The sequence below is a fragment of the Mixophyes fleayi genome, chromosome 7 (genome assembly GCF_038048845.1).
Source record: "Mixophyes fleayi isolate aMixFle1 chromosome 7, aMixFle1.hap1, whole genome shotgun sequence".
NCBI classification, from domain to species: Eukaryota; Metazoa; Chordata; class Amphibia; order Anura; family Limnodynastidae; genus Mixophyes; species Mixophyes fleayi.
The window spans coordinates 423,221-567,399 of NC_134408.1; the positions used below are offsets into that span (position 1 = coordinate 423,221).

General features: G+C 45.4%; 7 protein-coding genes and 1 long non-coding RNA gene across 13 annotated transcripts; 3 read left to right on the forward strand and 5 right to left on the reverse strand.

Annotated features, from left to right (window-relative positions):
• Positions 1-6,312: 6,312 nt before the first annotated feature.
• On the forward strand, positions 6,313-27,352 carry SLC5A2 (solute carrier family 5 member 2). Its single transcript, XM_075178709.1, has 14 exons — positions 6,313-6,327; positions 8,437-8,541; positions 11,272-11,331; positions 12,865-12,969; positions 16,192-16,297; positions 17,109-17,189; positions 21,223-21,431; positions 22,334-22,469; positions 22,717-22,824; positions 23,934-24,084; positions 24,158-24,326; positions 24,425-24,640; positions 26,360-26,423; positions 27,210-27,352. The coding sequence occupies exons 1-14, from the start codon at positions 6,313-6,315 to the stop codon at positions 27,350-27,352; spliced, it is 1,668 nt and encodes a 555-aa protein (XP_075034810.1).
• On the reverse strand, positions 27,087-36,946 carry RPUSD4 (RNA pseudouridine synthase D4). Its single transcript, XM_075178708.1, has 7 exons — positions 36,792-36,946; positions 35,234-35,336; positions 34,961-35,162; positions 31,078-31,171; positions 30,485-30,632; positions 29,215-29,312; positions 27,087-27,616 (listed from the first exon to the last, which is right to left on the reverse strand). The coding sequence occupies exons 1-7, from the start codon at positions 36,900-36,902 to the stop codon at positions 27,386-27,388; spliced, it is 987 nt and encodes a 328-aa protein (XP_075034809.1). The 5' UTR covers positions 36,903-36,946; the 3' UTR covers positions 27,087-27,385.
• LOC142097113 (uncharacterized) lies at positions 36,306-36,784 on the reverse strand. Its single transcript, XR_012678130.1, has 3 exons — positions 36,655-36,784; positions 36,484-36,557; positions 36,306-36,372 (listed from the first exon to the last, which is right to left on the reverse strand). It is a non-coding gene; the product is annotated as an uncharacterized LOC142097113 (long non-coding RNA).
• A 4,545-nt stretch (positions 36,947-41,491) lies between the features above and the next one.
• Positions 41,492-49,031, reverse strand: PUS3 (pseudouridine synthase 3). 3 transcript variants are annotated; one of them, XM_075178721.1, is made up of 6 exons: positions 48,774-49,031; positions 48,294-48,635; positions 47,860-48,248; positions 47,279-47,787; positions 45,136-45,326; positions 41,492-42,140 (listed from the first exon to the last, which is right to left on the reverse strand). In XM_075178721.1, the coding sequence occupies exons 3-6, from the start codon at positions 48,211-48,213 to the stop codon at positions 41,740-41,742; spliced, it is 1,455 nt and encodes a 484-aa protein (XP_075034822.1). In that variant the 5' UTR covers positions 48,214-48,248; positions 48,294-48,635; positions 48,774-49,031; the 3' UTR covers positions 41,492-41,739. The 3 variants fall into 3 exon arrangements, with proteins under 3 accessions (XP_075034822.1, XP_075034821.1, XP_075034823.1); XM_075178720.1 differs by having other exon boundaries at positions 48,294-48,680; positions 48,752-49,031; XM_075178722.1 differs by lacking the exon at positions 48,774-49,031 and having other exon boundaries at positions 48,339-48,359.
• HYLS1 (HYLS1 centriolar and ciliogenesis associated) lies at positions 48,728-55,507 on the forward strand. Its single transcript, XM_075178725.1, is given in 3 exon segments — positions 48,728-48,996; positions 54,417-54,961; positions 54,963-55,507. Coding segments are annotated over 2 exon segments (972 nt in total). The 5' UTR covers positions 48,728-48,996; positions 54,417-54,436; the 3' UTR covers positions 55,410-55,507.
• Positions 55,503-70,671, reverse strand: LOC142097123 (phosphatidylserine decarboxylase proenzyme, mitochondrial-like). Of its 2 annotated transcripts, XM_075178723.1 has the most exons (9): positions 70,591-70,671; positions 69,053-69,123; positions 64,238-64,370; positions 62,299-62,529; positions 61,794-61,808; positions 61,322-61,454; positions 59,949-60,086; positions 56,558-56,718; positions 55,503-55,853 (listed from the first exon to the last, which is right to left on the reverse strand). In XM_075178723.1, exons 1-9 carry the CDS (start codon positions 70,642-70,644, stop codon positions 55,629-55,631), a joined length of 1,161 nt encoding a protein of 386 aa, XP_075034824.1. In that variant the 5' UTR covers positions 70,645-70,671; the 3' UTR covers positions 55,503-55,628. The 2 variants fall into 2 exon arrangements, with proteins under 2 accessions (XP_075034824.1, XP_075034825.1); XM_075178724.1 differs by lacking the exon at positions 61,794-61,808.
• Positions 70,672-75,180: 4,509 nt separating this feature from the next.
• Positions 75,181-131,559, reverse strand: RUSF1 (RUS family member 1). Of its 3 annotated transcripts, none has more exons than XM_075178711.1 (15): positions 131,459-131,559; positions 130,115-130,294; positions 117,465-117,542; positions 117,282-117,396; positions 116,211-116,256; positions 113,737-113,769; positions 107,289-107,394; positions 105,032-105,133; positions 102,551-102,621; positions 100,883-101,067; positions 97,874-97,931; positions 87,747-87,817; positions 80,548-80,646; positions 79,109-79,180; positions 75,181-75,396 (listed from the first exon to the last, which is right to left on the reverse strand). In XM_075178711.1, the coding sequence occupies exons 2-15, from the start codon at positions 130,280-130,282 to the stop codon at positions 75,308-75,310; spliced, it is 1,293 nt and encodes a 430-aa protein (XP_075034812.1). In that variant the 5' UTR covers positions 130,283-130,294; positions 131,459-131,559; the 3' UTR covers positions 75,181-75,307. The 3 variants fall into 3 exon arrangements, with proteins under 3 accessions (XP_075034812.1, XP_075034813.1, XP_075034814.1); XM_075178712.1 differs by having other exon boundaries at positions 131,453-131,549; XM_075178713.1 differs by lacking the exon at positions 131,459-131,559 and adding an exon at positions 131,303-131,321.
• Positions 131,560-131,623: 64 nt separating this feature from the next.
• PRR14 (proline rich 14) lies at positions 131,624-140,356 on the forward strand. Its single transcript, XM_075178710.1, has 9 exons — positions 131,624-131,786; positions 133,306-133,474; positions 133,998-134,035; positions 134,218-134,285; positions 135,370-135,985; positions 136,525-136,648; positions 136,747-136,862; positions 137,857-137,928; positions 139,899-140,356. The coding sequence occupies exons 1-9, from the start codon at positions 131,734-131,736 to the stop codon at positions 140,161-140,163; spliced, it is 1,521 nt and encodes a 506-aa protein (XP_075034811.1). The 5' UTR covers positions 131,624-131,733; the 3' UTR covers positions 140,164-140,356.
• The last annotated feature ends 3,823 nt before the right edge of the window (positions 140,357-144,179 follow it).

Here is a 144,179-nt window from a genome sequence, read left to right on the forward strand (position 1 = left end):
CTTACTACAATATCACTGTGTATCAATCATAACACATATCACCAGCTGATATTACCCTCTTTTTTCTTTTTTTCTTTTTTTCTTTCTTTTTTTCTTCTTTTCTCCCTTTCACTCTCCATTTTTCTTCCCCCCCCCCTCCCTCCTTCCCTTTCTTTTCCTTCTTCTTTTTGAGGTATATCCTAACAAACGTGGACATGTGTGGATTTCCGGATTGATCCCTATTTGGTTTACACTCCATTGACAGCAACTTCCATATCCTACTAGTGTTCTTCAGAGACATTGTGTGTTTTTTTGTGGACTCATAGAGCCAAGGATTTTATGCTCTTTTTGGTTTTTTTTCTCTATTCAGATCATTTTGCAGTTCATTCTATGGTATGCATTGATACACCACCTTTATTTTTGTTATATCCAGCCATTGTATATGATGTGTTTTATTTATTCTGCTACAATATTCACCCTTTTTCTCCACTAACACTTCGCGAGCGCAGTTGGAACATATTTATTTGTACTGTATCTACAAGGAGGGATTCCTTGGTTCCCCCGCTGCTGCAAGTGTGTCACCTAGTCTGATATTGAGCGCATATGTATATCTATTGTAACTGCCTAAGGTTGCCTAATGGGAGCGCCGGGCCTGCTGTCCCTGATGTTTTTCCTGGAGAGAAGTGGCTTCTTTCCTAGCCTTCTTGACACCAGACCATCCTCCAAAAGTCTTCGCCTCACTGTGCGTGCAGATGCACTCACCCCTGCCTCCTGCCATTCCTGAGCAAGCTCTGCACTGGTGGTGCCCCGATCCCGCAGCTGAGTCAACTTTAAGAGACATCCTGGCGCTTGCTGGACATTCTTGGGCACCCTGAAGCCTTCTTCACAACTATTGAACCTCTCTCCTTGAAGTTCTTAATGATCCGATAAATGGTTGATTTAGGTGCAATCTTATTAGCAGCAATATTCTTGCCTGTGAAGCCCTTTTTGTGCAAAGCAATGATGACTGCACGTGTTTCCTTGCAGCTAACCATGGTTCACAGAGGAAGAACAATGATTTCTACCACCACCCGCCTTTTAACGCTTCAAGTCTGTTATTCTTACTCAATCAGCATGACAGAGTGATCTCCAGCCTTGTCCTCGTCAACACTCTCATCTGTGTTAATGAGAGAATCACTGACCTGATGTCAGCTGGTCGTTTTGTGGCAGGGTTGAAATACAGTGGAAATGTTGTTTTTTGGATAAAGTTCATTGTCATGGCAAAGAGGGACTTTGAAATTAATTGCAATTCATCTGACCACTCTTCATGTCATTCTGGAGTATATGCAAATTGCCATCGTAAAAACTGAGACAGCAGACTGTGTGAGAAATAATATTTGTGTCATTCTCAAAACTTTTGGCCATGACTGTATGTTATTCTATGGGGTCTGTTTATCACACAGATTTAATAATATGTTATTATATGGAGTCTGTTTATCACGCACACAGATTTACTCCTATGTTATTATATGGCGTGGTGTGTTAGAAATTGACCCTGGAACCAAACCAACTGTAGGTGGGGCTATCAAAAATTAGGTGGCGTTAGCCCACTATTAGTACATGGTGGTAGGTCGGCCAATGCCTGAGATGGCGATATCAGAACCGTTATTACAGTATTCTGCAATTTTGAGACATAATGGGCTTGATTCATTAACAACGTAAAAGTGCATTTTTTAAAAACACACATAATTCGGGCATACGTACCTCCATATCTGTATTCAACTACAAGCGGATCTGAAGATCTAGGTATTCTCTCATATATGGCACCATATAACATCATTTTTCCCCAATAAAATACATTTATCTTGATGTTATTAATGTCTACTGTACATAAGATGCATATTTACAGCTGCTCCTGATTGTAGACACACGTTCTCTCAGACACACACAGCCGTCATCACTAGTAATCAGCACTAACACCTGACCTGTCGCTAGTGCAAATGGCGCAGCTAGAAAACACGTACCTTAGTGATGCCCAGAGCTTGGATTGATAGGTTCTGCGTGCGCTCCAGCTTGGCGCCCCCTTACCGTACACCGACTGTGTTACTCCTTCCCTTCCCCTCCCCATTCCGCGCTTCAATCACAGGCAGTTGGAATTTACGTGTGAACAAGAATTGCGTTTTTTGACATATTTTTCAGTTTTGCACATTCTCACTGAAAAAACACAAAATGCGCCATGTAATGGAGTTACATTACGTAATGATTCAGGCCTGACATGTTTAAGCCACAGGATGTGCAGTGTACACATATTATTCAGGGGTGGGGTCATGTACCCTAATTATTCAGGGTACACACAGTATTCAGGGGTGGGTCCATGTACAGTAAATATTCAGGGATGAGACCACATAGTCACAGTATTCAATGGTTGTGCCGTATACACACAAATTCAGGGGTGGGGTCATGTGCACACAGTATTCAGGGTTGGGGCTACCTGCACAATATTCAGGGGTGGGGCCATGTACACATGTTATTCAGGGTGGGCGCTACATACACACAGTATTCAGGAGTGGACGCTACATAAACACAGTATTCAGGGGTGGGGTCACATACCAACAGCATTCAGGGGTGGGGTCACATACACATAGTATTTAGGGGTGGGGTCACATACACACAGTGTTCAGGGGTGGGTCCATGTACACTAAATATTCAGGGATGAGACCACATACACACAGTATTCAGTGGTTGTGCCGCATACACACAAATTCAGGGGTGGGGTCACATACACACAGTATTCAGGGGTGGGGTCACATACACACAGTATTCAGGGTTGGGGCTACCTACACAATATTCAGGGGTGGGGCCACGTACACATGTTATTCAGGGTGGGCGCTACATACACACAGTATTCAGGGGTCGGGTCACATACACACAATATTCAGGGGTGGGGCCACGTACACATGTTATTCAGGGTGGGTGCTGCATACACACAGTATTCAGGGGTCGGGTCACATACACACAGTATTCAGGGGTGGGGTCACATACACACAGTATTCAGGGGTGGGGTCACATACACACAGTATTCAGGGGTGGGGCCACATACACACAGTATTCAGGGTGGGCGCTGCATACACACAGTATTCCGGGTTGGGGTCATGTACACACAGTATTCCGGGTTGGGGTCACATACACACAGTATTCAGGGGTCGGGTCACATACACACAGTATTCAGGGGTGGGGTCACATACACACAGTATTCAGGGGTCGGGTCACATACACACAGTATTCAGGGGTGGGGTCACATACACACAGTATTCAGGGGTCGGGTCACATACACACAGTATTCAGGGGTCGGGTCACATACACACAGTATTCAGGGGTCGGGTCACATACACACAGTATTCAGGGTGGGCGCTGCATACACACAGTATTCAGGGGTGGGGCCACATACACACAGTATTCCAGGTTGGGGTCATGTACACACAGTATTCCGGGTTGGGGTCACATACACACAGTATTCAGGGGTCGGGTCACATACACACAGTATTCAGGGGTCGGGTCACATACTCACAGTATTCAGGGTGGGCGCTGCATACACACAGTATTCAGGGGTGGGGCCACATACACACAGTATTCAGGGGTGGGGCCACATACACACAGTATTCCAGGTTGGGGTCATGTACACACAGTATTCCGGGTTGGGGTCACATACACACAGTATTCAGGGGTCGGGTCACATACACACAGTATTCAGGGGTCGGGTCACATACTCACAGTATTCAGGGTGGGCGCTGCATACACACAGTATTCAGGGGTGGGATCACTTACACACAGTATTCCAGGTTGGGGTCATGTACACACAGTATTCCGGGTTGGGGTCATGTAAACACAGTATTCAGGGTTGGGGCTACCTACACAATATTCAGGGGTGGGGCCACGTACACATGTTATTCAGGGTGGGCGCTGCATACACACAGTATTCAGGGGTGGGGCCACATATACACAGTATTCAGGGGTGGGGCTACAAACAATATATGGGTTGTATAGCAGATTATAGTATGCTATTATATGGAATATCTCTTGCCTCATAATTCATTGTCATGACTATTGGCTATGACTGCTGATTATAATTGAAATGTGACTGCACTATATTGTTTTCTTTCAGTCCATGCGTCGAGCTAATCGGGGAACTGTTGGAGGATACTTTCTGGCTGGAAGAAGCATGTCCTGGTTTCCTGTAAGTAACATATCCTAGTTCTCAGTAACTCGTTCTAGTTCTCAGTAACTCGTTCTAGTTCTCAGTAACTCATCCTAGTTCTCAGTAACTCGTTCTAGTTCTCAGTAACTCGTCCTAGTTCTCAGTAACATGTTCTAGTTCTCAGTAACTCATCCTAGTTCTCAGTAACATATCCTAGTTCTCAGTAACTCGTCCTAGTTCTCAGTAACATGTTCTAGTTCTCAGTAACTCATCCTAGTTCTCAGTAACATATCCTAGTTCTCAGTAACTCATCATAGTTCTCAGTAACTCTTTCTAGTTCTCAGTAACTCATCCTAGTTCTCAGTAACTCATCATAGTTCTCAGTAACTCGTTCTAGTGCTCAGTAACTCGCTCTAGTTCTCAGTAACTCATCCTAGTTCTCAGTAACTCGTTCTAGTTCTCAGTAACATGTTCTAGTTCTCAGTAATTCGTTCTAGTTCTCAGTAACTCATCCTAGTTCTCAGTAACTCATCCTAGTTCTTAGTAACATGTCCTGGTTTCTTGTAAATTATATGCTCTAGCTCTCAATAACATGTCCTAGCTCTCAGTAACATGTCCTAGTTCTCAGTAACATGTCCGGGTATCCTGTAAGTAACATGTCCTAGCTCTCAGTAACATGCCCTAGGTCTCAGTAACATGTCCTAGTTCTCAGTAGCATGTCCTAGTTCTCAGTAGCATGTCTGGGTATCCTGTAAGTAACATGCCCTAGTTCTCAGTAACATGTCTTAGTTCTCAGTAACATATCCTAGCTCTCAGTAACATGTCCTAGTTCTCAGTAACATGTCCTAGCTCGCAGTAGCATGTCCTAGTTCTCAGTAACATGTCCTAGTTCTCAGTAACATGTCCTAGCTCTCAGTAACATGTCCTAGCTCTCAGTAACATGTCCTAGCTCGCAGTAACATGTCCTAGTTCTCAGTAACATGTCCTAGTTCTCAGTAACATGTCCTGGTTCTCAGTAACATGTCCTAGTTCTCAGTAACATGTCCTAGCTCGCAGTAGCATGTCCTAGTTCTCAGTAACATGTCCTAGTTCTCAGTAACATGTCCTAGCTCTCAGTAACATGTCCTAGCTCTCAGTAACATGTCCTAGCTCGCAGTAACATGTCCTAGTTCTCAGTAACATGTCCTAGTTCTCAGTAACATGTCCTAGCTCGCGGTAGCATGTCCTAGTTTTCAGTAACATGTCCTAGTTCTCAGTAACATGTCCTAGTTCTCAGTAACATGTCCTAGTTTTCAGTAACATGTCCTAGTTCTCAGTAACATGTCCTAGTTTTCAGTAACATGTCCTAGTTCTCAGTAACATGTCCTAGCTCTCAGTAACATGTCCTAGTTCTCAGTAACATGTCCTAGTTCTCAGTAACATGTCCTGGTTTCCTGTAAGTAACATATCCTACTTCTCCTAGTTCTCCTAGTTCTCAGTAACATATCCTAGTTCTCAGTAACATGTCCTAGTTCTCAGTAACATGTCCTAGTTCTCAGTAACATGTCCTAGCTCTCAGTAACATGTCCTAGTTCTCAGTAACATGTCCTAGCTCTCAGTAACATGTCCTAGTTCTCAGTAACATGTCCTAGTTCTCAGTAACATGTCCTGGTTTTCTGTAAGTAACATATCCTACTTCTCCTAGTTCTCCTTGTTCTCAGTAACATATCCTAGCTCGCAGTAACATGTCCTAGTTTTCAGTAACATGTCCTAGTTCTCAGTAACATGTCCTAGTTTTCAGTAACATGTCCTAGTTCTCAGTAACATGTCCTAGCTCTCAGTAACATGTCCTAGTTCTCAGTAACATGTCCTAGTTCTCAGTAACATGTCCTAGTTCTCAGTAACATGTCCTGGTTTTCTGTAAGTAACATATCCTACTTCTCCTAGTTCTCAGTAACATGTCCTGGTTTCCTGTAAGTAACATATCCTACTTCTCCTAGTTCTCCTAGTTCTCAGTAACATATCCTAGTTCTCAGTAACATGTCCTAGTTCTCAGTAACATGTCCTAGCTCTCAGTAACATGTCCTAGTTCTCAGTAACATGTCCTAGCTCTCAGTAACATGTCCTAGTTCTCAGTAACATGTCCTAGTTCTCAGTAACATGTCCTAGCTCTCAGTAACATGTCCTGGTTTCCTGTAAGTAACATATCCTACTTCTCCTAGTTCTCCTTGTTCTCAGTAACATATCCTAGCTCGCAGTAGCATGTCCTAGTTTTCAGTATCATGTCCTGGTTGTCTATAAGTAACATGTTTTAGTTCTCAGTAACCTGTCCTAGCCCCTCTCACACACACAGGGTATTTAAGCATGTTTCGATGGGAGAGTATTCAGTTGGGAAGTGTATATGCTAATGTAACCCTTGGTGTCAATTATAGTATGTCAAAAAATAGTCCAAAAGTTTTGACCTTCCATAACTTTTCGTGGACATATCCCCGAGACATAACTCCCCCCTTCAATAAACCAGTCAAAACCTTCCATGCATCTCAAATATGATGGAATTACAACAAGTTCAAATATCATTGTGAAAGATATGTGACTTCTGTGGTTTTCCTATACAGTTGGTATCCATATATCACAAACCTTTTACGGTTTTTGCCCCTAAGTACAGAGTGGCACACTGATTTCCCAAAACATGAAATATGAAGCCATGTTCTTTTGAAGTTAATATTTTCTATATTTTCTATTGCCCAAAAAGGTTCTCTGGCTTGCATATGGCTTTCCCTAATTAACACATAGTGTACAATACCTTAATTAGACAGTCTACGCTATGTAAGAGTTGTTTGGAGGCAAATCGACAAAGTTGGAGGGCAATAGTTGGAGGCAGGAACTGGGTCAAGTGGTGGTTTCTTTGGGGTTGATGAATTGAACGTGTATTTAAAGGGATGGGAATGGAGAGAAACATGTTGCAGAGGTGAGCTGGAGTATGGCATACTCTAAAGATGGAATGGAAACGAGGGAGCAGGTTATGGAGTAAGAGGCTGAGAGGATGCAGAGACCTCATCCTTGGTTACAGGCTACAATGAACTGATGGTGGATTGGGGTGTGCAGGAGATGGATGCACTCACCACGGCATTCAGGGTTTGGTAGGAGGATATATCTTGTTGATTGGTAATGAGTCTACCTTTGAAGTGGGTGCTAAGATCATGGGTTATGAGGATGGAATAGGAGATGTGAGATGAAGGTGACAAACAGGCATTGGTGGTTAGAAGTCAGAGGTGGATATTATGAGTGAAGTAGGTTTGCTTGATGAAAGGGTGAATTTATACCTTGGAGCAGTGGATTCCAAACTTTTTCAGTTCAAGGCGCCCTTAGGGTTTCCAAAGTTTTTTGAAGGCACCCCTAAGCCAAAATTATTACCGAGTAGTCCCCCGCCTTGCTTCCCACTGGTCCTGGCCGAGGCACCCCAGGGAGCCTAGGCACACAGTTTGGGGACCACTGCCTTGGAGTGTGATTTTACCATGGCTGTCAGCTGTGCAGGAACACTTTGCGGGTAGCGGGTCTGTGTGTTATGCCACAGTTGGTGTTTGGGTCACCGGAGATTGTGAGTCGTGGCTGGAGCTGCATTGTCTAGGGCTAATCTGAGAGTGTTGTTGCTGAATGAGGCAGATGAGATGCGGATCGCAGTGAGAGCCGTTAGATGTCACTGTGTGCTTACAATCTATATTCCCGACCACACACACATGGGTTAGTTTTATCAGCAGCCAGGGAAGGAAACCCAGACAAACATGGGGAGAACATACAAACTCCTCACAGTTAGACCCTGGTTTGAATGATTCCATTGACCCCAGTGCTGTGAGGCAACAATACTACCTACTGATCACCCTAAGTGTACATCATGCTGGTCACTGTGACAGCGACTTATCTGCGATCCCAATGAGTTAATTGTCCTGGATCCCATTTAATGGTTCATCCTTGATCTGATCCCTGATCCCAGGAATCCACACAACACCTTTATATCCAGCCAGGTTAAACATACAGCTCCCTATCCAGAGGAGCCAGTGGTCAGCACAGAGGACAGATACACCTCTCAATCACACAATAAACATCTTATATATATATGTTCTATGGTAAACAGGGAACCATTACTGTTCTTAGTTGATGAATATTCATTTCAGACTTAGAGGAAGAACATGTGAGCAACACAGGACTTGTCATCAGTATATTACACATCACATAAGAGATAAGTGAATGTGATAATCAGCGCTCCCAGTGGGATCTGTGCCTAATTCATCAGCGGTCTCTTACAGGTTGGTGCCTCTCTCTTTGCCAGTAACATTGGCAGCGGTCACTTTGTAGGACTGGCCGGGACTGGGGCAGCTGGCGGCCTTGCGGTGGCTGGATTCGAATGGAATGTAAGATGGTTTTAGGGGATTGTTCCTATACACACAGACTATGTGTATTACACCTTGTTGCACACATTACTTCATCATCGTTTATTTGTATAGTGTCTGACATAATCACACAGATAGGACACACAGGAAAACACTACACATAATAACAGGAATGTGGGTACAGAGGAGCAGAATAATAAATGCACGGATGCAATTAACAGAACAAGTCGCATATCTTACAGAAACAATTCAGTATAAGACATGACCGAGACATACAAATACGACGGAGAGTGGACAGACATAATTGATAGGGTAGTAGCTCCTGCCCCTGAGAGCTTACATTCCAGAAGCATGGCGTAGACACACAGTAGGGTCCACAGGGCAGTGTGGATACTAATGTGGGGGCGGAAATGTCCCTTGGGTGTCACCTAGGGTTTGTTCAAAACTATTCCTAAGTTTAGATCTATCTTAACTTTTCTCAGATATATCCCAGAAACATAACTCCTCCGTCAATAAACCGGTCATAATCTCCCGCACATTTAAATGCCAAACAGGCCTAGGTACAGGGTATTCGTTGTGATTATACTCATTTCCTCGACTTCTCTGTGTGACAGAATGCTTTATTTGACATATGGGCTGCTCTTCATTACGTTATTGAGGAATATGTGGTTGATCACTACTTTTATTTATTTTAAGTTGCATTTTGGAAATGGAATTATATTTGTCTATATAAGATTCAGCAAGCCATCATCCTTGTGTAAGGCCACAAGCTGAGATTGGGTCCTTAGAGTCTCTCTCGGTGTCAAAGACTCTTCTACGTCAGGATGTAGCTCACCCCGGGGGCCTTTGAAGCTGCTCAGCTTCCCCTGAAAGTGTTGCTGTTATCCTGTAACATAGAGGTGGGCAGAGCCACCAGGTAACACACCAGACCCTCTGACTTCACACTCTACACCTTAGTAGCTCAATTTATCAATGTATTAATTTGATATACCATATTTACAGTGCAGGTATGATTAGGCCTTATTCCCCACAATTATGTTATTAGTTAATCCTTATAACTGTTAACTACGGTCTTCATTTTCACATCTGTCCTTCAGACTCACAGTATGACCAATGTTATTTGAATTATGGATTTTTTTATCTATAAAAGCTGACCGTTCCTAATGATTCACAGACAGAGGCTAATAAAGAGCCAATGTAACGCGGACAAGTCTGTTGACTTTTTGGGGATTAGCACTTTCCCAAGCCACTGTATGTGTATGTATATAGCACTACATCGATGGCTTCCATAATAAAGATATGTTGCTTTTATATTCTAGTGAAAAAAACAATATGTAGACGGTTTATAACAGAATTAAGGATTAATTATAAGGATTAATTAAATCTAAGGATTAATTCTCAAATGTTTTATCTAATCTATTTCTATAATTGAATTTCCAAACATTCACTATCTTATATCTCTTATGTCTGAGTTGTTTTTATTAATTATTATTATAATTCTTATTAGTTATTTACATAATATCTAATTTACATTATATGCATAAATTACACCTTATTGGTCTATTAAATCTTCTTTTGTACATTGCTTTGTGCACGTACATCTTGTGTACATATTATACCTTAATATATATTTAATTACCCCTTTCACTTATTTGTCAGTCTTTGTATGACTTACACTACTAGAAATTTGAATATTCTCATAGACAACACAAAGTAAATTACTAAGGTAAGAGGGCAAGTGGCAAACAGACCGAAATACATAGCAGCCAAATCTAGACTTTCTGCAAGATCTTCATGGTAGGAAGATATTCAGCCCAAGGCAGATAGCTGCCCCCTTCATTCATCAGAACATTGCCTGCCATCAAGTCCCTTCCCCTCCAGCTTGCCCACCCTGTCCTCCTTCTCCCCAGACTCTATACTTTAAGAGAGAAACGAGCTATTCATAAGATGATAATAACTGATAATAACTACTACTAGTAATAATAATAATAATAACTACTACTAGTAATAATAATAATAATAATAATAATAATAATAACTGATAATAACTACTAGTAATAATAATAATAATAATAATAATAATAATAATAATAATAATAACTACTAGTAGTAGTAATAATAATAATAATAATAATAATAATAATAATATTAACTGATAATAACTACTAGTAATAATAATAATAATAATAATAATAATAATAATAATAATAATAATAATAACTGATAATAACTACTAGTAATAATAATAATAATAATAATAACTGATAATAACTACTAGTAATAATAATAATAATAATAATAATAACTGATAATAACTACTAGTAATAATAATAATAATAATAATAATAATAATCATAATAATAATAACTGATAATAACTACTAGTAATAATAATAATAATAATAATAATAATAACTAATAATAACTACTAGTAATAATAATAATAATAATAATAATAATAATAACTGATAATAACTACTAGTAATAATAATAATAATAATAATAATAATCATAATAATAACTACTACTAGTAATAATAATAATAATAATAATAATAATAACTGATAATAACTACTAGTAATAATAATAATAATAACTGATAATAATTACTAGTAATAATAATAATAATAACTGATAACTACTAGTAATAATAATAATAATAATAACTGATAATAATTACTGGTAGTAATAATAATAATAATAATAATAATAATAATAATGCTTCTCTGAAGGTTTTCTCACTTTCTTCTAGGCTCTCTTTGTGGTTTTGCTGATGGGTTGGATTTTTGTTCCTGTTTATCTGACAGCCGAGGTAAGAAAAAAATGTTTGTATGATCTACTACAAAGACATAGCAACGCAGGGAGGGAGGGAGGGAGGATGTCCAGGAGCAACACAGGGAGGGAGGGAGGGAGGATGTCCAGGAGCAACACAGGGAGGGAGGAAGGGAGGATGTCCAGGAGCAACACAGGGAGGGAGGGAGGGAGGATGTCAAGGAGCAACACAGGGAGGGAGAGAGTGAGGATGTCCAGGAGCAACACAGGGAGGGAGAGAGGGAGGATGTCCAGGAGCAACACAGGGAGGGAGAGAGGGAGAATGTCCAGGAGCAACACAGGGAGGGAGAGAGGGAGGATGTCCAGGAGCAACACAGGGGATGAAACAGTGAGGATCTCCACGAGCATCACAGGGAGGGAGGGAGGAACTCCAGGAGCAACACAGGGAGGGAGAGAAGGAGAATCTCCAGGAATGGCACAGGGAGAGAGAGGGAAGCTATTCAGGAGCGGTACAGGGAGGGTGAGAGGGAGAATCTCCAGGAGCAGCACAGGGGAGAGAGAGGAAAAATCTCCAGGAGTGGCACAGGGAGGGAGCGAGGGAAGATGTCCAGGAGCAACACAGGGGATGAAACAGTGAGGATCTCCAGAAGCGGTACAGGGAGGGTGAGAGGGAGAATCTCCAGGAGCGGCACAGGGGGGGGGGGGGAGAGAGGGAAGATCTCCAGGAGTGGCACAGGGAGGGAGCGAGGGAGGATGTCCAGGAGGGATACAGGGAGGGACAGAGGGAAGATCTCCAGGAGTGGCACAGGGAGGGAGCAAGGGAAGATCTCCAGGAGCGGTTAAGGGAGGGTGAGAGGGAGAATCTCCAGGAGCGGTTAAGGGAGGGTGAGAGGGAGAATCTCCAGGAGTGGCACAGGGGGGGAGAGAGGGAAGATCTCCAGGAGTGGCACAGGGAGGAAGCGAGGGAGGATTTCCAGGAGCGGTACAGGGAGGGTGAGAGGAAGAATCTCCAGGAGCAGCACAGGGGTGGAGAGAGGGAAGATCTCAAGGAGTGGTACAGGGAGGGAGAGAGGGAGGATCTCCAGGAGTGGCACAGGGGGGGAAACCATGTGGATCTCCAGGAGCTCCACAGGGAGGGAGGGAGAAGCTTCAGGAGCGGCACAGGGAGGAAGAGAGGGAGGATCTCCAGGAGCTCCACAGGGAGGGAGCGAGAGAGGATCTCTACTAGCAATAAAGAGGTAGGGAGAGAGGGAGGATCTCCAGTACCAGCACAGGAAGGGAGAATCTCCAACTGCAACTCCGGGAGAGAATTAGGATCTCTGGGAGCAGCACAGAGAGTGAGAGGCAGAGGAGTTCCAGGAGCAACGCAGTATGGAGGGGAGGGGAGGGGGGGGCAGGTTGCAGTACACAGGGTGGAGATGGGGCAGGTTGCAGTACACAGAGTGGAGGGGGGGCAGGTTGCAGTACACAGGGTGGAGGGGGGCAGGTTGCAGTACATAGGAGAGGGACAAGTTATTCCTCAGCACACTGAAGGGGAGACATCTGCTGTGAATATCTCTGTTTCTCCCCACAGGTGGTAACAATGCCAGAGTACTTGAAGAAACGTTTTGGAGGGCAAAGAATCCAGCTCTACCTGACAGTGCTCTCTCTAGCCATGTATATATTTACTAAAATCTCTGTAAGTACACTGCAGGCATTTTATATTTTATAGAGAAGGGTGAACTGTGCTGTATTTCTTTAATTGCCAGAAACGTTGTGTTCTCAGAAAATCATTCAATGGTTGCTCACTGCACTTTGTCATAAATTCTGAATTGGTGTCCTTCTCATCCCTTATTGAAACTACCAAAAACATTTCTATTAAAATAGTGTGTAGTATAGAAGATACTTTTCAGCAACTGTACCAAGGATACTAGTAATATGAAATAGAGCTGTGACAGAAGGCCATATCCTAGCATAGAATATACTGTACAATGAAAGACACGTTCAGCGTCCCCTGAATAAACATCCTGCGCCACTCCTGGCAGAATGACTGCGGCGTGTATGACATCACAGTGACTATGAAATATAAGTGTAGATTGTACAATATAAAGAGCCCACTGATATTTGTGGGAGTAGGGAAGACAAAAGGAAACAAAACAGTATCTTACTTCAGCCATTTCCACAGCCCTTTGGGGTTACGGTTGGGTACACACCGGAGCTTTTTCGTCCAATCATCGTTTAAAACAACTGACATACGATCGAAAGTCGCTCCAAAGTGCCGATTGTCTGTTCATTTGGTTGGTCGTACCCTATAATCTCGTTCCAATCAGCTAACGATCATGTAATGTGCATAAATTTCCGATCGATCCACAACCAACTGCCGATAGTTCCTCGAGCTATGACTCCTTTGGGGGCGTGTCGATGGGCGTGTGTATGCTAATATCTGAAGCCTGTACATCTCCCACGTGGTGCAGTGTCCACACGTCAGTCAGTTGGTAATTAGGTGCTTCTATCAGTAAAGCAATAGTAGCCGTCTACTGCATTATGTGTATAACACGTCTGCTGGTTTAATTATACACCTTTGTCAGTACAGTCTACAAGAAAAGCGTTGTATATATGTGTATTGCATATGTCTGCCCAGTCTGTACAGTGACTTGCTGTTCTTCAACAGTATCCATAATAGTAAAAGAATTGTGAATCAATGTGCATTGTACACAAGTATGTGTAACAGAATGAATGAAGGAGACGTGTTTACTTCTCCTTTTAAGAGTTTTTGGGTGGTTCTTAATGAACATGCTCAGAGATATCGCTACAGGGACCACATATGTCCATTCAGTGTGTACGAGTCCAAATCTTTTAACACAAATAAATATGGCTGTTGAAAGTCGTTGCTTGGCCGGTCGGTCTTTCGTTAATTGTTTAAAACGTGTCTAATGTGTGCGCATTAATGTCTGAGCACTTGGACCTTCAGACGTTAGTAGAATCGTTGTAGATAACACGTCGGCTGTAAATTCTTCAGTTTGTACCTGGCCTAAGACTCAGTAACTGAACATCCTTAGCTGCAAGAAGGGAGCGAAGAGCAAGATCAGGTCAAGCAAACAGGAAGAACGGGGTAAATGGATTACTAGAAGGCTGCAAAAACCAAGATGGGGACACCAGAGCCAGAAATCCAGAAACATGAAACACTCAGGACCATAAACCAATAAAGCCAACCCCTAGAACAAAAGACTAAAGAAGAAATATATATGTGTATGTATATATAGTATAATAACAGACACCTATACATATGCTGAGTGACTTTATTTTGGTAACTATTAAGTGGATAGCCGGTACTGGGCTCCCTTTGCCTATTGGTCAGGGACAAGGTTGTATGGGGAGATAGTTATTACACTTCATCCCCCAAGTCATCTAGGATAACATTAGACCTTCCATCCTCCACTAGCTTGACCCCCACCCTGCAGACTGTACATCAACCATTTGAAGAAATGACTTCAAACCTTTCTTTTCACACCACTTCCCCTCCTTTTTGCATGGTGTCAAAAAATGTCCCTTATTGGTCGAACCTGACTAATTTGTGTCCTGTACATGGATTTCTATGGTGGTGTTGCACAGAGTTGGGGGTCTGTATGGTTGTTATTGTTGAGAACTAGAATTTTGATGATTAAGAGGTAGGTATGCCAATAGTCCTCTGTGGCCTGTAGAGAATGTTACAAACGCATTTCGCCACCAGTTTGTGGCTTCTCAGTCCACTTGTCAATTCCACAAATATTTAACCTCAGATTTAAAAATTGGGTGTGGATACATAATATTTACAATTAACCCTTATTGTAAACATATCGATATCTGTTTTTAATGTAGCAGCCAACAAATTCTTACCACAAATGTTTACAGATAATGAAGTTTAAATCTTCCTATCAATAAATATAGATCATAACAAGACACAACGCTGGACAGAAGTGCAATTACCATTTATATAGGAGCTATATTTGTATATACATTTATATAGAGGTTTTCATTCTTGTAGTTTATATCTGTCACAGTGTTTGTCGACTGATCTTTTCATACTTATTTTATAACAGCAATTAGTCTCGTTGGCACGTTGTTTATAAATATTTAAAGGTTTATATAATAAAAAAATGAACCGTAGCCAGTCTGAAGGACTCCTCTTAAACAGGTTCTGTCACCTCACACGTGGCGTTCAGTGTTCCCTCTAAACTGAGCAATCTGCACATGATAGAGTTAGACCTGTATCTTACTAGGAAACATCCAGCAGATTGTGAATGGAAACCTTTCAGAGGAGCCCTCATTAGAGTGACCTTTTAACTCTTTCCTTTCCAGATCGCTCAGCTTAGAGGGAACACTGGTGGCGTTCACTGCGATAGGCGGCAGCATACGGTGGAAAAATAAAGAAGTAAAACCTTTTAGAAAATGAAATATCTGAATAATATACCCAACTTGTCTATGTCACAGCCATTGGCTGGTAGGATTACAAGTGGACACATTCCCTGAATTCACGGATTAAAGACAAAATTTCATCCTTAACAATTACGTCATCAACATTGTACTGTTTGTCCCCGATGGTTCCTCTGTGATTTCCAATGATTATAACTTTAAAGAGCACAAACATTATTATTATTGTTTATGAAAAGATTTGTGAATTCCGTATGTAAAGACTGAATATGAGGAGGGCTTTGTAAATAAGAAATAGCAGTTTTTACCTTATCCTGAATGATACAGGCAGTTAATGACTGGCAGACATGTGACAAAGAACGGACAGATCAGTACTGACAGTCTTCAGGACCAGATCAAGATACAACAGTGTGAATCTATAGAGGTTTATATGCAGCTCCAATCACACTGTGGTCAGTACCTAATGTGAGCTGCTGGATGTGTAATCTTGGGTTCTTTGTTGTTTCTTCAGGTCGATATGTTCTCTGGAGCTGTGTTTATTCAGGTGGCGTTGGGCTGGAATATTTATCTGTCTGTTATTGCCCTTTTGGTGATCACTACAATATACACCGTGACAGGTAAACAGCTGAGCTACATAATCAGTGTGTATGAAAAGACAAGTAGGGAAGGAGGGTGGTCTTATTTCTATCTTAGTTTTATTGTCTCACCACCAAAACTCAATATGTGGTCTAAATATAACTGGCCTAATCCTTATTCCCTCATAAAGTGGTCTCTCTGTAGGTGGTCTAATCCTTCTTCCTGCGTAAAGTGGTCTCTCTGTAGGTGGTCTAATCCTTCTCAATTTGTAAAATGGTCTAATCCTTCTTCCCTCACAAGGTGGCCTCTCTGTAGGTGGTCTAATCCTTCTTCCTGCATAAAGTGGTCTCTCTGTAGGTGGTCTAATCCTTCTTGCTCCGTAAAGTGGTCTCTCTGTAGGTGGTCTAATCCTTCTTCCTGCGTAAAGTGGTCTCTCTGTAGGTGGTCTTATCCTTCTCAATTTGTAAAATGGTCTAATCCTTCTTCCCTCACAAGGTGGCCTCTCTGTAGGTGGTCTAATCCTTCATCCTGCGTAATGTGGTCTCTTTGTAGGTGGTCTAATCCTTCTTCCTGCGTAAAGTGGTCTCTCTGTAGGTGGTCTAATCCTTCTTCCTGCGTAAAGTGGTCTCTCTGTAGGTGGTCTAATCCTTCTTCCTGCGTAAAGTGGTCTCTCTGTAGGTGGTCTAATCCTTCTTCCTGCGTAAAGTGGTCTCTCTGTAGGTGGTCTAATCCTTCTTCCTGCGTAAAGTGGTCTCTCTGTAGGTGGTCTAATCCTTCTTCCTGCGTAAAGTGGTCTCTCTGTAGGTAGTCTATTCCTTCTTGCTCAGGTGGTCTTTCTATGTCTCACTGCAGGTGGTCTTGCGGCTCTCATGTATACAGACACAGTACAGACGTTTGTAATCATCGGTGGGGCTTGTGTCCTGAGTGCATATGGTGAGTACAAGAACCAATCTAGTCATTATAATAGACTATATGACAAGACACAGCTACAATAGAGAACAAGACAAATACATGTAGCTGTGAAAATGCTTATTCCTATTAATTGTTTACATTTCTCACTCTCACTGAGATAGACATCAGAAAGAAAATGGCAGCTGGATAAGGGAACAGATCAGTCTGTCGGAAACAATGGTTCCCAAACTCATCTACATTTGGATCTCTGTGTAAAGAGTTCAATGTGATAACGCAATACCATTTATAAGTGTAAAAGTGTTTATATGATGGGTTTTCATTTATCGGTTCACATGACTTTGAGACTGACCTGAGTCATTTCCATGGCATGATGAAAGCATCATGATATTGTTCCTTAAGCTGGGTACACACTACAGAGTTTTTGTCCAATAGTCATCTCAACCAGCCCCCACAGTGGGGTCAGTGTGCGTAGCGACACAATGGTCGAAAGTCTGCCCAAATGGACAATTGTCGCCTCATTTGGTTGGCCGTACCGTTCAATATTGTCCGTTCAATCACCTAACGATCATGCAGTGTGTGTGCACTCATGCTGACGATCTCCATACAGTTTACAGTCGGACATCTTTTCACCAGATGTTAGCAATGAATGTCCCAGTGAATAAATGTAGAGAGTGCTGTAGAAGGAATAATTCATTTGTTCGTTCTGAGACAGAATATTTCGTTTCAGAGTCACAGAAGCTAACGAAATTCGTTAGGATATGTGGATAGCTGTAACAAGGCGGTTTTGTGACAGTAGTGAATGAATGAGACAGTAGTGAATGAATGAATATTGTGCTGTCATTCTCCGGACTAGAGGACCAGATAAAGGACCAGATCAGGAGCACAGATCTGAAGGTAAATCGTGTCAGTGTGTATTCATGAACCGTCAGACTGATCGGACCTTCAGTCGTAGGTTTAATCGTTTGAGATAACACGTCGGTCGGAAAATTTCATCAGTGTCTCCCTAGCTTAACCCTGTAAGCATACAAATCTTACAATGTGGATGGTAGATTTCTCTTTAGATTAGGGTCCCCTTTTGCGGACCTCCCTCCTGGCTCTGTGGTCTTCATCCTGGTATGTAGAGGCCGTACGTTGGACTCCTGTAGCTATGATCACATGAACGGATACTGCCAGGATAGAGCAGGTTCTACACTATTCCAGAACTCACTGGACAGACGCCTTCCTTGGTGGATAACTAACCGGGACATTATGTTTACCAATTCACCGAGCAGGAATCTCCTCTTTATGTGCCGGACATTAAACCCTTACTAGACCTTCACCTCTTCCAAGCTAGAGGAGGAAACTAAATCGTGACTAAACCACAGCTGGGAAAGGGTTAACCTGGCCTTACTAATTATGCTAGATTCTGTTATAAATAAAAGGGGCTTTCAAACATCCAAACCTATCACCCTTCCCCTGTACTAGCGGCATATACACACTACCCTAATTCCTCTAAACTGGAAAATGTAAATAGATCCCCTCCAGACCTCACTACCACACAGCTGCCTCATTTTGTAGTAACTCTCCTCTCAGCTAACGATGGTTACAGTCCTTTAGTACCAATAGAATCACTAAGAAACTGGATAGGAGACCAGAGCACAAAGCAGTTAGATCAGGGTGGTTGGGAGGGGGCAGAAACAGAGAATAAAAGCTATATCCTTGTGACTTAAAAACTACACACTGCAGGGGTTCACCCCAACCCATCACATCCCTGCTTGATATTAGGGATATATCTAATATCCTCTATACCTCAGATTACCTTCTAAAACCTCCAGACGACAAGCCAGAGGATCCTGCTGACAGAGACCACCGGTAGTATTATTCGGGGTCTGGATCATATTACAGTCGCTGGTAACAGCTGATATTACCAGTGAGGGCAGAGTGTCTCCTGGTCTGATTATAATACGTTACCGATCTCCACTCATTTTGCCTCTCAGCTAAGACACAGAGCATATAACAAACTTATACTAACTGTGCATTTTCCATAACTATTAGTATCATAATATAGTTATTTGTAATGACTTTATCCCCATCACCTTCTAAAATTAAATCTAAAAATCAACTGTAATATTATAAATGTTGGAAGTGAACTTCAGGTTAATATTATTCCCACCAATAAAATACATAATATAATAACAAAATATAAAAAGATTCAACAGCACCGTCCATATCATAATAATATTATCTATGTATCTCTTATAAAAATTCTCTCTATATGTATTATTATTTTAAATATCTTTTCTGCCAAGATTCTATAAATAGATTAGCAAATCTAGGGGCAAAAGTGGTTCCCATAGCTGTACCTCAAGTTTGTTAAAAATTAGTCATGGGGCTATATTTACTAAACTGAAAAAGTGGAGTTACCTACAAAGACCAATCAGATTCTAGTTATCATTTATTTAGTACATTCTAAAAAAATGACAGCTAGAATCTGATTGGTTGCTGTAGGCAACATCTCCACTTTTTCAAACCCGCAGTTTAGTAAATATACCCCCAGATATGTGAAATAATTATGGGTTAAAATGAAATCAATTAGCTCACATATAAAATGCTTATCAATAGAAGAGTCTGCAGTTACATATTCTTTGCAAGCATCTATACCCTACAATTTTGAATAGATGTGGTATCTTTTAAATAAGATGGGTGTTCCATAACATAATTTTAATGAAAATATTCACATATTCCTTAGTGTGAGATGTTAATTAATCTATGCCTGTAATAATGGGATGTGCGGGAAGGTTTTATAATGACTTATGCACCTTTCATACAGGGTAGCAGATCAGAATTTTAGTCTTTGTTTTCATCAGATATTGGTATTCATCTTTATGTAATTAACTCTTCATAAGTGTATACTACACTGTGTCCTTGTTTGTTTGCTACTGATTGAAGGTGGCATCATTTACCAAGAAAGAGATTTGGTGGATTATCCAATGATTCAAAAAAGCCCTAATTCACTTACACAGTGGTATGCAGGCACACAGCACTTTATATTATAAGATATTTTAAATGACTGCACTAGAAGGCACGTTCTTGTTGTTACTTATTTTAGATTTGACTCGATTCATAACACAGGTCACAGAAGCTGCCGTCACTAATCAAGGGAGTGCGCCACTGTTTATTGTATTTTACCAGTATACCACACAAATTGTATCATTGTTATTTGAAGTTATCCACTATTCTGGTCACTTATTTACTTTTTATGGACATAGAATATCTGTAAAACATTGTAAGATGATCTAGTGCTGCTGTAGGGGACACTTTTGAAAGTTCCTCACTGTTATGCTCCCTAAAATCTTCCTCACCTCTGTGGACACTAGAAAGAGAGGGTAGTTATACTAATTCCTAATAGAGTACCATCCTTACCCATCTCCACTGTTACAGATCCAGAGGGTATATTCACAATAGTAATAGGAACATATCACCGCCTGGGGTTACATTAGCATCAGTGTTAGCTCCCAACTCAGATCTAACCCCCTTTTGCATCATTTCTTCTCTAGTCAGAGATGACTTCAATGTTATCCTCGGTCCAAACATAGATAGGTCCCTAAAAATCACTCCTAGTCCAGGTTCCTCACAAGAGGCTACAAGCTTCCCTCTTCTTACATAATCTATAAGGTGCATCTTAAATGTGGAGAGCCCTGATCAGCCCACACTACTGTTGTAATAAAACTAGAGATTGTTCCATCCACCTCTCAATATTTCAGCTGGCGACTGGTGATTGCCATAACTTGAATGAATCCTGCAGTTCATGAAATCAGCAGCTCATTGCGGCTGGAACGAAGCTCAGCCAGACATGGGATCAGCATCTGAAGTCACATTCATAGAACCAGTACAACATTTATAACTATAAATACTGTGTATAATATATATTTATATATAGTGTTACCTATAATGTGAATGTGATTGTAGAGATGGAGGCTTTGCCCATCACAACCAGTCATACCAGTATAACAACTGTCTACAAATATCTCCCTCAGTCCATATTTGTATCACTTGTTCCCTCTGTGTCTTTCAGCCTTCCTGGAGGTCGGGGGCTATGATGCTCTCATGGAGAAATATATGGAAGCTGTACCCAGGAATTTGGGCAATGTGTCGGCTGCTTGTGCATCCCCACGACCGGATGCTCTACACCTGCTGCGTGATGCATATTCTGGGGATCTACCATGGCCAGCTCTCATAGTGGGACTGACCATTGTGTCCACCTGGTACTGGTGCAGTGACCAGGTATGGACCTCTATCTCTTCCTAAATCCTGTTGTCCGGTGTCATGTTTCCAACACCCTCCAAACTATGAAGTATCACACACCTCCCCTGCTGATGTCACCATAAAGCAGACCTTGGATGAGACGCAGATTAAACCCTTTACAGTGACATTATAGCCAGTCCGGGTCTCATTGTCCCTTCTTTGCTCCCTTTCTCAGGGCCCTCAGTGACATGAAGAGTTGGTTGTGCCTTATAATTACATTTCACGGCTTGTTAGCTTTATTTACAAATAAAGTAGTGGAAGTTGCTCAATCAATTCATAGGCTATAGCAGGTGCGTGAAAGGACGGGGTTATCCTGAAAGGAACAAACACACAGAGATCCCCCAGCACAATGCTATAGCCAGCAACAGATCTGCCATTTCTACTGTAGATAAAAATGCAAAAGTCTTAGTTGCAAACATTTGCAAATGTATGTTAAAGCCACCGGCCACTCCACAGCGCTTTTACCAATAGGGTGGTCCTAACTCTAAACAATGAGAGTCCCATATATTTGGGCCATACATATGTAGTTTTATTTACAATACAGGGATTTTCTCCATTGAGTCTGATCTGCAGCTATTGCCTCACATTGGTGCAATAGTCAGACTGCTCGGTTCTTTCATCTCTTGGATATAGCCATTTTCTGGTCCTTGAGGTGCCAGATACCTTCAGATTGGAGGACAGTATTTGGAATAAGACCAGTTGTTGTTCTTAGTCCACTCTGCATGGATGTATGATGGATGTATGATGGATGTATGATGGATGTATGATGGATGTATGATCGATGTATGATGGATGTATGATGGATGTATGATGGATGTATGATGGATGTATGATGGATGTATGATGGATTCTGGTCTACAGTGTCGTCCTCTTTGTTGTAGGTGATTGTTCAGCGTTGTCTAGCGGCTCGCTCTCTAACACACGTCAAGCTGGGATGTGTGCTGTGCGGCTACTTGAAGATCCTTCCCATGTTCTTAATGGTTATGCCTGGAATGATCAGCAGAGTATTATATGCAGGTAACAATCGGCTTCCTTGTACAATAATTGACAAGCCTCTGTCTTTTAACCACAAATAGATACAAATCTCATTTCTCCTCTTCACAGTCCAGACTACAACCCATTTTTCAAGGTTAACTAAACCCTAATCTGTTTTATTTACACCCCAGTAAGGACTTACCTTGTTAATATGTGTTTGTCATATTAAAGAGACATTGTACAGAAATCCCTTGCTGAGCTGCCAAATGTGTCTTTTGCTGAGTTACAGAGGACATAGCCTGTGTAGTCCCGTCGGAGTGCCACAGGATTTGTGGTTCGGAAACTGGATGTTCAAACATTGCATATCCAAAGCTGGTTGTGGAACTGATGCCAAGGGGTATGTGTCCACTGACAATTCTCTAATCAATAAGTATCGACAACCTGTTACCACTCTGGCAAAACAGACTCTTTTCAAACAGACTTTGCTATAATAGCGAAGATTTAAAAAGCTTTGTGATTAACTAACCCAATCTTTCCCACTCTTCAGATAAACCCAAGCACAAACTAAGCAGGTCTTCTCAGTTATCCCAGACTATCACTAACCCTGACTTCATAATCCTCCTACACTAACACTACTCAGTCTTTCTGTTTTTTCCAGACAAACCCTAACCTAGACTTCACAGACTAACACTGAGTTTTTACAATCCTCCCAGACTAACACCAACTGAGTCTTCACAGTCCTCCCAGCCTAACACTGAGTCGTCACGGTCCTCCCAGCCTAACACTGAGTCGTCACGGTCCTCCCAGACTAACACTGAGTCTTCACGGTCCTCCCAGATTAACACCAACTGAGTCTTCACGGTCCTCCCAGATTAACACCAACTGAGTCTTCACGGTCCTCCCAGACTAACACTGAGTCTTCACGGTCCTCCCAGACTAACACTGAGTCTTCACGGTCCTCCCAGACTAACACTGAGTCTTCACGGTCCTCCCAGACTAACACCAACTGAGTCTTCACGGTCCTCCCAGCCTAACACTGAGTCTTCACGGTCCTCCCAGCCTAACACTGAGTCTTCACAGTCCTCCCAGACTAATCCTATATCATTTTTCCCCAGACAAACCAAAATGCACCAGGTTTCTCAGAATAATCCTAACCCAGTCTTCCCCATATAACCCTAAAACGCAAACTAACCTAGTCTCCCCCTAACCTAAACTTCCAAAACTAGCACTGACTTAGACAAACACTATCACAATCTTTCCGGCTCTCTCAAACTAACACTAACATTTCCCAAACTAATTGTAACTCAGTATTGCTGGCTCTATAAGACTAACACTAAACCAGACTCCACAGTCCTCCCCAACTAAACCTAAACTAATCTGCATTAACAGAGTCTTTCTGGTCCTCCTACACTTTGCTGGTTAATACCGGATGTACTGGGCTGGATATTCATCTTATAACTTATGTGACAGCTGCACTCCCCCCTTCTCGTGTCTCTGGTCTATCAGGTCTCCGAGGGCTGATGCTTGCTGTGATGCTTGCCGCTCTCATGAGCAGTCTGGCCTCCATATTTAATAGCAGTAGCACTCTCTTCACAATGGATGTTTGGAGAAGGGTGAGACCTCTGGCTACAGAAAGAGAGCTGCTTCTGGTGGGCAGGTGAGTGACAATACCAGAAATGTGGGAGTTACCACTCTTCAATTCCTGGGGTCACCGCTCTCTCCACTTGCAGAGTGTGGACAGTATGTCTCGTGGCCTTCAGCATCGCATGGATTCCAGTGGTTCAAGCCGCACAAGGGGGACAATTGTTTGACTATATTCAGTCAGTAGCGAGTTTTCTGGCACCACCCATTGCAGCTGTATTTTTCCTGGCGCTGTTTGTGAAGAGAGTGAATGAACCAGTAAGTTCTCTTCCCTGTATTTCATCAAGATATACATGTAACGTAAGATAATGATAACAAAACAAACCTCATGACTGTCCCTCTCTCTCTCTCCACAGGGCGCCTTCTGGGGTCTGATTGGGGGGCTGTTCCTGGGTCTATGCCGCATGGTGCCTGAATTTGTCTATGGATCAGGAAGCTGTTCTGTGCCCAGCTCCTGCCCTGCACTGATTTGTGGGGTGCATTACCTCTACTTTGCAATTATCCTTTTCTGTTGTTCTGCAGTTATTATTTTGGTTGTATCATACCTCACCCCTCCAATACCAGACACTCAGGTGAGACATCTGCATGGGTCCATCACACAATAAATACAGCTTCTGCGACACATCATTCAGGGACCAGTAAGGGGGCATCAATTTGCAAAATATATTAAACACCAATCAGCAATTAGACCTAAGCCTATAAATCCGTCCCTGGATCACTTCATTAAATAATCTTTGTGTGGTAAAGTCTATTACAGTGAGTTTACATGAGAGGAAAATACCTTTATATAGTAGAGGATACATAGGTGTCTGAAAGACTGGTGAAAGATATTTACACAGTGTAGGAATGACAAATGACTCCCGATAGGATGATCCCATGCACCGATAGGCATGAAGGCCAGCTCCTGGTCAGATGATCCGATACGCCCCTATGAATAACGGCCGTCTCCTGACAGGAGGATCCCACACAGTGTAGGAATGACGGCCGGCTCCTGACGGGATGATCCCACACAGTGTAGGAATGACGGTCGGCTCCTGACAGGAGGATCCCACACAGTGTAGGAATGACGGCGGCTCCTGACGGGATTATCCCACACAGTATAGGAATGACGGCCGGCTCCCGACGGAATGATCCCACACAGTATAGGAATGACAGTCGTCTCTTGACGGGATGATCCCACACAGTATAGGAATGACAGCTGGCTCCTAATGGGATCATCGCATACAGAACTAGGTATGACGGACAGCTCCTGATGGGATGATCCCACATAGTGTAGAAATGACAGCCGGCTCCTGACGGGATGATCCCACACAGAACTAGGAATGACGGCCGGCTCCTGACGGGATGATCCCACACAGTATAGGAATGACGGCCGGCTCCCAACGGGATCATCCCACACAGTATAGGAATGACGGACAGCTCCTGATGGGATGATCCCACATAGTGTAGAAATGACAGCCGGCTCCTGACGGGATCATCCCACACAGAACTAGGAATGACGGCCGGCTCCTGACGGGATGATCCCACACAGTATAGGAATGACAGCCGGCTCCTGACGGGATGATCCCACACAGTGTAGGAATGACGGCTGGCTCCTGACGGGATGATCCCACACAGTATAGGAATGACGGCGGCTCCTGACGGGATTATCCCACACAGTATAGGAATGACGGCCGGCTCCTGACGAGATGATCCCACACAGTATAGGAATGACGGCCGGCTCCTGACGGGATGATCCCACACAGTATAGGAATGACGGCGGCTCCTGACGGGATTATCCCACACAGTATAGGAATGACGGCCGGCTCCCGACGGGATCATCCCACACAGTATAGGAATGACGGACAGCTCCTGATGGGATGATCCCACATAGTGTAGAAATGACAGCCGGCTCCTGACGGGATGATCCCACACAGAACTAGGAATGACGGCCGGCTCCTGACGGGATGATCCCACACAGTATAGGAATGACAGCCGGCTCCTGACGGGATGATCCCACACAGAACTAGGAATGACGGCCGGCTCCTGATGGGATGATCCCAGACACCTCCACTAATCCCAGCTCTAATTCCAAGTAGCGCACCAGATTCATGCTGGGCCCGGCGCTTCTTTCTGCCTTGATCTATAGCAGTGTAACTCTGGGCAGAAGTAAATAGTACAAGCAGCGGGGAACAAAAGGACATGTAATAGAGGCCACTATGATTACATTAATAATAAACACAAAGCTGTGAGTCAAATTTAAAGTAGAATTACAGGCACCTAAATAAAATCCTCATTCTCTCTCTTCACAGCTCTATCGGTTGGTGTTCAACCTCCGGAACCGGCAGGAGCCACGAGAAGAAATGGGAAAACCAGGTACCGCGCACTATTATATTAATGGTATTACAAGAAGGAAACTAGAATCTCACAAGTGACGCTGGGAGACTAATACAACTAAACATCCTTAAGTGTCTCAGTCCCACCACCACCAGTTATAGACGGATCATTCTCCGGTATCAAGACTTTACCACGGACCCCCTGTATTAACAACTAGTTACAAGGTCGTCCTCAGGATCAATGCTGGTGTTACATAGAGTATAATGAGCCTGAAAATGATTAGAGAAGTAGCAGAAAAATATTAATCTCTAGAAAGGAAATTCTGAAATAAGGGGAATCCCGTCCCCAAAACAGGTCCCAACATAAAGTAGCATGTAATACTCTGTGTTGGGGAATAAGGTTATATCAGAAATTGTGAGTGAGAACGGAGAGGAAATGCTGGAGATATTTACCAAACACCAGACTCAGGAGTTCCTATTGCTCCTCTGTATTACCAGACACGCCGGAAACACCAGTCCTCATGTCATGGAGACACCATTATCACACATGGGGATAGCGACTAGCGACTGGGTGTCAAGTGTTGGGGGCAATGAAAGGGTTACTCATTTGTGAATTTCCCAGTTAAGAAACCTTTGTGAATAGGATGAAATAAGGCCCCATTCCCAATCCCTATTAACACAGAGTTCAGTCAGCAGTAACGAGACGTTTTAATTATTTTATTCCATACTCTGTAATGTGCTCAGGACACTTGTTTCATGCACACAATGTATATAAAATGTATAGAGAAGAAGCCAGTGTAATAAATGTCATTTCCTCTCTCCACAGGAGTCTACGATTCCAGCACTCAGGAGAAAGGGTCTTCTGCACAGCCCAGCATCAGAGAGGACCCGAAACAGGCTCGCCTGGTCAATGTCAACGCGCTTGTCATGATGAGCTGTGCGATCTTCTTGTGGGCGTACTATGCTTAAATAAAATCCTTCTCGCCTCAATGTGTCTGCTCGTTAGGGGGCACCATCGTCTGGGGGTACTTCAATGCTCTGCAGACTGGGGGCAGGGATGTGAAGTCTACGAAGGGTCCTCAGGAAGTGTTTAGGGGGTTGACACCGCAATATAACAGGGTCACTCCCAGGGGAGAGCGGTAATGTGATTTGTGCAGCGTGAAGATGCATAAGAAGTGAGCGAGCTTGTGGGGAAGTTATTCCGAGAGCACGGAGCACCACCGGGGGGAGTTTCTGGAGAAAGAGAGGGCAATAAATCCATTATACACACAGATTAATCTAGGACAGGTTATCCAAACTGTTATCTCTTATTAAGGTGCCCTCAGACGCCTCATCAGTCTCACCCCTTGTATGTCCCCTCATTACAGGTCATATTCTCTCGGATTACACCCACCTCCCTCAGGAAGAGCTCCAGCTTACGTATCAATCCCATTCCTGCTAAGAAAGGGAACAGCCAAATCTATGCACCGCGCTCCATGACATTCAGCACTCAGACTACCCCGCCACACGCGTTACCCCAGAGATCCCCCCGCCACACGCGTTACCCCAGAGATCCCCCCGCCACACGCGTTATCCCAGAGATCCCCCCAGCCATGTGCGGCTACACGTTACCCCAGAGATCCCCCCGCCACACGCCCCCAGCTATGCGCGACTACATGTTACCCCAGAGATCCCCCCAGCCATGCGCAGCTACACGTTACCCTAGAGATCCCCCCTCGCCAGGCGCGGTTACACGTTACCCCAGAGATCCCCCCGCCAGGCGCGGCTACACGTTACCCCAGAGATCCCCGTGCCACACGCGTTACCCCAGAGATCCCCCCCAGCCATCCGCAGCTACACGTTATCCCAGAGATCCCCCCAGCCATGTGCGGCTACACGTTACCCCAGAGATCCCCGCGCCACACGCGTTACCCCAGAGATCCCCCCAGCCATGTGCAGCTACACATTACCCCAGAGATCCCCGCGCAACACGCCCCCAGCTATGCGTGACTACATGTTACCCCAGAGATCTCCCCCAGCCATGCGCAGCTACACGTTACCCTAGAGATCCCCCCTCGCCAGGCGCGGTTACACGTTACCCCAGAGATCCCCCCTCGCCAGGCGCGGTTACACGTTACCCCAGAGATCCCCCCAGCCATGCGCAACTACACATTACCCCAGAGATCCCCGCGCAATACGCCCCCAGCTATGCGTGACTACATGTTACCCCAGAGATCTCCCGCAGCCATGCGCAGCTACACGTTACCCTAGAGATCCCCCCTCGTCAGGCGCAGTTACACGTTACCCCAGAGATCCCCCCTCGCCAGGCGCGGTTACACGTTACCCCAGAGATCCCCGTGCCACACGCGTTACCCCAGAGATCCCCCCAGCCATGCGCGACTGCACGTTACCCTAGAGATCCCCCTGCCAGGCGCGGCTACATGTTACCCCAGAGATCCCCCCTCGCCAGGCGCGGTTACACGTTACCCCAGAGATCCCCCCAGCCATGCGCGACTGCACGTTACCCCAGAGATCCCCCCGCCACGCGCGTTACCCCAGAGATCCCCCCAGCCATGCACAGCTACACATTACCCCAGAGATTTCCCTCCACACGCGTTACGCCACAGATTCCCAACAACACATAATATTTGTACTCAAGACGAAAGTCGATACGTGGGGTCTTAGATAGGTTTCCAGGTTGGCCTGGTCTTAAGGTTGAGGTCTCCTGGCATAGATAACAGACTTTATTGCGGAGGTCTAAAAACCTTCTACTATCCATCCAAACCGTTCTCTTTACTTCAAATCTTCCCCAAAACCATCCTCCAATATAACCCTGTCTCTGGCTTGGTTACCTGAGGAACAAGGCGCGCCCAGTTTGAGTACTTGTGGTCCCCAAGAATTGGACAATTCAGGGCGAGAGCAAGATGAGCCCGTAACTGGTGCTTCACACCTAGAGAGAGACAGACATCTAGGGTAATACAGTATAGAGAGAGAGAGGGAGAGAGACTGACAGGCGTCTGGGGTAATACGGCAGAGAGACTGACAGGCGTCTAGGGTAATACGGCAGAGAGACTGACAGGCGTCTAGGGTAATACGGCAGAGAGACTGACAGACGTCTAGGGTAATACGGCAGAGGGACTGACAGGCGTCTAGGGTAATACGGCAGAGAGACTTACAGGCGTCTAGGGTAATACGGCAGAGAGAGATGACAGGCGTCTAGGGTAATACGGCAGAGAGAGATGACAGGCGTCTAGGGTAATACGGCAGAGAGAGACTGACAGGCGTCTGGGGTAATACGGCAGAGAGAGATGACAGGCGTCTGGGGTAATACGGCAGAGAGAGATGACAGGCGTCTGGGGTAATACGGCAGAGAGACTGACAGGCGTCTGGGGTAATACGGCAGAGAGACTGACAGGCGTCTGGGGTAATACGGCAGAGAGACTGACAGGCGTCTGGGGTAATACGGCAGAGAGACTGACAGGCGTCTGGGGTAATACGGCAGAGAGAGACTGACAGGCGTCTGGGGTAATACGGCAGAGAGAGACTGACAGGCGTCTGGGGTAATACGGCAGAGAGAGATGACAGGCGTCTGGGGTAATACGGCAGAGAGAGATGACAGGCGACTAGGGTAATACGGCAGAGAGACTGACAGGCGTCTGGGGTAATACGGCAGAGAGACTGACAGGTGTCTGGGGTAATACGGCAGAGAGAGATGACAGGCGTCTGGGGTAATACGGCAGAGAGAGATGACAGGCGTCTGGGGTAATACGGCAGAGAGAGATGACAGGCGACTAGGGTAATACGGCAGAGAGACTGACAGGCGTCTGGGGTAATACGGCAGAGAGAGATGACAGGCGTCTGGGGTAATACGGCAGAAAGAGACAGACGTCTAGGGTAATACGGCAGAGAGGGAGAGAGAGAGACTGACAGGCGTCTAGGGTAATACGGCAGAAAGAGACAGACGTCTAGTGTAGTACAGGTCCCCCTTCATACGCCACAGGGGACCACACCCTATACTGGGACAGATGTATTCTACTATTGTGACATATGGATTGTGTACTGGGGACAGTAGTGAAACAGAGTGAGAAGATCATACTATGTTATGTGATATAAAACCCTCACCGGTGAGAGGCTGCAGTTCTACCAGTGAGACCCCCGATGCCTTCTCCAGAGTGCGGTAACGTGTCACAGCCTCATGTGCAGAACTGCTAATACGGAACCTCTGCAGAGACCCATCCGGTGACGCCCGGAAGCGCGGGCACAGAGCCATCTGAGAAGGGAAGAACCATTAGGAGGAGACATCCGAGGAGAAATGATATCAGTGTCCATATATAGGTGGCCATAGACAAGACCTGGATGTCATTCTGTGCACACACAGGCAGATAGTGGCCATCTTCCCAATACCAATGAACCATCTGGTGAAACTGGTCAGCATTAAGGACACAAGGACTGTTACACCCCACTGTAACGACATGCACCCCAATATTGCAGAATCTCAATCAGACATGGCGGAAATAACGCTGGGAAGACGACCATTATCGATCTGTGTGGGGCCTTCTGACCACACTAACAAGCCGCAATAAGGCGGAATCATCCCGCTTGGCCACCAATGTGTGCGGTGAAATAGAAGGATGATCTCGTCGCTGGACTCCCAGGCGGAGAATAAGGATGGTCTGATGTGTAGTCACCTACAGAGGGAACTGATACCAACCAACCTTGTAATGTTTCTGGGGTCCAGGCGTCTCCTTCTCTATAATGGGAATGTCCACAATTCCTTCCAGGGGAGTGGGAACCCCAAGACATACTGCCCTGCATGATAATAATATAGCACCAGTCACATAGAATAATAAATACAGGAAGTTTATGGTAAGAAAAGGATTATTATATACAATAATTTAATTCATGTAGAACATATCCTGAAGATGGAGAAAAAGTATTCCTTAAATATTCAATGTCTTCTACTTTCACCAGCACCCACTGCGCCCATTTCATCTACCCAACGCTCTCCAGATCCCTCCACGAGCGACCTCATCAGCACCTCCCGCATCTCTCACTAGCCCCCTGCTTGCCCTCTCACCGCATCCGACACTCACCCCTCCCTCTCTCACCAGCCCCGCACACTCGCCCCCTCCCTCTCTCACCAGCCCCCACACTCGCCCCCTCCCTCTCTCACCAGCCCCCCACACTCACCCCTCCCTCTCTCACCAGCCCCCCACACTCACCTCCTCCCTCTCTCACCAGCCCCCAAAACTCGCCCCCTCCTTCTCTCACCAGCCCCCCACACTCGCCCCCTCCCTCTCTCACCAGCCCCCCACACTCACCTCCTCCCTCTCTCACCAGCCCCCAACACTCGCCCCCTCCCTCTCTCACCAGACCCCCACACTCGCCCCCTCCCTCTCTCACCAGCCCCCCACACTCGCCCCCTCCCTCTCTCACCAGCCCCCCACACTCGCCCCCTCCCTCTCTCACCAGCCCCCCACACTCGCCCCCTCCCTCTCTCACCAGCCCCCCACACTCGCCCCCTCCCTCTCTCACCAGCCCCCCACACTCGCCCCCTCCCTCTCTCACCAGACCCCCACACTCGCCCCCTCCCTCTCTCACCAGCCCCCCACACTCGCCCCCTCCCTCTCTCACCAGCCCCCCACACTCGCCCCCTCCCTCTCTCACCAGCCCCCCACACTCGCCCCCTCCCTCTCTCACCAGCCCCCCACACTCGCCCCCTCCTTCTCTCACCAGCCCCCCACACTCGCCCCCTCCCTCTCTCACCAGCCCCCAACACTCGCCCCCTCCCTCTCTCACCAGCCCCCCACACTCGCCCCCTCCCTCTCTCACCAGCCCCCCACACTCACCCCCTCCTTCTCTCACCAGCCCCCCACACTCGCCCCCTCCCTCTCTCACCAGCCCCCAACACTCGCCCCCTCCCTCTCTCACCAGCCCCCCACACTCGCCCCCTCCCTCTCTCACCAGCCCCCCACACTCGCCCCCTCCCTCTCTCACCAGCCCCCCACACTCACCCCTCCCTCTCTCACCAGCCCCCCACACTCACCTCCTCCCTCTCTCACCAGCCCCCAAAACTCGCCCCCTCCTTCTCTCACCAGCCCCCCACACTCGCCCCCTCCCTCTCTCACCAGCCCCCCACACTCACCTCCTCCCTCTCTCACCAGCCCCCAACACTCGCCCCCTCCCTCTCTCACCAGACCCCCACACTCGCCCCCTCCCTCTCTCACCAGCCCCCCACACTCGCCCCCTCCCTCTCTCACCAGCCCCCCACACTCGCCCCCTCCCTCTCTCACCAGCCCCCCACACTCGCCCCCTCCCTCTCTCACCAGCCCCCCACACTCGCCCCCTCCCTCTCTCACCAGCCCCCCACACTCGCCCCCTCCTTCTCTCACCAGCCCCCCACACTCGCCCCCTCCCTCTCTCACCAGCCCCCAACACTCGCCCCCTCCCTCTCTCACCAGCCCCCCACACTCGCCCCCTCCCTCTCTCACCAGCCCCCCACACTCACCCCCTCCCTCTCTCACCAGCCCCCAACACTCGCCCCCTCCCTCTCTCACCAGACCCCCACACTCGCCCCCTCCCTCTCTCACCAGCCCCCAACACTCGCCCCCTCCCTCTCTCACCAGCCCCCCACACTCGCCCCCTCCCTCTCTCACCAGCCCCCCACACTCGCCCCCTCCTTCTCTCACCAGCCCCCCACACTCGCCCCCTCCCTCTCTCACCAGCCCCCAACACTCGCCCCCTCCCTCTCTCACCAGCCCCCCACACTCGCCCCCTCCCTCTCTCACCAGCCCCCAACACTCACCTCCTCCCTCTCTCACCAGCCCCCAAAACTCGCCCCCTCCTTCTCTCACCAGCCCCCCACACTCGCCCCCTCCCTCTCTCACCAGCCCCCAACACTCGCCCCCTCCCTCTCTCACCAGCCCCCCACACTCGCCCCCCTCCGTCTCTCACCAGCCCCCCACCCTCGCACCCTCCGTCTCTCACCAGCCCCCCACACTCGCCCCCTCCCTCTCTCACCAGCCCCCCACACTCACCCCTCCCTCTCTCACCAGCCCCCCACACTCACCTCCTCCCTCTCTCACCAGCCCCCAAAACTCGCCCCCTCCTTCTCTCACCAGCCCCCCACACTCGCCCCCTCCCTCTCTCACCAGCCCCCCACACTCACCTCCTCCCTCTCTCACCAGCCCCCAACACTCGCCCCCTCCCTCTCTCACCAGACCCCCACACTCGCCCCCTCCCTCTCTCACCAGCCCCCCACACTCGCCCCCTCCCTCTCTCACCAGCCCCCCACACTCGCCCCCTCCCTCTCTCACCAGCCCCCCACACTCGCCCCCTCCCTCTCTCACCAGCCCCCCACACTCGCCCCCTCCCTCTCTCACCAGCCCCCCACACTCGCCCCCTCCTTCTCTCACCAGCCCCCCACACTCGCCCCCTCCCTCTCTCACCAGCCCCCAACACTCGCCCCCTCCCTCTCTCACCAGCCCCCCACACTCGCCCCCTCCCTCTCTCACCAGCCCCCCACACTCACCCCCTCCCTCTCTCACCAGCCCCCAACACTCGCCCCCTCCCTCTCTCACCAGACCCCCACACTCGCCCCCTCCCTCTCTCACCAGCCCCCAACACTCGCCCCCTCCCTCTCTCACCAGCCCCCCACACTCGCCCCCTCCCTCTCTCACCAGCCCCCCACACTCGCCCCCTCCTTCTCTCACCAGCCCCCCACACTCGCCCCCTCCCTCTCTCACCAGCCCCCAACACTCGCCCCCTCCCTCTCTCACCAGCCCCCCACACTCGCCCCCTCCCTCTCTCACCAGCCCCCAACACTCACCTCCTCCCTCTCTCACCAGCCCCCAAAACTCGCCCCCTCCTTCTCTCACCAGCCCCCCACACTCGCCCCCTCCCTCTCTCACCAGCCCCCAACACTCGCCCCCTCCCTCTCTCACCAGCCCCCCACACTCGCCCCCTCCGTCTCTCACCAGCCCCCCACCCTCGCACCCTCCGTCTCTCACCAGCCCCCCACACTCGCCCCCTCCCTCTCTCACCAGCCCCCCACACTCACCTCCTCCCTCTCTCACCAGCCCCCAAAACTCGCCCCCTCCTTCTCTCACCAGCCCCCCACACTCGCCCCTCCCTCTCTCACCAGCCCCCCACACTCACCTCCTCCCTCTCTCACCAGCCCCCAACACTCGCCCCCTCCCTCTCTCACCAGCCCCCAACACTCGCCCCCTCCCTCTCTCACAAGCCCCCCACACTCACCTCCTCCCTCTCTCACCAGCCCCCAACACTCGCCCCCTCCCTCTCTCACAAGCCCCCCACACTCGCCTCCTCCCTCTCTCACCAGCCCCCCACACTCGCCCCCTCCCTCTCTCACCAGCCCCCCACACTCGCCCCCTCCCTCTCTCACCAGCCCCCCACACTCGCCCCCTCCCTCTCTCACCAGCCCCCCACACTCGCCCCCTCCCTCTCTCACCAGCCCCCCACACTCACCTCCTCCCTCTCTCACCAGCCCCCCACACTCGCCCCCTCCGTCTCTCACCAGCCCCCCACACTCGCCCCCTGCATATCTCACCACAATCCCATATGCCCCCGCTCTCTCACCAGTACACTTTGTGCAATCTACGTTCCCGCATTAGTCTCTGTACTCGCTCTGCAGCCTCTGTGCTCCTGGCCAGGATTAATGCCCCAGTGGTATCTTTGTCCAAACGATGACAAACTCTCAGAGGCTCCGCCCCTCTTCCAAACAGCATCTCAGACAGAGCGGGCAGCAGGTGGGCCACACTACGGGCCACGGAGGGGCCACCTGGGGGAGGACAGAAACATGAATGACTGTACCCACACGTAGGACAGGGGTAAGTGCTCCTCCATCCTCACCATGTGCAGACAGTCCATTAGGTTTGTTTATCAGCACAAGGTCCGAGTCCTGGTGCAATACCCAGCTCCGTAATTCTTGTAGTGTGGCGCTGGGACCGGGGGTCTGAGGGGAAGACAGAAACTATAAGGACGACTCCAAAATACTGGGTCATATAATTATCACAGAGAACCAGGAACAGCACTGATCATACGATTCTCATGTTATTACTCAGAGAGTGGCGGTAACAGCTGTACCTCATATATCACCACGATTTATACATAGCACTGCGTATAATAATACACTTTATTATTACTCTTAAAGTCCAAAGTGAAGCTGTTCCATTCTACCATCCAGCCCTTGGATGGTGGATATTACATACATATATATATATATATATATATATATATAGTATGTGTCACACACACACACTATACCCCCAATTCCTCATGTTCACACAATGCACAGGTAAGTCATGTGCAGGAATAGTCTGGTGCTCAGTTTATATTGGTGCATCTACATGTCCATGAAGAGGCTCCAGAAGACGCCCTTTACAATCTGGACCCTTAGATCTCTCCCGGGTGAGGGTCTCTGATTAGAGGTTGGGCTAGCAGCCCCTGAATATGGGTATACAGTAATGGCCACGTCACTATAAGACGGACAAACGAGAACTACTACAGGGGGCTCAGATACGGGGTAACACATTAATAAAAGGAAGGGAAAAATTAAATTATATTATAAAGAGAAGTTCTAAAAACTAGAAAGAAGGTGCCTTAGATGGGATGGAATGACATTTATATACACACATACAGGGTACAAGTTATATGTATAAACATAGATACAATTCAATACAAAGAATTGTCCACCAAGGACATACAAAGGAGATCAGTTCTGATTTCAGCATGGTAAGGATTCTTTACTGTAAGGGCAGTAAAGCAGTGGAATCCAGACCACATGAGGGGTCTATGGGTGACTTCCCCAAAAGAATGTAACAAGGTAACAAGGTATAGGACATCTCTCCTACAGGATATGGGGGTGACTGATGCAAAGGAGAGATCTGGTTTCTGGGAACAGGGGGGGGTCGTTGCTTTACTGCATTATCACATCACACACATGTCACCTGCACACAGGACACGTCACCTGCACACATCACACACGTCACCTGCACACATCACACACGTCACCTGCACACATCACACACGTCACCTGCACACATCACATGTCACATACATGTCACATCACATACATGTCACCTGCACACAGGACACGTCACCTGCACACATCACACAGGACATGTCACATACATGTCACATCACATACATGTCACCTGCACACAGGACACGTCACCTGCACACATCACACAGGACATGTCACAGACATGTCACATCACATCACATACGTCACATCACACAGGACATGTCACATCACATCACATACATGTCACCTGCACACACCACACACGTCACCTGCACACATCACACAGGACATGTCACATACATGTCACATCACATCACACAGGTCACATCACACAGGTCACATACATCAGGCCGCAGCACTAGTTATTATTATGCTCCCGGTCACCTGTATCTTCGCCGCCGCTCTCTTCTCAGCCCGGATCCGCTCCGCCAGCCTCCGAGCCCCGCGTGTTACACCGGCCGCCGCCATCTTTACTCCTGGCAAGGCCGCCGTCATATGCTTCAAAAACACTTGGCCGCCATCTTTACCTTGACAGTACTGGCGCCGCCATGTTTACTATGGTCAACCGCGGCCACCGTCTATTCTTTGGAAACCTGCCATCGCCATTTTTACTCCGGGTACGACCCATCTTTGTCACGATAAACGAGGCCGCCATGTTTGAAGTGGGTAAATGACCTTTACTGTGTGTTGTCATATATATAATTGTATGGAAATACTAATGACGCGTCTAAATATCTCTTATAAATTATATATATCAGCCCACCAACTGGGTTTTGTTCCTCATCAAACACCAGAAAATGGTGGAAGACTGGTCACCGCTGACCATCCCTGGTCACCCCTGATTGCCTATGGTCTCTGCTACACCCCTCATCATACCTGGAACCCCTAAACACCGCTGATAATCCTGGGAACCCCTAGTCTCACCGTGGATCATCCTTGGACATTACCGACCATACCTGGAACCGCTAAACACCACTGATCATCCCTGGTCTGTACAACACCCCTGGACACCGTGGATCATCCTTGGACATTACCGACCATACCTGGAACCCCTAAACACCACTGATCATCCCTGGTCACCAATGATCCTCCATGGTCTGTACAACACCCCTGGATACCATGGATCATCCTGGGAACCCCTAGTCACCAGTGGACACCATGGATCATCCTTGGACATTACCGACCATACCTGGAACCCTTAAACACCACTGATCATCCCTGGTCACCAATGATCCTCCATGGTCTGTACAACAGCCCTGGATACAATGGATCATCCTGGGAACCCCTAGTCACCACCGACCATACCTGGAACCCCTAAACACCACTGATCATCCCTGGTCACCAATGATCCTCCATGGTCTGTACAACACCCCTGGACACTGTGGATCATCCTTGGACATTACCGACCATACCTGGAACCCCTAAACACCACTGATCATCCCTGGTCACAAATGATCCTACATGGTCTCTGCTACACCCCTGATCATCCTGGGAACCGCTAGTCACTACTGGACACCGCAGATCATCCCTGGAACCCCTAAACACTGCTGATCATCCTGGGAACCCCTAAACACCACTGATCATCCATGATGCCCCATGGTATCTGCTACACCACTGATCATCCCTGGAACCCCTAGTCACCCCTGGACACCATGGATCACCCCTGGAACCCCTAAACACTGCTGATAATCCTGGGCACCCCTCTTCACCACTGGACACCGCAGATCATCCCTGGAACCCCTAGTCTCCCCTGGACACCGCTGATCATCCCTAGTCACCCCTGATACCCCATGGTCTGTGCTACACCCCTGGACACCACCGATCATCCCTGGAATCCCTATGCTCCCCTGGACACCATGGATCATCCCTGTAACCCCTAGTCTCCCCTGGATACCGCGAATCATCCCTGGTCACCCCTGATACCCCATGGTCTGTGCTACACTCCTGGACACCATGGATTATCCTGGGAACCCCTAGTCACCACTGATCATCCTGGGAACCCCTAGTCACTACTGGACATCACGGATCACCCCTGGAACCCCTAAACACAGCTGATAATCCTGGGAACCCCTAGTCTCCCCTGGATACCGCGGATCATCCCTGGAACCTCTAGTCTCTCCTGGATACCCCATTGTCTCTGCTATACCCCTGGTCACCACTGATCATCCCTGGAACCCCCACTAGTCTACCCTGGATACCGTGGATCATCCCTGGAACCCCTGATACCCCATGGTCTGTGCTACACCCCTGGACACCACCAATCAACCCTGGAACCCCTAGTCTCCCCTGGAAACTGCGGATCATTCCTGGTCACCCCTGATCCCCCATGGTCTCTGCTACACCCCCCTGATCATCTCTGGAACCACTAGTCTCCCCTGGACACCATAGATCACCCCTAAACACCGCTGATAATCCTGGGAACCCCTCATCACCACTGGACACCACCAGTCATCCCTGGAACCCCTAAACACTACTGATCATCCCTGATGCCCCATGGTCTCTGCTACACCACTGATCATCCCTGGAACCCCTAGTCACCCCTGGACACCCCTGGAACCCCTAAACACTTCTGATAATCCTGGGCACCCCTCTTCACCACTGGACACCGCAGATCATCCCTGGACACCGCTGATCATCCCTAGTCACCCCTGATACCCCATGGTCTGTGCTACATCCCTAGACACCACCGATCATCCCTGGAATCCCTATGCTCCCCTGGACACCATGGATCATCCCTGGAACCCCTAGTCTCCCCTGGATACCGCGGATCATCCCTGGTCACCCCTGATACCCCATGGTCTGTGCTACACTCCTGGACACCATGGATCATCCCTGGAACCCCTAAACAAGCTGATAATCCTGGGAACCCCTAGTCTCCCCTGGATACCGCGGATCATCCCTGGAACCTCTAGTCTCCCCTGGATACCCCATGGTCTCTGCTATACCCCTGGAACCCCCCCTAGTCTACCCTGGATCATCCCTGGAACCCCTAGTGTCCCCTGGATACCACGGATCATCCCTGGTCACCCCTGATACCCCATGGTCTGTGCTATACCCCTGGACACCATGGATCATCCTGGGAACCCCTATTCACCCGTGGATACCGCTGATCATCCCTGGAACCCCTGGTCTTCCCTGGCTATTGCAGATCATCCCTGGAACCCCTAGTCTCCCCTGGATACTGCGGATCATCCCTGGTCACCCCTGATACCCCATGGTCTGTGCTACACTCCTGGACACCATGGATCATCTTGGGAACCCCTAGTCACCGCTGATCATCCGTAGTCACCCGTGGATGCCCCTGATCATCTCTGGATTTTACATAGGAACAGCAGCTAAGATATTTAATATGCATTATCTTCCTACAACAGAGACAGAAAGGTCTCCCCTCTTTCATATACAGCCAGGATGATATCTGTGGCCTCTTCCATAACTGGAGTTTTAATTATTTCTGTAGTCTTGGGTATTTATCACCTGATAATAACTATTAAGAGGGGACTATCTGCTTTCAGATGCAGGTATCTGAGTTTCTAGGTGCCAGGATGTAGAACACTTTTAGTACCCTCTCCCCTGTGGATGAAGTCATTAAGCCCCGACCCTCCCCCATCAACCACCACCAGGCAATAACTCTTGGAACAGGTGTGATTTTAACTTCTTTGAACCACCATGTGCCAAGAATAAGTCCCACTTGTCCTTCGGTGAGAGATACACACAGAAATATACACTGTGTATTTGTTTAATCGATCTGGTTAGATGTCCAATAGTTTGTGCAGTAAACGGAACCAACATCTTATAAGTCATTGTTTTTCCTCCCACAAGTCTGATGAATCTTCTTTTACTCCCAGGGTTGTGCACTCACCTTCATCTGGTAGAAACGGTCCTATATGTGACACAACAGCAGCTTATCTCCCGATGCAGAGCGAAGAGCCGAAGCTTCGGCTACACACTCGGCATCCATCCGCCAGTCTATAGCACCGAGTATACGGCCATCGGAAAATGGCTTCATTCAGTGTCACTCTGGTGTTGTTGTCCTGAGCCTATGACGTGGTGGGATATACACTACATGTGTGAACATACAGAACACACATCCTATGTAACATATGACTTTCCATGTATGCACTGAATTATACCAGAGAATAAGTGGGAATTCTCGCCTGTTTCCAGGATCACACTGACAGAGGCTTCTGCAACATTTAGTGTGTCCATAAAAAAAAGGAATACACCCAAAACCCCCGGGGGTCTCCCAACAACTGGAATAGTCTGTGCGAGAAATGATCTCTCCGGCTTTGTCATGTGTTCTCCCGACTCTGTAATAAACCAGTATAAAATCATATAGTCCCACTTTTATATTGGGAATCAATATAAAGGTGGGACAAACAATGACAGCCCAAACCCTAATAGCCAAGAACATTGATCACCATTATCAGCAAAACTTTTCTACCTCTAATCCTCAACATCTGTTGATGTATATCCTGCATGCATCTCAAATCTCATATCAATATACTCTCCCTGCCGCCCTCTTAGATCTACCTCTGACCTGCGCCGTGTCTCTGATAACCACCTCTCACTCCCACCTACCAGACTTCTCCCGTGCTGCTCCCCACTTATGGAATTCCCTACCACGCTCAATCAGACTTTCCCACAGCCTTCAAATCTTTAGATGCTCCTAAAAAACCCATCTCTATCTCAGAGGTGACCTTATCCCCGATAACACTATTCACACTAATGCACCCTCACAACTGTCCCAATCTCCACTCTGAGCCACACTCGCTCCTCTTGTCTCAGCTGTGCCCTCTTCCACTTACAGTGTAAGCTCTGTAATGAGCAGGATCCTCCATAACCTTTGTTTTCATGTCTGAATTTATTTTGTTGTATGTCCCTGTTTTATGTATGTCCTGTTTTCCCTACTGTGCTGTGGAGCACTGTGGCACCTTCCAAATCTCCTCCCACTCACCCCTATTCGTACCACAGTGAAGTCTTACTCTACCCCCCCCCCCCCCCCCCCCAGCCATGGAACCGGTACAGTGGCTATAAATCTATCCTATCTAAACTCTGTTCACATTTATATCACACAATAAATCCTATGTGTTCACCAAGTTTATTTAAAAGAAAATTTAAAAAAAATATCTTAACATATAAAAGTATTTTCTTGAGGAAATGATGGATTCTGAATGAATGGTTTTCACGTCATCTTGTATAGAGACGACTATGTGTACAATCTACTATAGTCCGGTCTGAAGAGTCACCACCAGCTAATGGCTGTGATGATACCTCTCTCTGTGTGCGGGCACTTGGTGAACCCTACCCAAAGTCAGTAGGGTTACAGAATGTTCTATACGGTCTCGGGCTGTGGACTGAGGCGCACTCTCTTGGCAGTCTGCTGGACTGTCTCATCTCCGGTTTTTTGGCTGTGGGTTTGTCCCTCTGAAGGTGTGCTGATGAGATATGGGTCTTTGGATTTAGCCTCACACCCTCTTGGAGAAATGTCTTCATCTTCTTGTACTGTTTTCTCAGACTCTGGTGCGCTGCTCTCTGCATTCTGCACATTGTCTCCATCAGGGGGCGCTGCAATCCTTCCACGTCTCACGTAATGCTGGACTCTCTCTTCCAGCGCCTGACACAGGCGTCTCTTCATCAGCGGGGTATATGTTCGAGCGCTCACCCCCTCCACAAGGCCACTGCTATGGCTGAGAGTCACCGGCTCACAGAGGCTCCATGGGACCGGCTCCTGCCCTGTGTATCAATGACAAAACTCAGAGGTCACATGGTAACGTTACCCTGGGATCACTATGGGGGTAATAATGGGGTGTGTAATGTTTATCCTGGGATATCACTATGGGGGTAATAATGGGCTGAGTAATGTTTATCCTGGGATATCACTATGGTGGTAATAATGGGGTGTGTAATGTTTATCCTGGGTTATCACTATGGGGTAATAATGGGGTGTGTAATGTTTATCCTGGGATATCACTATGGGGGTAATAATGGGGTGTGTAATGTTTATCCTGGGATAACACTATGGGGGTAATAATGGGGTGTGTAATGTTTATCCTGGGATATCACTATGTGGGTAATAATGGGGTGAGTAATGTTTATCCTGGGTTATCACTATGGGGGTAATAATGGGCTGAGTAATGTTTATCCTGGGATAACACTATGGGGTAATAATGGGCTGAGTAATGTTTATCCTGGGATAACACTATGGGGTAATAATGGGGTGAGTAATGTTTATCCTGGGTTATCACTATGGGGTAATAATGGGGTGTGTAATGTTTATCCTGGGATATCACTATGGGGGTAATAATGGGGTGTGTAATGTTTATCCTGGGATAACACTATGGGGTAATAATGGGGTGAGTAATGTTTATCCTGGGATATCACTATGGGGGTAATAATGGGGTGAGTAATGTTTATCCTGGGTTATCACTATGGGGGTAATATTGGGCTGAGTAATGTTTATCCTGGGTTATCACTATGGGGTAATAATGGGCTGAGTAATGTTTATCCTGGGTTATCACTATGGGGGTAATAATGGGGTGAGTAATGTTTATCCTGGGTTATCACTATGGGTAATAATGGGGTGAGTAATGTTTATCCTGGGTTATCACTATGGGGTAATAATGGGGTGAGTAATGTTTATCCTGGGTTATCACTATGGGGTAATAATGGGCTGAGTAATGTTTATCCTGGGTTATCACTATGGGGGTAATAATGGGGTGAGTAATGTTTATCCTGGGATAACACTATGGGGTAATAATGGGGTGAGTAATGTTTATCCTGGGTTATCACTATGGGGTAATAATGGGGTGAGTAATGTTTATCCTGGGTTATCACTATGGGGTAATAATGGGGTGTGTAATGTTTATCCTGGGTTATCACTATGGGGTAATAATGGGGTGTGTAATGTTTATCCTGGGTTATCACTATGGGGGTAATAATGGGGTGAGTAATGTTTATCCTGGGATAACACTATGGGGTAATAATGGGGTGAGTAATGTTTATCCTGGGTTATCACTATGGGGTAATAATGGGGTGAGTAATGTTTATCCTGGGTTATCACTATGGGGTAATAATGGGGTGAGTAATGTTTATCCTGGGTTATCACTATGGGGTAATAATGGGGTGAGTAATGTTTATCCTGGGTTATCACTATGGGGTAATAATGGGGTGAGTAATGTTTATCCTGGGTTATCACTATGGGGTAATAATGGGGTGAGTAATGTTTATCCTGGGTTATCACTATGGGGTAATAATGGGGTGAGTAATGTTTATCCTGGGTTATCACTATGGGGTAATAATGGGGTGAGTAATGTTTATCCTGGGTTATCACTATGGGGTAATAATGGGGTGAGTAATGTTTATCCTGGGATAACACTATGGGGTAATAATGGGGTGAGTAATGTTTATCCTGGGTTATCACTATGGGGTAATAATGGGGTGAGTAATGTTTATCCTGGGTTATCACTATGGGGTAATAATGGGGTGAGTAATGTTTATCCTGGGTTATCACTATGGGGTAATAATGGGGTGAGTAATGTTTATCCTGGGTTATCACTATGGGGTAATAATGGGGTGAGTAATGTTTATCCTGGGTTATCACTATGGGGTAATAATGGGGTGAGTAATGTTTATCCTGGGTTATCACTATGGGGTAATAATGGGGTGAGTAATGTTTATCCTGGGTTATCACTATGGGGTAATAATGGGGTGAGTAATGTTTATCCTGGGTTATCACTATGGGGTAATAATGGGCTGAGTAATGTTTATCCTGGGTTATCACTATGGGGTAATAATGGGGTGAGTAATGTTTATCCTGGGATATCACTATGGGGGTAATAATGGGGTGAGTAATGTTTATCCTGGGTTATCACTATGGGGTAATAATGGGGTGAGTAATGTTTATCCTGGGATATCACTATGGGGGTAATAATGGGATAACAATAGTGGTGATAACTGGGTGTATGCTCCATAGTAACGATCTACCCCACGGCATGTGGCAGTCATGGAGCGATGTGCGACTACTGGCCGCCCTATAACAGATGGTCAGTTTCCAGTCCCTCACAGGACAGAACTAAGCTCTAACACGTTCACAAACTAGGGTGAGGAGGGGGCTCCTGTGCAGGGGACTAGTGACCTTGTTATTTCTCTTTACCCCTCTTTGTTTTGTTTCCCCCTTATAAGAAGTTGTATAGACATAAAACCATTGTACACTTGATATTTGTATTTACTCCCATACCTGTAAGAGGGACGTACGTATGTGCTACACAAAATAAAAAAAATGTTTGTTTTTTTAAAGCAGATTTAAAGATTTTTATTTTATCCCATGTGTACATTTTGCCAGATGTACCAACTTTGTAGAGAACAACCCTCCAGGGAACAGCCCTATTCCCATCTAAAGAGGGAACTGATTGAGGTTCATGCATCCAGCCCCCATTTATGTCATGAATAGATGAGCTTAGAGTGTTCCCCATTGTCCTACAGGGTTTCCTCCTACCCCATATATAGAGTCCTCAGGGCTGGTGGATGCACATTGTCAGTGACAGTACCAGACATTACCGACCTGTATGATAACCCAGCGGGGCACGGTCCTGGGGCCGAGGTTGGGGGGGGAGGGGTATTACGGCTGTCCTTATAGTGGGGGAGAGAACATAGGGTTCTGCACATCTCTAATACCACACATCTAGGTATATCTGTAGGGGTATCGCTTCTGTGCTGTGTGTATCATTACCAGGATTAATGGTGACCGGCACAGAGTCCAGACAGTGTAACGCCATACGGAGGATCTGGGTCTTCACCGCCTCTTGAGTCCACAGACGCTGCAGATGTGATACTGTAACGGCCTGTAAGTCCTTCTCCCCGATCCACTCAATGTCATCAAACTGACAGTCATACAGGACCAGAGGGAACTCCACCGCCATACTGTGGGACATCATATAATCCAGGTCAGTCTGAGAGACCCACCAACACACCGCCATACTATGTGGTATTATTATTATTATATATTACATATCAGTCAGAGGGACCCACCGCCATACTATGTGGTATTATTATATATTACAGGTCAGTCAGAGGGACCCACCGCCATACTATGTGGTATTATTATATTATTATATATTACATATCAGTCAGAGGGACCCACCGCCATACTATGTGGTATTATTATATATTACAGAACAGTAAGAGGGACCCACTGCCATACTATGTGGTATTATTATATATTACAGGTCAGTCAGAGGGACCCACCGCCATACTATGTGGTATTATTATATATTACAGGTCAGTCAGAGGGACCCACCGCCATACTATGTGGTATTATTATATATTACAGGTCAGTCAGAGGGACCCACTGCCATACTATGTGGTATTATTATATATTACAGGTCAGTCAGAGGGACCCACCGCCATACTATGTGGTATTATTATATTATTATTTGTAAAGCGTCACAAAGTGTGCGCAGCGCCGTACAGGAACACACAATAGGACAGTACAAGGTATAACATTACGGTACAATAACTCAGGTAGCTCAGAGCACAGCTAAAGATACAGGCTGAAAGGTTATGGGTGAGGGATATTAGCACAAGCTGGAAACCTGAGACCAAAAGGGTGGGAGCGGCTGACAGGTAGGAGACACTGGGAGGTGCAGAGAAAAGCAAGAGGAGACAGAGGGCAGAAGGTCCAAGCAGGAGGTGGCTGAGTAGCTGGAGAGCAAAGATAAAAGTGGTGGAAATAAGAGGAGAGAGGGCCCTGCTCAAAAGAGCTTACAATCTAAAGGAAGGAGCAAACAAACTGAAGACGCTAGGGTGCTACGGAGAGACTCACATGGAACAAGAGGAAGGAAGGGGGAAGAAGGTATGATAGGGAGAGGTAGCTGTGTAGTTAAGAGGATGACTGAAGGGCTTTTAAGAATAGGTGGGTTTTTAATGCCCATTTGAAACTACAGATTGGGGGATGCGTGAAAAGAGCTAATCAGAGAAGAGAGGCGACGATCATTGACCAATCGCAGTGGGTGAGATGGAGTGTAAATAGAGATGAGGTTGGAGATGTAGGGAGCAGTGAAGTTGGTGAGGACCTTGTATGCGATGGTGAGGAGCTTGAAAAGGATTCTGTAGGGGAAGGGGAGCGAGTGTAGGGCTTGGTAGAGGGGGGGGGGGGGGGGGGGAAGAGAGGTGGAGCAGCGAGAAAGGAGGATAAGTCTAGCAGCAGCATTGAGTACAGCTCAAAGAGGAGCGAGTTGAGAGTGGTGTAGGCTAATAAGGAGAAGGTTGTAGTAGTCCAAGCGGGAAATGATCAGAGTAGATGAGAGATTTGGTGGCATCTTGGGAGAGAAGGGGCTGAATGCGAGCAATGTTACGCAAATGGAAATGGTAGGATTTGGCAAGAGAGTGACTGTGTGGGGCAAAGGAGAGAGGAGTCAAGAATGACACCCATGCAGCCAAGTTGGGGAACAGATGAGATAGTGGAGTTGTCAACAGTAATAGAGAGGTCAGATGGGGTTTTAGATGGAGGTAAGCCAATAAGTTTGGTTTTAGCGATGTTAAGTTTTAGAAATCTGGAGGGCATCCAGGAGGAGATGGTAGAGAGGCAGGCGGACACCCTAGAGAGGAGGAATGGAGAAAGGTCAGGAGATGAGAGGTACAGTTGGTGTTGTCGGCATAAAGGTGGTACTGAAGGAGCTAATGAGCTCACCCAGGGAGGAGGTGTATAGTATAGTCAGAGGTTGGAGATCTGCCTTCATCAAGAATCTCCAGTAAACCCCTCTTCAGTGATCATTTGAACATATTAGGAGGCACCATTCACACCCATTAGAGTTCACCTTCTCTAACCCCCCTACAACACGCTGACCCAGCATCTCCCAATTTACCCATCTCACTTGTATTGGGGCTTGCAGGGATTTCTCTCCACGTCCAGAAGCTTGCGGATTACATCAGGCTCTTCCTTGCCTTGACCAATCAGAAACAGGACTCCCATAATGCACCTGACCTGGTGGTAGAGAAACGCCAGGCCCGTGATCTGTAGGTGGTAGAGCTGAAATGGACCCCCGTCCCCTGGAAGCTCCGGGACAGGCTCCACTCTAGCAGAGAGCACGGTACGGATAAAGGTCACCACCCCATTGGCTACATCCATCTTACAGAGGTTGCGGAAATCATGAGTCCCCTCGAGCAGCCGTGCGGCGCAGTCCATCGCCTCTACGTCCAGCTGAGCGCGTGGAAACAGGTATCGATAGGTGCGGGAACGGCAACTGAAACGTGCGCTGAACGATGAGGGTACAACAGCCCAGCATAACACCCGGATATCCGCCGGTAGAACACGATTCAACATCTGGGTGTATCTAAGCTCAGGTTTCCCCTCTGCAGCTGTGCGGAGGTCCAGAGAAATCACCTGGAAATACGGGGTACAGTGTTAGTATGTTAATAAGACGGTGGTACCTCCCAGGCGCCCTTCCGCTCTCACCTGGCCCAGCGCACTGACCCCCCGGTCTGTCCGGCCACAGCGGTGATAGTTGGACTTCTGTCGGTTTTCCAGCAGTCGGGTCTTGGCCAGGGCCTGGAAGACCACCTCTTCCACGGTGTTAGCCGTATTCTCCTGGCTGGCGAAGCCATGGTAGCCCCAGCCCAGATAGGCCAGGCGCAGGGCGACATGCTGCTTGGGGTGTGCAGAGAAGTCAAAGGGGCGCTGAGGACGCTGCTTAGCTGGAGGTCTCCCAGCGCTGTCCCCCCGAGAGGTCACCTGTGACAATCGCAGAACTTCCCCCTCCAGCTCCTGCACCCTACGGCGCAGACGGGTCACCTCCGCCTCCTCAGACATAGTGGGCGTATGGGTCCTGAGCTGCCTGGGGCCACCTCCCCCTCACACCCGGGGCCACCTCCTCTCACCTCCCCTCACACACGGGGTCACCTCCCCTCACACCCGGGGCCACCTCCCCCTCACACACGGGGTCACCTCCCCTCACACCCGGGGCCACCTCCCCCTCACACCCGGGGTCACCTCCCTTCTCACACCCGGGGCCACCTCCCCCTCACACCCGGGGTCACCTCCCTTCTCACACGCGGGGCTACCTCCCCCTCACACGCGGGGCTACCTCCCCCTCACTCCCGGGGTCACCTCCTCCTCCTCACACCCGGGGTCACCTCCTCCTCCTCACACCCGGGGTCACCTCCTCCTCCTCACACCCGGGGTCACCTCCCTCCTCACACCCGGGGTCACCTCCCCCTCACACCCGGGGTCACCTCCTCTCACACCCGGGGTCACTTCCCCCTCACACCCGGGGTCACCTCCTCCTCTCACACCCGGGGCCACCTCCTCTCACACCCAGGGCCACCTCCCTTCTCACACCCGGGGCCACCTCCTCTCACACCCGGGGCCACCTCCCCCTCACACCCGGGGTCACCTCCCTTCTCACAGGGACCCGACTACACACGCCCGGTAACCGGCTCAGCCCACACGTGGTCAGTACTCAGCTTCCGGCCCGCTCTGATGACGTCACCACGTTGCTGGGGAAACCTCAGAACTAAAAGATGCTGCAGCGACTTCCGGTCTGTGACGTCACCGCCAGATCCCTGAGCCGTTAGTGCAGCGGCCGCCAGCCCGGTAAGTGTCACCCGGTGTTATACCCCGTATATATACCCCATGTCCCCCCCCCCCTGTGTGTTATACCCCGTGTATATACCCCATGTACCCCCCCCGTATATATACCCCATGTACCCCCCCCATGTGTGTTATACCCCGTATATATACCCCATGTACCCCCCCATGTGTGTTATACCCCGTATATATACCCCATGTACCCCCCCATGTGTGTTATACCCCGTATATATACCCCATGTACCCCCCATGTGTGTTATACCCCATGTACCCCCCCATGTGTGTTATACCCCGTGTATATACCCCATGTACCCCCCATGTGTGTTATACCCCGTATATATACCCCATGTACCCCCCATGTGTGTTATACCCCGTGTATATACCCCATGTACCCCCCATGTGTGTTATACCCCGTATATATACCCCATGTACCCCCCCCCCCCTGTGTTATACCCGTATATATACCCCATGTACCCCCCATGTGTGTTATACCCCGTGTATATACCCCATGTACCCCCCATGTGTGTTATACCCCGTATATATACCCATGTACCCCCCATGTGTGTTATACCCCGTATATTATACCCCCATGTACCCCCCATGTGTGTTATACCCCGTGTATATACCCCATGTACCCCCCATGTGTGTTATACCCCGTATATATACCCCATGTACCCCCCCCCCCCCTGTGTTATACCCGTATATATACCCCATGTACCCCCCATGTGTGTTATACCCCCGTGTATATACCCCATGTACCCCCCCCATGTGTGTTATACCCCCGTATATATACCCCATGTACCCCCCCATGTGTGTTATACCCCGTGTATATACCCCATGTACCCCCCATGTGTGTTATACCCCGTATATATACCCCATGTACCCCCCCCCCCCCCTGTGTTATACCCGTATATATACCCCATGTACCCCCCCATGTGTGTTATACCCCGTGTATATACCCCATGTACCCCCCCCCCCCCCCCCTGTGTTATACCCCATGTACCCCCCCATGTGTGTTATACCCCGTGTATATACCCCATGTACCCCCCCATGTGTGTTATACCCCGTGTATATACCCCATGTACCCCCCATGTGTGTTATACCCCGTGTATATACCCCATGTACCCCCCCATGTGTGTTATACCCGTGTATATACCCCATGTACCCCCCATGTGTGTTATACCCGTATATATACCCCATGTACCCCCCCCCCCTGTGTTATACCCGTATATATACCCCATGTACCCCCCCATGTGTGTTATACCCCGTGTATATACCCCATGTACCCCCCCCCCCTGTGTTATACCGTATATATACCCCATGTACCCCCCCATGTGTGTTATACCCCGTGTATATACCCCATGTACCCCCCCCCCCCCTGTGTTATACCCCATGTACCCCCCCATGTGTGTTATACCCCGTGTATATACCCCATGTACCCCCCCATGTGTGTTATAACCCCGTGTATATACCCCATGTACCCCCCCATGTGTGTTATACCCCGTGTATATACCCCATGTACCCCCCCCATGTGTGTTATACCCCGTGTATATACCCCCATGTACCCCCCCATGTGTGTTATACCCCGTGTATATACCCCATGTACCCCCCCATGTGTGTTATACCCCGTGTATATACCCCATGTACCCCCCCCCCTGTGTTATACCCCATGTACCCCCCCCCCTGTGTTATACCCCATGTACCCCCCCATGTGTGTTATACCCCGTGTATATACCCCATGTACCCCCCATGTGTGTTATACCCCGTGTATATACCCCATGTACCCCCCCATGTGTGTTATACCCCGTGTATATACCCCATGTACCCCCCATGTGTGTTATACCCCGTGTATATACCCCATGTACCCCCCCCTGTGTTATACCCCATGTACCCCCCCATGTGTGTTATACCCCGTGTATATACCCCATGTACCCCCCCATGTGTGTTATACCCCGTGTATATACCCCATGTACCCCCCCATGTGTGTTATACCCCGTGTATATACCCCATGTACCCCCCCCCATGTGTGTTATACCCCGTGTATATACCCCATGTACCCCCCCATGTGTGTTATACCCCGTGTATATACCCCATGTACCCCCCATGTGTGTTATACCCCGTGTATATACCCCATGTACCCCCCCCCCCTGTGTTATACCCCATGTACCCCCCCATGTGTGTTATACCCCGTGTATATACCCCATGTACCCCCCCATGTGTGTTATACCCCGTGTATATACCCCATGTACCCCCCATGTGTGTTATACCCCGTGTATATACCCCATGTACCCCCCATGTGTGTTATACCCCGTGTATATACCCATGTACCCCCCATGTGTGTTATACCCTGTGTATATACCCCATGTACCCCCCATGTGTGTTATACCCCGTATATATACCCCATGTACCCCCCATGTGTGTTATACCCCGTATATATACCCCATGTACCCCCCATGTGTGTTATACCCCGTATATATACCCCATGTACCCCCCCATGTGTGTTATACCCCGTATATATACCCCATGTACCCCCCCATGTGTGTTATACCCCGTATATATACCCATGTACCCCCCCCCCCTGTGTTATACCCCATGTACCCCCCCATGTGTGTTATACCCCGTGTATATACCCCATGTACCCCCCCCCATGTGTGTTATACCCCGTGTATATACCCCATGTACCCCCCCCCCTGTGTGTTATACCCCGTATATATACCCATGTACCCCCCCCCTGTGTTATACCCCATGTACCCCCCCATGTGTGTTATACCCCGTGTATATACCCCATGTACCCCCCCCCCATGTGTGTTATACCCCGTGTATATACCCCATGTACCCCCCCCCCCCATGTGTGTTATACCCCGTGTATATACCCCATGTACCCCCCCCCTGTGTGTTATACCCCGTATATATACCCATGTACCCCCCCCCCCTGTGTTATACCCCATGTACCCCCCCTGTGTGTTATACCCTGTATATATACACCATGTACCCCCCCCCTGTGTTATACCCGTATATATACCCCATGTACCCCCCCCCCTGTGTGTTATACCCCGTATATATACACCCATGTACCCCCCTGTATATATACCCCATGTACCCCCCCCCTGTGTGTTATACCCCATGTACCCCCCCCCTGTGTGTTATACCCTGTGTGTTATACCCCATGTACCCCCCCCTGTGTGTTATACCCCGTGTACCCCATGTGTGTTATACCCCGTATATATACCCCTGTGTGTTATACCCCGTATATATACCCCATGTACCCCCCCTGTGTGTTATACCCCGTATATATACCCCATGTACCCCCCCCTGTGTGTTATACCCCGTATATATACCCCATGTACCCCCCCTGTGTGTTATACCCCGTATATATACCCCATGTACCCCCCCCTGTGTGTTATACCCCATGTACCCCCCCCCTGTGTGTTATACCCCGTATATATACCCCATGTACCCCCCCCTGTATATATACCCCATGTACCCCCCCTGTGTGTTATACCCCATATATATACCCCATGTACCCCCCCCTGTATATATACCCCATGTACCCCCTCTGTGTGTTATACCCCGTATATATACCCCATGTACCCCCCCCGTATATATACCCCTGTGTGTTATACCCCGTATATATACCCCATGTACCCCCCCCGTATATATACCCCTGTGTGTTATACCCCGTATATATACCCCATGTAACCCCCCGTATATATACCCTTGTGTGTTATACCCCGTATATATACCCCATGTACCCCCCCGTATATATACCCCATGTACCCCCCCCCCCTGTATATATACCCCATGTACCCCCCCTGTGTGTTATACCCCGTATATATACCCCATGTACCCCCCCGTATATATACCCCTGTGTGTTATACGCCGTATATATACCCCATGTACCCCCCCCCGTATATATACCCCGTGTACCCCCCCTGTGTGTGTTACCCCAGTGTTATACCCCGTGTACCCCCCTGTGTGTGTTACCCCGGTGTTATACCCCATGTATATACCCCTGTGTGTGTTACCCCAGTGTTATACCCCATGTACCCCCCCCCCTGTGTTTGTTACCCCAGTGTTATACCCCGTGTACCCCCCTGTGTGTGTGTTACCCCCGGTGTTATACCCCATGTATATACCCCTGTGTGTGTTAACCCGGTGTTATACCCCATGTATATACCCCTGTGTGTGTTAACCCAGTGTTATACCCCATGTATATACCCCTGTGTGTGTTAACCCAGTGTTATACCCCATGTACCCCCCCCTGTGTGTGTTACCCCAGTGTTATACCCCATGTACCCCCCCCTGTGTGTGTTACCCCAGTGTTATACCCCGTGTACCCCCCCCCCCGTGTGTGTGTTATCCCGGTGTATATACCCCTGTGTGTGTTACCCCAGTGTTATACCCCGTGTATATACCCCTGTGTGTGTGTTACCCCAGTGTTATACCCTGTGTATATACCCCTGTGTGTGTGTTACCCAGTGTTATACCCCGTGTATCCCCCCCCCCCCCCGTGTGTGTGTTACCACAGTGTTATACCCCGTGTATATACCCCTGTGTGTGTTACCCCAGTGTTATACCCCGTGTGTGCTACCCCGGTGTTATACCCCGTGTGTATACCCCTGTGTGTGTTACCCCGGTGTTATACCCATGTATATAACCCTGTGTGTGTTACCCCATAACCTCCCAGTAAAGATTGCCAAAGTATTTTATATATTTATATATATATATATCTACTATATAAATGCCTAGTGGCGTGTGTGGGAAAAAAACACCAAGCTGCAGCGCCACCTGCTGGGCAGAGTTATACACTGACCTATATATTTCTTGAAGGAGAAGTGACAGTTGGGAGTAGTTGGTGGTTGCCGGGGGTGACAGTGGGGAGTTTTTAACACCTTAAGTAGCTCGATGAAGGATGTGACGATGAAGATGAAGGATGAGGTGACGGAGAAAAATGATGAGGTGGTGACATGTGGACAAAACCACGTTAAAAAAGGGCGCTTGCGTCGGGAAGTAACGCTCTTTCCCTGAGGAGGCCTGGGCTAGGCCCAAATGCATGACAAGAACCTTTTTAACACCTTAAGTAGCTTGATTTGACTAGAATGCATGAGTATCATGCACGGGTTAACTTGTGCGTGTATATATGTGTATATATATATATATATATATATATATATATATATATATATATATATATATATATACACATACATACCCTGACAACAGTTACCCCAGTATTATACCCTATTTCCCCCAGTACCTGTAACTCTAGTTTTATACCCTATATAAAACCATGTAACTATTACCCCATATTACTTAGACCCCACTGATATACTTTGTATACCTCCTGGTAACTATTATGCCTGTGCTAAACTCTTTATATCCTTCAGTAACTATTACTACTGTAACATCCCCATGTTTTTGCACAGTACTCTCCGGCACATGTGAGATGTCTGTGAACGCCAGCCAGGAACAGAAGTATATCTCCAGCATCACCCACTCTAGGAACATGTACGGATTCAGTTCTCCGGCGTCTCCGTCAGCCTCAGACCAATCCCATTACAGTTCTGCAGCAGAATGTTCTCCTGATTCCTTGTCTGTCTCTGAGGAAGAGCTGCGCAATGAGCTGTCTCTGCTGGGTTATCCCTCTGTTCCCCGGGACAGGCTTCTACAATTCAAGGAAGACCTGGAATATTTGATGCGAAGTCGGAGGCCTTTAGAGTTATCCTCGGGAGCTTCAGGAGATGGAGCAGAGTCTGGAAAGGAGAACAATCCAACCTCACCAGAGGTCAGTGCAGCTTGGAAGAAGATATCTGCCTGGCCCACCAGCTCCTCATCATCTAGTCAGGTGTGTGTAGCCCAGGCTCCAGGGCAGCGAGATCACCTGGACTCCTACAGTACGCACACAGTCAGTGTGGGCGGTCACAGCCTGGGGAAACAAAGGCCACCAGCACTAACTCGCAAAGTACTGCGCCAGGAAAAGTGACGGCCAAGTCCAAGTGTGTGATGAGTCCTTTCTGTCTAGTCAAACAGAGACTGAAGACAAAGACACAACAGTCTCTTCTGTAGAATCAAATCCACAGTCAGTTCGCAGCCAATCAACAGACTGTATCAAATCCTTTATCCGTCTTCCACCATACTCCCTACTTGACCAGTACCGGCAGCGCTCTGACCCAGTGGGCCGCTATCAAGAATATAAGCAGAGCTGGGATGCCTTACAGGGAGCTCTGGAGCGGAGTAAAAAGGAGCTACGATGGGAAATCCGAGAGAGAATGATGTCAGCACCACCCCTACCTCTTCCTCGACCACTCCCAACACCAAACGCCTATGTGATCCCTACAGAGAAGAAGAGGTATGGGCTACGTTGGGCCATCAGACAAGACCTGGTGAATGGGAACATACCCAGAGGGAGTTACTCCTAGAGAATGTTCTCTGATGTGTGTGTAATGTCAGGGACTGCAATTTAAAGCCATATGTTCTGTGTGTGTTTGAAATAAAGTAACATATTTCTTACATTTTATTGAGGAGTCTTTTTAATAGGTAAACAATAACCAGGGTATAAAAAAGGAAGGACAGGTGTCCTGCACCGAAAAACAAGGTTATTTTAGAAATGAAAGTCCAGATGCTTCTCCGTTCTGCAGTCACAGCGTTCCCAGGGCCTCTCCCATAAAGATTCGCCCTCCTTCTTTCACATGGAACTTAAAATGACGAGGGCCCTCAAAAACCAATACAATGGTGGAGCCAAAGTTGAATTCACCCAGAGGTGCCCCCTTTGAAAAGACCAGGCCCGATTCTCCATATTGATCCACATAGTTGTAGTCGTGATACTTTCCCTTCACATGACGGGAACGATTGGTGCGGAGATCCTGGAATGAAGATTAGAAAATCAATGAAATTATCCAGGCTACATTTATCATACAAACTGTTGTTATCACATCCAGCATCTTGTCTCTTTGTACCCCTTCCCATCCTGTTGTTACAGCCGTACTCAGCCACAAAATGTACAAGTGAAGAAGAAATTAATGTAATTTCATCTCTTGTAATGCTGTGAACAAGCTGGAACAGTGCAGATGTCATTCATCTAGATATATCTCAGGGCCTCACAAGGTGGAGGTCAAAGTACCAGTATATAGTGTTCATGCAGCTCAGACTAGGTTAGTGGTTGTCTAACCAATCTGATGAGAAGACTTTACACACTGCGCTCAGTCAGGATCTTTCACGGGTCAGATTTGACCTCTCAGTGTTGGGCCATCTGTTGCTCTACATAGGTGTAGGCACCCACAACGTCCTAGTACTGTAACTAATCTCTACGTCGATAGTCTAGTCCATGGCTGCCATGCCCACCACATTGTAAATGAACATTTGAAGGTAAGCTGACATAAGGAATATTATAGGTACTGTGAGCAGGATGAGCTGCTGAGATCCTATCCTACTTGATTAGACCTGTCTGTTCCCCTATCTAGCCGAAGGTAACCCTAACTGGGAACCAAGATTAACTGACTAATAATAGATATACAGTATTTATCAGTTTTACACCATATATCAGACGTACTTGGAGTCTGATCCTCACCTGGTCACCATAGATGCGGATGGAACCTACATTTGTAGCTCCAACAGCCGTAAGAGAGAAGAAGCCGAACTGCCACTGTCCACTGAGTACAACACGTTCATTCTGACAGAAGAGTCCAGGCATCCAACGGGCAATATGCGGGCTGACAGAGAGCAGGGTACCTGGCGGGAACATAGAGATACCTCAGTCTAACCTGGCGGGAACATACAGAGATACCTCAGTCTAACCTGGCGGGAACATACAGAGATACCTCAGTCTAACCTGGCGGGAACATACAGAGATACCTCAGTCTACCCCTGGCAGGAACATACAGAGATACCTCAGTCTAACCTGGCGGGAACATACAGAGATACCTCAGTGTCCTCCATCTAACTACATCTAGGGAACAAACAGAGACAGTGGAGCATGAAGGGCCCACCGGGGGACTGCAACAATAGGGGCCCAGCAGAGGGGAACCTTGCGGAAACATACAGAGATACCTCAGTGTCCTCCATCTAACTACATCTAGGGTACCTGGCGGGAACATACAGAGATACCTCAGTGTCCTCCATCTAACTGTATCTAGGGAACCTGGCGGCAACATACAGAGATACCTCAGTGTCCTCCATCTAACTGCATCTAGGGAACCTGGCGGGAACATACAGAGATACCTCAGTCTCCTCCATCTAACTGCATCTAGGGAACCTGGCGGGAACATACAGAGATACCTCAGTCTCCTCCATCTAACTACATCTAGGGAACAAACAGAGACAGTGGAGCATGAAGGGCCCACCGGGGGACTGCAACAATAGGGGCCCAGCAGAGGGGGTGTGGCCAGCCATCAAAGAGGTGAGACCAGACACTAGAGGGGGAGTGGTCAGCCCATGAAGGACAGCGAGCACCATAGTGTATATATAGAATGCAGTGTGCATATAAAGAATACACAGTCTTGACCTGCCCCTTAGATTGGGCAGAACAGTCACCAAAAATCGGGATTGTCCCACTAGAATCAGAGCATTTCACAGACTGTCCTACCTGTTCTTGTCACTTTCACCACCTGTGGCTGCTGGTTTCTTTAGTTGCAGCTTGTCTGGATCCTGGAATGTTGGGGGCCCTATTTTGAAAAAAAATAAATGGGTACATTTAGAAAATTCCAAACAGCCCTGGCGTTAAATCAATAGAACCCACAATTAATACTTAGGCCTTCCTCCAGCCCCAACATTAAATTAATAGTATTCCAATTTAATAAATAAACCTATTTCCCTCCCTCCAGACAGCCTCAGTAGTAAATTAATAGCATTTACGTATAATAAATATACCTATTTCCCACAACTGTCACTGCTATTATATAATGCATATTCACATTTAATAATGCTTCTCAAACTCAGCCCCACATTCAATTAATAGCCCCCAAACCACCCGATCTTAAATTAATAGTCCCCACTATAAAATTAAATTGCCCCACCTTCACCCTACAAACAAAATAGCACCCATTATTTAGCCACCACCTACCACACACACATTATATTGCCACAAGCCCGCTGTGCCATCACACACACAATACTGTGCCCCTTCATCACCATGCTGTGCCTCCTTATGATCACGCTGTGCCTCCTTATGATCACACTGCGCCCTCCATGCTGCTTTTGCTCCCCCCTTCTCCTGGACCCCCTTTATCACCCTGTGCCATGCTGCTTTGGCCCCCCTTTCACACTCTGCCATGCTGTCTGTGCTCCCTCTTTTCACACTCTGCTGTGCTCCCCTCCCCTTGCTTCCATTCCTTCACTTACCTTTTCTATCGCCCTCTTTCTTCTGTCTTTTTCTCGACTCCTGACTGCAGCGCTCCTCACTGAACGTCAGGCGTGATGACGTCACGCCCGAGATTCAGTGCGAATGGAGCAGAGAGGAGTCGGTGGGTGCTGCGGTCACGTGAGTATTTTGTACACAAAGAGGGGAGTGATCTATACCCGGCCGGCCAGTCCGACCCTGCGTATGAGTACCCATCATGAAGTTTGCACCACGTTTCACACATTGAAATCCGGCAGTTACTTTTGAAACTTGCTGTCCGGCACGCTCACTCTGTTCGTCCCTCCGCTCCAGGTGCAGAACCTTGTGCCATAATAATAATACTTTGTACAACAAAAGGCGCAAGGCCCTTTAAGAGCTCTGAACCTATGATCATGTGATCTGTCCTGTGACCCGCTCTGCTCTTCAGCTCAGCTATTTAAACCTCAGTGCACGGGCCTTTGCCAGAGTATAAGGCTCCATACCTTTACTCCAGCGTTCCTGGTTATCCTGATCCGAACTGTTCTTCTGCCTGTCGTACTGTGTATTCCTGATTGTTGCTGACCCAGCTGGTTCTGACAATTCTTCGGTTTCCTGATGTGTCACTCTGCGGTCCGTAGTGTACCAACCCCGGCTACGTTGATCAATCTCTTGTACTTGATAACAGCTCATCTCACCTGGAGGCAGTGCAGAGGGCCTCGACCTGCGAACTTACCTTCAGCTAAGGCCGAACCTCCTTGCGGTGGTTCATTAGACTCCGCTCCTTTGTTACTGCCTGCGCTAATTCAGGTTGGCAAAAGTGAATACACTTCTGATAGAATTGTGACAGAACCTAGAGATACCTCAGTCCCCTAAATTTAACTACATATAGTTACCTTTGTACCTCTTGAATACAGGATTCTTTCCTTCACCCTCCTCTCATCATCAGCCATTTATATAGCACCACTAATTCCACAGCGCTGTACAGAGAACTCATTCACATCAGTCCCTGCTCCATTGGAGCTTACAGTCTAAATTCCGACAGACAGACAGACATTAAAGACAATTTAATAGCAGCAAATTAACCTAGCATGGTTTTTTTTGGAGTGTGGGAGGAAACCCATACAAACTCCACACAGATAAGGCCATGGCCGGGAATCTAACTCATGGCCCCAGTACTGTGACGCAGAAGTGCTAACCACTAAGCTCCTCTCTAATCATTTCTAAAGATAATAAAATATGACTATGCCATCATGTATGTTACTAATCCAGAAGTCTCCTGTAAGTGGATGGTGATGTTGGGCATCATTTGGAGTTAGAAGCAAATGAAAAAACATTAGCAAATTTGCACCTTGGCAAAACCATGTTGCACTGTAAAGAAAGGGGGTGGAAATAAAAATGTACAGACAGATTTTTTAGTTATGAGGGGGGGTAAGAAGCTGCCCAGTATTTGTGTGCTACATTCAGAAGCAGATGGTATTTTCCCTGCATGCAAAAAAGTAAATGCATTACTACATGGTTTGTCCAGGAGAAAATTGCTCTACATGAGGCCCATTGTGTCTCTCGATATAGAAGAGTGTTATGATAGGATTCTTGTACAGGATAATGATGGTGGAGCAGGACACATATGATGGTGTGTGGACTCTACCTGGAAAATGTCTCCTGTGCTGGATACTCCAGTCAGTTGGAGAATGGAATCGATGGTAATCACCCGGAGCCAAGTACACAACGTGGTGGTAGAGGCGGTTGGCGGAACGGACACCTAATTGCCGTAGGAATGGAAGTCCTCGGAAAAGAGACACAATTACAAGGATAAGAGAAGAAATGACAGGGACAGTAGGTCCCGGAAAAAAGACAGAGATACAAGGCTGAGGGAGGACGTAGATGATAGAGGGACAGGAGCTCCAGGAAAGAGACAGAGATACAAGGCTGAGGGAGGACGTAGATGATAGAGGGACAGGAGCTCCAGGAAAGAGACAGAGATACAAGGCTGAGGGAGGACGTAGATGATAATAGAAGGACAGAAGCTCCAGAAAAGAGACAGAGATACAAGGCTGAGGGAGGACGTAGATGATAGAGGGACAGGAGCTCCAGGAAAGAGACAGAGATACAAGGCTGAGGGAGGACGTAGATGATAATAGAAGGACAGAAGCTCCAGAAAAGAGACAGAGATACAAGGCTGAGGGAGGACGTAGATGATGATAGAGGGACAGGAGCTCCAGGAAAGAGACAGAGATACAAGAATGAGGGAGGACATAGATGATGATGGAGGGACAGGAGCTCCAGGAAAGAGACAGAGATACAAGGCTGAGGGAGGACGTAGATGATGATAGAGGGACAGGAGCTCTAGGATAGAGACAGAGATACAAGAATGAGGGAGGACATAGATGATGATGGAGGGACAGGAGCTCCAGGAAAGAGACAGAGATACAAGGCTGAGGGAGGACATAGATGATGATAGAGGGACAGGAGCTCCAGGAAAGAGACAGAGATACAAGGCTGAGGGAGGACGTAGATGATGATGGAGGGACAGGAGCTCCAGGAAAGAGACAGAGATACAAGGCTGAGGGAGGACGTAGATGATGGAGGGACAGGAGCTCCAGGAAAGAGACAGAGATACAAGGCTTATTATCATAATATGACCATAGGGTTCCATAATATTTAGATAGCAGATACAATGTCCCCCATAAACTTTTCTTATTGGGGTGACATAGAATATCCTAGGGAATGTTACCACAGGTGAGATAGTTTAATAAACAATCATATTTAGCAAATAATTACTAACTACCATGTTTGAATTATATATCACCCTCTTTCGCCACTTGAGGGCAATATACTATCAGCACAGTATACTAGTATGCTATGTATAATCAACTGTCCCTACATATAGCTTTTCGTATATGTCCTGACAGTAGTGTTATCATCGACGATAACCCTTTGACGTATAGGGTGAAACGTAAACAAGTTGTACCGCAGACACAAATTCCCTGCAGTGCGGTTTATTGTTACTTTGGCACTTACTTGAATTGGCCGGCTCCCGCCAGTCTTGTGGCCCCAGGAAATTCTCCAGTGAGTATGTGAGACCTTTCACTTGTTCAATCTGCGAGCCGCGGCTACGGCCGCTGTGTAGGATCCGACCATCGCAAGGACTGACCTACAGGAACATGCAGACCTTACATGACGACGGTATATACACTACATGGTACACATAGACTGGGGACATACATACTGCACATTGGACGGCTGTATTACCACTGATCGCAGAGCTGCCTACTGTAATCTATCATTGAGACTGAGTAGGTATAATAACATGTTGGCATCGTACCCACTGGCGTTCTCCAAGTTTATACCAGCGTTGGCGTGCAGTCCATTTGTGTTGTGTTTATCTGAACGCATCATGGTCTATGCAACTTGTTTACGGCAATGGGAGACATTACAGTGACCCCACAACACTCGTAACATACGCACTCGTGTCTATACCAGCATTACTTACATGCAGTACCGCTGCCTGCGGAGACACAAGCAGGTCAAAGGCTTTATTCATAGAATGAATTATTTTTATTGACTTTTTTTGGAAACAGATATTACCTTCAAGAAAATAATTTAATGTTGTACAGGTCTGTGTTTTATTATCTAGATTGTAAGCTGTTGTTGGGTATTAATGTGAGGATTGTAGCTATATAGAATCACTAGTGCACGCTCCAATAGTCTGCAGTATCCGATAGATTGCAGCAGATTTTCTCGACCTTTTTATATGGTGAACCCCCTTATGATGGTAACTGTTTTCCAAGTACCTCCTATTGTATATTAATTTACTACAAGTACCCGAGTACATTTATTCTAATGATGTCCCGAATGTGTATAAATGTTTTCCAAGGAGCGTCTTTTGTCTTTAGATGTTTAATGTTTTATTACACATATATTAAACAGTTATTGTGGTGTCATGTAATCTGCCTGGCAGTACCACAGCCCCAGTTTCCATTCTACGTCATACTCACTAAGTAGTGGGAAGCGATGGTCCTGGCTGTGGGCTTCAATGGACGTCTGAAGAGCTCCCCCAAATTTTTGTAGCGGTTGAGATCTTCTACCTCGGCTTCTGCCATGTTCACAGAGAAAGCCCAGATGTACATGGAGAACAGCGGCCGGCGCAGCCAGCGAGGGAGACTCACCTCATTGAGGAGGCCCCAGAGGCGGGACAGGAGGCGAGTGGGCGCTCGGCTATACACTGCCTGATAAGAGACATTATAACCAGTGACATATTATATATAAATAATCAGTAGTACAGGGGAAGGCGACTCTCTTTCACCAACATGGAACATTCCTTCTCAGTGCTGGAAACGTCTCCAGATAGCTCTATCCTGGGGGACTAATCTCCCATGTTCCTGTGGCGTTCTGATGGGAGAGTCCATTATAGTGCAGAGAACATCTCTCTGCTCTGAATGGATCTGTCTTCTCCACACATTGAGGTCCCTGTGGGGCTCTATCCATTGGGCCCCATGTCCCTGCCTGTAGAGGGAACACCAGAGACCCTGCTATTGCGATCCTGCCGATAATTGTGGTCTTTCCATCTCCTCCACTGTAATATCTCTGTACCAGCTAATAGCCTGATCTTTCCAGTGCGTCACAACAATGTATTCCTCATATAACACCCACACAATAATCCTCCACAATTAGATTTTGCGTCTCAAACGTTGAATTTTTTTTCTCATGTCTCTTAGTCCGTCATAATTCTATAAATACACAGTTATATGGCTGGGTTGGTACATTGTGACTGTCCTTCCTGAACATAAAATGGGATCAATCACCCCCATAACATCCTCTAATAATCAGAGATACAGGAGATGCTCTGATCCATTGTTACAGTTTCGGGGAATCTGCCGTCAGCCTAATGGCGTAACCACCTCTACAATGAACATCTCATGGTCCTCTCCTGGTAGAATCCACACTCACTATTGTCCCACCAGAGACATAGCCGGAGGGGGAGCAGAGGACCCTGATCCTTGGGCTCAGGCTGCTCGGGGCCTTCACTTTCTTTGCAGCCATTGAAGTAGCAGCATGGCCCAGTACTAAGGGGCTTTCTAAACGATTTCCACCATACAATGACCCAACAATAGGCAGCGTTTGTGCCATCACTGCGATTCAGTGGAATATGGCGGCCATCACACAGATGTAACCCCAAACCTCAGCTTCAGCTGTGATAACCAACCACAAAGTCCTCATCAGTGTCCATATGTCGGGAAAATTAGTTCTAGGTCTTCTCCTTTCCATAGTTAGTTATGTCCTTCACTCATTCATGTCTCTTATTTACCTCTTCATCGCCCCCTATTAAATCAACTCTATTTTGTTATAAACATTTCTCTATTGAACTGAATTTTAGTTTTATTGGAACATATTTTAATTTCTTCCTCACCGCTGATTTCTCTGTTGTTCAGCTCAACGCTCTATTCTGGTTCCTTCGTGATTCATAGACGCAGCTCCACCTCAATACAACCTGCTGAGTACAGTGTCACAATGTCCACCAACAGCTTCAACTAGAAGAGGTGCCAGGTAGGTTTTTAGCTATTTGTTGGCCCCATGGCATTTGCTAGGGCCCCCATGTACTGCCTAAGGATGAACATGACCCATACACACATGGGACTTTGAAAGGTGAGACGGGCCCCCTGACTTCGGGCCCCATAGTAGGTGCACCCCCTGCTACTATGATATTTCTACCCTCCATTACTTCAATACAATAAGCTGAGTCACTCATCTTTTCTGAGTTGTCTTCCCTACAATATATTACTAAATGGCTGTATCTTGTCTCTTAAATAAGACGCGTTTCCAGACTGTTAAATATTTTGTTATATTGACACGTTTCCAGGACTGTTATATCCTCTAGATAAATGAATATGTTACTAATAAATAAATAAAATGATGACACAGCGTCACATCACTCACCTTACTGACTGGGGTGGTCGGCCGGAATCCAGCTTTTGCCAGAGGTTTGAGAAGCTGCCAGGAGCGGAACCGCAGGAAAGGTTGCGGTAACCGTCCAAACTGACGTCTGATTGAAAAACGCGGTACAGATAACCTGAGAGAGGAGACAATATGGTAATAGGAGAGGATATAGTGCACAGAGGAGTAAGGTCACTGGTAAGAGAAAAGGAAGGTGAAGGGAAAGGTGGATCATTATGGTAGAAGAATGGATTTAGGACAAGGTGGGGGAGACATAAAGGGAATACAAGAGGTTACTATGAAGTGAGGTCATTAGGGGGAACAGGTCAGATGACAGAGAGACAATTCGGGAGCCAGGAATCTAAGAAGTCGTTAAGGAATTAGTGAGGTCACAGTCTGAATCCAGCACTAACATGATAGTATCATTTACTTTATCAACGGCATCCTTCCTATAGTCCCTAGTTTATTTCCTCTACCTTTTTTATTGCAATTACACAACATATTAAGCTACACTCAGTGTTTCCTCCATTTAGTGAATAAATATCTGCCTGGGGAGTATATGTTTTGTGACGTCACAAGACGACATCTCTGAGATCTCATGTAAGTGACACTTATCATCCTCTCCCATTGTGCATGATGTCAGCATCTTAACCCAATCCACCAAGCTGGATGAACGGGGTGTTCCTAAGTATGGAGCTCATGAGTGCTCCTATATTACATCCATGTGCACAGAACCATAAAAGATAACAAAATGAAGGGGAGGGACGAGGTTACACTGATTTATACTCTTCCACCCTCCGCATTATCCAGACCATATACCAGCCTAGGAAAGTAGATTAACTTTACATTTTAGTGTAAAAATAAAGCCATCAAGTATTTGTGAGCTAGGTGACAAAGCAGCCAGTATGTTCCTTATGTGCAAATTAATAAGGTAAGTTGCACCCCTTGTATTGTAACATGGTTACAGGAGTAGATTGCTCCTTATGTGTGCTGTGCTCTCCTTAATGTCTCACAAAATGGCTTTTAATATACGCAGTTCAGAATGCGCCCCTTCATGGCGTCAGATTCATAAGTTCAGTGGCGGACTGATTGCCAGGAGGGGCCCACCCACAACTAGAAGGCTATCATTTTATATTGATAAGTAATAAATAACATTTACAAAAAATAGTTAAGTGGAAAAAGGTTCAATTAAAATTTTTGCGAAATAAATGTATATTTTTTTAGTAATTACAGTGTACATATATTGTACATATTACTGGCAGTATACAGTAGATTCTAAATGTAAATACAGATCGTTATAATTGAACTTTTAAGTTTTAATATATTTTTTTAATTTTAAATAAATGTTGGATATTTTTAAGTTTGCTTGTACTGAATATTTTACACATTAACAGGTAGTTCAAAAGCATATTTAATGCAATCCACTATATTAAGAGCAATCATCTAAATTCACTAGATGATTGTGTGAATCTGCCAATAATTGCTTCTGCATCCAACTCATCTAACAATTCCCTTTCAATGGATAGTAACTTGTATGATTCCAAGGTCTCCTCAGACAGCACATTTCTTAGTCTTGTCTTTATGATCTTTAGCTTTGAAAATGTCCTCTCACATTGGACTGGAGAGTGCAGATGACGTTATAAAGTTATCACACGCCTTGTCATGTATGTATGTTGGGTGCCAGAATGTGAAGTACAGACGATGGGCAGGTGCTACAAGGTTGCAACTGGAACCCATATTCTCACCATCATTAAGCAATGGCTTTAATACATCAAAATTCCAAGCAAAAGAAAACAATTCCAATATTACTTGATCTTTGTTGATTTGTGTGGACAGCTTAATAATACCGTCCAATGCATCATCTTCAAGGCCCTTTTCTGCAATAGTTTTAAACTTTGCTGGGTCCAAGCAGGATAAATCTTTATACATCTAGTGAGTACACAATGTGGTCCTTTATTAGGTTAAACACATTTACTGGAAACTCAGCTGGAGAATGTGAGGAATGTCCTCCATCATCTATATCTCAGCTGTCAGTCTTTTCTTCCTCCGCTGCCTCTTAACAGACAATGTTGTTTCCAAAGAGTCAATATCCAATGTTTGCTTTTCATCCATATTAAACAGTGAAATCTTGTTCTTACATTTGATTCCAGAGCCTCTCTGTCAACGTTATCAAATGTTCTCGTCTGTTCCTTCAACTTTGTTGTAGCTGAATCTGCTAAACTCCATCTGAACCAGTTGTCTGTAAATAACTTGATAACGGGGCTGTTTCAAATATATACAAGTAACTAAATTCTGTCAATATTGTTTCAAACTTCAGAAGACTTTGAAGTAAAACATTTGCTTCTTGTTTTGTTTTTGCATCCAACTTTTCTGAATCTTGTATCATTAATAAGCAGATCAATAGCTTTACAGCGACATCATCAAAATGTCCAAATATAGTTGTTGCTGCATTGATTTCCCCGACCATCTTGTCTCACCAATTAGCTTTAATCGTTTCATTTTTCTTGTCCTAGTTGTTTTCCAACAACTTCTCTCCAAACAGCCATTCTCTGTATGATGTTTTCACAAGAGTTGCTGAATTCTGGAGCAACTTGAAAAAAGAACCTGCAGGCACGTAACATTATGTTGTTTCAGTTATCACCAAATTGAAGACATGGGTGTGACTGGATCACTGATAAATAACTTCTGGTATGAATTTATTTAAAGGAAATAGCGCAGGGCGCTTATTTATATAATTGCACATGCACTTATTTTTTATATTGTATATATTCTGAGATAGGAAATCGTTATTTCTGAGACCAGGGAAGAAACTCGTTTTTCCGGTTTTAACCTTACTAAAGGTATGCCTTATTTCTGATGTATATATCTGTTACAATGACCCTTTGTGGATGGAGGTCTTTGGTGTATTCGGATGTGTTTGGTATGGAAGTGTCATTGTGTGGGATTTGTAAGGTTGCTAGTGGAAACCTCCAATTAGACCTATGTGGAAGGGAGTCTGATAGCAGGAATTGCTCAATAAGTTTTGTGATGAAGTGTCAGGATGCCTCCTCTGGCCAAAGGCCCAGCAGGGGGTCGTTACTGTGTGGCCTTTTGTCCAGAGTGAATTTCATAGATAAACGCAAATTTTGTTAGCTTTGCAATGCATGTAAATCCATGTTTGTGTAAATAGGGTACATCCTGATGCTAAAAATAGCCTGTGTCTGAAATATATAAAAGGCACTAGCTTGTATGTGAAATGTCTTCTTCTGATGTTCATCTGACCTGATCACACTGGGACCTTTAACCAGTGTGAAGGAAAATAAACATCTTACTTCAAGACTTGCTTGAAAACATCTTTAATATCACTGTATTCCTGTGATCTGCAGATTAGACCCAAAATCTAATCCATTCTCCGACTGTCTAAGGTTAGGACCCAGCATCCAGTACCACCGTTCTGCCTGCTACCTGCAGCTCTGGTCAGTGTGATCGGCCAGGGAGGATCCATCCACAGCATCCCTGATCTATAGTAAGAGGTCAGGGGTACCAGCCCAGGTGCACCAGCAACAAGACACGCTAGCAGCGTCAGTTACCCAGAAGAAACGCGGTTCTGGATGCCGGTATAGGAGTCCTGTGGTGACAGCCTTTGTAAGCTCCTCCTACTGCGGCAAGAGGGCGCATTTGGGATAACGAAAGGGAACGGTGGCAAAGTAAGCCCATCCGGGTCCCAGCAACAGCAGACAGGGTGGCGTAGGGGGTCCATCCTGTCACAATGGGCACAGCACCATATATGAACACGCTGATCAGCCGCATCAGTAATTTATTTTGTAAACCATTATACTGGCCGAGGCAGCTCCTTCTGTACTATCAGATAAACATTTTTTGGGATCACTTTTAAGATGCTGTAATGTTTCAGTCAATAGATCAAAAAGTCTGTGTCCTGTACCCGCATCACTTGGCACAACTGAAAGTGGTCGCTCACAGATAACACCTTTAAGCACATACTGAATAATGATGCTAAACTGATTCATGGATGATGATTGATGGATGAATTATCTTGTGTTGAATCAACCTGAGTGATGAAGCCGTCAAACCGAGACCGACGCAGTGAAAAATATTTGATGTCTTTGCAATGTATCCAATAGCTCGATACAGTTGACTCCGGCTCACGTCACGATCCCAGGTAGGGATTCCCAGCTAAGCTTCATTGCACAGTCACAATAGTAAAGAACCAATCCTACATAATGTATGTGTCGCCCTCACATAACCCAAGTCAGAATTATTTATTATAGTCTTAAATATAAAATATCCTGGAAAAATTATTTTATTAAAATAGTAATTCAACGTAAATTTTAGTTGCACACATTAATAATATTGGAACTTCTATTATATTTTAAAGCTACTAAAAGGTCATTAATGTTTTTAACATGATGTCTAAAATTGAAGGGGGCCCACGTGTCATCGGGCAAGCCGACACCCTAGCCAGTCTTCCGACCATGGCCCTATCTGTGTGTGGTCTGTGTCATCTCCCCGTGTAATCCACCATACGGGGAGGTTACTTGGCTGCTGAGTGTGGTGTGTGAGTAGTGGGGAATTTAGATTGTAAGCTCCACTGAGCCAGGGACTGATGTGAGTGATTAAATAAACAATGATCATAACATCATCATTTATGGGGTAAAAGATCACTTGTAATAATCTGATGTCAGCAGAAAAGGATTGTGAAAGGTCTGTGAGGAGAGTGACTGAGATAACACGGGATCGTCAGAACACAGAACTTCCTCTTTAACGTATTTATACTGTAAGGCTGAGCACTCGGATAACACATACAAGAGTAATACGCACCATTTTCTCGTCCTCTGAACCCCGGTCACAGAATGACCGGATGCTTTACACATAGTCTGGATGGATGGGACCTGTAACACACAGAGATAATGTTATAACATTACAGTGTAACAGACACAGGACAGAGTAACACTTACTGATCTCCTCACACATGTATGTACTGTGTATACAGACACAGAGTAACACTTACTGATCTCCTCACACATGTATGTACTGTGTATACAGACAGAGTAACACTTACTGATCTCCTCACACATGTATGTACTGTGTATACAGACACAGAGTAACACTTACTGATCTCCTCACACATGTATGTACTGTGTATACAGACAGAGTAACACTTACTGATCTCCTCACACATGTATGTACTGTGTATACAGACACAGAGTAACACTTACTGATCTCCTCACACATGTATGTACTGTGTATACAGACAGAGTAACACTTACTGATCTCCTCACACATGTATGTACTGTGTATACAGACAGAGTAACACTTACTGATCTCCTCACACATGTATGTACTGTGTATACAGACACAGAGTAACACTTACTGATCTCCTCACACATGTATGTACTGTGTATACAGACAGAGTAACACTCACTGATCTCCTCACACATGTATGTACTGTGTATACAGACAGAGTAACACTTACTGATCTCCTCACACATGTATGTACTGTGTATACAGACAGAGTAACACTCACTGATCTCCTCACACATGTATGTACTGTGTATACAGACAGAGTAACACTTACTGATCTCCTCACACATGTATGTACTGTGTATACAGACACAGAGTAACACTCACTGATCTCCTCACACATGTATGTACTGTGTATACAGACAGAGTAACACTCACTGATCTCCTCACACATGTATGTACTGTGTATACAGACACAGAGTAACACTCACTGATCTCCTCACACATGTATGTACTGTGTATACAGACACAGAGTAACACTTACTGATCTCCTCACACATGTATGTACTGTGTATACAGACAGAGTAACACTCACTGATCTCCTCACACATGTATGTACTGTGTATACAGACACAGAGTAACACTCACTGATCTCCTCACACATGTATGTACTGTGTATACAGACAGAGTAACACTTACTGATCTCCTCACACATGTATGTACTGTGTATACAGACACAGAGTAACACTTACTGATCTCCTCACACATGTATGTACTGTGTATACAGACACAGAGTAACACTCACTGATCTCCTCACACATGTATGTACTGTGTATACAGACACAGAGTAACACTCACTGATCTCCTCACACATGTATGTACTGTGTATACAGACACAGAGTAACACTTACTGATCTCCTCACACATGTATGTACTGTGTATACAGACACAGAGTAACACTTACTGATCTCCTCACACATGTATGTACTGTGTATACAGACAGAGTAACACTTACTGATCTCCTCACACATGTATGTACTGTGTATACAGACACAGAGTAACACTTACTGATCTCCTCACACATGTATGTACTGTGTATACAGACACAGAGTAACACTTACTGATCTCCTCACACATGTATGTACTGTGTATACAGACACAGGACACATAGTAACAGACACAGGACACAGAGTAACACTTACTGATCTCTTCTTGCTCACACATGTATGTACTGTGTATATCCCTTCACTGTCTATGAGATCATCAGGTGAGAGGAGCCAACCAATCAGAGAGCAGAGTGCAGAAGTGATGACTGGACGGACTTTGACTCTCCATGTCCTGCCGGGACTCTTAAAGGGATAGATACATTCTAGGCAGTGTCTCTCTTTGTCCCCTCTCTCTAATCTCCCCCTCGCTCACTATCCCCCCTCTCTAATCACCAATCCCTCTATTCCACCTCTTTCTCCCCTTTCATTCTCTCTATTACCTCTATCTCTTCCCATCACTCTCTCTATTCTCTCCTCTCTCTCTCCACTTACACACTCTAATCACCCTCTCTCCACCCCATCACTCTATATTCTCCCCTCTCTCTTGTCACTCTCTAGTCACCTCTAATATTGGAACTTCTAGTCACCATCACTCTCTCTCACAATATTCACCCTCTCTCCCATCACTCGCTAATCCCTCTTTCTAATCCCTCTCTAAAATCACTGTCTCTCTCTAATCACCCTCTCTCTCCATCATTCTAATAGTCCCCCTCTCTGTAACGTCCCACTCTCTTTCTCCTGTCACTCTCAATAACACCTGTATTCACCCTCTATATAATCCCCTCCATTCACCCTCTATCTTCCCTATCACTCTCTCGATTCCCCCTCTTTCTATTCCACCGCTCTCTCCTGTCACTCTCTCCTCTCTATAATCACCCTCTCTCCCACATCACTCTCTATTCCCTCTCCCTTTTTCCTTTCTCATCACCCTCTCCCATGTCTCTTTCTCTCTCTCCACCCGCTCTCCTGTCACTCTTATTCTCTCTCCCCAACACACTCTCTATTCCCCCTCTCTCCGATCACCCCATCTCTCACGTTATCCTCACTTTCTCTGCCCCCTCTCTCACTCTGTCCTCTCTCGAATCCCCATCACTCTTTCTATTCCCCCTCTCTGTCTGTCCTCACTTTCTCTTCCACCTCTCTCTCACAATTCTCCATCTCTCTAACTCTGCCCTCTCTAACCCATCACTCTATCTTACACCTCTTTCCCTACTCTCCTCTTTCCCAAAACTCTCTATACCCCCTTTCTCTCACTTCTCTCTATTACAGTCTCTCTATTCTCCCTCTCTTTGGTCCACCCCTCTCCCGCTGTCTGACTCATTTCACTTTCCATTCTCCCTTTCCTGGTTCTCTCTTTTATCCTTCTCCATCATCTTTCTTTCTACCCTATCTATTCCTCTCACCTGCCCCCTCTCCTCTTCCCTCCACCATATCTCTCTATTCGCCTCTCACATCTCATTCTCTCTATCTCTCTACCCCTTCTATCTTTCTTCCTCTTCTCTATCCATCTTTCTCGCCCCACTATACCATCTCTTTCTTTCTCTGCTATCCATCCCTCCATCTTTTCTCTCTCCTTCACTCTATTCCCCTCTCCACCTCATCTATCCCCCCTTCTCTATCCCCCCTCTACCATCTATTTCTCTTTACCCTCTCTCTCTCCTCTGCAGAAATATAGTAAAAAATAAGTAAATACTATATATATATATATATATATATATATATATATATATATATGCCACTCTCCAGTTCCCCAAGTATGGTGGCTGCAGCAGCCAGTTCTGATGGACGTTGGAGCAGTGCTTGGCCAATACTCCCTCCTTTCTCTTCGATCTCCTCGGACCTACGCTTCTCCTCCTCTCTGATAACCACCTCCAATACTTCTCCCGTGCTGCCTCCCACTTATGGAACTCTCTACCCCACCTCACCAAACTCTCCTCCAAGTTTTCAAGAGCTCACCTCCTCACTATAATCTATCCTACCGTTACCTGATAATACTCCCTCTGCCTGTTCTACCAGGTCCAGTCCCATCTCCACTCAGAGTCCAACTAACTCCTATTGTCTAGCAGTGCAAGCAGACCAGAGAAGTAGGAGAAGGGACTGCAGTGTGCTCTCTCTTCTGCAAGTTCCATTCTATAAGTGCTGGAGGTGTGAGAACTGTAGAGGAAAGGGAGATGTAAAGGGCAGGTCTGAATGTAAGAGGGATGTGAAGAGGTTTCATGGACACATGAAGGGATTTGATGCACTTGTAAGGGGCATGTGGGGTGGTCTGAGATATATGTGGCGAGGTTTGATGGGCATATAGGGGATGACTGATGGGCATGTAGGTAGGTCTAAATTGGCATGTAAGGGGGATGTGAGGAGGTCTGATGGGCATGTGTGAAGGTCTGAGGCATGTGGCGAGGTATGGTGAGCACATAAGGAGGTCTGATGGGCATATGGGGGATGTGTTGAAGGTCTTATGAGCATGTGTGAAGGTCTGAGAGGCATGTGGCGAGGTATGGTGGCATGCGTCAAGGTCTAGAGGTCATGTGTGAAGGTCTGAGAGGCATGTGGAGAGGTATGGTGGCATGCGTCAAGGTCTGGAGGTCATGTGTGAAGGTCCGAGAGACATGTGGAGAGGTATAGTGGCATGCGTCAAGGTCTGGAGGTCATGTGTGAAGGTCCGAGAGGCATGTGGAGAGGTATAGTGGCATGCATCAAGGTCTGGAGGTCATGTGTGAAGGTCTGAGAGGCATGTGGCGAGGTATGGTGGCATGCGTCAAGGTCTGGAGGTCATGTGTGAAGGTCTGAGAGGCATGTGGAGAGGTATGGTGGCATGCATCAAGGTCTGGAGGTCATGTGTGAAGGTCTGAGAGGCATGTGGAGAGGTATGGTGGCATGCGTCAAGGTCTGGAGGTCATGTGTGAAGGTCTGAGAGGCATGTGGAGAGGTATGGTGGCATGCGTCAAGGTCTGGAGGTCATGTGGGGTAATGTGATCAGGTCTGAGTGGCATTTTTCGGAGCATGTGAGGACAAGTGTGTCAGAGGGCATGTTGTGACATTTTGGAGCAAGTGAGGGGCATTGGGAGCATATAGGATTGAGTGAAGTAGGCTGTTTTTTCATTCTTAAAATTAAGTGCAATGCGTGGCCCTTTTGAAGGTTGGGAGGATGCACATGCGGCCTTTGAAGTATATCAGGTTGTTTATCGATGCTCTAGACTGTAAGCTCTTTGGAGAAGGGCCCCCTCTACTGACCTTTGCTAAGTAATTTTTAAGTAGTTTTTATGTATGATTTGTATTTTGAATATTTCTTACCCAAACTGTCCGATGTTGCAGTTTTGTTGCACCTCACAAATTAAAGCGAATGATGACGATGATAAGAAAGTGACAGGTCACCCCGACACTGTTGTGTTTATCGGATACTGCGGCTGCAATGTCTCTGCTTAGGCTGAATCTGGCGGTAATTCTGCCTCACTTATTACAAAATATGGAAATATTTCCAGCGTCTTCGGCACCTAATTTTACAAAATCCTGAATTGCTTTTCAGAAAATGAAATATAAGCCTCTGATATGATCACTTTATACTCTAATTATTATATTTCCTCCAATAATTCCATATTCCATTATCTGTGTTATTCTCCTCCCAGATATCAGTTACAATCTTCCATGGTCCCTGTGTGTGATTCCTAAGGAATGTTTAACAGGGAAAGTATCACCTTATTAATCCAATGACACATCGTGTTCAGATGAAGAAAATATTTATTTCTTCTGGTCTTTTGTGTGACTTGTACATGTGTATGACTTCCATGTGCTGTTTCTTCTACACGTGTGTATTCCCATGTCGTCACATTACAAGTGTTCCTTGGTATTTACTCTAGTGATGCTGGCAGGCCTCCCGGCTGCTATATATGGTATATAATAATGGATTAATTGGCACCATGGAATGTAGCTCAAGTGATTTTAATGACATAAATGCAACAAATATGTGTAACTTCATACATGTCCTTCTGGGATTTTACTAGTCCGCCCCGGCTCTCATATGTCTCAGCATGTCTATAGCTCCATTGTGTCCCCCAGTCTTATATCCACCCAATCATGTCTATAGCTCCATTGTGTCCCCCAGTCTTATATCCACCCAATCATGTCTATAGCTCCATTGTGTCCCCCAGTCTTATATCCACACAATCATGTCTATAGCCCTGAACTCAGTCCCCAGTCCTTCTATCCACCCAATCATGTCTATAGCCCTGAACTCAGTCCCCAGTCCTTCTATCCACCCAATCATGTCTATAGCCCTGAACTCAGTCCCCAGTCCTTATATCCCCTCAATCATATCTATAGTCCTGAACTCAGTCCTCATATCTACCCTAGCAAGTCTTTAGTCCTGAGCTTAGTCCCAAGTCATCATATCCACCCAATCGTGTCTATACTCTTGATTTAGTAGCCAATTCTTATATACACCCCTCCTGCTAATACCACCACCAATAATCATGTATAAGATCACTAGTCCAATTACCTCTGGATTTACCTTTATATTAATCAGGCAATATGACCTGTATGGATCCAATGTTTCCTGGTCTCCAGTCCCATCATCCTCTCTGCGGTCATCTGTTTCCCCAAATATTCATATTATCTCCCTTACTATATAATTCCCCATATAGATCCCTAACAATTTGCTAGTACAGAAAAAGTAGTTTATTATATGTTCATCAGTTACAATGATCATTATTAGTTGTAGTAAATAAGATCCATTTTCCAGTCTTTGTGAGGACTTTAAAGTTTGTTCTTAGAACAGAACCGACCTCTCTCAATGCTCTTTGCTGGTATCCCAGTTTGCTCTCCAGTCATCAGAGTCCAAAACGTTTCGATCTGTTGTCCACCCTGAAGCACACAGACCTGCGAAAGAGACAGATCTGAATGGGAGGATAAGTATTACAGAAGCTGCTCTTTTATAAGTGCCAAACAATTATATCTGGTATAATGGAAGAATTTCAGAGGTGGGAGAGCCCGTAAAGCACCCTGCTCGCATGGCTCCCTTCTCAAGCCAATCTGCTGACCCTGCACCGATATCTATCTCAAGCAATGGTTTCCAGGCACCTTCCCATGGTTCAGCCACAGCTCCTTTATTTCCCACCACCGGTTCTTATTTCCTATAGCTTTTATGTAGGCCCAGCTGTTAATCATAAGGTATACCACCGAGATTTAGACATTCCCTACAGGGAAGTAAAACTAGGGGTGCGGTGGCTGAGGCCCCCTCTGCAGAACGGAAGTCTCTTCTGAACAACACTGCACATGCACAGTAGGGGTCCGAAAGGGGAGAACGGTATCGCCGGGCCTCCACGCAAATTTAGGTATGGAGTCTGTCTGTGGTTGGATCACTTATAAATAACTTATTTGTGGGTGGATTATGTAGAAATAATTTATTTATTTGAATTAGTGGTGTAGGCACCAATGTATATAGTTGCAAATGTACTTATCCTGTTATATCAAGATGTGTTATGTATGGAAATGTCTTGTTTGGGGTTTTATAACTTTTCTAGAGGAAATCTCCAATTAGACATATGTGGGGAGGGAGTCTGTTCTACTGATAGCAGGAAATGCTGAGTAAGTCTATTCAATGTGAGTGACCAACACTAGAACACACAACAGGGAATCGTTATCTGTGTGCAGGTCTTGTTACACAGACAGGAAACCTAACATTGTAAACAGCACATGATGTAGGGTATCACAGATAAGTGTACATTTTGTAAAGTATAAATTGCATTTAAATTCATGTTTGGGGAAACATATTGCATCCTGATACTAAAAATAACTCAGACCTCAGGGGGCTGCTCACCCTGTGAGGCTGTGTCCTAACTGTATTAAACAGCACTGGTTTGTACTGAATGTATCATTATTGTTCCATCTGGATTTGTGATCACTGGTACCTTCAACCAGTGTGATCTGTCCTTGTTAGGACACTGGAGCTAAATAAACATCACTTGCTTCAAAGACCTGCTTGACAACTACTTGCATGCTGAAATTCCTGTGACCTACAGATTAGACCCAACTTTAATCTGTTTCCGGCTGTTTTTAAGGTTTAGACCCAGCTTTCCGGTACCACCGCTCTGCCGCTACCCAGCAGCTGTGCCAGTGTGATAGGCCAGGGGGGGATCCATCCACAGCACCCTGATCCATTGCAAGAGGTCAGGGGTACCAGCCCAGGTGTACCAGCAAGGGGGTACCCTAGCAGTGACAGTTACCCAGAAGGAACGCGGTTCTGGATGCCGTAAAGTTGTCCAGGGTGACAGCAGCTTAAGCCCCTCCTACTGCAGTTAGAGGGCGCATTTGGAATAAAGAAAGGGAACGGTGGCACAGTAAGCCCAGCCGGTTCCCAGCAGCAACAGACAGGGTGGTATAGGCGGTCCATCCTGTCACACTGTCAATGTACTGTTCCACCCCTGATTTGCTATTTTGCTTTCTGAAATAATCATTTAACTACGCACTGGGCACCCCTATTAATATTATCGTAGATTTGAAAGACACCACAGTGCTCCGCAGCACCGCAGTAGGGAAAACAGGACATACATAAAACAGGGACATACAACAAAATAAATGCAAACATGAAATCAAAGGTTATGGAGGATCCTGCTCATTACAGAGCTTACACTGTAAGTGGAAGAGGGCACAGCTGAAACAAGAGGAGTGAGTGTGGCTCAGAGTGGAGATTGGGACAGTTGTGAGGGTGTATTAGTGTGAATAGTGTTATCGGGGATAAGGTCACCTCTAAAACAGAGATGGGTTTTCAAAGAGCATCTAAAGATTTGAAGGCTGTGGGAAAGTCTGATTGGGTGTGGTAGGGAATTCCATAAGTGGGGAGCAGCACGGGAGAAGTCTTGTAGGCGGGGGTGAGAGGTGGTTACCAGAGACAAGGCGCAGGTCAGAGGTAGATCTAAGAGGGCGGGAGGGAGAGTATTTTGATATGAGACTTGAGATGTATGAAGGGGTAGCGTTGTTGAAGGCTTTGCATATAAGGGTGAGTAATTTGAATTTGATTCTGGAGGACACAGGGAGCCAATGTAGGGATTTTCAAAGTGGAGCAGCAGATGTGGAGCGGTGAGAGAGGAAGGTCGGTCTTGCAGCAGCATTTATGATGGATCAAAGTGTGGATATATAGGTGTCAGGAATGCCAGATAGCAGGAGGTTGCAGTAGTCAAGAAGGGAGATGATGAGAGAATGGATAAGAGTTTTGGTAGAATGTTGAGTAAGAAAAGGGCGTATTCTGGCAATGTTTATAGAGTCCAGATGTTAGGAATAAAGCAGAGGGTGGAGTCAAGTGTGACACCAATGCGCGAGCTTCGGAGACTGAGGTAATTGTGGTGTTATTGACAGTGATGGAGATCTGAGGGCAGGTGGTGACTCTGGCCGGAGGAAAGATAATAAGCTCTGTTTTGGACATGTTGAGCTTTAGGTAGCATTGGGACATCCATGTGGAGGCAGCAGAAAGACAGTTGGTTACACGAGATAGTACAGAAGGAGAGAGGTCAGGGGAAGAGATATAGATTTGTTGGTCATCAGCGAAGAGGTGGTCTTGGAGGCTGAATGAGAGAATTAGTGCCCCAGAGAAGAGGTGTGCAATGAAAAAAGTAAAGGGCCAAGAACAGAGCCTTGTGGGACCCCAACAGATAGTGGGAGTGAAGGGGAGGATGTGCCAGAGGTAGAAACACTAAAGGAGCGGTTCAACAGGTAGGAAGTGAACCAGGAAAGAGAATTGTGTCACGAACGTCAATGGAGTGAAGGAGAAGAGGGTGATCAACAGGGTCACCAGCAGAGAGATCCAGGAGAATGAGTATGGAGAAATGTAGAAAAGTAAATCATTGATCACTTTTGTGACAGCAGTTTCAGTGGAATGTTGGGGGCGGAAGACTGATTGTAGACAGTCAAGAAAAGAATGAGAGGAGAGAAAGTGAGAGAGGCGTTTGTACACTAATCTCTCAAGTAGTTTGGAGTCATAGAGGAGGAGAGAAACAGGGTGCCAGTTGGAGAGAGAGGCTTGATCGAGAGATGGTATCTTTAGAATTGGTGAGATGAGCGCATGTTTATAGAAGGATGGAAATGTGCCAGTGGAGAGAGACAGGTTGAAGAGGTGAGTAGAGGTGGGAATGCAGTAGAGGTGGGAATGCAGTGGAGGAGATGGAGCCTTAGGGAAGAAAAGTTTAATTGTCCGTATTTGGATCTTTTGAGGATACAAACAAATTAGGCATTTTATTGAGTGTCTTTTGGATACACAAAGTTTACCCAAGAACCCATCTGAATATGGTCAACGGACCGGCTAGTAGAGTGCTACAACCTACATCACTAGTCTCTCTCTCTCATGTTGAGATGGGAATATGGGCAACCTATGGAAGAAGGTGAGTAGCCCATGAGGCTTCTATGTCAAGTGTCAGAACATAAACAGTGGTCTCAGCTTCCCCCAATTGCTGGCCGTGTTAGTCAGATTACAGTGACCATTCACTGCACAATATTTGGGGTTGTTCCATTACACAGTCCTATTGCGGTTTCATTATTCCATTATTCCAGGCCGAGCAGAGGACACTTATACTTTAATGCAGTCGTTAGCCTCTAATACCATTGTGGAAATCCGGGAACATGTGGCTGACCAGTCCGTGTGTCTCCGCCAAGATGCTGAACCGAACGGGATCTGGAAAACACGTTAATTATCACCAATAGCTGTGCAGTCCAGGGAACGAGATACACACATAACAAGACGTTCCTGGCCCAAGGAGCTTACACTCTTATTAGGATTATGTAAATTCACTGCATAGATCTATCTAGGTCACAAGGTCTAAACTGCAAAGCACGTGTCATATACTTCTGCCATTTGGATACTTGAATCTCAGTTCCTGAGGCCTGGAGAGCTTAATCTGAACCCTCAGCTTGTCGCAACTGTTTGCTGTTGCAGTTAAGTGTTAATATCACTAAAAAGGGGCACAGAATAATATGTACTGGAGCTGGATTTCATTTTAATTGTCTTGCCCTTGGATACATTGCAGATCTGCTTTGCATGGGGGGGTAAATTTACATCCAGATATCAGCTCTGTGTCATATCTAATGGCACAGAAATAAAAACTTCTCTCTGTAGAATAAAGATCTCTGGAGGGCATAAAAATACAATAAAATTATCCAACGGTTGAAGATGGTATTCTCAGTATGTGATGGGGGACACTGGAGGCTGTGGGGTGGAGAATGTGCTCACCGTAGCGCTGGAAGGTCGGCTCCTCCCCCTCTGTACCGCACCGGCTACAAACTAGCTTCAGTATTTGGCTAACAAAAATAGCAACCCCCTTGGACACCCAGACTAAGAAAAAAAGAAAACCTAGGAGTCCGGAGCGACCCAATCCCGGTGCCGTGGGGCTGGAACTGCAACTACTAGCACGGCTGAGCTGTGGAGATCTACTTAAAGGTGCTGCCGGGCCCCCGGTACACGGTCTGATGCCGGTCCTGGCCCGATGGAGGTATTACATGCGCCCAGCTCCAGTGGGTACTCTGTATGTTTCTACAGACCTATCACCTGTAATATGAATAGTGAAAACTATTTTATTTACTAATAAGAAGTAATCTGGGACTTCCCAGACCACGTAGTTAAGCAGCAGTAACACTACCACCGGCTTTACCGGATGCAGGAAGAAGGAATCTGCATATGAACATTAACATGGGACACTGGCCGTCTGTGTGGAGTCCCAGGGAGTCAATGACACAAGAACTGTCCTGCGAAACGCGTGGTCATATTTATCTGTGGCTAGATATAGGGCAGTAAATCTACACCAGACTGAAGTTAGTACATTTAGGAGCCCACAATGGGAACAATAGGCTAATGTTAATGATTACAGCTCCAGTAATGCTGGTATGGGGCAATAGTGAAAATCTTCTAAACTACCCAAAAAAAGCTTCAGACGTACAGATCAAATCCACAAGCCCCAGCCCTCTATTTCTGCTTTACTACAGAACGGCGGGTGATGAACCTGCCGTGGACAATCTCTATAAGAACGATATGTTGTGTCGTCAGACCTGTGCTCCCGCTTCTCTGGTGTAAAACTTCTGCATGAACCACAGATCTGATGATGTCCACACTGCGGGCTCGTTCATGTAATACCACAGCAAGACGACCTGTGGAGAGAACGAAACAGCACCGTACATTATATACTAATATATATCACCTGGGAGGAACAGCACCGTACATTATATACTAATATATATCACCTGGGAGGAACAACACTGTACATTATATACTAATATATATCACCTGGGAGGAACAACACCGTACATTATATACTAATATATATCACGTGGGAGGAACAGCACCGTACATTATATACTAATATATATCACCTGGGAGGAACAGCACCGTACATTATATACTAATATATATCACCTGGGAGGAACAACACCGTACATTATATACTAATATATATCACCTGGGAGGAACAGCACCTTACATTATATACTAATATATATCACCTGGGAGGAACAACACTGTACATTATATACTAATATATATCACCTGGGAGGAACAACACTGTACATTATATACTAATATATATCACCTGGGAGGAACAGCACCGTACATTATATACTAATATATATCACCTGGGAGGAACAGCACCGTACATTATATACTAATATATATCACGTGGGAGGAACAACACTGTACATTATATACTAATATATATCACCTGGGAGGAACAACACTGTACATTATATACTAATATATATCACCTGGGAGGAACAACACCGTACATTATATACTAATATATATCACCTGGGAGGAACAACACCGTACATTATATACTAATATATATCACCTGGGAGGAACAACACCGTACATTATATACTAATATATATCACCTGGGAGGAACAACACTGTACATTATATACTAATATATATCACCTGGGAGGAACAACACTGTACATTATATACTAATATATATCACCTGGGAGGAACAACACTGTACATTATATACTAATATATATCACCTGGGAGGAACAGCACCGTACATTATATACTAATATATATCACCTGGGAGGAACAGCATCGTACATTATATACTAATATATATCACCTGGAAGGAACAGCACTGTACATTATATACTAATATATATCACCTGGGAGGAACAGCACTGTACATTATATACTAATATATATCACCTGGGAGGAACAGCACCGTACATTATATACTAATATATATCACGTGGGAGGAACAACACTGTACATTATATACTAATATATATCACCTGGGAGGAACAACACTGTACATTATATACTAATATATATCACCTGGGAGGAACAACACCGTACATTATATACTAATATATATCACCTGGGAGGAACAACACCGTACATTATATACTAATATATATCACCTGGGAGGAACAGCACCGTACATTATATACTAATATATATCACCTGGGAGGAACAACACTGTACATTATATACTAATATATATCACCTGGGAGGAACAGCACCGTACATTATATACTAATATATATCACGTGGGAGGAACAACACTGTACATTATATACTAATATATATCACCTGGGAGGAACAACACTGTACATTATATACTAATATATATCACCTGGGAGGAACAGCACCGTACATTATATACTAATATATATCACCTGGGAGGAACAGCACTGTACATTATATACTAATATATATCACCTGGGAGGAACAGCACCGTACATTATATACTAATATATATCACCTGGGAGGAACAACACCGTACATTATATACTAATATATATCACCTGGGAGGAACAACACTGTACATTATATACTAATATATATCACCTGGGAGGAACAGCACTGTACATTATATACTAATATACATCACGTGGTAGGAACAGCACCGTACATTATATACTAATATACATCACCTGGGAGGAACAACACCGTACATTATATACTAATATATATCACCTGGGAGGAACAACACTGTACATTATATACTAATATATATCACGTGGGAGGAACAACACTGTACATTATATACTAATATATATCACCTGGGAGGAACAGCACCGTACATTATATACTAATATACATCACCTGGCAGGAACAGCACCGTACATTATATACTAATATATATCACCTGGGAGGAACAGCACTGTACATTATATACTAATATACATCACGTGGGAGGAACAACACTGTACATTATATACGAATATATATCACCTGGGAGGAACAACACTGTACATTATATACTAATATATATCACGTGGGAGGAACAACACTGTACATTATATACTAATATATATCACGTGGGAGGAACAACACTGTACATTATATACTAATATATATCACCTGGGAGGAACAACACTGTACATTATATACTAATATATATCACCTGGGAGGAACAACACCGTACATTATATACTAATATATATCACCTGGGAGGAACAACACCGTACATTATATACTAATATATATCACGTGGGAGGAACAACACCGTACATTATATACTAATATATATCACCTGGGAGGAACAACACTGTACATTATATACTAATATATATCACCTGGGAGGAACAACACCGTACATTATATACTAATATATATCACCTGGGAGGAACAACACTGTACATTATATACTAATATATATCACCTGGGAGGAACAACACTGTACATTATATACTAATATATATCACCTGGGAGGAACAGCACCGTACATTATATACTAATATACATCACCTGGCAGGAACAGCACCGTACATTATATACTAATATATATCACCTGGGAGGAACACCACCGTACATTATATACTAATATATATCACCTGGGAGGAACAGCACCGTACATTATATACTAATATATATCACGTGGGAGGAACAGCACTGTACATTATATACTAATATACATCACCTGGGAGGAACAACACTGTACATTATATACTAATATATATCACGTGGGAGGAACAACACTGTACATTATATACTAATATATATCACCTGGGAGGAACAACACCGTACATTATATACTAATATATATCACCTGGGAGGAACAACACCGTACATTATATACTAATATATATCACGTAGGAGGAACAGCACCGTACATTATATACTAATATATATCACCTGGGAGGAACAACACTGTACATTATATACTAATATACATCACCTGGCAGGAACAACACCGTACATTATATACTAATATATATCACCTGGGAGGAACAGCACCGTACATTATATACTAATATATATCACCTGGGAGGAACAGCACCGTACATTATATACTAATATACATCACCTGGGAGGAACAGCACCGTACATTATATACTAATATATATCACCTGGGAGGAACAACACTGTACATTATATACTAATATATATCACGTGGGAGGAACAGCACCGTACATTATATACTAATATAGATCACCTGGGAGGAACAGCACCGTACATTATATACTAATATATATCACCTGGGAGGAACAACACTGTACATTATATACTAATATATATCACCTGGGAGGAACAGCACCGTACATTATATACTAATATAGATCACCTGGGAGGAACAACACTGTACATTATATACTAATATATATCACGTGGGAGGAACAGCACCGTACATTATATACGAATATATATCACCTGGGAGGAACAACACTGTACATTATATACTAATATATATCACCTGGGAGGAACAGTACCGTACATTATATACGAATATATATCACCTGGGAGGAACAACACTGTACATTATATACTAATATATATCACCTGGGAGGAACAGCACCGTACATTATATACGAATATATATCACCTGGGAGGAACAACACTGTACATTATATACATCACCTGGCAGGAACAGCACCGTACATTATATACCAATATATATCATGTGGGAGAAACAGCACCGTACATTATATACTAATATATATCACGTGGGGGCGAACAGCACCTTACATTATATATACGAATATATGTTATGTGGGGGGGGGGACAGCACCTTACATTATATATACGAATATATGTCATGTGGGGGGGGGGGGGGACAGCACCTTACATTATATATACGAATATATGCCATGTGGGGGGGGGGGGGAACAGCACCTTACATTATATATACGAATATATGTCATGTGGGGGGGGGGGGGACAGCACCTTACATTATATATACGAATATATGTCATGTGGGGGGGGGGGGGGGGGGGACAGCACCTTACATTATATATACGAATATATGTCATGTGGGGGGGGGGGGGGGACAGCACCTTACATTATATATACGAATATATGTCATGTGGGGGGGGGGGGGGACAGCACCTTACATTATATATACGAATATATGTCATGTGGGGGGGGGGGGACAGCACCTTACATTATATATACGAATATATGTCATGTGGGGGGGGGGGGACAGCACCTTACATTATATATACGAATATATGTCATGTGGGGGGGGGGGGGACAGCACCTTACATTATATATACGAATATATGTCATGTGGGGGGGGGGGGACAGCACCTTACATTATATATACGAATATATGTCATGTGGGGGGGGGGGGGACAGCACCTTACATTATATATACGAATATATGTCATGTGGGGGGGGGGGCGACAGCATCTTACATTATTGTGACTGGATCACTCATAAATTATTTATGGTATAAATTTATTTAAAGGAAATAGCACAGAGCGCTTATTTATATAATTGCCAATGCACTTATTTTTGATATTGTGAATATGTTGATATATTTATGAGACCAGGGGAGAATTTTTTTTTTTTCTGTTTTTTACCTTACTAGAGGAAATGCATTATTTCTGATGTATATATCTGATACAATAAGCCTTTGTTTAGGAAGTCTTTTGTGTAAGGAAATGCCTTGTTTGGGGTTTGCAACTGTTTTTGGGGAATTATTTTCTTTGGAGGAAATGTGTGTTCTGCAACTGGTGGAAGAAAGCACCCATGCTAATCTCATGTTAATTAGACCTTTTGATGTGAGTGTCCTATATCCCTTAAGAGAAAGGAAGGGGTAATTAGACTTGATGTCAGATGTCTACTGTGTCCATATTAAGATGCAGGAAATCACAGCAAGGTTTTAGGATTATCACAGATACACGTAAATATTGTTAGCTTTGCATTGCAAGTAAATCCATGTTTGGGTAAACAAATTGCATCCCGATTCTAAAATAGCCTGTGAGGCTGTGTCTAAAACTGTATAAAAGGAGAGCCCTTGTAAACTGAAATGTATCATTCTGATGTTCCATCTGACCTGACCACTGATACCTTTAATCCGTGGAACTGTCCTTGTCAGGACACTTGAGCTAAATAAACATCAATCTTTGCTTCAAGACCTGCTTGACAACTTCTTCAATATTGCTGTAATCCTGTGACCTACAGATTAGACCCTAAATCTAATCCGTTCTCCGGCTGTTTCTGAGGTTTGGACCCAGCTCTCCAGTACCGCCGCTCTGCCGCTACCCTGCAGCCCTGGTCAGTGTGATAGGCCAGGGGGGATCCATCCACAGCACCCTGATCTATAGGAAGAGGTCAGGAGTACCAGCCCAAGTGTACCAGCACGGGAGTACCCCAGCAGTGACAGTTACCCAGAAGGAACATGGTTCTGGATGCCATAAAGAAGTCCAGTGGGGGCAGCAGGCTCCTCCTACTGCGGCAGGAGGGGCATATTCGGAATAACGAAAGGGGACGATGGCAAAGTAAGCCCAGCCGGTTCCCAGCAACACAGACGGGTGGCATAGAGGGTCTATCCTGTCACAGATTTCATACTAATATATATCACGTGGGAGGAACCGAATGCTCTGGTTTCCTCACACACTCCAAAAATATACTAGTAGGTTAATTTTCTGCTATCAAATTGACCCTAGTCTGTTGATGTGTGTGTTAGGGAATTTAGATTGTAAGCTTTATTGAATCAGGGACTGATGTGAGTGAGTTCTCGGTACAGATTAGTGCCGCTATATAAATAAATAAATAATGATGATGGACAGCACCTTACATTATATATTATTATATCACCTGGGAGGAACAGCACGTTCTATTAATTACTGCTGTTATACAAGGATGAGGCACAACATTAAAATCACCTGCCTAATATTGTGTAGGTCCCCCTCTGACCCGTGGAGACATGGACTCCACAAGACCTCTGAAGGTGTCCTGTGGTATCTGGCACCAAGATGTTAGCAGCAGATCCTATAAGTCCTGTAAGTTGTGAGGTGGGACCTCCATGGCTCGGACTTGTTCTTCCACCACATCCCACAGATGATCGGATTGAGATCTGGGGAATTTGGAGGCCAAGTCAACACCTTGAGCTATTTGTCCTGTTCCTCAAACCATTCCTGAACAATTCCTGCAGTGTGACAGGGGCATTATCCTGCTGAAAGAGGTCACTGCCATCAGGGAATACCGCTGCCATGAAGGGGTGTAATTGGTCTGTTACAATGTTTAGGTAGGTGGTACGTGTCAAAGTAACATCCACATGAATGCCAGGACCCAAGGTTTCCCAGCAGAACATTGCCCAGAGCATCACACTGCCTACACCAGCTGCCTTCTTCCTATAGTGCATCCTGGTGCCATCTCTTCCCCAGGTAAACGACGCACACCTCCCAAACCATCAACATTATGTAAAAGAAAACGTTATTCATCAGACCAGGTCACCTTCCATTGATCCATGGTCCATTTCTGGCGCTCACGTGCCCATTGTAGGTGCTTCAGTGGTGGACGGGGTCAGCATGGGCACTCTGACTTGCGGGCAGCTATGCACTGTATGTTCTGGCACTTTTCTATCATACCCAGCATAAACGTTTTCAGCAATTTGTGGTACCGAAGCACTTCTGTGGGATTGGATCAGACGGGGTAGCCACGCACATCAATAAGCCTTGGGAGCCCATGTCCTTGTCACCGATTGTCCTTCCTTGGACCACTTTGGTACGTACTGACCACTGCATACCGGGAACACCCCACAAGACCTGCTGATATGGAGATGCTCTGACCCAGCCATCATAATTTGGCCCTTGTCAAAGTCTCTCAGATCCTAACGTTTGCCCATCTTTCCTGCTTCCAACATATCAACTTCAAGAACTGACTGTTCAACCGCTGCCTCATATATCCCACCCCTGACAGAAGTCATTGTAACCAGATAATCAGTGTTATTCTCTTCACTTGTCAGTTGTTTTAATGGTGTGGTGATCGATGTATATACACACACCTAGATATAAACCTACATACATATACATACCGGTATCCTTTCTCCAGCCCAGCAGGTAAAGGGAATCATTTCCTTTCTTCAACAGCTTCATATGAGAGACGCTATAGGATGGAGAGAGACAGACAATATATCAGATCATGCTGAGAGACACTATAGGATGGTGAGAGACAGACAATATATCAGATCATGCTGAGAGACACTATAGGATGGAGAGAGACAGACAATATATCAGATCATGCTGAGAGACACTATAGGATGGTGAGAGACAGACAATATATCAGATCATGCTGAGAGACACTATAGGATGGGGAGAGACAGACAATATATCAGATCATGCTGAGAGACACTATAGGATGGTGAGAGACAGACAATATATCAGATCATGCTGAGAGACGCTATAGGATGGAGAGAGACAGACAATATATCAGATCATGCTGAGAGACACTATAGGATGGTGAGAGACAGACAATACATCAGATCATGCTGAGAGACACTATAGGATGGAGAGAGACAGACAATATATCAGATCATGCTGAGAGACACTATAGGATGGTGAGAGACAGACAATATATCAGATCATGCTGAGAGACACTATAGGATGGAGAGAGACAGACAATATATCAGATCATGCTGAGAGACACTATAGGATGGTGAGAGACAGACAATATATCAGATCATGCTGAGAGACACTATAGGATGGGGAGAGACAGACAATATATCAGATCATGCTGAGAGACACTATAGGATGGGGAGAGACAGACAATATATCAGATCATGCTGAGAGACACTATAGGATGGCGAGAGAGACAGACAATATATCAGATCATGCTGAGAGACACTATAGGATGGAGAGAGACAGACAATATATCAGATCATGCTGAGAGACACTATAGGATGGTGAGAGACAGACAATATATCAGATCATGCTCAGAGACACTATAGGATGGTGAGAGACAGACAATATATCAGATCATGCTGAGAGACACTATAGGATGGAGAGAGACAGACAATATATCAGATCATGCTGAGAGACACTATAGGATGGTGAGAGACAGACAATATATCAGATCATGCTGAGAGACACTATAGGATGGTGAGAGACAGACAATATATCAGATCATGCTGAGAGACACTATAGGATGGAGAGAGACAGACAATATATCAGATCATGCTGAGAGACACTATAGGATGGTGAGAGACAGACAATATATCAGATCATGCCGAGAGACACTATAGGATGGTGAGAGACAGACAATATATCAGATCATGCTGAGAGACACTATAGGATGGTGAGAGACAGACAATATATCAGATCATGCTGAGAGACACTATAGGATGGTGAGAGACAGACAATATATCAGATCATGCTGAGAGACACTATAGGATGGTGAGAGACAGACAATATATCAGATCATGCTGAGAGACGCTATAGGATGGAGAGAGACAGACAATATATCAGATCATGCTGAGAGACACTATAGGATGGTGAGAGACAGACAATATATCAGATCATGCTGAGAGACACTATAGGATGGGGAGAGACAGACAATATATCAGATCATGCTGAGAGACACTATAGGATGGAGAGAGACAGACAATATATCAGATCATGCTGAGAGACACTATAGGATGGTGAGAGACAGACAATATATCAGATCATGCTGAGAGACACTATAGGATGGGGAGAGACAGACAATATATCAGATCATGCTGAGAGACACTATAGGATGGAGAGAGACAGACAATATATCAGATCATGCTGAGAGACACTATAGGATGGAGAGAGACAGACAATATATCAGATCATGCTGAGAGACACTATAGGATGGTGAGAGACAGACAATATATCAGATCATGCTGAGAGACACTATAGGATGGCGAGAGACAGACAATATATCAGATCATGCTGAGAGACACTATAGGATGGTGAGAGACAGACAATATATCAGATCATGCTGAGAGACACTATAGGATGGTGAGAGACAGACAATATATCAGATCATGCTGAGAGACACTATAGGATGGCGAGAGACAGACAATATATCAGATCATGCTGAGAGACAATATAGGATGGTGAGAGAGACAGACAATATATCAGATCATGCTGAGAGACACTATAGGATGGCGAGAGAGACAGACAATATATCAGATCATGCTGAGAGATACTATAGGATGGAGAGAGAGACAGACAATATATCAGATCATGCTGAGAGATACTATAGGATGGTGAGAGACAGACAATATATCAGATCATGCTGAGAGACACTATAGGATGGTGAGAGACAGACAATATATCAGATCATGCTGAGAGACAGACAATATATCAGATCATGCTGAGAGACAATATAGGATGGTGAGAGAGACAGACAATATATCAGATCATGCTGAGAGACACTATAGGATGGTGAGAGACAGACAATATATCAGATCATGCTGAGAGACACTATAGGATGGCGAGAGAGACAGACAATATATCAGATCATGCTGAGAGATACTATAGGATGGTGAGAGACAGACAATATATCAGATCATGCTGAGAGACACTATAGGATGGAGAGAGACAGACAATATATCAGATCATGCTGAGAGACACTATAGGATGGAGAGAGAGACAGACAATATATCAGATCATGCTGAGAGACACTATAGGACGGAGAGAGAGACAGACAATATATCAGATCATGCTGAGAGACACTATAGGATGGGGAGAGAGACAGACAATATATCAGATCATGCTGAGAGACACTATAGGATGGGGAGAGAGACAGACAATATATCAGATCATGCTGAGAGACACTATAGGACGGAGAGAGAGACAGACAATATATCAGATCATGCTGAGAGACACTATAGGATGGGGAGAGACAGACAATATATCAGATCATGCTGAGAGACAATATAGGATGGTGAGAGAGACAGACAATATATCAGATCATGCTGAGAGACACTATAGGATGGTGAGAGAGACAGACAATATATCAGATCATGCTGAGAGACACTATAGGATGGCGAGAGAGACAGACAATATATCAGATCATGCTGAGAGACACTATAGGATGGTGAGAGAGACAGACAATATATCAGATCATGCTGAGAGACACTATAGGATGGGGAGAGACAGACAATATATCAGATCATGCTGAGAGACACTATAGGATGGAGAGAGAGACAGACAATATATCAGATCATGCTGAGAGACACTATAGGATGGGGAGAGACAGACAATATATCAGATCATGCTGAGAGACACTATAGGATGGTGAGAGACAGACAATATATCAGATCATGCTGAGAGACACTATAGGATGGAGAGAGACAGACAATATATCAGATCATGCTGAGAGACACTATAGGATGGAGAGAGACAGACAATATATCAGATCATGCTGAGAGACACTATAGGATGGAGAGAGACAGACAATATATCAGATCATGCTGAGAGACACTATAGGATGGAGAGAGACAGACAATATATCAGATCATGCTGAGAGACACTATAGGATGGAGAGAGACAGACAATATATCAGATCATGCTGAGAGACACTATAGGATGGGGAGAGACAGACAATATATCAGATCATGCTGAGAGACACTATAGGATGGTGAGAGACAGACAATATATCAGATCATGCTGAGAGACACTATAGGATGGAGAGAGACAGACAATATATCAGATCATGCTGAGAGACACTATAGGATGGAGAGAGACAGACAATATATCAGATCATGCTGAGAGACACTATAGGATGGAGAGAGACAGACAATATATCAGATCATGCTGAGAGACACTATAGGATGGAGAGAGACAGACAATATATCAGATCATGCTGAGAGACACTATAGGATGGAGAGAGACAGACAATATATCAGATCATGCTGAGAGACACTATAGGATGGAGAGAGACAGACAATATATCAGATCATGCTGAGAGATACTATAGGATGGTGAGAGAGACAGACAATATATCAGATCATGCTGAGAGACACTATAGGATGGTGAGAGAGACAGACAATATATCAGATCATGCTGAGAGACACTATAGGATGGAGAGAGACAGACAATATATCAGATCATGCTGAGAGATACTATAGGATGGTGAGAGAGACAGACAATATATCAGATCATGCTGAGAGACAGACAATATATCAGATCATGCTGAGAGACACTATAGGATGGTGAGAGAGACAGACAATATATCAGATCATGCTGAGAGACACTATAGGATGGTGAGAGACAGACAATATATCAGATCATGCTGAGAGACACTATAGGATGGTGAGAGAGACAGACAATATATCAGATCATGCTGAGAGACACTATAGGATGGGGAGAGAGACAGACAATATATCAGATCATGCTGAGAGACACTATAGGATGGAGAGAGACAGACAATATATCAGATCATGCTGAGAGACACTATAGGATGGAGAGAGACAGACAATATATCAGATCATGCTGAGAGATACTATAGGATGGTGAGAGACAGACAATATATCAGATCATGCTGAGAGACACTATAGGATGGTGAGAGACAGACAATATATCAGATCATGCTGAGAGATACTATAGGATGGTGAGAGAGACAGACAATATATCAGATCATGCTGAGAGACACTATAGGATGGTGAGAGAGACAGACAATATATCAGATCATGCTGAGAGACAGACAATATATCAGATCATGCTGAGAGACACTATAGGATGGTGAGAGAGACAGACAATATATCAGATCATGCTGAGAGACACTATAGGATGGTGAGAGACAGACAATATATCAGATCATGCTGAGAGACACTATAGGATGGTGAGAGAGACAGACAATATATCAGATCATGCTGAGAGACAGACAATATATCAGATCATGCTGAGAGACACTATAGGATGGTGAGAGAGACAGACAATATATCAGATCATGCTGAGAGACACTATAGGATGGTGAGAGACAGACAATATATCAGATCATGCTGAGAGACACTATAGGATGGTGAGAGAGACAGACAATATATCAGATCATGCTGAGAGACACTATAGGATGGGGAGAGAGACAGACAATATATCAGATCATGCTGAGAGACACTATAGGATGGAGAGAGACAGACAATATATCAGATCATGCTGAGAGACACTATAGGATGGAGAGAGACAGACAATATATCAGATCATGCTGAGAGACACTATAGGATGGGGAGAGAGACAGACAATATATCAGATCATGCTGAGAGACAATATAGGATGGTGAGAGACAGACAATATATCAGATCATGCTGAGAGACACTATAGGATGGAGAGAGACAGACAATATATCAGATCATGCTGAGAGACACTATAGGATGGGGAGAGACAGACAATATATCAGATCATGCTGAGAGACAATATAGGATGGTGAGAGACAGACAATATATCAGATCATGCTGAGAGACGCTATAGGATGGAGAGAGACAGACAATATATCAGATCATGCTGAGAGACACTATAGGATGGTGAGAGAGACAGACAATATATCAGATCATGCTGAGAGACACTATAGGATGGAGAGAGACAGACAATATATCAGATCATGCTGAGAGACACTATAGAATGGAGAGAGACAGACAATATATCAGATCATGCTGAGAGACACTATAGGATGGAGAGAGACAGACAATATATCAGATCATGCTGAGAGACACTATAGGATGGAGAGAGACAGACAATATATCAGATCATGCTGAGAGACACTATAGGATGGTGAGAGACAGACAATACATCAGATCATGCTGAGAGACACTATAGGATGGGGAGAGACAGACAATATATCAGATCATGCTGAGAGACACTATAGGATGGAGAGAGACAGACAATATATCAGATCATGCTGAGAGACACTATAGGATGGCGAGAGACAGACAATATATCAGATCATGCTGAGAGACACTATAGGATGGCGAGAGACAGACAATATATCAGATCATGCTGAGAGACACTATAGGATGGCGAGAGAGACAGACAATATATCAGATCATGCTGAGAGACACTATAGAATGGAGAGAGACAGACAATATATCAGATCATGCTGAGAGACACTATAGGATGGAGAGAGACAGACAATATATCAGATCATGCTGAGAGACACTATAGGATGGCGAGAGACAGACAATATATCAGATCATGCTGAGAGACACTATAGGATGGTGAGAGAGACAGACAATATATCAGATCATGCTGAGAGACACTATAGGATGGCGAGAGAGACAGACAATATATCAGATCATGCTGAGAGACACTATAGGATGGTGAGAGACAGACAATATATCAGATCATGCTGAGAGACACTATAGGATGGAGAGAGACAGACAATATATCAGATCATGCTGAGAGACACTATAGGATGGTGAGAGAGACAGACAATATATCAGATCATGCTGAGAGACACTATAGGATGGTGAGAGAGACAGACAATATATCAGATCATGCTGAGAGACACTATAGGATGGTGAGAGACAGACAATATATCAGATCATGCTGAGAGACACTATAGGATGGAGAGAGACAGACAATATATCAGATCATGCTGAGAGACACTATAGGATGGTGAGAGACAGACAATATATCAGATCATGCTGAGAGACACTATAGGATGGAGAGAGACAGACAATATATCAGATCATGCTGAGAGACGTTATAGGATGGAGAGAGACAGACAATATATCAGATCATGCTGAGAGACACTATAGGATGGAGAGAGACAGACAATATATCAGATCATGCTGAGAGACACTATAGGATGGTGAGAGACAGACAATATATCAGATCATGCTGAGAGACACTATAGGATGGTGAGAGACAGACAGTATATCAGATCATGCTGAGAGACACTATAGGATGGTGAGAGACAGACAGTATATCAGATCATGCTGAGAGACACTATAGGATGGAGAGACAGACAATATATCAGATCATGCTGAGAGACACTATAGGATGGTGAGAGACAGACAATATATCAGATCATGCTGAGAGACACTATAGGATGGTGAGAGACAGACAATATATCAGATCATGCTGAGAGACACTATAGGATGGCGAGAGAGACAGACAATATATCAGATCATGCTGAGAGACACTATAGAATGGAGAGAGACAGACAATATATCAGATCATGCTGAGAGACACTATAGGATGGAGAGAGACAGACAATATATCAGATCATGCTGAGAGACACTATAGGATGGCGAGAGACAGACAATATATCAGATCATGCTGAGAGACACTATAGGATGGTGAGAGAGACAGACAATATATCAGATCATGCTGAGAGACACTATAGGATGGCGAGAGAGACAGACAATATATCAGATCATGCTGAGAGACACTATAGGATGGTGAGAGAGACAGACAATATATCAGATCATGCTGAGAGACACTATAGGATGGCGAGAGAGAGACAATATATCAGATCATGCTGAGAGACACTATAGGATGGAGAGAGACAGACAATATATCAGATCATGCCGAGAGACACTATAGGATGGTGAGAGACAGACAATATATCAGATCATGCTGAGAGACACTATAGGATGGAGAGAGACAGACAATATATCAGATCATGCTGAGAGACACTATAGGATGGTGAGAGACAGACAGTATATCAGATCATGCTGAGAGACACTATAGGATGGAGAGACAGACAATATATCAGATCATGCTGAGAGACACTATAGGATGGTGAGAGACAGACAATATATCAGATCATGCTGAGAGACACTATAGGATGGTGAGAGACAGACAATATATCAGATCATGCTGAGAGACACTATAGGATGGAGAGACAGACAATATATCAGATCATGCTGAGAGACACTATAGGACGGAGAGAGAGACAGACAATATATCAGATCATGCTGAGAGACACTATAGGATGGTGAGAGACAGACAATATATCAGATCATGCTGAGAGACACTATAGGATGGAGAGAGAGACAGACAATATATCAGATCATGCTGAGAGACACTATAGGATGGAGAGAGACAGACAATATATCAGATCATGCTGAGAGACACTATAGGATGGTGAGAGACAGACAATATATCAGATCATGCTGAGAGACGCTATAGGATGGAGAGAGAGATGTAACAATAAGATTGTATTGGATTCCAGTGGGCCAGGTATCCATTATGGCCACATTTAAACGAGGGCTCTCGAGACCCACAAACTATTCAACTCAATCCTACCTGACAACGCCTTCTCTATCTCATATAAATGAGTTACCAGAAGCATAAAGTTACCCTTAATTAAAGGGAGCAATCATTCTCTTGGTAGCCAACCACATTCCACCAGAAATCAGTCTAATATGGTGAAGATCTCCATGACCACTGGTCACACATCCTGAGTGTGACACGGACAATCCTCCAATAGGCCAGGAAATCCCCTAGTTTAGGAGCAGGGGCCTCCACAAGCCAACGACATAGTGCAAATACTGGAGGAGAGTGCAAAGTAGCCAAGTGCCCCCCCATTGTGAGTCCACTTGGCCACAGGGTTAGGCTTAATGAATTATTGGGGCCTACACACACTTTCACCCGGGTGAGCTCAGAGGATACTGCATCAACAATCAGTGATAAGTTAGGGAGGCCAGAATGGCCTCGGGAGGTCCTCACTGCAGGCCAAGCCACTGAAACGTTAATAAAATCCTTCCTGTTCGAGGATGAAACTCCTACCAGGCCAGTCACTGCCTATAGCCAATCAGCAGGTGTGCTCTGACCTATCCCAAAGTCCTCATGGGAGACAAATAAACCCTGCAGAATAACCCAACTCAGGCTCCGCAGACCTAGGGACCCACACAGACACCAGAGCCTTAGGCTACCTGGAAAGAACGCATTCATTCTAAAAGGAGACCCAAATATAATACAAGGAAGTGTGCTCATTAACTTACCCGAGAGCTCCACCAGTGAGGACAACATTTGGACAATCTGAACTGTTTGAGTGACTGCACTTGACTTTGAGTGAGAGACACGAGGACACAGTGCAGCAAATCGTGTACCAGTGAACCTAGTACATAAAAGAATTGTTGGGACAATGACCAATTGGCAGCACGGTGGCTCAGTGGTTAGCACTTCTGTCTCACAGCACTGGGGTCATGAGTTCGATTCCCGACCATGGCCTTATCTGTGTGGAGTTTGTATGTTCTCCCTGTGTTTGCGTGGGTTTCCTCCGGGTGCTCCGGTTTCCTCCCACACTCCAAAAATATACTGGTAGGTTAATTGCTGCTAACAAAACTAACGTGCGCGTGTGTGTGTGTCTGTGTGTGTGTGTGTAGACTGTAAGCTCCAATGGGGGCAGGGACTGATGTGAATGAGTTCTCTGTACAGCGCTGCGGAATTAGTGGCGCTATATAAATAGCCGATGATGATCTGTACCACCCTTCACACAGGATCATATTCTCTACAAGTCCCCAAGGGAACTTCGTCCTCTCTTTTGTCCTTGTCTAAACCATGTCAGTCTCTCCAATACCTCTGAACATGGAGTCATCACTAAATTCCTGGACTACAGGATGAAGGCTTTGGCTTCAAATTAAGAGTTATGCAGGGAAATGTCTTGTGCAGGTCTCAAGCCCTTTACTCTGGAATCACTCCACAGGGTCAGAGGATCATGTCTGGGGTGACTGTTAGCCAACAGCCCGGCAGTCATGGACCCACCAAGAGGCTCTATCAGTCCCACTGTTTCACATCTTCAGGATAGACTGGTAAGAAACAAAGTTACACCCAAATTATTTCCTCAGTGTGGAAGTTACAGCGCCCAGCACCACAAAGAGCTAGATTCAGTGTCTGCACCTCGCTACGTGGTTCACACTCTGTACTTTAACATGTCAGCCCCCGTTCTAGTGAGGCCGCAGACGACAAGCGTCTGACTGGGGGGGGGGCTGACATGTGCTCCATTCCCCCTCTTCTCTTATCCAATATGGGGACAATAAAATATATGTCTGACTTGAGACACTTCACAGGGAATTTAGATGGATTGACATAGATAGAATAATGGAAAAACACATTGTTAATTAACATATTATTTATCTAATTGAGACGACTCAGTATTTAATTACATATTTGCTTTACGCGTGTTATTATGTCATTGCTGACTGGCGGATATGATGAGCTCACTGTAATGTAACAAAAACCAATATTTTACCTAGAGACCACCGTGGACAGAGGAACTCCGACACTTACAGGCACCTGCCAGCCAAGACCTGCGGACAATGGAGACAGAATCATCACTTCTATATCCACATTATGGGGAACAGGAAACAGACACTCAGAACGCTCACCCCCAGCAACCAATACACAGAGATCAACTTATATGTCCGCAGAATGAAGAGGGAGAAAACGTTATGTCATAGTATATACCATACGATGGAGGACGAGATACCTGGGAATGTATAACACCTATACGGAGCTGTATATACCATACGATGGAGGACGGGTTACCTGGGAATATATAACACCTATACGGAGCTGTATATACCATACGATGGAGGACGAGATACCTGGGAATATATAACACCTATACGGAGCTGTATATACCATACGATGGAGGACGGGTTACCTGGGAATATATAACACCTATACGGAGCTGTATATACCATACCATGGAGGACGAGATACCTGGGAATATATAACACCTATACGGAGCTGTATATACCATAAGATGGAGGACGAGATACCTGGGAATGTATAACACCTATACGGAGCTGTATATACCATACGATGGAGGACGAGATACCTGGGAATATATAACATCTATACGGAGCTGTATATACCATACGATGGAGGACGAGATACCTGGGAATGTATAACACCTATACGGAGCTGTATATACCATACGATGGAGGACGAGATACCTGGGAATATATAACACCTATACGGAGCTGTATATACCATACGATGGAGGACGAGATACCTGGGAATATATAACACCTATACGGAGCTGTATATACCATACGATGGAGGACGGGTTACCTGGGAATATATAACACCTATACGGAGCTGTATATACCATAAGATGGAGGATGGGTTATCTGGGAATATATAACACCTATACGGAGCTGTATATACCATACGATGGAGGACGAGATACCTGGGAATATATAACACCTATACGGAGCTGTATATACCATACGATGGAGGACGGGTTACCTGGGAATATATAACACCTATACGGAGCTGTATATATCATATGATGGAGGACGGGTTACCTGGGAATGTATAACACCTATATGGAGCTGTATATACCATACGATGAGGACGGGTTACCTGGGAATATATAACACCTATACGGAGCTGTATATACCATACGATGGAGGACGGGTTACCTGGGAATGTATAACACCTATACGGAGCTGTATATACCATACGATGGAGGACGGGTTACCTGGGAATGTATAACACCTATACGGAGCTGTATATACCATATGATGGAGGACGGGTTACCTGGGAATGTATAACACCTATATGGAGCTGTATATACCATACGATGGAGGACGGGTTACCTGGGAATATATAACACCTATACGGAGCTGTATATACCATACGATGGAGGACGAGATACCTGGGAATATATAACACCTATACGGAGCTGTATATACCATAAGATGGAGGACGGGTTACCTGGGAATGTATAACACCTATACGGAGCTGTATATACCATATGATGGAGGACGGGTTACCTGGGAATGTATAACACCTATATGGAGCTGTATATACCATACGATGGAGGACGGGTTATCTGGGAATATATAACACCTATACGGAGCTGTATATACCATACGATAGAGGACGGGTTACCTGGGAATATATAACACCTATACGGAGCTGTATATACCATACGATGGAGGATGGGTTACCTGGGAATATATAACACCTATACGGAGCTGTATATACCATACGATGGAGGACGGGTTACCTGTGAATATATAACACCTATACGGAGCTGTATATACCATACGATGGAGGACGAGATACCTGGGAATATATAACACCTATACGGAGCTGTATATACCATACGATGGAGGACGGGTTACCTGGGAATATATAACACCTATACGGAGCTGTATATACCATATGATGGAGGACGGGTTACCTGGGAATGTATAACACCTATATGGAGCTGTATATACCATACGATGGAGGACGGGTTACCTGGGAATATATAACACCTATACGGAGCTGTATATACCATACGATGGAGGACGGGTTACCTGGGAATGTATAACACCTATACGGAGCTGTATATACCATACGATGGAGGACGGGTTACCTGGGAATATATAACACCTATACGGAGCTGTATATACCATACGATGGAGGACGAGATACCTGGGAATATATAACACCTATACGGAGCTGTATATACCATAAGATGGAGGACGGGTTACCTGGGAATGTATAACACCTATACGGAGCTGTATATACCATATGATGGAGGACGGGTTACCTGGGAATGTATAACACCTATATGGAGCTGTATATACCATACGATGGAGGACGGGTTATCTGGGAATATATAACACCTATACGGAGCTGTATATACCATACGATAGAGGACGGGTTACCTGGGAATATATAACACCTATACGGAGCTGTATATACCATACGATAGAGGACGGGTTACCTGGGAATATATAACACCTATACGGAGCTGTATATACCATACGATAGAGGACGGGTTACCTGGGAATATATAACACCTATACGGAGCTGTATATACCATACGATGGAGGACGAGATACCTGGGAATATATAACACCTATACGGAGCTGTATATACCATACGATAGAGGACGGGTTACCTGGGAATATATAACACCTATACGGAGCTGTATATACCATAAGATGGAGGACGAGATACCTGGGAATATATAACACCTATACGGAGCTGTATATACCATACGATAGAGGACGGGTTACCTGGGAATGTATAACACCTATACGGAGCTGTATATACCATACGATGGAGGATGGGTTATCTGGGAATATATAACACCTATACGGAGCTGTATATATCATACGATGGAGGATGGGTTATCTGGGAATATATAACACCTATACGGAGCTGTATATACCATACGATGGAGGATGGGTTATCTGGGAATATATAACACCTATACGGAGCTGTATATATCATACGATGGAGGATGGGTTACCTGGTAGCAGAGGTTCCCTGCAATTAGCTTCAGCTGGACTCAGAATCCGTCCCTCCCGCAAAAAATATTCCAGTACAATGCTGAGTCGTGATTGGTTGAGTGTCTCCATCACAATGGAACGGACAGCTCGGTAATTTGCATAAATGTGAAGGGAGGTCAGGCAGACAAAGAGGAGGTACGTCACCCTGGAAACATTAAAAGCATAATCATGACTGTCTAGGTGTGGTGCACATGCTCATTACCCAGCATGCTTAGGGTCATGTATAAAAATGCTGGGCTGCCCTGGCTGTCTATAATTTGGGCTTTAGGAGGTGACCCCGGTGACTCTGTAAGAGGAGGCTGTTGGTGTGGTAGCCAAATCCTACTAGATACAATCAGAGATTGTAAGTAAACTCAATGACAGTGCTGAGCGAAAACAATGTACAGGAATAACAGTCCCAGCGTGTGTGCTGAATAAAAGTAGCTATAATACATACTTTACTAATATAATTCAAATCTGGAAACTTTATTTAGCCACAAAGTATATCTTACCAATTTAAGGTAATGTGGAGATTATAACTATTGGCAATCATTATATGAATCAAGTACTGAAACCAAATGTCTTTTACTTGATACCAATAGTGAATGGATCTAGCTACAAGTGAGTGCTGAAAGTCTGATTGTTATCACTGCTAAACATGAAACAATGTTTATTAGTAACACATTATCAATTACCAGAGAAACACTATTGATATTAGTGAAACCTATGGACTAACCTTAGTATGAATTGTTTCATTTCCCCAGTACTGGCATTTGGACACATGATAACACTATATCTGGTGTATACACAAAGATTAGGACAGTAGATTTCAGAGGCTTCAGCAGCTATAGCATCATTACAATATAAATGTGAAATGTAGGGGGGGATTCAACTCTAAAAAACGTGCAAAGTGCCTCCAAGACGCCATAGAGGTGAGAGCAAAATTGAGCGTTACTTTTTAACCGCAGTAACGGTGAAAATAAGCGGCCGCGATGTTCTGAGAAACATCGCGGCAAATTGAATCTGCCCCATAGAGGCGCCAGTAGGAGTAGTCAACGGCAACTATTTACTAATCCCAAAGCATACGTCTCATCCAGCACATTGTGTTATATAACCTGGCTTAGGTCACGGAGATCACACACAACACGTATGAGGCCATCTCTCCGGCTTCTCCCTGCTACTCCCGCCTCTAGCCTGTCACTCGGGGATCCCTACGAGGATTCATCAGACAGCTTCCATCACTAAATCTACCACAATGACTGATCCCTACCCCTGGACTGATCCCTACCCCATGACTGATCCCTACCCCTGGACTGATCCCTCTGAGGTTTCATCAGACAGCTTCCATTACTAGATCTACCACAATGACTGATCCCTACCCCTGGACTGATCCCTACCCCTGGGACTGATCCCTCTGAGGTTTCATCAGACAGCTTCCATTACTAGATCTACCACAACGACTGATCCCTACCCCTGGACTGATCCCTCTGAGGCTTCACCTAAGACCTACTGCACTGACTGATCCCTATATGCACATATATTCATTACTAAACGTATATATCTTCATACGGTGTCTGTATAATGCTATGATATTCAATGCAGAGTGTAAGCTCTTCAGGACAGGGAACACACACACATAAAGTTCTTACCACGGACTGTCCGACACGAGAGGGATGACCAGAAGACTGATGAGTAATCCTGCCAGATTTACCAGGGTCTCCTGTGTGAGACATCTAACATTAGAGAGAAAGCTACGAAATAGAGGAACACAATCTGCCCATGTGACAAACCCCTTTCATGATGTCATAATAAGAGACTGTCCCTGATATTGGGGTGACTGCAGAGACAGTTGTAAACTATGAGTGTCCTGTGCAGTAATAGAGGAAGAGATGAGACTATCGGAACCCAACAGATCCTCCTACAGAGCCCATCGAAACAGGGTGTGACTTAATGTCGTCTCTTGTCAAATAGTGTAAAGGAAACTAGCCTTCAGCGAGACCACTCACACTACAATACCATACCACATACCCAGGTCCTCCGTCATTATAAGTGTCCATTAATGTGGAATACAGACTGTGACCAGAGATCTCATAGATTAAAAAAATAATAAAACGGATCCACCATGTGGTGAATATATGGTGGTAATAATCTGACCAAAGCAATAACACAAAACATAACCCACATCCAGAGGAAGCGATAGATCAACACTTACACCACTGGGATTCAGTGACAGTGTCAGGATCTGCATCGCATGCTGCTTATTGGCAGCTCCTGCCTCCAGGACCTTGGACTTGTTATATTATGTTTATCTGGAAGTACCTATTGTGCTTTTCCTTTGTTATTACTAGGGGTTAACCTGTGTCACTAATTATCTCCTGCACCTGGGTGTTCCCTACTTATACCTGCCTCTCTCACTCTCCTGTGTTGGTCATTGTTGTTTTGTTGCCCTTCCTATGGATTTGTTCTCCTGATGCTCCTGTGCCCTCGGACCCTCTCATTTTGCTGCTAACACCACTTCTCCGGATCTCTCTCAACTTACCTTGCTTCCTGTGTCTGCAGTATTACAACCAGAATTCAGCCTTATCAGAAATCCCTGTGCAGTTTCAACTATATTGGATCGTACTATTTATTTGTATTGTCTAGCAATAAACACCTTATGCTTCATCACATCCCCATAGCTGCGATTTACTTTGAAGCGTGACACAAAGGACATGTCCCATATCAGGAGGAGACAGACCAACACTTGCACCGCTGGAAGGCAGTGACACAGGACATATCCCACATCCAGAGGAGTAGCCACGTTAACATTTGCACTGCTGAAAAGCAGCATCACAGGACGTATCTGTGGCTGGATCACTTATAAATAATTTATTGTATAAATTTATTTAAATTAATAGCGCAGTGCGCCAATTTATATAGTTGCAAATCTAAGTGCCGACATTAGTTCTGTGGCAATTATGTACCCTACCCTGTATTTTGTATGGAAATGTATTGATTTCTAAGACAGACTGTTATGATTTAGTTTTGTAACTTTTCTGGAGGAAATGGGATTTCTACACTATCTGAAGGCAGGTAAACTCATGTTAATTAGACCTTCTCATCTCAGTGACCGACACTATTTCAGCCTGAAGGAACAGCAGGAGGTCCCGTGTACTTTTTCTTCCAGCATCAGAACCTGTCTGAACAATGTAGAATCAGGATGCAAGTAATTAAGATTATCACAGATTGATGTGAATTTGGCAAGTTAAATTGCATTAACTCCAAAGTTAGAGAACATATTGCATCCTGATGCTAATTATCAAATCTATTATCTCAGATGTTGCTGTGCTAGGTGGGATCATGGGGCTGGGTTACCCCCTGCCCACATGAATGTCAGAATCACTCCATCTGTACTTCTGTAGATCACTAGTACCTTAAACTAGTGTATGTAACGGTCCATTTTAGGACTTCCTGATAATCATCACTGCTTAAGGAACCTGCTTTGATGCAAACTTACCTGCTGTAATTCCTGTGACCTACAGATTAGACCAATCTAATCCGTTATCCAGCTGTTCTGAGGTTGGGACCCAGCATCCAGTACCAACGCTCTGACCGCTACCTGCAGCTCTGGCCAGTGTGATAATAGGCCAGGGGGAATCATCCACAGCACCCTGATCTAAAGGAAGAGGTCAGGGCTACCAGCCCAGGTGCCCTGCATGGGGGCACACTAGCACTGACAGTTACCCTGAAGGAAGCTGTTCTAGGTGCCAGTAAATAAGCCTAGTGGTGGCAGCAGCAAGCCCATCCTACTGCATTTAGATGGGTACAATTTGGGATAAGAAAGGGGACAGGGGCATGGCAATCCCAGTCGGTCCCTAGTAAGACGGACAGGGCGACATAGAAGGTCCATCCTGTCATAGTATCCCATATCGGGAGAAGGAGACAGATTAACACTAACACTGCTGGAAGGTAGTGACATAGGACATATCCCACATCCAGAGGAGTAGTCACATTAACACTTGCACCACTGGAAGACAGCGACAAGGACATATTCTACACCCAGAGGAAGAGGCATATTAACACTTGCACTGCTGGAACACAGACACAGGGCCGGAAAATAGATAAATACAGGAGAGAAGGGTAGTGCTAACCTGGCTCCCGTCCTTGGCACAAACATCAGCCATGTTGTCCCTTCTGGCTTGGTGCACAGTAAGTGCAGCCCGAGTGGCTCCTCCAGCCACTCCCACAATGCACTGCAGGAAACAAACACAGGTATGTTAAGCATAAGAGATACATTATATATATTATATATATATATATATATATTAACAAACACAAATATAAAAATATATAGAAATGGATGCAGGCAGTTAGTAACCGCAAGCATAAACATCAAAATGCTGTACATAGTTCATGTAACAAATAGCAAATCTTTAATTGTTCAAAAGAAATGAACAGACCAGCAAAATCCTAGAAACACAAAAATTTGATAGAAAAGTACAAAAAAAGAATATATTATAAAACATTTCCTACCCAACGATCCTTTCAGGTCCAGTTACTTTAAACAAGGGCAATGGTTGAACATTACATTACATTTATTAACCTCTTATACCATAAATCAGCCGTCTTAATTCTGTTAATTTCTCCTAATCAATTGAAGATATGCTATATGGAGTATGCACAGCTTTTTCATGTTTTTATTGAACAATTGAAGATATATAATATATATATATATATATATATATATATATACATACACACACAACCACACTATATGGACAAAAGTATTTGGCCACGCCTGTTGATTATTGAATTGAGGTGTTTCAATCAGACCCATTGCCAGAGGTGTATAACATCCAGCACCAGCCATGCAGTCTGCGTTTGCAAACATTTGTGATACAAAATGGGTCATTCTGAAGAGCTCAGTGACTTCCAGCGTGGTACTGTGATAGGATGTGTGGTACTGTGATAGGATGTGCGGTACTGTGATAGGATGTATGGTACTGTGATAGGATGTATGGTACTGTGATAGGATGTGCGGTACTGTGATAGGATGTGTGGTACTGTGATAGGATGTGCGGTACTGTGATAGGATGTGTGGTACTGTGATAGGATGTGTGGTACTGTGATAGGATGTGCGGTACTGTGATAGGATGTGCGGTACTGTGATAGGATGTGTGGTACTGTGATAGGATGTCACCTTTGTAATAAGACGGTTCGTGAAATTTCATCCCTGCTGGATATTCCGCAGTCAACTGTAAGATATATTATTAGAAAGTGGAAGCGTTTAGAAACAACAGCAACTCAGCCACGAAACTGAAGACCACGTAAAATCACAGAGCGGGGTCAACGACTGCTAAGGTGCATGGTGCGTAAAAGTCACCAACACTCTGCTGATTCCATAGCTGAAGAGTTCTGAATTTCCACTGACATTAATGTAAGAGCAAAAACTGTGCAGCTGGAGCTTATTAGAATGGATTTCCATGGCTGAGCAGCTGCATGCAGCATCACATCACCAAGACCAATGCCAAGCGTCGGATGGAGTGGTGTAAAGCACACCGACACTGGACTGTGGAGCAGTGGAAACATGTTCTGTGGAGTGATGAATCACACTTCTCTGTTTGGCAGTCAGATGGGAGAGTCTGGGTTTGGCGGATGCCGGGAGAACGTTACCTGCTTGACTGCATTATGCCAGCTGTGAAGTTTGGTGAAGGAGGGATAGTGGTATGGGGCTGTTTTTCAGGGTTTGGGATATGCCCCTTATCTCCAGTGAAGGGTAATCTTAATGCTTCAGCATACCAAGTCATTTTGGACAATACTATGCTTCCAACTCTGTGGCAACAGTTTGGGGAAGGCCCTTTTCTATTCCAACATGACTGTGCCCCAGTGCACACAGCAAGGACTACAAAGACATGGTCTGATGAGTTCGGTGTGGAAGAACTTGACTGGCCCGCACAGAGCCCTGACCTCAACCCCATCGAACACCTTTGGGATGAACTGGAACAGAGAGTGTGAGCCAGACCTTCTCGTCCAACATCAGGGCCTGACGTCATAAATGCTCTACAGAATGAATGGGCACAAATTCCCACAGAAACACTCCAACATCTTGTAGAAAGCCTTCCAAGAAGAGTGGAAGCTGTTATCACTGCAAAAGGGGGACCATCTCCATATTACAGTATATGTATTTGTATACAATGTCATTACAGTCCCTGTTGGTGTAATGGTCAGGCGTCCAAATACTTTTGTCCATATAGTGTGTATATAAAATACCCTCAATATACAGCACTAAGTAATATGTTGGTGCTTTATAAATAAAAGTTAATACTAATAGCTACATAAGTGTCACACATGTTCCCTTCACCTACATATAAATTCTACAGGTGGACCCACAATAACAGAAAGCGTCACCTTGAAGACTCCAGCCGCACATACTGTCAGAGTGAAGCATGATGGGAAAATAGGAGCTAAGATCTCCATAAAAATTGCCACATCGTTTAACACGTCAGCGAACAGCCTGGAAATAGAAGAATGGGAGAACAAGACAATCACAGGTAAATTGTAAAACCAGCGTCAAGCCACCGACACAATGAGGTACACGAAGATTGTCTTTCTGGGGGGAATTCAATTGGCTGCGTTACTTTTACAAGTATGCGCATTATTCCCGTTATTACGGTAGTTTCAACACCGACTTTTTGCTCGCGGCTTCCTTAGCTGCGAGCAGAAAGCCGGGTTAAAATTACCGTAATAACGGTAACAGCTTTAACACCGCGCTAATTCGGGGGGAATTCTGTGAGAATATGACCTTTTATGAGTTTCTCACTGCACGTTGTCTTATTTCTGAGAAACATTTAGCAGTGTGATATAGCCGGGTTACACCCCGATCATACCTAACCATCCTTTTCCTCTCAGTATATACAGCACAGTACTGCCAGTTATGAGGGACATCTGCATGGCTGCCACCAGTCAGGAACCAAACATGGTGAAAGTTATTCAGGCACATTTCCAAGAGTATGTTCTACATGGAGCTTTCATTTACCAGCATTGTATCCTTGATATCAGAGCAGATGACTGAGGTGTTGGTTATTCACCAGAGGTAAGCAGGACTATAAAGGACTCTTCCGATTAGTACAGTACTATTCTAGGAGCTGCTTCAATTCATGAACAACAGAGATTGATGAAGGAACCGCAAGAAGACAGCCGGCTAACACGAATGAAGACCCAAAGCAACGGCCCCACGTCAAAGTACAGAGGTGGGAAACTCTCCAGGAACCCGGAGAGCCAGAAGAGACGCGGTCACTAGGAGACCTGGAAGCGGACATTATCCACATTATAACATATAAGGTCCTGACAGAGCCAGAAGAAAGTCCCCCACGAAGCAGCGTCTAATCACACATGTAGAAGGGAATGTATTACTAGATAATATCTAATAGGTGACGTAGTGAGTGCTCCCGCCACATACACTCCAAACAAGATCAATATATGGCACTTGGAACATATGACCGTGATGGGAATGAATTATTCATCAGTAGATTGGATGGAAGAGTAAGAAAAATTGTGGCTTCATAAAAAAAATATCCAAGTGTTTGACACTGCAAGAAGTGAGGAGCTCCGAAAAATGGCCAAGACCAAACTGGGATGACAAGGAAGAATAGGACACCAAAAAGGTGGATGAATAGGACGGATTAGCTCATCTGGCCATTGTGTTCATCTAGCATGCACACAATATGGGGATCATTACGGGTATCCATACACCAGAAGACAGTAAGAACACCACAGTCCACAGTGACCTTTACTGCCCTGGCTCATGGGTATGTCCACATAGTGTTAGGCATCAAATTCACATCAGCGGTAAATGTATCAAAGTGCGATTTTACCACCGATTTGAAATCGCTGCAGATTGCTAGAGATAAGGCAATTTCATTCACAAAATCGCCTTATGTATTAAACTTCAAATGTGAGAGACCAAAATCCATTTCTGGCTATGTGTGTCAATTTTCAGACACATCCCTCCGACGGTTTAGTCAAACCCCCCGGATATTCACCAGAGAAATGCGTGCATTTTTTAGACCTGCGTCTGATTGGCTAAATAGCTCCAACAGCATGTTGTTAGAGGTATCTGGCCATTCTTAATACAACAATGGGCCCATGTGCATGCTGCCACTTGTAGTGCCACAAGTATATACTTTAAATGGTGTCCCCATTAGGAAATATTAATTGTTGAGACATCAGAAAAAAAATGTATTGCTCCACTGGTAATCAACTAGTATTCCCTAATGATATAATAAAATAAGAAATTTTACCCTTACATATAACCATACTGTTATGAGCCACGGCGGCTTGGCACCGCCACGACTCGTTTCCGGCCCCTCAGATGCGTCCCGGCCGTCGTCATGAAGACCGGGTGTCACTTACGGTTTCCGTCCCGGCCGTCGCCATGGCAACGACCAGGACGCTCTGAACAGCACTGCCGCAACCCTGCCAGCTGGGGGCGTGCGCAACATTGGAATAATTACCCTCCTGCTGGGCCTGATTACTACCCTCCTGTGTTCCTCAGTTCCTATTGGTCTTTGAAAGTATTTAAGGCATTGAGGGCTTAGCCTCCCTGCCGGTTATAGTTCCTGTTTTCAGTGTACATACCTGCTTCTCTCTGCTCCTCTGCTCTTGCTATTTGGATTGATTCTTTTGTGTATGACCCTTGGCTCGCTTACTGGACTCTGCTGGATTGCTCGTGACCCTGATCTCTGCCTGTTACCTGGATACGCTGTTTGCCGCCAGCCCTGACTTCTGCCTGAACCTCACTACCGCTGCCTGCTGTACCCTTTGACCTCGGCCCGTTTTGGACTTCCCTGTTTCTACCACCTGGCCCTCGCCGGCGCTACGGTAAGGTTATAAACTACTACTCTGAGTATAAGACCTGGGGGCATCCGAGTACCTGTGAGCACGTTCAGCTCTACGGGAAAGGCAGCTGCTATAGGCAGACCTCTGTTACCTTTATGTTATTTTATACTTTATGATATTTGCCGTCAGCCTTAAAACATATGTGAAATTTGGGCCGCTAATTTATTAATAAAATAATTGCCAACGTAAAATAATTAATAATAATTATTTCCCCCTCTAATCAAGAAATCACGATTACCCTTATAATTAAAACTTGTATTGTGCTATGCTAAGAATTACCAGATAGCTCAAACTGCCTATGTTATGAGCTCTCTCGCCCCTCAGAACCGCATCTTTTTTTCTGGCTATTAACTGGCGAATTGGAAAATTGCATCTTCATACATGTGACGACTTGTATTCTTAGAATAGCAAAACGTTGGTACAGCGATTTGTAACATGTCAATTTTGGTTACATCGGTTTACCAGCGATCTACTATTAACTCACAGTTTCAAATGTCACGGGTTCATACTCGCCCACGAAAATCGCTGAAAAAGGCAAATCACAGCTCAATACATTGCGCCTCAGGTCATGCAATGAGTTTACATACAACTGAGGATCAAGTCCACACAATGACAATGGTGATGAAGAGCATGATCTCTATACAAAATGATAAAAGTAATGAATAGGATGACTCCCATACAGACACAATGGAGATGAAGAGAATGACCCCCAGAGAGATGATGGCGAGGAAGGGAGGAAACGCCAGAGAGATGATGGCGAGGAAGGGAAGAAACCCCAGAGAGATGATGGCGAGGAAGGGAAGAAACCCCAGAGAGATGACGGCGAGGAAGGGAAGAAACCCCAGAGAGATGACGGCGAGGAAGGGAAGAAACCCCAGAGAGATGACGGCGAGGAAGGGAAGAAACCCCAGAGAGATGACGGCGAGGAAGGGAAGAAACCCCAGAGAGATGACGGCGAGGAAGGGAAGAAACCCCAGAGAGATGACGGCGAGGAAGGGAAGAAACCCCAGAGAGATGACGGCGAGGAAGGGAAGAAACCCCAGAGAGATGACGGCGAGGAAGGGAAGAAACCCCAGAGAGATGACGGCGAGGAAGGGAAGAAACCCCAGAGAGATGACGGCGAGGAAGGGAAGAAACCCCAGAGAGATGACGGCGAGGAAGGGAAGAAACCCCAGAGAGATGACGGTGAGGAAGAGAAATAACCCCAGAGAAATGATGGTGAGGAAGAGAAAAAACCCCAGAGAGATGATGGTGAGGAAGAGAAAAAACCCCAGAGAGATGATGGTGAGGAAGAGAAGAAACCCCAGAGAGATGATGGCGAGGAAGAGAAGAAACCCCAGAGAGATGATGGCGAGGAAGAGAAGAAACCCCAGAGAGATGATGGCGAGGAAGAGAAGAAACCCCAGAGAGATGACGGTGAGGAAGAGAAATAACCCCAGAGAAATGACGGCGAGGAAGAGAATAACCCCCAGAGAGATGATGGCGAGGAAGAGAAGAAACCCCAGAGAGATGATGGCGAGGAAGAGAAGAATCCCCAGAGAAATGATGGCGAGGAAGAGAAGAATCCCCAGAGAAATGACGGTGAGGAAGAGAAGAACCCCCAGAGAGATGACGGTGAGGAAGAGAAGAACCCCCAGAAAGATGACGGTGAGGAAGGGAAGAAACCCCAGAGAGATGATGGTGAGGAAGAGAAGAAACCTCAGAGAGATGATGGTGAGGAAGAGAAGAAACCCCAGAGAGATGACGGGGAGGAAGGGAAGAAACCCCAGAGAGATGTTGGTGAGGAAGAGAAGAACCCCCAGAAAGATGACGGTGAGGAAGAGAAGAACCCCCAGAAAGATGACGGTGAGGAAGGGAAGAAACCCCAGAGAGATGATGGTGAGGAAGAGAAGAAACCTCAGAGAGATGATGGTGAGGAAGAGAAGAAACCCCAGAGAGATGACGGGGAGGAAGGGAAGAAACCCCAGAGAGATGTTGGTGAGGAAGAGAAGAAACCAGAGAGATGATGGTGAGGAAGAGAAGAAACCAGAGAGATGATGGTGAGGAAGAGAAGAAACCAGAGAGATGATGGTGAGGAAGAGAAGAAACCCCAGAGAGATGACGGTGAGGAAGAGAAGAAACCCCAGAGAGATGACGGTGAGGAAGAGAAGAAACCCCAGAGAGATGACGGTGAGGAAGAGAAGAAACCCCAGAGAGATGACGGTGAGGAAGAGAAGAAACCCCAGAGAGATGACGGTGAGGAAGAGAAGAAACCCCAGAGAGATGACGGTGAGGAAGAGAAGAAACCCCAGAGAGATGACGGTGAGGAAGAGAAGAACCCCCAGAGAGATGACAGGGAGGAAGGGAAGAAACCCCAGAGAGATGACAGGGAGGAAGGGAGAAAGAGAAGAAACCCCAGAGAGATGACGGTGAGGAAGGGAAGAAACCCCAGAGAGATGATGGTGAGGAAGAGAAGAAACCCCAGAGAGATGACGGTGAGGAAGAGAAGAAACCCCAGAGAGATGATGGTGAGGAAGAGAAGAAACCTCAGAGAGATGATGGTGAGGAAGAGAAGAAACCAGAGAGACGATCACTCCAGGGATTCCTCTCTTCATCGCCATTATCTGTCCGGGGATTCTTCTGTTCCTCAACATACTTTTGACCCTGTTAATAATTCTTCAATTAACACCTTTATTAAAATAGTGGACATGGAAAGGAAGCCATCACGTTACCATGACATCTGTATATGGCCTGCTGATAACGGTGGGGCTCAGATCTCAGATGAATATAACCAGGAGGCTTCAGGGATATGACCACACATTGATGTGTAAGAGAAAAACTGATTATATGGTTCATTTGGGATATGACAACGGTTAGCTAGCTTAATACTTTAATTATCACTTTCAACCTTGTATACAGAGTTTCCCAGATTGATGTAAGACTCTGCCGTTTAATCTTTTTAACCATTTGTTTTTCCAAATGCTGTCTATTAGTTACTACGTGTGTCAGAAGCCTTTACACTTGTACTCTATATCATGCAGGTATCACAAAGACAAACTCTAACTAATAATATGCTATACATTGTTCACCTATTGACTTTTTTGTTTAATTTATGGAGCTTTTCCTGACCTTTAAATACTTCAAATTTGAAGCATCTTACTATCTACGATGTACTGGTACAGCGATGAGGTCTAATATGGCGCCAGCATATGCTAACACCTTTCTGTACACCTTTAGTGCAGTATATTAATTCCCAATTTGCTTACAGATTGCTGGTGTATTGTAGGCATATTCAAGAACTACTTATGACTTGGTAAGATGATTATTAACCCCTTGATTAGTCTCTGAATGTTCTCAATGGTCATAGTTAGCACATTCACAATGACAATGGAAGCTAATCATCTCTCAATATACTATTCGGATGTGCTGGTTACTAAGGTTGAACGTTCTCTTAGCACTAACAACTACAAACAACCTACTGACCACAACACCTTGCTTCAAGCCTCAAGTCTTCATCCACCTTCACTCATAAAGGGAGTGAAGGAGTTTTGATTAGACCAACAAAATCCGTTATCCGGCTGTTCTGAGGTTTGGACCCAGCATCCAGTACCAACACTCTGCCCGCTACTGCAGCTCTGGCCAGTGTGATAGGTCAGGGGGAACCATCCACAGCAACTAAAGAAAGAGGTCAGGGGTACCAGCCAGGTGCCCAGTGAGGGAGTACACCAGCAATGACAGTTACCCAGAAGGACGGGGTTCTAGGCTCCGGTGAAAGAGTCCAGTGGTGGCAACAGGCTCCTCCTACTGCGGTTAGAGGGGCGCAATTTGGGATAAAGAAAGAGGACGGTGGCAAGGCAAGTCCAGCTGATCCCCAGCAATAACGGACAGGGTGATATAGGAGGTCCATCCTGTCACAAAAGCATACTGTAGTATAGGAGAAAACTGACTAACGTATGTTCTGTACAGTATAGAAACTTACCTCCATCTTTTAGCATCACAGTCAAGTCGGCTTCTAAGTAAGGAGAGAAAGAATGTAAGACAGACAAGCAGTCCTATGCATACAGATGGAAAACACGTGCACAATTATCAACACCTAGTTCTACCCTGTACACCTACACTCACCTCCACCCTCAGTTATACACACCTAGATCTACCCTGTACACCTACACTCACCTCCACCCTCAGTTATACACACCTAGATCTACCCTGTACACCTACACTCACCTCCACCCTCACAGTTATACACACCTAGATCTACCCTGTACACCTACACTCACCTCCACCCTCAGTTATACACACCTAGATCTACCCTGTACACCTACACTCACCTCCACCCTCACAGTTATACACACCTAGATCTACCCTGTACACCTACACTCACCTCCACCCTCACAGTTATACACATCTAGATCTACCCTGTACACCTACACTCACCTCCACCCTCACAGTTATACACACCTAGATCTACCCTGTACACCTACACTCACCTCCACCCTCAGTTATACACACCTAGATCTACCCTGTACACCTACACTCACCTCCACCCTCACAGTTATACACACCTAGATCTACCCTGTACACCTACACTCACCTCCACCCTCAGTTATACACATCTAGATCTACCCTGTACACCTACAATCACCTCCACCCTCACAGTTATACACACCTAGATCTACCCTGTACACCTACACTCACCTCCACCCTCACAGTTATACACACCTAGATCTACCCTGTACACCTACACTCACCTCCACCCTCAGTTATACACATCTAGATCTACCCTGTACACCTACAATCACCTCCACCCTCACAGTTATACACACCTAGATCTACCCTGTACACCTACACTCACCTCCACCCTCAGTTATACACACCTAGATCTACCCTGTACACCTACACTCACCTCCACCCTCACAGTTATACACACCTAGATCTACCCTGTACACCTACACTCACCTCCACCCTCAGTTATACACACCTAGTTCTACACTGTACACCTACACTCACCTCCACCCTCACAGTTATACACACCTAGATCTACCCTGTACACCTACACTCACCTCCACCCTCACAGTTATACACACCTAGATCTACCCTGTACACCTACACTCACCTCCACCCTCACAGTTATACACATCTAGATCTACCCTGTACACCTACACTCACCTCCACCCTCACAGTTATACACACCTAGATCTACCCTGTACACCTACACTCACCTCCACCCTCACAGTTATACACACCTAGATCTACCCTGTACACCTACACTCACCTCCACCCTCACAGTTATACACATCTAGATCTACCCTGTACACCTACACTCACCTCCACCCTCACAGTTATACACACCTAGATCTACCCTGTACACCTACACTCACCTCCACCCTCACAGTTATACACACCTAGATCTACCCTGTACACCTACACTCACCTCCACCCTCACAGTTATACACACCTAGATCTACCCTGTACACCTACACTCACCTCCACCCTCACAGTTATACACACCTAGATCTACCCTGTACACCTACACTCACCTCCACCCTCACAGTTATACACACCTAGATCTACCCTGTACACCTACACTCACCTCCACCCTCACAGTTATACACATCTAGATCTACCCTGTACACCTACACTCACCTCCACCCTCACAGTTATACACACCTAGATCTACCCTGTACACCTACACTCACCTCCACCCTCACAGTTATACACATCTAGATCTACCCTGTACACCTACACTCACCTCCACCCTCACAGTTATACACACCTAGATCTACCCTGTACACCTACACTCACCTCCACCCTCACAGTTATACACACCTAGATCTACCCTGTACACCTACACTCACCTCCACCCTCACAGTTATACACACCTAGTTCTACCCTGTACACCTACACTCACCTCCACCCTCACAGTTATACACACCTAGATCTACCCTGTACACCTACACTCACCTCCACCCTCACAGTTATACACACCTAGATCTACCCTGTACACCTACACTCACCTCCACCCTCACAGTTATACACACCTAGATCTACACTGTACACCTACACTCACCCTCACAGTTATACACACCTAGATCTACCCTGTACACCTACACTCACCTCCACCCTCAGTTATACACACCTAGATCTACCCTGTACACCTACACTCACCTCCACCCTCACAGTTATACACACCTAGATCTACCCTGTACACCTACACTCACCTCCACCCTCACAGTTATACACATCTAGATCTACCCTGTACACCTACACTCACCTCCACCCTCAGTTATACTCACAGGTGACAATTCTAGATGGTAGCTCTGCACATTTGGATAAAGAGAGGTTGCAACAAAAGGGAACAGGCCTCACTAAGAAACAGAGAGATTAGTCTCTCTGACAGTCAGTAACAAAAATAAGCAAAGTTTCGATACGGACAACCTGAGATCAGTCTCATACCCCTTCATCCATGCGAAGAGAATCCGTCCAACCATCCCGGTACCATCTGCAGAGAGAGAGAGAGACTGCTCATAATGTGGAGACGGATATATGGTGAGAGCACCAGGAGAAAATGTGACATCACAGAGAGAGAGACTGGTCATAATGTGGAGACGGATGTATGGTGAGAGCACCAGGAGAGAATGTGACATCACAGAGATAAAGACTGGTCATAATGTGGAGACGGATGTATGCTGAGAGCACCAGGAGAGAATGTGACATCACAGAGAGATAGAGACTGGTCATAATGTGGAGACGGATGTATGGTGAGAGCACCAGGAGAGAATGTGACATCACAGAGAGATAGAGACTGGTCATAATGTGGAGACGGATGTATGGTGAGAGCACCAGGAGAGAATGTGACAACACAGAGATAGAGACTGGTCATAATGTGGAGACGGATGTATGGTGAGAGCACCAGGAGAGAATGTGACAACACAGAGATAGAGACTGGTCATAATGTGGAGACGGATGTATGGTGGGAGCACCAGGAGAGAATGTGACATCACAGAGATAGAGACTGGTCATAATGTGGAGACGGATGTATGGTGAGAGCACCAGGAGAGAATGTGACATCACAGACATAGAGACTGGTCATAATGTGGAGACGGATGTATGCTGAGAGCACCAGGAGAGAATGTGACATCACAGAGATAGAGACTGGTCATAATGTGGAGACGGATGTATGGTGAGAGCACCAGGAGAGAATGTGACAACACAGAGATAGAGACTGGTCATAATGTGGAGACGGATGTATGGTGAGAGCACCAGGAGAGAATGTGACAACACAGAGATAGAGACTGGTCATAATGTGGAGACGGATGTATGGTGGGAGCACCAGGAGAGAATGTGACATCACAGAGATAGAGACTGGTCATAATGTGGAGACGGATGTATGGTGAGAGCACCAGGAGAGAATGTGACATCACAGACATAGAGACTGGTCATAATGTGGAGACGGATGTATGGTGAGAGCACCAGGAGAGAATGTGACATCACAGAGAGAGAGTCAGTGTACGAGAAAGACAGCACCTCTCAGGATCCAAGTGATGGTGGCGGCTGTGACGGTGGCTGAACTGTCCCCGACCCCTGATCCACGGAGAAGTGAATGAGTTGCCAGAGAACCTGTCACACTGCTGGAGAAGGCCTGGATGAAAACAGAGATTGTGAAGGAGGGATCGGAGAGGAGACATATTCTGACATAGACAATGTTACCTGCAGGGTGTCCCAGAGCTGGTACTCCAAGTAGTCGTCACTCACGCTGTGCGGGAAGCCGTGAGGAAGGAACAGAGACTGAAAGAGAAAGATCGATTCCCTAATATATATATATATATATATATATATATATATATATATATATATATATATATATATATATATACACACACACACACACACACAAGTTAACCCGTGCATGATACTCATGCATTCTAGTCAAATCAAGCTACTTAAGGTGTTAAAAAGGTTCTTGTCATACATTTGGGCCTAGCCCAGGCCTCATCAGGGGAAGAGCGTTACTTCCCGACGCAAGCGGCCTTTTTAATGTGTGTTCATGAGGTAAAATTACCTCACGAAAATGAGTTTGACCCCTCAACTCGTAAATTTAGCCTTTACTACCCCTCCCACGGGGGGAAGCGGGGATGATGGAAGTTAACTGACTTGACTATTCTAATTTTTTTGTCAAATAATGTCAGTATACCAAATTTCAGGTCAATTGGATGAGCCCTTTCTGAGAAAATAGTTTTTTACACACACACACACACACACACACACACTAACGCACGCCTCTACACATGTGTGTTCATGAGGTAAAATTACCTCACGAAAATAAGTTTGAGCCCTTCCAAATTTCAGCCCTTTTTGAATTTTTTTCCCCCACACACACTAAGAATTTAGTAGGTCAGTGTATAACTCTGCCCAGCAGGTGGTGCTGCAACTTGGTTTTTTTTTCCACACACACACACACACACACACACACACACAGACAGACAGACAGACGCCACTAAGCATTTATATATTAGATACACAAAATCAAACAGACGGGGGCGCTTCTATAGTGCACTATTTTCATTTATTGATTAAAATAACAGTGATGATACACGCACCAGAGATCCTTCAAATATTGGCATGTAGAATGTACCACAACCCTCTCTCCACCCCACCCTCTCCCCCTCCTCTTTCCAAACAGAATCCCAGAGTTTGCCCAAAAAGAAGGAGACAAAACGCTAACGACAGAACTTCCAAGCAACACATCACGGCCTGAAAACACCACAGAAAACCACCAAGGTAAGAAAAGTTTAATATTTTAACACCAGACCTGCAACAAGTTATACAGACAGTTGCGCCACGGAAACACCCCACCAAGATAGAATATTATGTCTATAGCATCGCCTCATCAATGCTATTGTAGCAGATTACATGTGCGTTGTCTTGCTGTTGTCTGACTATATCTGTCTTACTGAAAGCCCTTAAGTCTCTGTGGATGCTGAAGTTATATCTGAAGATTTGTGGCCTGGTTCCTACCTCCTCTACCCCACATTCATGGACAAACTGCAGTCTGACCACTCACTGTGACCATACAACACCGGAGCGCAGAAATGTAAGATGTATATTATAATAAAAGTAAAAATACAAGATAAAAAATAAAAAACGTGAAATAGAATGAATTATCACGTGTAATGCTGAAATTATGAAATGTTTATGCCTTTTGCAGAATGTACACTGCGGAGCTCTGCGTGAGGTAGCCGGGATGGAGATGATGTATAAGTCTAATACCAAACTCACCCTGTAACAACTAACCTAACTAATCTTACTCTATTCCATGCGATTAGCTGGGCTTGCTGGGCGATCTAGTTCCACATCTCCCGAACTACCAATCGCTACTCCATCGGCTGGTTTCTTTGTGGCTGCTGTGATCTGCACTTGGAACGAAATAGTCATGAATCTGCTGCGTCCTTCCTGGGTCATAAAGATTCAGTTGTCAGTATGTCAATCTATCTTCCATACATGTGCTCCAACGCCTTTCGTCCGCAATAGGACTTTCTCAAGGAAGGCCATTTAAAGCTACTTCCTTTAAAAAAAACTTTCTTGATAAAAATTGCCTCTTCCCACTTTGCTACAAATAAATTAGCGTAGCTGGGTGCAAAACGTGTGCCCATCGCCGTACTAGTTGTTTGATTATAAAATATTCCATCGTAACAGAACTAGTTGTGCTGTAAAATTAATTCTATACTACTCATAATGAAATTGATCTGAGCTGTTTCCAAGGTAGTAGTATTACACAGAAAATGCTAAGTATGTTCACATCCTTAAGTATGTCTGATACAGATATATAATGATTTCACATCGCAAGTAACAATATATATAGCTGCATTGAGGTCACCAAATCTTGTAGAAAATGATCCATATAGACTGATAAGGTGGAAGCTACACTCTGAATGCCGGAGATGATCGGTTGGCCGGGGGGGGGGGGGGTTTAGCTTATCTTTAATATGCATTGCCGAACATCTGTATAACATCAGAAGGGGCCTAAAAACTCATAGTGTGCCCGATCATTTTTGTACCATGCACAATGGAGATTTCAAGAATTTGAAGGAATTAGATTCCCAAAAATTGGAGAGGAGGAAATCATGTACAAATGATTGCAAAAGCGGAAGATAAATGGATTTTTAATATGAAAACCCCCTTTCCCCACAGTCTTAATTTAGAGTTTGATTTAGGTCTATTTTTTAATTTATGAATTTGGCAGGTATGTTAGAATCCTTAATGGTATCCTATGTCCATACATCATTAAGTTTTAAAGTTTCCATATATGTAATCTTTTTTATATTTTAAAATTTTCATTTAGCTATATACTGTTTTTAGCACCTTTTTTCAATATTTCTGCATATATTTATATATTTTTTAGCCCATTTACCACCGTTTATAATTATTTGCCAATAGTCAATTTTTATCAATAAAGTTTTTTTTAAAGGAAGTAGCTTTAATTAGCCTTCCTTGCTTAAAGTGTACTATCCTTAAGAAAGTCCTATTGCGGATGAAATGCGTTGGGGCACGTATGTGAAAGAGTGACAAACTGACAACTGAATCTTTATGACCCAGGAAGGACGCCATAGATTCGTGACTATTGCGTTCCAAGTGCAGATCACAGCAGCCACAAAGAAACCAGCTGATGGAGTAGCGATTGGGAGTTTGGGAGATGTGAAATCTCCATTGTGCATGGTACAAAAATGATCGGGCACACTGAGTTTTTAGGCCCCTTCTGATGTTATACAGATGTTCGGCAATGCATATTAAAGATAAGCTAAAACCCCCCCGGCCAACCGATCATCTCCGGCATTCAGAGTGTAGCCTCCACCCTATCAGTCTATATGGATCATTTTCTACAAGATTTGGTGACCTCTCAATGCAGCTATATGAAAGACACCAAGGGCTAGATTTACTAAGCTGCGGGTCTGAAAAAGTGGGGATGTTGCCTATAGCAACCAATCAGATTCTAGCTTTCATTTATTTAGTACCTTGTACAAAATGAAAGCTAGAATCTGATTGGTTGCTATAGGCAACATCCCCACTTTTTCAAACCCGCAGCTTAGTAAATCTAGCCCCTAGGCTGTTTAACAAGATCTGGAAAATATTGAGTAGCAGAAAACCTATTCCCTTGTTACTTGCGATGTGAAATCATTATATATCTGTATCAGACATACTTAAGGATGTGAACATACTTAGCATTTTCTGTGTAATACTACTACCTTGGAAACAGCTCAGATCAATTTCATTACGAGTAGTATAGAATTAATTTTACAGCACAACTAGTTCTGTTACGATGGAATATTTTATAATCAAACAACTAGTACGGCGATGGGCACACGTTTTGCACCCAGCTACGCTAATTTATTTGTAGCAAAGTGGGAAGAGGCAATTTTTATCAAGAAAGTTTTTTAAAGGAAGTAGCTTTAAATAGCCTTCCTTGAGAAAGTCCTATTGCAGACGAAAGGCGTTGGAGCACATGTATGGAAGATAGATTAAAATACTGACAACTGAATCTTTATGACCCAGGAAGGACGCAGCAGATTCATGACTATTTCGTTCCAAGTGCAGATCACAGCAGCCACGAAGAAACCAGCCGATGGAGTAGCGATTGGTAGTTCGGGAGATGTGGAACTAGATCGCCCAGCAAGCCCAGCTAATCGCATGGAATAGAGTAGGATTAGTTAGGTTAGTTGTTACAGGGTGAGTTTGGAACTTATACATCATCTCCATCCCGGCTACCTCACGCAGAGCTCCGCAGTGTACATTCTGCAAAAGGCATAAACATTATTTCAAAATTTCAGCATTACACGTAATTCATTCTATTTCATATTTTTTCTTCTGTATTTTTTCTTTTATCAGAATATACATCTTGCATTTCTGCGCTCCGGTGTTGTATTTCTCTATGTTGATAGGAGCTGCATTGGACTATAATTATATTGAGAGCGCTCACCTTTGCTCCATACCACTACAACCATGCTTGACCATTGCTTATCACCACCCCATCACCTGGTCCAACACCAATGTAAACTGGCCTAAATCACCCCTCCTCTGGAACATACACTCTCCTGGCCATGGTCTTCTCTGCCTAATGTCTGTCCTCGATGTACCGTGTACATCCCTTGTCATGGCTGGTGCAGAATTGTGTATAATGCCATGAGATTGTTCTGCTATTTACATCCATGCATTTATTATTATACTTCGCTGTAGCCATTGTTGTTTATTGTGTCCATATTTACATACCAGTACGACCCTCATGCTACAGAACGTGTGGCAATGATAAGTAAATTGGGTTCTTTGTTCTACTGAGAGATGATGAGGGACCTTCCCAGAACCTGCACAGTGTTCTCAATATATTCTAACTAGGACTCATGAGCTCCAAGAGGGAGCAGTAATCTGACCTTCAGAGCCTGAACTGCTGCAGACCCATCAAATAGTGTAATGTGGTGCTGTACAATGAGGTCATCATACAGATCGTAGAGTGCAGTGTAGGGGAATAAGAAAGAGCACTATATTGGGGGAGGTAACAGAGAGGGGGGCTGTGCAAGGGAAGGTAACAGAGAGGGGGGGCTGTGCAGGGGAAGGTAACAGAGAGGGGGGCTGTGCAGGGGAAGGTAACAGAGAGGGGGGCTGTGCAGGGGAAGGTAACAGAGAGGGGGGGCTGTGCAGGGGAAAGTAACAGAGAGGGGGCTGTGCGAGAGAGGGGGCAGTTCTGTAGACGTGTGGCGACTACACCTACCATCATGTTATATCAAGACTCAGATGTTAGTAAATAATTAGCATCAGCAGAGCAATAAGACCTTCCCTGATGTGGGATGAACTGGATGGAAGACAGCAGGGTTGGCAGCTGAGCTTGTACACAGTACATATATCTACAGTGACCACCGCTAGCTGCAGAGTAATGGCGGCTGACAATACTGCTGTTATATGCTCTTTCTCCACCAGCAGCTACAAATGTTATTCTACTACATTATGTATAACAAAGTCCTCACTGCTACAAGACAGACTTCATATCCAGCCAGCAGCTGGCAGAGAGACGCCCAGCGTGAGTATCTGAGACTGGGGATCTGAGAGAGAGAAGACTGCCTGATACAATCTCACTGCTAAATATACACTTTAATAGTACAAATAATGTGAATAAAGTGACAAATAATGGCACATACAGGTAGAAAAGTAAAATACATACATTGTGTAATAGCAGTCGGCATGGTGGATAATATCAATGCATGAGACCCAGGACCACATCTGCATCTGAACGCCCTCAGCACGCCCGTACTGTACATGACGTACGTTAATCCGCCCCTGCCCTCCCATATCCCGCCTTTCAAGTCATAAGTGTTGTTTGCGTTCGGATGGGAACTGTATGCACTCGCGTTCATTGGCGGAAGGTCCATTCCTGATGATGTCAGAGGGTCATCACACAAGATACATGAATCAGGCCAATGGCGTTCAGTAATGCTTCTTTCATACAATCATTATTTACTTTTCATTTCTACATATTATAGAAATATTTGGATATTTTGAATTTGCTCTCTTTCTCCTTTAACTGAAATGCTGTATGTGCTTCTGAATAACAGATGGTCTCCTATCCAATGTTCTGAGTTCAGACAGCTTGCAGGTTCCTGCTTTATTTGAAATTACTTGGTGGTGGCAGCACTGAAACGCCTTAATAATTATTACTTTTCTTGACCTTTCACCTCTACATACTTGTTATGTTACAATATTCTTGTATGTAGGAAAAGAAAAGAAAAAGATCCACAGAGTGTTAGGACTCATCTCATTCCTATGATCATAGCTATTATTGCTAATTTAGGCGAGATGGTGCTTTTCCAATTGATAAGTAATAGAAAGACAGAAAACTAGAATTGGAAATGCAAAAAGGCATTGTTACTGAAACAAAAATATTTATTAATTATTGTAAACATTTACTTTAGTTAAACATTATTGTGACAGGATGGACTGCCTATGCCACCCGGTCTGTTGTTGCTGGGAACCGGCTGGGCTTACTGTGCCACTGTTCCATTTCGTTATTCCAAATGCGCCCTCTTGCCGCAGTAGGAGGGGCTTATAATGCTGCCACCACTGGACTCCTTTATCGGCATCCAGAACCGGGTTTCTTCTGGGTAACTGACGCTACTAGCATGTCTCGTTACTGGTGTACCTGGGCTGGTAATCCTGACCTCTTGGATCAGGGTTGCTGTGGATGGATCCCACCCCTGGCCTATCACACTGACCAGGGCTGTATGGGTAGCGGGCAGAGCGGTGGTACCTCAGGACAGCCGGGAACGGATTAGATTTAGGGTCAAATCTGCAGGTCACAGGAATACAGCAATATTGAAGATGTTTTCAAGCAGGTATTTGAAGCAAGATGTTTATTTGCTCTCACACTGGCTAAAGGTACTAGTGTGATCAGGTCAGATGAAATCAGATGAATAAGTTTTCAATACAAGCTAGAGCCTTTTATACAGTTCAGAAACAGGCTAGTTTTAGAATCAGTAAGCAATGTGTTTACACAAACATGGATTTACATGCATTGCAAAGCCAACAATATTTATACATATCTATGAGATTCTAGAGACGCTGTGATGTCCTGCATCACATGCTGTTCACAAGGTTCAGAAAGGTTTGAACACTTTGACAAAAAGGCCACACAGTAATGACCCCCTGCTGGGCCTTTGGCCAGAGCAGGTTTTTCCTGCTATCAGACTCCCTCCTCACATATGCCTAATTGGAGGTTTCCACTAGCAACCTTACAAACCCCAAACAATGACACTTCCATACAAAACACATCCCAATACACAAAAGACTTTGTAAAAAAAAAAAGGCTCATTGCATCAGATATATACATCAGAAGTAAGGCATTTGCTTTAGAAAGGTTGACATAGAAAACAAATTTCTACCCTGGTCTCAAAAATAACGATTTCCTATCTCAAAATATACACAATATCAAAATTAAGTGCCTGTGCAATTATATAAATAAGTGCACTGCGCTATTTCCTTTAAATAAATTTATACCAGAAGTTATTTATCAGTGATCCAGTCACAATTATAATCTTTATTGTTATATAAAATGTAATATTATCTTAGGAATTGGTGCCTAAGCCCTAATCTTTAGCAGTGAAATATTGCTAAAAAAAATAGATATAGAATACGTGCAATAGACAGAAAATATGTACCGGTAAATTAAAATAATTCTTATCAACCCCTAGGTGGCGCCAGCTCACCAAGTCTATACATCTAAGAATATCTATGTGATGTTAAATACTTTTGTGTCAAAAAAGGCAAAAGTATTATGGGAGTGATACCTTTAGTGGCTAACCAGAAAAAATGATTACATTTGCTATCTTTAAGCGCACAGAGGCCCCTTCATCAGGCGGGTTTACAAATTAATGACTGAGGAGAAGGCACAACATTTAAGAGCTCTTAAATCAAGAAATTTGTACAGGGGGGGGGGGGTACATCATTAAGATAAGCTAAAGTAATAAAACAATGGTTTTCATTACGGATGGAAGAGCAAAAATCATAGGAGTTCAGAGATCTGAAGTTGCTCTGCTGTGGGTAGTGCAGCGTGTCCATGTAGTGGGTCATAAATCCAGGTGTTAAATGGAGTCCTTGAGTTAATGACTGGAATGTTCTTATCAGCTTGAATTTCCAGATTTTTCTCTCCTCTTCAATTTTAAAAACACCTTTTAGTATTAAGACTTTTAAATCTGTCATACTGTGTCCTGGTCCAGAGAAGTGTTTACCCACGGGGGTGTCCAGAGTCGTCTTTATTGTGTGTCTGTGTAGATTCATCCTGGATTGTAGTTTCTGCTTGGTCTCTCCAATGTAGATTCGCTCAGGGAACCTTGTACACTGTATCATGTCCACCACATTGGAGAATGTACATGAGAATGTGTTAGCTATTTTATAATCCCGTTGTGTGTTGGGTATGTGAACTTGAGAATAACCCTGAAAAAGTCCCGGGTCTAATTCCAGAGTCATCAGACCAGATATTGTGCACTGACCCCCTTTCACACTGATCCACAACCGGTGACATCAAAGCTCGCCGCAGCAAACACCAGGGATTTATAGCAGTGTGAATGGGGTATTAGAGATCTCTTTTATTGGATATACAGGGATCTTTTCCAACTTCTAATAAAGTCGTTCTCTTATATCTAGGGGTCCCTTGTTATCACATATATTATATAGTGTTAGTTCCTTAGAAATCAGCAGCTGTCCAAATGTCACTCTTCTATCTGTCAACTCATCTCACCCCAATCACGGAATCGTCTAATTCAAGAATTATCCAATATATGTTTACAGCATACAGATATTTGTTATGGGGTACATGCAGCACTGCCGCTTCTGGGTTGTGATGTCACAGATGACGTCTACTGTGACATCACAACCAGGGGGTGGAGCCGGCAAGCGGCAGTTCTGGGTGGTCAGTAATCTATCAGAGATACAGGCAGAGATGCCCAGGTAAAGGTTGATCTGGCCAATTAGAGATCCAAACAGAAACTCAGGTTCGTGCCCATTGGCTAAATCCTGATTGGGTGCAGTCTGCCCCCTCTCCCAGATTGGCCACCCTGCCCACATCATCCCCTATTACTGGTCCAGGAGTTACATGTTTATATGAATTAATGATGGGGGGAAACTGCTTTTGGCTCCATATGATTACATTTTATAGATTAATAACTATTACCTTCTAGTGGGTGCTCTGTGTAATATGTAATATCAAACATCACTACTACTAAAGAGAAAAGAACACCAGCACCAAGCCTAAAGTAAATCTGAAATAGTAATGTTTACAAAAATATAAAACAATTAAAAAATTATAGCGTCCACCTTCTAATCAAGAAACATATTTTTATTGCTATCAATAACAATGTAAAACAGTAAAATTCTGTCAAATTAAGTACAGTAAAATACCCCCACAGTCTACACTGTAAGTCACACATAGACTTGTGCTAAACAGAGCGTGTAGTATATTTTCAATCTTGATAATGGTGGTGGGTAAAGTCACATCCTCGGTGGAACACACTGTATATAGAGGTGTATAGACAATGAACTGGGCCTAGCTGGATACAGAGCTGCAGTCTCTAATGAGCTGATATAACATGTAACTTTTACAAGAACAAAGCATATAATATATATATATATATATATTTATCCGGACTCCTTGGTGCTCTTTAGACCTGGTAGATTTAATAGTAGGGAGTATGATGAAATTCCTTAGTAGATTCTCCACTCACAACAACATAGATGTATCCACAATCCTATGTAGCAGCGTCTCTCATGCTTGAGTATAACGTCAGCGGACAGATTTCGCTTTATCCACAACGTAGACGTCACTGATGTAGCTCTGTCATCTGTACAAACCACTCAATCCTTGTGGCAGCTTGATTAGTAGCAACTCATAGGCTGCAAAGACAGCGATCTTGGAGTCTGCCGTCAGTAGTGATCAGCCGCTGTGAGGTCTGCTTCCTAAAGGTCCATAGAACAATGGGGTAAGTAGACATCTGTCATACTGCACCACGCCCACAGTAAGTGCATGTAATCACAATTAGGAAGATCTAATTCTATCAAATCCTTCACAGTCCAGCAACAAAATAAAACATAGATATACCAGTGTGTGACAGCGATATTTCCTGACATGTTTCATTATAGTGACTATAACTTCATCAGAGGATACTGCATGGAACGACTTACATACTGACTGCTTTTTATACACCTGGATTGTTCCAGTGATTATATAGGTGGATTTAAAATCTAGTAGAACTAAGAGCTGAGGACAAAGACTTTCAAAGTGTTAACCCTATGAAGCCCGAGGGCTTTCAATGTTTAACAATGAAACACATACCAGAGATGGGAAAAAGTGGGAGAACATCTCATTTCTAACCTACTGGTTTAAAACATAAAATTGAGAATGTAAAAAGTGTATGAAAAATAGAATTGATTCAGAAATTAAATATATACTTAAGAAAACTATATTAGTGTGATTGCACAATAACGGTAAATACTAACTACTATTTATTTTAATGTGAAAATAAAATAAAAATATATATTTATTTATAAATATTCTTAATAATCTTTTTATTTTCATAAGAACACCTATTGAATTTCGTCACAAATGACAAGTTGTATTTTGGAGTCTCTGGAATATCATCCTTTCTATTCTTGGCAATAAGTAAAGAGTATCTATTCATTGTATTAGCTTGGTCATAAGCTTTAATGAGAAGAGGACTAGGTACCTCTTGTTCTATGTAACAGCCATAGTACACCAGGTTCGCCGTCCAGATGTAACCAGACTCATATCTACCCATGTAGATATTAACATAACTGGGCGCGAACCTGGTCCCCATGACTTGTAAGTAAATATCACCGTCAAATAAAAAGTGATTGTGTGAGAATGAAGGAAATGTAAACAAGAATGAATGCCTTGTGCGAGTCTCAGATGGTTCTACATGGCTCAACAAATAACCTATAGATTCCACTCCTAAATTGTGGAGATTTATTCTCACACACAGTCCCTGCTTGATGGTGACATTTACTCACAAGTTACGGGGGCGGCCATGGGGACCAGGTTTGCGCCCAGTAATGCTAAACTCTACATGGGTAGATTTGAGTCCGATCACAACTGGACAAGCGTCTGGGCGGTGAGCCTGGTGTAATATTGTACTATGGCCTAATCACTGAAACAATCCAGGTGTATAAAAAGTCTGTAAGTCGTTCCATGCAGTATCCTCTGATGAAGCTATATAACGAAATATGTCAGGAAATATCGCTGTCACACACTGGTATATCCATGTTTTATTTTGTTGCTGGACTGTGAAGGATTTGATAGAATTAGATCTTCCTAATTGTGATTACATGCACTTACTGTGGGCGTGGTGCAGTATAACAGATGTCTACTTACCCCATTGTTCTATGGACCTTTAGGAAGCAGACCTCACAGCGGCTGATCACTACTGACGGCAGACTCCAAGATCGCTGTCTTTGCAGCCTATGAGTTGCTACTAATCAAGCTGCCACAAGGATTGAGTGGTTTGTACAGATGACAGAGCTACATCAGTGACGTCTACGTTGTGGATAAAGCGAAATCTGTCCGCTGACGTTATACTCAAGCATGAGAGTCGCTGCTACATAGGATTGTGGATACATCTATGTTGTTGTGAGTGGAGAATCTACTAAGGAATTTCATCATACTCCCTACTATTAAATCTACCAGGTCTAAAGAGCACCAAGGAGTCCGGATAAGTGTGTATATATGTAATATATATATATATATATATATATATATATATATATATATATATATATATATATATATATATATATAGTATATGCCTTGTTCTTGTGAAAGTTACATGTTATATCAGCTCATTAGTGACTGTAGCTCTGTATCCAGCTGGGCCCAGTTCATTGTCTATACCGAGGATGTGACTTTACCCACCACCATTATCAAGAAATATGCTACACGCTCTGTTTAGCACAAGTTTATGTTTGATTTACAGTGTGGGGGTATTTTACTTTATTTGCCAGAATTTTACTGTTTTACATTGTTATTGATCAGAAGGTGGACGTTACATTTTTAATTACATTTTTTTTTATTGTTTTATATTTTTGTAAACATTACTATTTCAGATTTACTTCAGGCTTGGCGCTGTTCTTTTCTTTTTCTGTGCACGGTACCAGAGGTCAGCAAACTCTTCATTACCAGTGGCCGCCTAATTTCATCATATTTTGAACGCCCATATTTTGTTGGTTTTAACTAGTGCTAAAGATATATCTCTGATCCTGAGACATACAGATAACACTTTAATCCATTCCCTGGCTGTCCTATATTGTGCCCAGCAGCCTGAGACAATACTCTGCCCATCTACCCGGCAATCCTGCAAAGAGGTGCTGCAGCAGCTACATATACAACCAGAAGCAAGCAATAAAAGAGCCTCATGGAGACAATGACTATTCTCCTACAGACTAGGCCCAGAAAATGAGTCGTCCGGGCAGAGAAAGATGGGAGGGGCCAGGGACAAGCGGGTCCATGGGAGGGGCCAGGGACAGGCAGGTCGATGGGAGGGGCCAGGGACAGGCAGGTCGATGGGAGGGGCCAGGGACAGGCAGGTCGATGGGAGGGGCCAGGGACAGGCAGGTCGATGGGAGGGGCCAGGGACAGGCAGGTCGATGGGAGGGGCCAGGGACAGGCAGGTCGATGGGAGGGGCCAGGGACAGGCAGGTCGATGGGAGGGGCCATGCGGGTCAATGGGAGGGGCCAGGCGGGTCAATGGGAGGGGCCAGGGAAAATCAGTGCAATATGATCACATTTACACTAGACACCAACCAAAAATTCTCACCACAAAACAGTCTCTTATAGAGCGGTAGTGTTGCTGTGTATGGGGTCTCTCACATGAGATGGTCCCATCCTCGTGCTGCATATACTTCTGAATGCTGCCCGACCCATAGCGCTCCGTGCAGACAACAGCCGAGTCCTCCGATGTCCACGCAGACCCCCGCTGTGACATCAGCACGGCCACCTGAAACCAGAAAAATGCTTAAGCCTGCGGCGTCCTCACACTCACTCACCCCACAACGACCTCACACTCACCGACCCCACACTCACTGACCCCACAACGACCTCACACTCACTGACCCCACAACGACCTCACACTCACCGACCCCACACTCACCGACCCCACAACGACCTCACTCTCACCGACCCCACAACGACCCCACACTCACTGACCCCACAACGACCTCACACTCACTGACCCCACAACGACCTCACACTCACCGACCCCACACTCACCGACCCCACAACGACCTCACACTCACCGACCTCACACTCTCCGACCCCACACCGACCCCACAACGACCTCACTCTCACCGACCCCACAACGACCTCACACTCACCGACCTCACACTCTCCGACCCCACACCGACCCCACAACGACCTCACACTCACCGACCCCACACTCACCGACCCCACAACGACCTCACTCTCACCGACCCCACAACGACCTCACACTCACCGACCTCACACTCTCCGACCCCACACCGACCCATCACCGCCCCCTTAAAGTCCTCACACTCACCGACCTCACACCGCCCCCTTAAAGTCCTCACACTCACCGACCCCACAACGACCTCACACTCACCGACCTCACACTCACCGACCCCACAACGACCTCACACTCACCGACCCCACAACGACCTCACACTCACCGACCCCACAACGACCTCACACTCACCGACCCCACAACGACCTCACACTCACCGACCCCACAACGACCTCACACTCACCGACCTCACACTCACCGACCTCACACTCACCGACCTCACACTCACCGACCCCACAACGACCTCACACTCACCGACCCCACAACGACCCATCACCGCCCCCTTAAAGTCCTCACACTAACACTCTCACCGACCCCACAACGACCTCACACTCACCGACCCCACAACGACCTCACACTCACCGACCCCACAACGACCTCACACTCACCGACCCCACAACGACCTCACACTCTCCGACCCCACACCGACCCATCACCGCCCCCTTAAAGTCCTCACACTAACACTCTCACCGACCCCACAACGACCTCACTCTCAATGACCTCACTCTCACCGACCTCACACTCACCGCCCCCTTAAAGTCCTCACACTAACACTCTCACCGACCTCACACTCACACTCACACTCAGACTATACTCAAACAGATGACACCTGAGCTGCCGGTGACACGTGGACGTATGAGACGCGCTGATTGGTACAAGGTGTCATGTGATAGAAGATCCGTGACGTCATTGTCGAAGTTGCGCTGATTGGTCGCGAGTCTTCCTCTTGCCGCTGTCGCACAAAGTGCGTCATAACAGGAAGAGGCGGGGCACTGACCGGAAGTGTATACTGGGAACCTCCAGCACGTTGTGACGTCATCGCCAGGTGCTGAGTCGATTATTATCGTCACTGTGTGATGTCAGAGAAGGACAGAGCGCGTCATCACCGGCGGAGGGCGCTCGTCTACCGGTCAGTGACCCGCGGGGCGCCCCGTGTACCCCTATATGTGCCCTGTGTACCCCTATGTGTCCTGTGTACCCCTATGTGCCCTGTATGTGTCCTGTGTACCCCTATGTATCCTGTATGTGCCCTGTGTACCCCTATGTATCCTGTATGTGTCCTGTGTACCCCTATGTACCCTGTATGTGTCCTGTGTACCCCTATGTATCCTGTATGTGCCCTGTGTACCCCTATGTGCCCTGTGTACCCCTATGTACCCTGTATGTATCCTGTGTACCCCTATGTGCCCTGTATGTGTCCTGTGTACCCCTATGTACCCTGTATGTATCCTGTGTACCCCTATGTGCCCTGTATGTGTCCTGTGTACCCCTATGTATCCTGTATGTGCCCTGTGTACCCCTATGTGCCCTGTGTACCCCTATGTACCCTGTATGTATCCTGTGTACCCCTATGTGTCCTGTGTACCCCTATGTGTCCTGTGTACCCCTATGTGCCCTGTATGTGTCCTGTGTACCCCTATGTACCCTGTATGTATCCTGTGTACCCCTATGTATCCTGTATGTGTCCTGTGTACCCCTATGTATCCTGTATGTGTCCTGTGTACCCCTATGTATCCTGTATGTGTCCTGTGTACCCCTATGTATCCTGTATGTGTCCTGTGTACCCCTATGTATCCTGTATGTGTCCTGTGTACCCCTATGTACCCTGTATGTGTCCTGTGTACCCCTATGTATCCTGTATGTGCCCTGTGTACCCCTATGTGCCCTGTATGTGCCCTGTGTACCCCTATGTGCCCTGTATGTGTCCTGTGTACCCGTATGTGCCCTGTGTACCCCCGTGCACCCCTATGTGCCCTGTATGTGTCCTGTGTACCCCTATGTGCCCTGTATGTGTCCTGTGTACCCCTATGTGCCCTGTATGTGTCCTGTGTACCCGTATGTGCCCTGTATGTGTCCTGTGTACCCGTATGTGCCCTGTATGTGTCCTGTGTACCCTGTATGTGTCCTGTATGTGCCCTGTGTACCCCTATGTATCCTGTATGTGCCCTGTGTACCCCTATGTGCCCTGTGTACCCCTATGTGCCCTGTGTACCCCTATGTATCCTGTATGTGCCCTGTGTACCCCTATGTATCCTGTATGTGCCCTGTGTACCCCTATGTGCCCTGTATGTGTCCTGTGTACCCCTATGTGTCCTGTGTACCCCTATGTGCCCTGTATGTGTCCTGTGTACCCCTATGTGCCCTGTGTACCCCTATGTATCCTGTATGTGTATCTTACATGTTCTCTTTACACCCGTTTCCCTCCACAGTCCCTTTAACTGCTTCCTGAGATCGCCTCACTAGCTCTCAATCTTCAGGGGTCACATTGTTGATACTTTATTCAGGCTCTCTAGTAGTTATAGGACTGTAAGTCATGCTGGGAGTTGTAGTTTCACAAATTATAGCTCTGATGTTTGTGTTTTGTTGATTATATCTTTTGTCATATTAAATTAATCTATTTATCACCAGATTTTCCCACCTCATTACAGTCCTTCCACCAGTGATTCATTCAGGACGCCCCCCGTCCATCAGAATGACTTATGCCTGGTACACACAAGTCCTGCAAAGCATTGGGGGCCCAGGAACCTGGTGACGTCCCCACTGGAGAGAGAGACAAAGAGGCTACTGTCTGTGCAGCTGTCAGACATTGCGCAGGAGGTGGGTGTTTTTATGGGTTTGCTTAAACCTTGCTTTGCTCACACTAGTACATTCCGTTACATACATTGTGTATGTGAGAATTTATGAATTATCTATAAACTATCTGACCACAGAAGGCTCATAAAAAAACCTGTTGATGTCTTCAGATGGATGGAATCGATACCTTAACCGGTGGTGTAATAAATTTTACACCAATTTTAATCGTATCTTTTGATGTTAAATGAGGTTTAAAAGATTATTTGTTATTTTGGGGGTCGCTGCTCATTTTAAGTACAGGCATCCTAGTAAATAAAAAGAAACTTTTATTTCATCTAATCCTCGTTCATAGTCTTTTTTGAGTTTTTGATGAGTCTGCAATGGTGACTCCAGCTTTATACGGACCTATACAGTAACTATGGGGCTCTCAGACAGGTCAGGAGAGTCCCTGCTAATTAGAGGGTATCTCTGGGACTGCGCGGCGTAGGATACGCTGATACGTTGCTGATCATATCTATTATTACCTGACGGCTTTTTCTTTCTGCAGGTGGAGCCGTTCCATCTGAAGACGCCACCTGAACACCGGTATGAACACAAACTAGGTTCTATATCTCCTACATACAGCGGAGGCGGCTGTTCTGTGACATCACAGAGACACTGCTTGACTAGGATTCTCTGACTCCCCTGTGTGTAGGGGACGGGTTCACTTTAATGTGTGAGCATTTACAGGCAGGGAAAAACGTTTCTCACCAGCTCTTTCATTGCAGAACATCCCTGGCTGATGATTGGGGGCTGTGCAGCAGTCTGAACCCCAAGATCTCATGTAATGATCCGGGTAAGTGATTAGTGTAACTAGCGCACAATAAAAGGCTTTTGTGATGGGCTAACTGTGCCAGCCAGTCTTTGGTGGTCTCTTTCTCACCGTCCATAACAGACTGTTACTGGCTACTCCTACTGGTGTCACCTGCAACCAGACACTCGCCAACTGCGCAGTAGTAGTAGGAGCATCTAGTTGCCTTCACACGGCGCCTAGAGCCGCTTACTACTTTATTTTAAGTCACTTTATTTATTAAATTTGACGTTTAACGGTAAACAAACAAGAATAGGCATACAAAAGTCACATAGGCATGATGCAGGAGGTACCAAGCTCCCCACACTTTATGAAAGGAAGCCACAACTTTATTCTGGAGACTAGTTATATATTCCATGTGGGACACAAGCCCTATAAGAGTGACTACCACCTGGCACGATTGGGGGGGGGGGGGGGGGGGGGTTGTTTTTTCCCCAGTTCCGAGCTACCTGGAACAACGTAGGAGTTGTGCAGGATAAGCTTATTGTGGCGTAGTCAATATATGGAATGGGGGCACACCAGAGGAGATTGGCAGCAGTCAAAGTGAGGCTGAGCCCGGTAACATCTGCAATAAGAGAACGGATATCGGCCCGAAAGGAACACAGTGCCGGGCACATCCACCATGTGTGTATGAAGTCTCCCCGCTGGTCACGCTGCCACCCGCTTACTTCTTATTGTTTGGTCACAGGATACAGCAATAGGCGTCGGGCACAATCTTCAAGCAGCGATGTTCATTACTCAGTGGTCCTTACAAGGACCGTTACACACTAGTTAGAGGTACTAGTGATCATCCAGAAGTACACATGGTATATACAGATGGGGGAAAATTTGTTGGTACCCTTTCAGGAGAAAGGAACCACCCATATTTTTATCTGAAATAACTTGAAACAGACACAAGTAATTGGTGTCCATTATTGTTTACTCCATATTCAATAGAAATCGGACTCTGCATTTCAATTTTGATTCAACAGAATATTTTAAATATGATGATTTAGGTGATTTCTATTGCTGTTATTTATATCTGGTGTTTTCTACTATTCCCTTATTTAGTCTTTTTTTCTTTTGGCAGATGCTTCAGTTTTCACCCATACACCCAGAAAAGACTCTTCTCAGCCACCCGCTCTCTCTCCTCCCAAAGTGCATGGGTGGGGTTTGGGTCCCCTCTTTCACAGTGTCCGCTCCAAGTTGGAGAGCTTTGCCGAGATCTTTCTCACCCCTATTAAAAGTGGAAGGGACCCACCGGTCTCAACGAACAGTGTCCAACAGGAAGGGCCAGCACAAGCTCAGGAAGATGGTCCTCTTGCCGGAGACGTCTACAAGCCAGACGGAGGCTCTGAATCCCCTGTACGCCCTGCAGCAGATGTGCTGAGAGTATGGGATGCGGAGGATAAACCTTCAACCCCTCCAGTATCCACAACGGACACTTACCTTCAGCTAGAGATAACCCGTCCACCCCTTCAGCGTTGCCTGTCTTGTCCCTTGTTGCCCCTCAGACAGCACGTGCGGAGGCACAGCTTAGAGAAGGTGGAGAAGAGCAGTGAGCAGTCTTCCTGCAGGAGGCGACGGCACAGTCTGGGCTCTGTGGACGATTGCAGGAGCCAGTCTCCCATCTTCTTCAACTGCCTTAGGAAAGAGAAGCATCCCTTTGTTCTATGGCAAGGAAATGTACTGCAACATCTGCATAGGTAACAAATCTGTCATTTACATTGCACCAACAGGGGGCGCTCTAACTCCAAATCGTGTGCTCAATACACAATCTGTAAAGGCATTAGTTCTTCTCTCCAGAACGGCGTCACTTCCATTAATTGTACTTTCCCACTTTAGCTGCAATTCCTGGAGTTTACTGAAAGAGAATAGCATCACAGGGAGGGTCGTAGCCGGGGGTAAGGCTGTCATAGGCAGAAAGGGGGTGGAGAGGGGCATCAGAGGCGGCGAGGGGCGTAGCCGAGGGGGCTGTCTTAGGCAGAAAGTGGGCGGGGTGTTGCAGGCAGAGAGAGGGTGGAAGGATGTTGCCTCGTTCTTTGTTGGTTTTGTCTATTTTGAGTTCTTCCTCCATTATGTGTTTCTCCTGCCTTGTTATTGTGCAGTGTCTTTCTTGCTCCCTGTGTCTGCACTCTGTGGTGGTGGCCGTGGCGCACTCTCTTTCTCTCTGTTGCCCTCTGACACCACCCCATCGCTTTCTCACAATCTGTCTCCACCCCGTGTTTTGATCCCCTCCATCCAGTTCGGTCCACAATGAGCAGTCTCCTCCCAACCTCTGCTTGGACAAGGATAGAGTGAGAGAACCGGGCGTCAGTGGAGGTGAATGCCAGGTAGCAGAGGAACCTCTTCCTGGTTCTGGGGTCAAGGTGAGAAATTGGACGTTAAGGGAAGAGAATGGTACTTGTAGGCATTGAGAAGAAGGCCGTATTTGGTGTCACTAATCGCAGTTTTACTTCTCACCCAGAATCGGGAGATTTTTCATTGTGCCAAAGAGAGTAAAGTCTCCAACATTCAGATACGGAAACGAGCACTAAGACAAGAAGGGAACCTGACTCCGCTGGGCCTTCCTAAACGTGTCCGGTAAGAGCACGCGCCATGTACGGTGTTTGGTAAGGGCGCTGGTGTATCGCCATCCGTATCTGAAGCTGAGGTATCTCAAAGGATGAATGATATACATCTAGTTACTGATATTATGACTAATTGGCTGGTAGTGTTTAGTCAGTCTCAGCCAGAATAGTGACCAACACACGAGCTATCGCCCGGTGACCCAGATACCATACAGGCCTGACCTTTGGGTGCACGGCGAGATGTGTATGTGTGTGTGTGTGTGTGTGTGTGTGTGTGTGTGTGTGTGTGTGTGGTAAACGTATTGTATTGCAATGTTTATTATGAGATTCAGATATTATGTGAAAACCTCGTTAATTGGCAGCTGATTCACAATGAGTTCCTCTTGCACTGTAGTCACCAAGACCAAAGGCAGGGGCCATAACCCCGACATATAGGCCCCATTTTTTCCACATTTTGTGGCAGTGATCTCTGTAGAACGTCGGTGGGACTCCTAGATTTTAATTGAATTTACACCTTTTGTAGATCGGACATCATTAGAACATAGTGACTATTGCTTCTCATAGATTCGGAGCTGCCTGTTTATGACCAATCAATGTGATATCTCTCCGGTCGGTTAGACGTCGCGTACCAGTGACCCTACAGCTAGTTCTAGGTAGCGTCCACGCGACAGGGTATCTTTCCAGCAGCAACACTCACATGTGCGGTGAGAATTTTCGCATCTCTCATAGACTGTTCCTTGTCTGTGTATGGGGGGGGTGTGTTCAGTGTTAATCTGCATGGTTGCTCCCAGTTATATTGCAGAGTACAGTTGTATAGTCAGTTTGCCAAATGCCCTATAAATAAATGAATTTTTTAGATGAAAGAGGTGAACATAAATGTTGGGAGGCACATAACAAAACCTGTCCCCCTTGTATCCTGTATTTGTAGTGTTCCTCGGTCTTGCTTTCATACAGCAATGCATTTAGGGAATTTACCAGACAGTCTTGGTTTTTTTTTGTGTTTACAGATTGCATAAAGAAGACTTTAGCCTGGAAGAGATCTACACAAACAAAAACTACCACACCCCTACAGAGAAAAGGTCAGAACGTTGGCTTAATGCCAAACCGCTTGCTGAAGGAGTGCAAGCAATTTGGGGATAAGGCAAACCAGATAGGCCAATTGGGGGGGGGGGTTAGGGTCGAGGTTAGGTGAGTGGAGAACCCGGGAGGAAGGGTCAGAGGTGCATGGCTAGCCCTATATGGAGTGGTGGGTTAGGGTCGAGGTTAGGTGAGTGGAGAACCCAGGAGGAAGGGTCAGAGGTGCATGGTTAGCCCTATATGGAGTGGTGGGTTAGGGTCGAAGTTAGGTGAGTGGAGAACCCGGGAGGAAGGGTCAGAGGTGCATGGTTAGCCCTATATGGAGTGGTGGGTTAGGGTAGAGGTTAGGTGAGTGGAGAACCCAGGAGGAAGGGTCAGAGGTGCATGGTTAGCCCTATATGGAGTGGTGGGTTAGGGTCGAGGTTAGGTGAGTGGAGAACCCGGGAGGAAGGGTCAGAGGTGCATGGTTAGCCCTATATGGAGTGGTGGGTTAGGGTAGAGGTTAGGTGAGTGGAGAACCCGGGAGGAAGGGTCAGAGGTGCATGGCTAGCCCTATATGGAGTGGTGGGTTAGGGTCGAGGTTAGGTGAGTGGAGAACCCAGGAGGAAGGGTCAGAGGTGCATGGTTAGCCCTATATGGAGTGGTGGGTTAGGGTCGAAGTTAGGTGAGTGGAGAACCCGGGAGGAAGGGTCAGAGGTGCATGGTTAGCCCTATATGGAGTGGTGGGTTAGGGTAGAGGTTAGGTGAGTGGAGAACCCGGGAGGAAGGGTCAGAGGTGCATGGCTAGCCCTATATGGAGTGGTGGGTTAGGGTCGAGGTTAGGTGAGTGGAGAACCCAGGAGGAAGGGTCAGAGGTGCATGGTTAGCCCTATATGGAGTGGTGGGTTAGGGTCGAGGTTAGGTGAGTGGAGAACCCGGGAGGAAGGGTCAGAGGTGCATGGTTAGCCCTATATGGAGTGGTGGGTTAGGGTCGAGGTTAGGTGAGTGGAGAACCCAGGAGGAAGGGTCAGAGGTGCATGGTTAGCCCTATATGGAGTGGTGGGTTAGGGTCGAGGTTAGGTGAGTGGAGAACCCGGGAGGAAGGGTCAGAGGTGCATGGTTAGCCCTATATGGAGTGGTGGGTTAGGGTAGAGGTTAGGTGAGTGGAGAACCCGGGAGGAAGGGTCAGAGGTGCATGGTTAGCCCTATATGGAGTGGTGGGTTAGGGTCGAGGTTAGGTGAGTGGAGAACCCAGGAGGAAGGGTCAGAGGTGCATGGTTAGCCCTATATGGAGTGGTGGGTTAGGGTCGAGGTTAGGTGAGTGGAGAACCCGGGAGGAAGGGTCAGAGGTGCATGGTTAGCCCTATATGGAGTGGTGGGTTAGGGTAGAGGTTAGGTGAGTGGAGAACCCGGGAGGAAGGGTCAGAGGTGCATGGTTAGCCCTATATGGAGTGGTGGGTTAGGGTCGAGGTTAGGTGAGTGGAGAACCCGGGAGGAAGGGTCAGAGGTGCATGGTTAGCCCTATATGGAGTGGTGGGTTAGGGTCGAGGTTAGGTGAGTGGAGAACGCGGGAGGAAGGGTCAGAGGTGCATGGTTAGCCCTATATGGAGTGGTGGGTTAGGGTCGAAGTTAGGTGAGTGGAGAACCCGGGAGGAAGGGTCAGAGGTGCATGGCTAGCCTTAATGAGTTAGTAGGTAGATGGAAAGCCCCGGGAGGGGATGGGGAAGCCATACAAACCTCTGGGGTTAGGTGTGTTAGAAAGTGAGTGGCGATGGGGTGGTGGAATCAAGTCAACCACTGGATGGTAGTGGGTTAGGAGAGGTAGAGATGAGTGCAGTGTCCGGAAGGTTCAGGTGCAGAGATAGCCCTAGGAGGGGTAGCCCGGTAAACTTTTATAGAAGTACATCATTTTATTCTTTTGTCTTCTCCATACTTGGTGTCTCCTATGTTTTTCTTTGTTCACCATTCCCTTTGTTTATCCTTTTTCAATCAGAAAATTTGAAACCATATTTGAAGAACCAATAATGAAGGGTGGTGCGCTAATCCTTACAAGTCAACGCCCATTGCGACGGATTATGGTATTTAAGGATGGCAGTGCTGCTCCACGCAAGCGTAGAAGGAAAGGGAAAGGAGCGGGTCGCAGCCGTAAGTGTACGACGAGTCGCGTGGGGGAGAACGTTGACTGTGAACTGTTATTGCGACACAAAATGAGCCAGCTAGAGGCCGCACTGCAAGAAGAGGAAATGACGGATTACTAGCAAGTGCCGACCCTGCACCCAAGTGTCCTTATGTTGCCTTCATACTCTGATTTGTGGCTCCATGTTCTGTTGGTCATTATATATACTGTATGTGAAACCAGTCTTCCCTGTAAGCTCATTGACCCTTCACCTTAGAGCGGAGATTGTTTGTTTGTAAATTCTTGTTCAGAATAAATAATATGCAGACTTGTGATTGTTGGTGTATTGTGTTATCTCTGATTTCTCATAGTTGGATTCACACGCGTTTTCTTTCTGTACATGGTACCAGTACCATCTGTAATGGACCAGATCCCAGTCACATGGCTGCTACCACTTCTCGGTCATTGCTAAAAGATCCAATTCTGCTGTCCAGATGTTGTCACTACCGCTGGGGAGGAGATGGTGAAGGGTACACATTAGATGGGGTGGTAAGGGACCAAATACCATTACTCTGGATGCGCTTTATATGTACTTGATCTTCCCTGGCACAGAGGCGTTATTGGTTGTCATCATCATCCGCAGCTATTTATATAGCACCACTAATTCCGCAGCGCTGTACAGAGAACTCGCATCGGTTCCTGCTCCATTGGAGCTTACAGTCTTAATTCCTTAATGCACACACAGACTGGGAGAAACTAAGGGCAATTTAATAGCAGCTAATTAATTTACTAGTGTGTTTCTTTTGGCGTGTGGGAAGAAACCGGAGCACCCACAGGAAGAACATACAAACTCCACACAGATAAGGCCATGGTCAGGTATGGAGAAGAAGATTTTGCCAGCAGTGGTGTGTGGTGCTGGCAGAGCTCATGGGTCGCCTGCCAATCATGTAGTACCAGAAGAAGGAAGGTGGTGGTAAGTTCTGTGTCCCATGCAACTTCCTCCCTCTATGTGGGGGCTTCCTAGACCATAGGTTTTAAGAAATAATTCCTAATAATACTCAACTAACTAGTTGTTGGACCAGAGCATTCTTCAATTACCTGACCAAGACCTTGTAATAAAGATGGAATCCTCGTGGGCAGCATTTACTATATTCTTATATCTTTAGTGGTGACCTACTCCCCTCTGCCAGACGATGTAACCTGCTGTCATTAGAGTGTATGACTAACCGATCGCACATACTCTGGTAGTCTACTTCACCGCACGAGGACAGCCGCTACGGGGGAATGTAGGGTAAACCAGTAACACTAAATAGATGTTTTCATTTTGTACCTGATACTAGTTTTTTTGGATTGGGGCCTGACCCAGAGGCTTGTCTGCATCTAGTGGGGTAAGGTTGAGCAGAGTAGAGAAGGTTTTAACCTGCCTTTAAAACGCTCCATACAAACCACGTGGGATTCTGAAATGGTCCACTAAGGGTAGTTTATCTAGAGATCCCCCGAAATGAACAGCTGTTAGGGGCTCTCGTGGGGCCTAGAACAGACTGGCTCTAATCAGGATATGGTTTAAGTATGTATCTGTGGCTGGATCATTTATAAATAACTTATAATTTAAATATATTTATACAATTCGCACAGTGCGACAATTTTATATCGTTGTAAATGTACTGATTTCTGAGGTAGTGATTTCTGATGCAGTAGGCATTTGTTTGAGGAAATCTGTGTAGCTTCAAGAGGAAATACTTATTAAGGCTCATTAGACCTTCTTCATGTTAAGTGACAAACACCTGCTTTAGTCTGAATGCACTGTATCTTAGAACCTGTCTGAATAATGTAACCAGCAAGTTTTAGGATATAACAGATTGGTGTAAATTTTGTTAACTTTGCATTGCATTTAAATCCAAGTTTGGAGAACATATTGCATCCTGATCCAAAATATCTGATGTAATATCTGTCTTCACAGAGCCATCTAGGATTAGGGGGCGGTGTTACACCCTGTTCATATGTGTGTCAGAATGTGTATTAAAGGAGCGCTGTTTCACCATGTAATGTATTATACCATCTGTATCTTCTGGAAATCACTAGTACCACAAACTAGTGTAACTGTCCTTATTGGGACACTGGAGCTTATAAAACATCACTGCTTCATCACAGACCCCCCTGTCTGTTGTGCTGCTTGAACCGGCTGGGCTCCCCTTTTCTTTATCCCAAATGCGCCTTCTAACCGCAGTAGGAGGGGCTTTTGCTGCTGCCACCACTATGCTCCTTTGTGGCACCTAGATCCATGTCCTTCTGGGTAACTCGCTGGTAGTGTACACCTGGCTGGTACCCCTGACCTTTAGCCTTCAGATCAGGGAGCTGTGGATGGTCCCTCCTGGCTTATCACACTGACCAGAGCTGCAGGTAGCGGGCAGAGCGGTGGTACTGGATGCTGGGTCCCAACCTCAGAACAGCCGGATAATTGATTACATTGGTCTAATCTGCAGTTAGAGGGGCACAATTTGGGATAAAGAAAGGGGGGACGCTGGCATGGCAAGCCCAGCCAGTCCCCTGCAACCACAGTCAGGGTGGCATAGGAGGTCCATCCAGTCACAGTATCAATGTACAATCTATAGGTTTTTTTACAGGCTATGTAATTTGTAACTTTCTTTGTGGAGCAGAGAAGGGTACAGGGATTTGCTATCGTACCAGACCTTGGGATGTACCTGTTAATCCAATCCAAGTGTTTGTAGGCATGGGAAGGCGTCCTCTCTATTTTACCATCCTGGTGTTATATCAGCAATTCTACAGACCTAGAAACTTTCATCTAAACAGGAAGCCAGTGGAAGGCTGGGAGCTTCCTGTAATGCAAATAAATGGTATAGAAGATATTTTCCGGGTTTAGAATTGGGCATACCCATTAGTGAGCCTTTTAAAGCGCTCCCACAGACCAATGTTTTTAGGTACGGAGAGGTCCTAATAGCTCAAAATACGCAGAACTGACAAAACGGTTCTCGCATTAATTAGTGACCCTGGTTGGATAGTATCATGGAATCCCGAGATGCTGTGATTATGTGTACAGCCATGGCATAGGGATAGCTAGGGGCATAAACCTTGACCAGCAGAATGAGCTTTATTCCTCGGATCGGTAAGAAGCACAATTTATGTCTAGTCGTTTTGTGCAGATTAATAAATGTTTGCATTAAGTGATTCCACCTATAGTAAACCTATTGGCGTCCTGGTAAAGTGATATCACGGGTAATTTAGAATAAGTAGTCAGAATAACCACAGAATGATTAATGTGAGTCACAATGGTCCTTGTTAAAACAAGGCAAAACTTTATAATGGTCCTAACCGGCAGACTATAGTTCAGGCAGACGTCTTGTGAATGTAGTAAGTGTCGCCTCTTAGCTGGAATCACTTAGAGTAGGGTTGAGCCCAGAATTACCGTAAGTCCTCACTGAGCTCCTGTGCTGTCACTCTCAGAAGGCCATGCACCTCCAAGAGTGCACCCAGTACAGGCTTACTGACATATCTCTGGGCCGAGTGGTCCCCCCCATTATATGTTTTCCCCTCTGTGCTCCCCCATCACGTTACATTTCCCCCCTCTCATGTTACATGTCCCCCCCCTCTCACGTTACATGTCCCCCCCCCTCTCATGTAACATGTCCCCCTCCTCTCACCGTTACATGTCCCCCTCCTCTCACGTTACATGTCCCCCCCCTCTCACGTTACATGTCCCCCCCCTCTCATGTAACATGTCCCCCCCCTCTCATGTAACATGTCCCCCTCCTCTCACGTTACATGTCCCCCCCCTCTCACGTTACATGTCCCCCCCCTCTCACGTTACATGTCCCCCCCCTCTCATGTAACATGTCCCCCCCCTCACGTTACATGTCCCCCCCCCTCTGTGCTCCCCCATCACGTTACATTTCCCCCCTCTCACGTTACATGTCCCCCTCCTCTCACGTTACATGTCCCCCTCCTCTTATGTTACATGTCCCCCCCCCTCTGTGCTCCCCCATCACGTTACATTTCCCCCCTCTCACGTTACATGTCCCCCCCCTCTCATGTTACATGTCCCCCCCCCCTCTGTGCTCCCCCATCACGTTACATTTCCCCCCCTCTCATGTTACATGTCCCCCTCCTCTCACGTTACATGTCCCCCCCCTCTGTGCTCCC

Bases quoted from the DNA above. Each gene is read 5' to 3' on its own strand.
- PRR14 (XM_075178710.1), top strand. From the start codon at position 131,734: ATGTCAGAGAAGGACAGAGCGCGTCATCACCGGCGGAGGGCGCTCGTC. The intron at 131,787-133,305 runs GTCAGTGACCCG...ACCTCATTACAG, and splicing joins CGGAGGGCGCTCGTCTACCG to TCCTTCCACCAGTGATTCAT. The intron at 133,475-133,997 runs GTGGGTGTTTTT...TTCTTTCTGCAG, and splicing joins TGTCAGACATTGCGCAGGAG to GTGGAGCCGTTCCATCTGAA.
- SLC5A2 (XM_075178709.1), top strand. The intron at 12,970-16,191 runs GTAAGTACACTG...TTGTTTCTTCAG, and splicing joins ATATATTTACTAAAATCTCT to GTCGATATGTTCTCTGGAGC. The intron at 26,424-27,209 runs GTACCGCGCACT...CTCTCTCCACAG, and splicing joins AGAAGAAATGGGAAAACCAG to GAGTCTACGATTCCAGCACT.
- LOC142097123 (XM_075178723.1), bottom strand. From the start codon at position 70,644: ATGTGTCCTGTGTCTGTATACACAGTACATACATGTGTGAGGAGATCA. The intron at 69,124-70,590 runs GTTACTCTGTGT...TGTGTGTTACAG, and splicing joins GTGTGAGGAGATCAGTAAGT to GTCCCATCCATCCAGACTAT. The intron at 60,087-61,321 runs GTAAGTGCCAAA...CTCTTTTCCGAG, and splicing joins GCGGGAGCCGGCCAATTCAA to GACTTCCATTCCTACGGCAA.
- PUS3 (XM_075178721.1), bottom strand. From the start codon at position 48,213: ATGTCTGAGGAGGCGGAGGTGACCCGTCTGCGCCGTAGGGTGCAGGAG. The intron at 47,788-47,859 runs GTGAGAGCGGAA...CCGTATTTCCAG, and splicing joins GGGTCAGTGCGCTGGGCCAG to GTGATTTCTCTGGACCTCCG. The intron at 45,327-47,278 runs GTGAGATGGGTA...GATGTCCCACAG, and splicing joins CCCTGCAAGCCCCAATACAA to TATGGCGGTGGAGTTCCCTC.
- RUSF1 (XM_075178711.1), bottom strand. From the start codon at position 130,282: ATGTCACAGCGGGGGTCTGCGTGGACATCGGAGGACTCGGCTGTTGTC. The intron at 113,770-116,210 runs GTATGAGACTGA...CTCCTTACTTAG, and splicing joins CTCTTCGCATGGATGAAGGG to AAGCCGACTTGACTGTGATG. The intron at 107,395-113,736 runs GTAAGTTTCTAT...TTCTATTTCCAG, and splicing joins TGTGATGCTAAAAGATGGAG to GCTGTTCGCTGACGTGTTAA.
- RPUSD4 (XM_075178708.1), bottom strand. From the start codon at position 36,902: ATGACGGCGGCCTTGCCAGGAGTAAAGATGGCGGCGGCCGGTGTAACA. The intron at 35,163-35,233 runs GTGAGGATGGAG...GTCCTCCCCCAG, and splicing joins TAATGGACTGTCTGCACATG to GTGGCCCCTCCGTGGCCCGT. The intron at 30,633-31,077 runs GTTGGTTGGTAT...TTCCCTTCTCAG, and splicing joins GACCCCAGAAACATTACAAG to ATGGCTCTGTGCCCGCGCTT.